The sequence below is a fragment of the Balaenoptera acutorostrata genome, chromosome 16 (assembly GCF_949987535.1).
Source record: "Balaenoptera acutorostrata chromosome 16, mBalAcu1.1, whole genome shotgun sequence".
NCBI classification, from domain to species: Eukaryota; Metazoa; Chordata; class Mammalia; order Artiodactyla; family Balaenopteridae; genus Balaenoptera; species Balaenoptera acutorostrata.
Genome location: NC_080079.1, coordinates 83793418 through 83937596, shown reverse-complemented (window position 1 = coordinate 83937596; position 144179 = coordinate 83793418). Strand labels below are relative to the sequence as shown.

At 41.7% G+C, this 144179-nt stretch overlaps 2 protein-coding genes across 8 annotated transcripts; both read left to right on the top strand.

Moving 5' to 3' along the window:
* Positions 1–5262: 5262 nt before the first annotated feature.
* Positions 5263–7444, top strand: LOC103014527 (oxysterol-binding protein-related protein 9-like). Its single transcript, XM_057530757.1, is given in 2 exon segments — positions 5263–5762; positions 5765–7444. Coding segments are annotated over 2 exon segments (1881 nt in total). The 5' UTR covers positions 5263–5390; the 3' UTR covers positions 7274–7444.
* Positions 7445–35689: 28245 nt separating this feature from the next.
* On the top strand, positions 35690–106956 carry RHOBTB1 (Rho related BTB domain containing 1). Of its 7 annotated transcripts, none has more exons than XM_057530751.1 (11): positions 35690–35818; positions 38628–38678; positions 67740–67941; positions 68450–68553; positions 85295–85480; positions 88053–89032; positions 90739–90857; positions 97724–97874; positions 101017–101105; positions 104123–104228; positions 104769–106956. In XM_057530751.1, exons 3-11 carry the CDS (start codon positions 67750–67752, stop codon positions 104936–104938), a joined length of 2097 nt encoding a protein of 698 aa, XP_057386734.1. In that variant the 5' UTR covers positions 35690–35818; positions 38628–38678; positions 67740–67749; the 3' UTR covers positions 104939–106956. The 7 variants fall into 7 exon arrangements, with proteins under 7 accessions (XP_057386734.1, XP_057386739.1, XP_057386736.1 ...); XM_057530750.1 differs by lacking the exon at positions 35690–35818 and adding an exon at positions 36182–36548; XM_057530752.1 differs by lacking the exon at positions 35690–35818 and adding an exon at positions 37603–37655.
* The last annotated feature ends 37223 nt before the right edge of the window (positions 106957–144179 follow it).

Genomic DNA, 144179 nt, shown 5'->3' with positions numbered 1-144179 from the left:
CTCATTTTCTCCAAACACTAAAATCTAATCTGCCCTAAGATATGAGAGTGTTTAACTGATGAAAACCTTTTAATGGAGGAAAGATTCTGCCTGTTTTCTTGGAAGTAATTTCCTTAACAATTGCTTACATTTACATTCAAGGCAGCCCACCTCTAATCATTAAATCCAAAGAAAGTCATAAAAGAGAAATTAGCAGACATACTATGTAACGATACGCAATTTATTTCTTGACTTTTCCCTTTGTTGCTCTTCATTAGAAACATTTACTCCTACAGGTGTGGTTAAAGGATTCATGAACTCTACTTTGTTAAACCTAAAAATCGTCCTTGCTTTCTACACCACGGTGATTGTTAAACAGGAGAGCTTTGTGAACACCAGTGGACATTTTACTTCCAAGGCTGCCTTCTGAGCAGGGGTTGCCATAGAGCAGATTACATCTGACAAGGCTGTTTGGGGAAGATGAGCAGCGGTTAGATTAAGCAATCCTTGAGGCTGCCGTTCAATCCACTGGTTTTACGCACTAAGCCGGTGATGCTACTTGGAAGCACAATTAGGTTACTAGTTCTCATTCCTTTGTAATCAGCTATTTGTGAACCAGCAGAAAACTTTAGAAATAATTCCTATAGGGGCTTCCCTGGTGGCGCAGTGGTTGAGAATCTGCCTGCCAATGCAGGGGACACAGGTTCGAGCCCTGGTCTGGGAGGATCCCACATGCCGCGGAGCAGCTGGGCCCGTGAGCCACAACTACAGAGCCTGCGCGTCTGGAGCCTGTGCTCCGCAACAAGAGAGGCCGCGATAGTGAGAGGCCCGCGCACCGCGATGAAGAGTGGCCCCCGCTTGCCGCAACTAGAGAAAGCCCTCGCACAGAAACAAAGACCCAACACAGCCAAAAATTAATTAATTAATCAATTTAAAAAATATAATAACTCCTACAAATGAAAAGTGAAAAACAGACCTCTTACATATCAGATGGATGACCTGCTTGACTCTAGATTCAGGTGCTATTGGTATTATTTATTACATTATTACTACTAATAATGAAGACGGTAGGACTGCTCCCTAAAAACTCTCTACGCTGAGCTCATCTCTGTCTGGGCTTTACATATTTTTATTGACTTGTGACAACAGTTCTTTGAAGTTTTGCCAAAATAAAAGTGGTGAGTTACTCATATGTTCTGGGATCTTTTTTCAGATATTGACTTTGTGTGTCCATGAGTATTTTTACAATGAGTTGTTCAGCATTCGGCTCATTATTTTTTGTTGTTGTTTGGTCCAACTGCAGTTTGGATGATATAGAATGAACAGAGAAAACCGTAGCATTAATCTTGAACTGTAAAAGCCCTATTGGTATTGTGACACAAATATAAATGTAAGGCAAGCAGAAAAAAACACTAAGTAAGCTCTTTTCTGAGCTTAGTATTGTTAGAAAATATTTAACTCTTATGTTGTTTGGCGTGTCCTGCCAGTGCAAAAAAGAATCATGCTAGGGTCAAAAATGATTATGAACTTTTACGGTAAACTATTTTTATGAAAATTTTACCAGTTTCTCAGGTAAATGTGCAGCACTGAATTTAATTACCAAGATCCATGAAATATAAAATTAATATTCAATACAGGTCTGAACTGTATTGATCAGCATATATTTTATATAAGGCAGTAAAAGAAAAAAACATATGTTATCATTAATATTCCTGTCCCTTGAATAAACACACGTCTTATGGATGGAATCGGGGGTTTATACACTTAAAGAAGGTAGCATTTAGTTGTGTCTACCACTCACATCACCTAAGCCCCACTGTATCTGAAACTGGGAAGCATTTTCTATGCAATGAGCCTGACTGAACCAACAAAACCTATTTTTTTTAATTACAGCACTGAGAGAAAGGTTGATATTAATTATAATAGGCAAAGGATCACTGATCACAATGACATTCTGCTAAATGACAGACCACCATCCATAGCCTTGAATGAGCCCTCTGCCAGATAACACCTGAGACCACACTGAAATGCAGTTTCCAGGTGATGGTTTCACCCAGTTGGCCTTATACGTATCAATCAAGCAGTTGCCTCAGTTTGCCAATTCTCTCCTTGCTGACATCAGAACTGAGATGGTTAAAAATGTTTGAAGGCCTGTAGCCTGCTCTCTAGGCTTTCACCTTGAGATGGCAGGAGGGATTATAAGGTCTCTATTATTCCATTTCCACAACTCCTAAGACTGCAGCTTAAAAGTGACCCAAAAAGCTACATCTGTGTCACTGTGTAATAAATGGTTAGTTGTTTACTAACTAAAGAACTAAAGACTCTCAAGGTTGAGGGGGGCCTTAAAGGTCACGAATGACTATCCTACACTCTTCTGATGACTGAAGTGACGTTCAAACGCCACCGACTATAGGAATCTCTTGGCCTCCCAACTTCAGACTGTTCTAGTTGACAGAAAGTCCTTAAATCAAACTATGATGTGTCTCTCTGTAAATTCCCCTTACTGGTCCTAGATGTAACCTTTAGCACTAATGAAATGTTTACTTCCCCTTTGATATCCTGACAAGCTCCTTTCCAATACTTCCTCATTCTCTTGGGTTTCCTTCCTTCAAAGTCCTCGTCACTTTCCTCTGCACGTGCTCCAATTTTTTGAAACATTTTGCAGAGGTGGAGTATAATCTGACCTGCACAGGATGAAACACACTTAGCAATAGCTTTATCCTAAGCACTGTCTTTCTGTAAACACAGAACTGCTTTTGTGGCAACTATATCCAAGTGACACTTTAAATTCCTAAGTGTTATTCAAATATCTAAGCTAAGTCACCCCATCCTGTATCTGCGTACTTGGCTTTTTGTCTTTCTGTTCTGGTCCCCTGTAACAGACTTCACATTTATTTCCATTAATGTCGCCTCATCAAATTTGTTCCATCCTACCAACTTCAATTTTTTTTTTTTCCGCTTGGAATGGGGAGTATATTCTAATTCTGTCATCTCACTAAGTGAAATCTTAACGTGTGTCATTGGCAAATCTGACTAGCATACTTTCTATTTACTATAATACCTGGTTTTTTAAAGTGTTGACAATACTGAGACCAGGGGCCTCACCATCTGACTGTCCTTCCAGACAGACACTGATCATTTCACTGTTATCCTCTGCGTGGGGCTATTCAACAGGTTGCCAACACCCTTGACTTCTCGCTCCTACCTCCTCCTCTTAGCCACAAGGATGCTGTGTGCCGCCTTGGCACACATCCTGTAGAAATCCAGGGGCACTGAATTACCCCCACTGGTTAGTCCAGTCACCCCTTCAGAGAAGGAAAGGCTGCTTATCTACATGATCTCTTCCTTGGTGAAGCTTTGGGAGCGCAGCTGGGGGCCTCACCACACTGATTGCAGGCTCAGTGATATGTAGGTTTTGAGAAACTGCCGCTCTCCCCCTTTCGAAAATCAGGTCCCCGTGTGCTGGTCCTTCACTGTGTCTACCTCTCCTGCTTCCCACAGTTCCTCAAGGATGGTCAGCAGTGGTTCAGCAGGTTTCATCTGCAGCAGAGACCTCAGCTCACACAAAGTCCCTAGAACCTACCACCGTGTCTAGAACTTCAGAGGCGTCCTGCTCTTTTTAAGAATCTAAGCGCTCAAAATTTGGTATTTTGACCTAAATGGGAAGGAAACCCAAAAAAAGAGGGGATATATGTATATGCAGAGCTGACTTATTTTGCTGTACAGCAGAAACTAACACAACATTGTAAAGCCAAAATTAATTTTAAAAAATCCTGGGATTTTGGTTGTTAGATTCATGCTTTAAAACTCTGCAATAGGGCTTCCCTGGTGGCGCAGTGGTTGAGAATCTGCCTGCTAATGCAGGAGACACGGGTTCGAGCCCTGGTCTGGGAAGATCCCACATGCCACGGAGCAGCTGGGCCCGTGAGCCACAGCTGCTGAGCCTGCGCGTCTGGAGCCTGTGCCCCGCAACGGGAGGGGCCGCGATAGTGAAAGGCCCGCGCACCGCGATGAAGAGTGGCCCCCACTTGCCGCAACTAGAGAAAGCCCTCGCACGAACCGAAGACCCAGCACAGCCATAAATAAATAAATAAATAAATAAATAAATAAATAAAATTAAAAAAAAAAAAAAACAAAACTCTGCAATAACCGTATATATAACTGCCTGAAGATAAAATTCATTTTACGCTACATTAGAATTTTGAATTGGACAAAGCAACACTCCCACACCTGACCACGTGGCACACCTACTGAATGCCCTTCTGAGTTCTCTTCTGGTGCTTGTAAAATGGCATTTCCCGGGTTTCCAGAAAGATGATTTCTGGAAATTCATCTGGAAACATTTGGGGCACTAGTTTTCCTGCTGGGGCTAAGATGGAGCCAAATTTGAATTGTTTGCTGGGAGGGAGAGCAAAGGGCGGGGGCATTAAAGGACACAAGAGGAAGGTGAAGTCGGGGTCTGGAGGAGAAGAAAGGGATGGAGGTTTCCAGTTCGGTCCCTTGAAGCCTCACCCTTCTGTGCCCCACACAGCTGGAGTCCCTCTGTTCTCTCTTTTTTTTCCTCTAGGGACAAATTCTCTTAGGACCTGGCCCCTCTTCTACTAGTACAATCTAACCTGCACCTCTCCCTTCATCAACCCCTTAAGGGAAATTTAAGCCAGAAGGAAGAGAGAATTTCAGGAGAAACTGCTTCTAAAAACAAGTAGATGATGATGACCAAACCTCAGATTTCAGTAAAGCCCTGGCCATTGAGATTATGCAAAAGAATTATAGGAATGCTAACATCATCTCTTTGCCCCAAGATTGCAATCATTTCTAAGGGATGGAAAAAAAAAAAAATGGGACAAAGTTCCCACCAATCAGAATCCTTGAAAGCATCTAGAACGTAGGCATCCTCTTACATTCTCTTTCTTCATCTTCTCTTCCCTCTTAGCAACAGTAGTCTATCATTTCCATTCCAAAGACACAAAGAAAAGAGAAATCTTACAAATCTGTTCTCTTTCTCATCTACCCATGTTACCATCCCCTCTAAGCTGCAGGTCCATCTTTTATGGGAACAATGTGTTCCTTGAACTTAATGAGCAGACAAAGAAAAACATGTGTATCCTGAGGGTTTTTTGTTTTTTTCTTTTTAACTGGTCTCAGATCATTTGGGGGTTTTCCTTTATATCTGCTATTCCCTTGTCTGCACAACTCTTCACGTGGCTTTTCCCAAGGCCGATTCATACCATTCAAGCCTCCCATCAAGAGTCGCTCCAGGGGGCGAGGGGCTGGCCCGGGGGACTGGCTGAAGCTGACCGGACCGACTGCGCATCAGCCCGGTGATCCGGCGGAGGGAGGAGAAGAGGGGGTGCCCGGAAGCAGCCCTCGGCTCCCTCCCCTGGAGGCACAGAGGGCGGGGGCCTTGGCGAATGGCTTTCTTGACGGCTGCTTGCGGAGGTTTGGATTCAGGATTTGTTCCTAGTGTCCAAGACTTTGATAAGAAACTTACAGAGGCTGATGCTTACCTACAAATCTTGATAGAACAGTTAAAGCATTTTGATGACAAACTTCAAAACTGCAAAGATGATGAACAGAGAAAGAAAACTGCAACTCTCAAAGAGACAACAAATAGCATGGTAGAATCAATTAAACACTGCATTGTGTTGCTGCAGATCGCTAAAAGTACTATTAATCCTGTAGATGCAATATATCAACCTAGTCCCTTGGAACCTGTGATCAACACAATGCCCTCCCAGACTGTCTTACCTCCAGAACCCACTCAGTTGTGTAAGTCAGAGCAGAGCGTCCATCATCTCTACCAGTTGGACCTGTATTAGCTACCTTGGGACATCATCAGACTCCAACACCAAATAGTACAGGCAGTGGGCACTCACCACCTAGAAGCAGTCTGACTTCTCCAAGCCATGTCAACTTGTCTCCAAACACAGTCCCAGAGTTCTCTTATTCTAGCAGTGAAGATGAATTCCATGATGCGGATGAATTCCATCAGAGTGGCTCATCCCCACAGCCCTTAATAGATTCCTCTGCATCTGCCTCAATCTTGACACACAGCAGCTCAGGAAATAGTCTAAAGCGCCCAGATAGCACGGAATCACTTAATTCTTCCATGTCCAATGGAACAAGTGACGCTGAACTTTTCGATTCACATGATGAGAGAGATGATGAAGGGGAGGCAGGGTCGGTGGAAGAGCACAAGAGTGTTATCATGCATCTGTTGTCACAGGTTAGGCTTGGAATGGATCTCACTAAGGTAGTTCTTCCAACATTTATTCTTGAAAGAAGATCTCTTTTAGAAATGTATGCAGACTTTTTTGCACATTCGGACCTGTTTGTGAGTATTAGTGACCAGAAGGATGCCAGGGACCAAATGGTTCAGGTTGTAAAATGGTACCTCTCAGCCTTTCACGCAGGAAGGAAAGGATCGGTTGCCAAAAAGCCATACAACCCCATTCTGGGCGAGATCTTTCAGTGTCACTGGACATTACCAAATGATACTGAAGAGAATGTGGAGCTAGTTTCAGAAGGACCAGTTCCCTGGGTTTCCAAGAATAGCGTAACATTCGTGGCTGAGCAGGTTTCCCATCATCCACCCGTTTCAGCCTTTTATGCTGAGTGTTTTAACAAGAAGATACAATTCAATGCTCATATCTGGACCAAATCACAATTCCTTGGGATGTCAATTGGGGTGCACAACATAGGACAGGGCTGTGTCTCGTGTCTAGACCATGATGAACATTACATTCTCACATTCCCCAATGGTTATGGAAGGTCTATCCTCACAGTGCCCTGGGTGGAACTAGGCAGAGAATGCAATATTAATTGTTCCAAGACTGGCTATACTGCCAATATCGTCTTCCACACTAAACCTTTCTATGGGGGCAAGAAGCGCAGAGTTACTGCTGAGATTTTTTCTCCAAATGACAAGAAGTCTTTCTGCTCAATTGAAGGGGAATGGAATGGTGTAATGTATGCAAAATACTCAACAGGGGAAAATGTAGTTTTTATAGATACCAAGAAGTTGCCTATAATCAAGAAGAAGGTGAGGAAGTTGGAAGATCAGAATGAGTACGAATCCCGCTGCCTTTGGAAGGATGTCACTTTCAACTTAAAAATCAGAGACATTGATGCAGCAACTGAAGCCAAGCATAGACTTGAAGAAAGACAAAGAGCAGAAGCCCGAGAAAGGAAGGAAAAGGAAATTCAGTGGGAGACAAGGTCATTTCATGAAGATGGAGAATGCTGGGTTTATGATGAACCATTACTGAAACGTCTCGGGGCTGCCAAGCATTAGGTTGGGAAATGCAAGGTTTGCTCCTGGTGACCCGGGCAGGAGGCACAATGAAGTAACAGTCTTCCTTTGGGAGAACCTATTCACTCCCTTCTTATTGCAGTGGTTCCTATCTCAGGGATACTGGACTTTCTGATGCAGATGAACAATTAAAGCGAGAAAAGCTTCCCTTTTTCCTGTTCTGTGGCAGTTACAGTGTTGACTTCGGTCTTGAGAAAAACTTCAGGTTTTGAAAACAAGATGTCTGCGCCTTTTCCAAATCCCACGTTATAAATCCCAGTCTCAAACTCTGCACTCTAGTATTGCTGTTGAGATATACAACATCTGTTTCCTAGTTCATATAATCTTGGGTTATATATATATATATATACACACACACACATATATACATATATATAATATAGGTGATGCCAGATTTTTCATAAATACGCCATCTACTGTAAATATTGGTTCCTCTTGAGTTGTTTTAGAAAATTTAGCACAACGTATTAAAATCACGTGTTAGGAAATTTCATGGTCTCACCTACAATAACTTTTATTTTGGAATTGAACTATTATTAAATTGTATCCAACTCTGGACTACAGTTTAATTATACTCAGTGCTTCTTAAGGCTTCATAAAGTAATTTTTCCAACAACAAAAAAAAAGAGTCGCTCCCTAAGGAGTTCCCTGGTGGTCTAGCGGCTAAGACTCCACGCTCCTACTGCAGGGGACCCGGGTTCGATCCTGGTCAGGGAACTAAATCCCGCATGCCGCAACTAAGATCCCACACGCCACCACTAAGACCCAGCGCGTTCAAATAAAAAAATAAATATTAAAAAAAAAAAGTCACTCCCTTCTCAGAGGACTGACTTCCTTAACCAGCACGTCTGAAACTACAACACCACGTTGCTCCCTCTCCTCTTACCTTGCTTCATTTTTCTTAAAAGCACGATTGCTGCCTAGAATTAAAGACATGCTCTATTTGTTTGCTGTCTTTCTCCCCTACTAGAATGTCAGCCCTCTAAGAACAAGGATGTGACCTTGTTCGTACCAGAGTCCCAGTGCCTGGAACACTGCTGCTACACGGAAGTTTCTCAGTAAACATGTGCTTAATAAATGAAGCAATAAATGGATTATTTAAAGCAGAGATGCAGAGACACTGGAAAGAAGGTCATATAAAAACCACCACAGCAGAATGATGTGCAGCTACATGGCAGAAATTGTTTGTTTTAAAGTAACTTTTGTTTTATTTGTTTAGATGATAATATAATCAGAATTGCTCTGACCATCTGAAAACCACTTCATAGACAAGTTAAAAATGTGAAGAGGTAAAATTTTAAAGAAATTACTCATAATCCTAATACCGAAAAAAATGACGTTAAGAGCTTTAGGGTATGTTTAGAGTTTTTGCAAGCTCCTCAATCTTTTCAAGGCATTTTTCCTTTTGAAATTTATACGCTATAGAATTCTTCTAATCTGTTCCCTGAACTTTTAAAAATCTGTTCTCATAAATTTACCATACTTCTCTGATATTTTTCAGAACTTCTATCCCCATCACAGTTTTTAAAACTCTATTTTTATCGTTCTTTAAGATTCCTGTTACTTCCACCTGCTCAACCAGCTCTCCCTTATGAGTCAGAATTTGATTTTTTTGAACTATCAGTTCCTCCATACATTTCCTCTAATTTTTGGACAATGAAATTGCCAAGAAGGTAGGTCAATGACCTATCTGATGTCCTGAGTTTAGCTGAAAATGAATTCCAGGATAGCTGGTTAGAGACCACCATCGATACCATATGTCATAAAATACTTGTCTCATTTAGTCTTCAGACTTTATTCTACCATTAAGGATATACCATAAGAATGAAGGCAATGGAAAAATGCTCAAAAGAGACTTCCTAAGAAATCTATATTCATTCATTCAACACTTAATTATTGGGGACCTGTTTGAAGCCCTTGAGATACCAAAATGAAAGCAAAGAATATACTACTTGGGAAAAGCACACCAATGATTCTTCTACAAATATTTATTGAACACCTACTATGTGCCAGGCACTATGCTAGGCATATAAGCAGGGAGGAATCATAATATCAATGATCAGACACACCTGGATTTAAATCTCAATTACATTCTAGCTTATAACTTGCTGAATAATTTATTTTATCTAGAAACTAAGAATAACAACACATACTTAAAGGACTACTGTTAGGCTTGAGAAGTTAAATCATCCAAGGTACTGGTGATATAAAGATGAGCAAAATAAATTCCCTTTTCTCAAGATGCTTGAAGTCTAGTAGATAATATACATAAAAACTAAGCATTTCGATAATACTTATTGAATAAAATCAAATCTAATACAGGACAAAAAGTGATACTATAATACTAATTATCTTTTCTACTGAATGGTAAGTTTCTTTGCACACCTAGAACCCCTAATATAGTATCTTTTGAGTAATGGAATACTCAACAAATGTTAAACGGATGAACAAGTAGATATTTTATAAGTGACTCTTCCACAATATCACCCTAAGGTCATGAAATTTTCTCTTAAGGCAGAATATTTACTTTCAGAAACCTCACTTTAGTATTAATTATTTAAATTCTCCTTTAAGATTTAGAAATGAAAGCAGATTAATTTCTGCCTCTACAGTAGGATTACAGTAGATACTGTCCCTTATTTTTCAAGTTTTATATAAAGAAGGGTGAAGGCCCCGAGGGTATTTTAAGTTGTATCTCCCATGTAAAAATCACAAGTTGATTTCTGCTCTTCACTTCAGATTCTTTTGTCTAGAAATAAGTAACAATTTGGCAACTGCGGAAATGTTTGCATATTTTCCTCGGTACAAAATGACTTTATAACGAAAGACTGAAGGAGCCGGGGTTTCTGGTTTTTGGAGCACTGAAAGCTAAAAGTATAAACAGTGACTAACACGTTAGTCATAACAAGCAGCTGTTCCTTAACAGGACAAGAAATAACATGTTTAAAATTCTGCAGGAAAGTCAGGATAGAATGAAGAACTTTTTATCAGCTGAGAGTGACTCTAAATTAGGTGACCCTAGAAAAGCATGTGATGTAAAGATTTCTTAGGATGATACAGCTATCCTTGAAGTAATTTTAATTCGCTTTTCATTACGCTTTCCTCAATAAAAGTTAGGGAGACAAGATGACTTCCCAAGGTCTTAAATTTCTAGCAGAAGCATGAGAGACTTTGCTTATTTTCCATGTGCCCCCTAGAGGGCAGCGGTGGCCCAAAACACAGGAAAGGATTTTCTGTCAGTCTCATCCTCTGGTGACAACCTCCACTCCAGTCCCTTTAGCATCTCTCACTGGTCTGCCTTCTGCAAGCAAGCTGGCAGTGCTATGTCTACTTCTGAGTGCCTAACTAGTAAAATCATTAAATACTAGAAAAGAACGTTGCATGGAGTATATTTTTACAGAGACTGGAAGGAAAGAACATTATATGAAGATCGTTATTTTACGTTTGTGTATATCACTTCACACACACACCTACCCTAGTTGGTCCTTTTTATGCATGTTCATGCATTCTGGAGTAGAGAATGGTGTTAAACATTTGGGGGCGGGGGGGGGGAGAAATAAGATGGGTCAAGACAAAGAAGTCAAAGTTTTTTTCCTTTAGTTGGCTTGAAACAATCCATAGTTATTACTGAATGCCTATTCATTCATTCATTCACTCAGGAGTTACCTACGTGTAAGAACCATCATATTAGATGCTACACTTGGTAACTGTGAAATAAAGCAACTACAGCAGAGAGCTTGTAGGTAAGAAAGCGATGCTACATCACATGATACAGAGAAAGATGACACAGGAGTGTACCCGACTAGCAGCAACATGCCATGAAAATCTTCCCTCCTCTAACACATGGTGCGCATTTCTTCTGGAGGCTCAGGGGTCTGAAATCCTTGCCCAGTCCAACAGAGCGCAAAACTTTCTATTTAAAAGGTGATGACGAAACACAGGAAGCTTCCTAAATGGGAAGGGAGAGCCTGAGTGTGCGCTTTTCTAATGCTGAGGTTTTCTTTTTTAGTTAATATTGCTTGTTTAAATATTTTATTCTGCTCATAGGTATTTTTATGCAAAGGGTGCAACTTTCAAAAGAGACTTTTTGCAAGGTTGCCCTAAAAGCCTCTTATCATGCTTGTGGAATTTATCTTCCGGGATCTTTTTTATTGTATTCGGATTACTTGCTGATTAAACTTCTTCATTCACTTTCATTTTATGAAATTGGGAGCAAGATGCAAACCTCAAGTCTGTGAAGAAAAAGATTAACGATGTCAGAATTATAATTCAGTCAATATTTGCTGAGCCATTTGGGTTTTCTGTATGAGCAGAGGGTAATGAAAACGGTCTACCTGTACGCCAACGAGTGGCTCTGAGGACATTCCTGCCATAACTTTGGGTCAAACCAAATGACATGGTTTGTGTGATTGCTTGTTTATGCAGACTGCTTTGGCTGGAAGTTACACATATTTGCAATACTTCCTGGGGGACTTCTGCCATCACATCTGAATCCATGGTGTGCACTACAATCGAAGACTTTGAGACATTAGAGAATGGACTTCCAGTCCTAACGATATGGCAGATGGTCTAACTAACCATTTATGATGGTCCAACTCTAGATTAGGAATGACGTATTTGTTTAAGTACACTGAAAACTGTGGATAGCTTAAGTGATATTGCTTTGAAGAGGGCAAGTAGCAGGATCATAGCGTTGTCAGTTATGTACAGGTTATGTTTAGGAATCCAGGACCAATCCAGCAAGGGGACAAAATTGTTACAACTGGACAAGAAACCATAGCATTTTTTAAATTATTTCTATTTGGCCAAAATTGACTAAGCCAAATTTTATTTCCAGGGCTGCAGTAAATATCCTTAAATCTTTATCAAAGGACGGGTGAGTGTCTAAGTACTTGTCAAGTGTAAAACTTCTTTAGAAGAAAACAGAAAATAAGGACTGTGTGAGAAAGACTTAAACATTTACTTTAGACATTTTATGAGGGGAAAAAAAAAACACTATATAATTTGCTTCTTCCTGAAGATGTGGAAATTTCCCCTAAAAGGTAAAAAAAAAAAATTGTTTGTAGGAAGAGTAGGTATAAGAGCTAACTTGCCCTCCTGACTTTATTTTGCATTTGTAGTTTGAGATGAGCCTATAAAACGGCTACTCTTAGACATTAATCATTTCTCTCTCCACTACCATCTCTGAGTGCTATATTTAAAAGGAAAATAGAACCATTGTGTGTATTTTGATGTATTATCTGTTGTAGAAAAGTGTCTCTTTTCCTGTTCAGAAGGGTTATATTGGAGGTCAGAGATAGCCAGATGATTTTAATGTCGCTTTCAACAAAAACTACAGATCACTAACTGCAAATAATTCATCGGCAGACATTTTCTACCATGTGGCTCGTTTTGAAAGTTTCTGCTCATGACAGTCCTACCACTGGCTCTCAGGTGCAGAAAAATGACCAGTTCCTTTAAAAAGATTATAAACAATCACTACATTTAATAGCACTGCAGTAACATATTAATAGAATAACCTATCTTACTTTTATAGCTTTTTTTTTTTAAAGCTTAAATTTATAGCTTTATTAAAAGCACTTCCACATATGGCAACTCATGTAAACTTCACGCTGATCCTAGGTGGGTGTAGTTAAATCCATTCCAGAAATTTCTAAGAAGTAGAGAACTTAGGGGACTTTCCCAAGGTCGCACAGCTAGGAAATGGCTGAGCTCATTCTCGGGCAAGGTCTCCCCACTTTTGAGTCTAGATCTAAGTGACGTTCTAGTGAGTCTGTATTTACAATCACTGCATTCATTTTATCATACAAGGCAGCCTACTTATAGCTGACGTAACGTAGTGCTATCATCACGTGGCGGGCAGCAGACTCAAAGCACAGGTCTCCTTTTTAGAGAGGAGGAAGCAGAGCCCCAGCAAGTCTAAACGCATCCAGAATCACACAGCTAGTGAGCCGTGGAGCCAGGGACATCCAGGTTAAGTCCAACTCCAAAGCCACACTGTCCGCCAGAAAAGCACTTTCTTTCCAGGGCGGCTATCATTCTAGACCGGGCTTTCACACTCCCCTAGTTGTTCTAGTCTAAAACCGTGGGCGGTTCTGTGCTGACTTCTGCCTCGATGTTGCACATTTTCATTGAATCCGCGGTTTTCAGCATGTTCCAAATGATGCTGGTGTGGGCCCGCTGTTTCAAGGGTAACTTGCAAGGCATGGTACCCCCCAAACGTCAACAGAGGACCAACTGAAGTAAGCCCGGAAGCCTAGCCCTCTAAAAGTGACAGCCACCCCCCCCCCCCCCGTTCCTGTGGTTAGCTGACGGGTTAAAAGAAAAGGAGGGTCTGAGTAAAGCACACTGGACTCTGTTCTGAGTACAGAACAGAGTCAGTGACTCTCCCCTACCCACAAACCCAACCCCAAGTCACGAAAGTTAAGGAAGAGCTGTAGAAGGAAGTCTGAAAAAGACTCCACAAGCCTGCTCTCACCACTGTGGCCGTGATGGGGACGGCATCTTCCTGAAGCAGTAATGACAAGTTCAAGGGTATTAGAGGTGGTAAGCAAGGCAGCAGGCCAGTGGGGGGACGGGGGGTAGCTAAGCTTCCAGCACTGCCCGGAAGGCCACAGAAAATGCAGTCCCACTGTAGTCATTACAAGTGCTTCATGACTTGGGCTGTGATTGCCCGTAAGTAAGAACGTGTCGGATGGATGGTGGGGACATGGTCCAAAAGGAATATCATTTAAAACTCTCTCATGAATATTTCCAGTTTAAATATTTGGTCCAACTGAATAGTTCAAACTCTCAGATACTATGAATATGACTTTCAGAAAAAGCAGTCATTTATTTGATACAACGTGCTATGTTGCAAACACAGATCATTAAATTTCCCATTCTCTAAGGGGATACTTTGTTCCTGTGGGCAGCTTATTTACAACTGGCAAAACCACATGCCTGACTGTGGACGTCAGACTCTTGTTGGATTACTTAGATAAACATACTATTTGATTAAATTCACCAGCGTAATCGATAGGGGTTCTGACTGTCTCATTAATTACATTCTATGGAAATTCTATGGATGCATCATTTAATTAGATTTTTCACTTAGTACTTATCAGAGTATAGGAAATGTCATCATAGTTTCTTTGCACATAGTAATGAAATCACTGGTACATTACCAAGATTAAATCATGAAAGAATATCTACCCTTCTGTTTTCCTTCCTGCTAAAATTATTCAAGCTTCTTACAGCAGCACCACCTGTGATAGGCGGGACATGCAGAATTTCAAAGCTTTCCACAACACTTACCAATCTCCATGTCAGAAAAAATTAGTATTTCCAGGCTACTATTTATCATTATGGCATTTTAGACCCTAATAGCTAATTCTTAAGAACATTAATAACATCTACCTTTATTTAGTGTCCAATGTGTGCAGTGAATGTGTTACATGCTCCACTTACATGATCTTACTTAATCTTCAGAGGAACACATTGAGGTTTCTGTCCATTATACAGATGTAGAAACTGAGGCACCAGTCACATAGATGGTAAAGGACAGAGCCAGGACTGAAATCCAGATGTGACTCATACCAAGGCCCATCTAATCCAACCCACTTATTTCACAGATCCAGCAACGAGCCCGGGGGGTAACCTGTCTTTCCAAAGGGCAGACAGCTGGAGAGTGGCATACAAAACTAGGATTCAGGCTTCCATCTGTTACCTTTATTGCCATGAGCCATCACTAAAGACCTGAGCTACTCAACTTTTAATTTTGTTTCATTTCTATTTCAGCATAGAGCAGCCAGGCTCAGAGACATGTAAGCAATATCCATTAGCACTGCTGCCTGTGATGTGTAGAGCAATCACATTTTTAATGGACTCTGTCGGAGTCCTTCCTTGCCTGCATAGCTCTTAAAGAGGTCTGGAGTTAATTTATTGCTCACTTGGAGTCAGCACTTGGCATAGTTCCTCCAATGGTAGAGTCGGATGTCTGTGGATTTTGCTTTCTCCCATACCCCTGGAAACTTTTCCCAGAGAACGTCACACTGTAGCTCCCTGTTCAAGGACCAAGAACTGTGACTGCTTCATAAAGAGCCTTCTACTCTGAACAGCACAGATGTGGCCATGGCTTTTCCTTGCATTAAATAACTCGGATGGAAATTTTTATCATGAATGAGTGTTGAATTTTATCAATTGTTTTATCTGCATCTATTGAGATCATGTGGTTTTCTATTCTACTAATGTGGTGATTTACATTATTGATTTCCTTAATAGTAAACCAACCTTGCATTCTTGATCACTTGGTCTTGATGTATCATCCTTTGTTCAGTTGCTGGATTTTCTAATATTTTGTTCGGGACATATGGCTCTATGCTCCTGACATCTTTGTCAGGGTTTCTCATATTACGCTGGCCTCACCTTGGTCCGAGTGGTGGTCACATAGGTATTTACATACATTAAAAGTCACTGAACTTACGATGTTAGACATTTTACTGTGTGTAAATTGCACTTCATTTAAGTACAATTAAAAAAAAATCGTTCACGTGGCTTTACCTTGTCCTCAAGCCAAACTGATGAGAATGGCCTTCAAGGCTTCTGTCTGCTTGGACAGCTGGGTAACCACTGTTCCTGTATCTTACACTGTGGCCGCAGAAGACTTTGCTTAGTTACTCTAACCATCACATTATTTCACGCTCTCAGAACTTTGTTACTGCTCTTCCTTTGGCACAGAATGACTCCCCCATACTACTCTTTCTCCACCTGGGAGAATTCCTTTCATCTTTCAAGGCTTAACACAAATGCCGTTCCTTCTAGGACATTTCCTGGAAGATGCTGACACCACCCCCCACCCCCCAGCCCAGCCGCTGGCAGATGAGTCGATCCCTTCTCCGTGCTGCCATTGCACTAGGCACACATTGTTCTAGCACACAAAACAGATGCTGTGTGTGAATGTTTCTGTCTCCTCTGTTAGGCTAAATGATTTTCTGAGTCTCCTTCTCCTCTTTGGGTATCTGGGGCCCAACAGCACGCAACAGGAGGACTTGGAAACACTGAAAGAATGAATGCTTCCTCCAATACAAAGCTGGGGGAAGGGAAAGAGTATCATATGGTAAAGTTGTTACGACTTTATAAAACCAATAAACAAACAGATGAATGTCTCCTCCAAAACAATTTTGGGAGGAGGGGAAAAGATCTGGTATAATTATGTCTATGTACTGTTGCATTAAAAATTAACTCAAGGGACTTCCCTGGCGGTCCAGTGGGTAAGACTCTGTGCTTCCGCTGCAGGGGGCCCGGGTTGAATCCCTGATCAGGGAGCTAAGGTCCCACATGCCGTGCAGCGCAGCCAAAAAAAAAAAAATTTAACTCAAAACTTGGAGGCTTAACACAACAACAATTTCATTTATTTGCTCCCCATTCTGCAGCTTAGGCGGGGCTCTGCAGGGGTACCTGCTGCACGTGGCATCGTTTTGGGGTGCCTCAGCTGGGGCTGGAGGAGTCACTTCCAACACAGCTTCATTCAGCTGGCTGGCAAGGTGGTGCTGGTTGTCAGCTGGGAGCTCAGCTGAGGTTGTCTTCTAGGGCCTGCCTATTCATGGATACATGGGGGCTCTCCACGTGGCTAGGCTAGGCTTTTTAAGAACGGCAGTCCCAGCGCAGTCCAACTTCTTACATTGTAAGTAGTTTCCTACGAAGTCTGCAAGCAGAAGCTGCCAGGCCTTCTTAAGGCTTAGGCCCAGAAGTTCAACCACACTCTACTGGCTAACGCAGATCCCAGGGCCAGCCTTCCACGAGGGACCTCCCCCAGGCAGAAATATTGAGAGGCGGGGTCCACTGGGGACCACCAAAGTAACATGCTACCACAATGAGGACATCACCATACAAACTGTAAAAATGAAGTCATTTTTACTTCAAACTCCTACTCTTTCCTCTCCGTTGATGGTTGATATTCTGTGAGATGTTTTTGAAAAAAAAAATTTAGAAGTTCGTATCTACACAATCGTTTAATTCCAAGTTTTGCCTTATAGATCCAGTTATGCTTACTCATCAGGTAAAAAGAAAAAATTTAGCTCCTCCGACCTGTGCAATATCAAGGTCCCAAACCCTTTAAACACTAAAACCTGTTGGGTTTCTTTTGCAAGAGAACAGCTCAGAAATGTTGATTTCTAAAGGAAATGAGAGCTTAGCAATTTTATACTGGACAAATCTTCAGAAAATTTACAATCACATTAGTGTTCTTTACAACACACTGTGCTCAAAATTCAGCGTTTTCAGGCTTCGACTGTATGCTTATAAAAATGGTATCAAGTTCCCTGTGATTTCCTCATTTAGAGGTGCTTGACTTTCCCACCTCCCTAAATTTGGCATTAGCCTTCTTGTGCCCTGTACTCAGTCTTTTAACCACATGTTCTGAGGACCCAATTACTGACTTTGTAATCCGATTAACGGTGGGGTCTGTGTCTGTCCTGGCAGAGAAAATACGCTCACAAGTGATGTCTGCTCCCAGTAAGTCCTTCCACTTTGCAGAGGTACTGTATAGTGGTTATGAATTTGGGTTTGATCTAGACTTAGAATTTTAATCCTTGAACTGCCCTTTCTAGGGATATGATCTTGCACAAATGACTTAGCTCTCTATACCTCAGCTTTCCCATCTGTACAGTGGAGAGACTAGGACCTCAGAGGGCTGCCATGAGGATTACATGATTTGATAAAGCTTGCCAAGCACTGAATAGAGTGTGTCAGGCACGGAGAAAACATTCAGTACGTGTTGTTGTTGTTATTATTATTACCAGTGGCCAAACTGTTGAGAATACTCTTTCAGTTTTTCAGAAATAGATTACTAAGTTTGTGGTTATCCTAAAACCTTGGGTTCCACCCCCTTACTTATTCTGTGGCCTTGCTCTTTAGCATTCTCATTATCAACTAGCATTTGATTCAGGTTGGTTTTGAGGATGGGAGAAGGAGGGAAGGTGAACTGACTTCTAAGGCTTAGTGGCAGTTACGCCACGGCACCAAATTGTTTGGGAACAGCTGTAGTCACTCCGAAGAGGATGACCAGCCTATTAACAGATGAGGTCCACATGACAGTATTTCAGTGTGTTCACTGATAAAAATTAATGGCTAAAAATGGTTATGAATTTAATAACATGTTTAAACAAAAAATACCTCATCTACCATGATAGTACATACTAATTTTCAAAGTAGTGACATTCTTTTTTAAAACAACAAACAGGCTTGGTGTACACATGGGTTTTTGTTTCCTTTGCAATCAAACGCTGGACCCTTTTGAGTATCTATCATTAACAGGTTATAGATGACAAATTTAGACTGAGAATGCTTTCCAGTACTGGGTCTGCTGCTACCATGCTACCTTAACTACTTACAGTATTTTATAATCAGCATTGCTGATTATATACTGAACTGGCATTTTAAATGAATGTATTTGTGCTGTGTAATGATGGCTGGCAGTTATCTGTGGTCTGGAGTAACCCAGGACAGTTACTCCTTGAATAACTGACCACAATGACCCACATGTCCGCCCAATCAGGGAGGACCCTCCGTGCTGTTTGGAACGACTGATCCGTGCGGTACCCTGCTGTCGTATTATTAACCTTGATGTTCACAAAGTGTGTTTGAGGAACACTGTGGATTGTTGATAGGTATTCTAAGACCACAAAGAAGGGATCCTGGTCAAATAAGCACGGGCAGCTCAACATAGACTATTTCCCACTGAGAAATGCACAATTAACTTTCACCTATAAATGCCCTGAGAAGTCTTGTAGTAAGAAAAATAACTTTGCTTAAGAAGAGGATAAAATGTAAAGTATTTCTCCAACTGACTTTACCGTTTATAAGGAAGGACTTTTCCCCTTCATTAACAGAGTTTCACCCAGCGCTGGTCCAACAGAATTAACTTTGGGAAATGCTACTTGACTATTTTATCTCCTTCTGTTGTTTATTAGTAAATTCACTACTAGATAATTCCAAAAATTCTTCGGTCTACTTTCCTTCAATTCAGTTTTGCTCCCCTCTCCTCACCCTTTCTGACCCACTAAATCGCCAGATTTAGCAAATGAAAATACAGGATCCCCAGTTAGATCTGAATTTCAGAAAAACAATGAATAACTTTTTAAATATATGTCCCAAACACTGCATGGGACAGCTGAATGTAATTGGGGGGTCCTGTATTTTATCTAGCAACCCTGACCCCAAGCCGAATAAGAGCCATCAGTAATTAATGAAACTGTCAGCTTAATTTAGTAACAAGTACATGGAAAGAATTCATTCAATGTTTGTTGAGTATGTTTTTTGAATCTTTCATAATAACAGAAGTGTGAAGCGCTTTTTGAGATCACTAAGTCTTTGGTCTCTTTATCATAATTTCAACATGAAAAGTGTGTTCACTCTGGACTGCCATGAACTCTGGTACTCCAGGCTGAACACTTTCATTTTAGAGATGAGGAAACTGGGCCCTGAGAGAAGTGACTTGACTTGCCCAAGGAAATTCTCCCACAAGGAGTTGATAACGGCCAGTCTTGAGTTCTTGTTACCTAACTCTCCAGCCAATGGTCTGAACCCCCAACCGGGCTGTCTTCATTGTTGTACACTGTATTTGGTAGAGCCAGAAAATACCAATTAAAAAAAAAAGGTGACGAACGGGTTAACAGATGTTCTGAATAATAGAGTTAGCTAAGTTTACCATTTTAATTGATAAAATCACAATAAAATTGAATACATTAAAATACATTTAAAGCTTAAATTATACAGAACATAACTTAAATTTTTATCATTCTTAAGGCACATGAGTATGTCCCAGTATCCCAGTCCCCCATTTTTGTATAGTATGCAAGAGTACAAATTTAAAGAGAATTCCAGGTATCTTTCGGGTGCCTAAGTGTTTCTATTCGTAAACTATTGTTCAGGATATGTACACTTTTTTCCCATCCATTCGCCACCTCAAACGTGTTACTGGGAAGAAACATCAAGCCCAGCAATAATCAAACAGTATGAAAGTCATGCTTATAAGAACAACAGTTGTGATGGGTTCCTTTCCATAGAAAGCGGAAGAACTATTTACACGCACAGATGGTATATCATCTTTACTATTAAAAAGAGATATTATTTGGACTGAGGTATCAAAAACATGCTGCACCATGCCCAACACATAGTGGATGCTACCTAAATATTAACTAGTATAATTACAGATTAAAAAGTCAGGTGGGGGCTTCCCTGGGGTCGCAGTGGTTAAGAATCCTCCTGCCAATGCAGGGGACACGAGTTCGAGCCCTGATCCAGGAAGATCCCACATGCCGCAGAGCAGCTAAGCCCATGCACCACGACTACTGAGCCTGTGCTCTAGAGCCCATGCTCTGCAACAAGAGAAGCTACTGCAATGAGAAGCCTGTGCACCGCAACAAAGAGTAGCTCCTGCCCGCTGCAGCTAGAGAAAGCCCGCGTGCAGCAACAAAGATCCAACACAGCCATAAATAAATTAATTAATTAAATTTTTTAAAAAAGTCAGGTGGTCATGGATTCAACTAGAGTTTATCATACTAAGTGAAGTAAGTCAGAAAGAGAAAGACAAATACCATATGATATCACTCATATGTGAAATCTAAAATATGACACAAATGAACCTATCTATGAAACAGAAATAGAATCAGGGACATAGAGAATAGACATAGACTGGGGGTTGCCAAGGGGGAGAGGGGTGGGGGAGGGATGGATTGGGAGTTTGAGATTAGCAGATGCTAACTATTATATATAGGATGGATAAACAACAAGGTCCAACTGTATAGCACAGGGAACTATATTCATTATCCTGTGATAAACCATAACGGAAAAGAATATGAAAAAGAATATACATATATGTATAACTGATTTACTTTGCTGTACAGCAATAATTAATACAACACTGTAATTTAACTGTACTTCAATAAAAATAAATTAAAATAATTATCAGTATCTCAAAAAGAAAGTCAGGTAGTGATCATGGTATTTATTACTATTATTCATGCACACTAGTACCTTACCTGTTTATTATACTTTACTCTTTGCAGAATATTTTCATGATCTCAAAGTGCCCTTTCATGGATGATCAATGTAATGTTGGCAGTGGTTACAGTGGAACAAATAAAGCCATAAAGGATAATCTTCCATTAAAACTGCAGCTCTGTCTTAAGTCACATAGGTGGCCTTGTATATATGAGTAACTAGAAGAAATTATAACTAAGGAAACTTGTGAAGGTCTTATCATTCACCTTTATTATAAACCATTTACTTTGGGCTTTCTCGCCCACAGAGACACGACACTTTCACCAAAACTCCAGGCTCCTCTAAAGTTGATCTGTGATGGGAAGTGAGATTTTGTCCCTGGCCCCAGGTGTTATCGGCTTATGTTTACAAGCTAAAGGACTAGACTCCTGCAATGTTGATCACGACGTGTTTAACTGCTTATATCACTCACATGTGATTCAGTTAACTACTTGTTCATAAAGCGGGAAGTTTACCAAGTAGTAAATCAGAGGTCCTGTGAAATATTAAGATAAATATAATATTTACAGAGCTAAGGAGCGATTGCAGTTGTGTGCACGAGACATGGTCTTGACTCCAGAGCAAGGAGTCAGGTCCTCAGCGCTTTTACACAAGGAACCATGATGAAAGCAGAAGTGATGACAATTTAGAAAAAGCCTCACAACTCAGCTTTTTTCTGGGGACTGACTGGTAGGTCTCCTTCCAGGTCATTGGTGTTTCTAAAAAAATCTGTATTCCTTTTAAGGTGGTATCTATACATAAATTAGTGTACTATGCACTCAATTACTTCAGAATACTTTCATGTGGCCAGAAGATCAGGGTTAGAATTCTGGGTTAGACAGAATTCAGGTTCCTCGTCTGCTAACACACAGCAAGTCACTTACCCTCTAGTAAACTTCATTTCCCCATCTCTCGAATTTTGAGATAATAATGCTCAAGGTTGTCATGAAGATTAAGTGACATGTATATTAGAGATGCTTGGTAAGCAGAAAAATGTGATATGAATATAGGTGGAATTAGTTTTCTGAAATAAGCTGTGTGTGTGTGTGTGTGTGTAGTCCATTTATTTTTCTAGTTTCTGCATGTAGTTTAGCTCACTTCTAGGGAAATGCAGCAATTACAAGTCACTGGCAGAGAAAAACCTCAAATCTCAAAAACTAAACCTTCTACCTTATGGATAGAATTTGGCGTAGGCTATTCTGTATAACACTTACAGTCAGCATTTGGGGCTGAGTTGTGGGAATGATATAGTTCCTATAAGACTGATCTTTGCTACTCCCAAATCCAAGGATACCCTGTGCTGTACAAGAGTTTTAAATGGCTTCAGGATGAGTCATTTTACACTTACCAGTGTGTATAAAGCTTCACATTTTACAAGACATTTTCCACAAACATTATTTCATTTAGTCTTAACAACTTTTTAGAAAGTTATTATTCTCATCTTCATCTTACATATGGAAATTTGAAATGCAATGGATGAAGGAACCAGCACAGAATTACATGACTAGTTAGTGGGATGGCCAAAACACAATTCCATTTTCCTACTCTTTCCACTACTCTTTGCTCCCTTTAATGTGTTTCCGTTTGGGGTTTTTCATTTGTTTTGTTGTTTTTTGTTTTTTAACTTATGTCATGAAGAGAAATACAGTTTTGTATTTTTTGTATGAAACAGCTGGTCGGGCAAGATAGCCTTAAACATGCTATGACACATAAATCTTGTCATTTATTTGTTAATTAGGTAAAGTTGAAGCCTAATATAACACCTTTTGTAATATTAGGAACATAGCTTATTTTGAACAAATGTCCCTTTCAAATGCAGATTTTTTTCCCAGTACAGAACCCCATTTTTACTTTTTATTAAAAAGCAAAGATAATGTGCATTAGACTACTGTGTTTTTCTTCTTTCTAGAGGTGTGACACACCGGGGTTACGATTAGCAACGCCATACTAAACAAAGCCAGATAGAGGCCCATAAAAGCTGTTTGCTACCTCCTCTTACACATGCTGAGCTAGACCAGTGGAACACCACCTTGGTAAGAGAGATTCTGACAGGGAGATGAATGTAGTTAGAATTGCCCAGCCCGCAAAACCACATTTTTACCAAACTTGCCCCACCGTAACAGAACACCTAATGAAGGGATCCATACAGAAAGGATTTTAGGCAAACCTGCACGAAGACATTTAACATGCTATAATCAAAGGATACCTTTTTGTCTATTTCCAACACATGGCCTATATCCACTGGTACCCAGTAATACAGGAACTCGAATGTAAAAAGCATTTTCACCTTCATAGAACTGACAACTAAAAAGCACATATATATATATATATATATATATATATATATATATATATATATATATTTAACGCTTCTATCTTTAAATGGGTAACCAAGGAAATGCCAAGACTGGATCCACCAGATTACCCTGAGTGTTCTCCTATAAAAATACATATATTTTTTCAATCATACTTTCAAAAAAAAAATAGCTTCTCCTAGAAGCCGCATCAAGGACTAGTTAATTTACACTTGTAGCTTTTAGGTAAAGGATAATCTCCTTCAGTTGATTCCCACAGCCAAGACTAGCTCGGATTTCCCCAGAAAATAGGAACTTCAGAGACCACAAGGGCTGGTTTGAGTAACACCTGAAATAAATTTCTCAAGTAGTCAAAACCCCACACAGCTGGGCTCCTGGGGCTAAAGGGTCTTCACTCTACCCAAGTGAAAGCGATTTGGGCAAAGCCTGCCTGTGGTATTTGGGACAGAAAGGGTTCGTGATGGTACGTAATTCCATGTGGCTATAATGACACGAGAGCTGGCGAGGGGGCCCCACAGCAGGCCGACATCTGGGCGAATCACCTACTCCGGCAGAAGTACTAAAGGTCCTGAATACAAGAAAGAGTTTCAGGAGACACAGAGGGCCCCGGCGGATCAGGTCATTTTCTTTTAGATCCCGCAATACTCTGCATTAATCTAGAGCCCCGAACAGGGGCTGTCTTACCTTCCTGCCACCGTTCGCTGGAGCCGCAGACAGCCCCTCCTGCCAGCTAGGTCCAGACAGACGCCACTGCCTGCAGGTGGGAGCCAGAGCCCCGGTCCTCCCGGGCAGCCAGCGTGCAAGACGATTTGCACGGGACGAGGAGGTCGCCCCTCAGGCAATGCTTAAGTCCGGTGCCCACGGGCCTCACTCAGTTCTCTGGTCCAGAAGCATTTCTTCAAAAGCCAGAAAACCCGAAAACATGAGACAGCACGCCACTCACTAGGTCTCCAGCCACCATCTCTTTAGAGTACCGCAAAGTTGTTGGCTGTTCCACATTAACACCAGGAATCTGCTCCAATAGCTGTTTTTCAACATCGTTCTACCAAACACGTCCCTCCTTAAAACAGGGGCATGTTTTCAAACGCCGGTACTGCTTGTCCGTGCAATTTCTCCATAACACCTGGAACTCGCCACCCAGGATAACGTCCTCTCAACAGCCAAGTACAGCATCCTACCGGGCATGCAAGGAGAAGGAGACAGACGAAGCAAAGCCGGCCGCACTCAGGCTTCTGCTGCAGGCGTAGCTGCGTCGAGCACGCCCACACGTCGCCGGAAGAGGCGTCTGCGGCTGCGCAGAGACCAGACTTCCGCTACTTGCGCTGCGGCCACGTGTGGGCCGGGCTCTGCGTGTTGGTTACCGACAGCTGAAAACCAAGCTCATTAAATAATCCTGAAAGACCCTCTCTATAGGAGTTTTATGTAAATACTTGAGAATACTTAATGTAAATACCTGAGAATATTCTCTATAAAACGGATGGCAATAGAAGTGTTGAATGATAGTGACTGAACTGAAAACGGAATTATCTTAAGGTAGCATTTAATTTGCAATTTGCAAATTCTGTGATCCCAGAATATTTTTTATGCTTATTTTTTATTTTTTTTCTTATTAGTCATCCATTTTATACACATCAGTGTATACATGTCAATCCCAATCTTCCAATTCATCACACCATCACCGCCACCCCCTGCCGCTTTCCCCCATATGTTTTTTCTCTACTTCTGTGTCTCAATTTCTTCTAGGCAAACTGATTCATCTGTACCGTTTTCTAGGTTCCACATATATGTGTTAATCTACAATATTTGTTTTTCTCTTTCTGACTTACTTCACTCTGTATGACAGTCTCTAGATCCAACCACGTCTCTACAAATGACCTAATTTCTTTCCTTCTTATGGCTGAGTAATATTCCATGTATACATAAACCACCTCTTCTTTATCCATTCATCTGTCGATGAGCATTTAGGCTGTTTCCATGACCTCGCTATTGTAAATAGTGCTGCAGTGAACATTGGGGTACATGTGTCTTTTTGAATTGCGGTTTTCTCTGGGTATATGCCCAGTAGTGGGATTGCTGGGTCATATGGTAATTCTATTTTTAGTTCTTTAAGGAGCCTCCATACTGTTCTCCATAGTGGCTGTATCAATTTACATCACCACCAACAGTGCAACAGGGTTCCCTTTTCTCCACACCCTCTCCAGCATTTGTTGTTTGTAGATTTTCTCATGATGCCCATTCTAACTGGTGTGAGGTGATACCTCATTGTAGTTTTGACTTGCATTTCTCTAATAATTAGTGATGTTGAGCAGCTTTTCATGTGCTTCCTGGCCATCTGTATGTCTCCTTTGGAGGAATGTCGATTTCGGTCTTCTGCCCATTTTTGGATTGGGTTGTTTGTTTTTTTTTTTTTTTTTTTATAGAACAGGTGATGGAAAGATTTTTTCTTTTTTATAAGTTTATTTATTTATTTTTAGCTGTGTTGGGTCTTCGTTTCTGTGCGAGGGCTTTCTCCAGTTGCGGCGAGCGGGGGCCACTCTTCATTGCCGTGTGCGGGCCTCTCACTATCGCGGCCTCTCCTGTTGCGGAGCACAGGCTCCAGACGCGCAGGCTCAGTAGTTGTGGCTCACGGGCCCAGTTGCTCCGCGGCATGTGGGATCTTCCCAGACCAGGGCTCGAACCCGTGTCCCCTGCATTGGCAGGCAGATTCTCAACCACTGCGCCACCAGGGAAGCCCTGTTTTTTTGATATTGAGCTGCATGAGCTGTTTGTATATTTTGGAGATTAATCCTTTGATGATTCATTTGCAAATATTTTCTCCCATTCTGAGGGTTGTCTTTGCATCTTCTTTATGGTTTCCTTTGCTGTGCAAAAGCTTTTAAGTTTCATTAGGTCCCATTTGTTTATTTTTGGTTTTATTTCCATTACTCTAGAAGGTGGATCAAAAAATATCTTGCCGTGGTTTATGTCAAAGAGAGTTCTTCCTATGTTTTCCTCTAAGAGTTTTATAGTGCCAGGTCTTACATTTAGGTCCCTAATCCATTTTGAGTTTATTTTTGTGTATGGTGTTAGGGAGTGTTCTAATTTCATTCTTTTACATGTAGCTGTCCAGTTTTCCCAGCACCACTTATTGAAGAGACTGTCTTTTCTCCATTGTATATCCTTGCATCCTTTGTCATGGATTAGTTGACCATAGGGGCGTGGGTTTATCTCTGGGCTTTCTATCCTGTTCCATTGATCTATATTTCTGTTTTGCTGCCAGTACCATATTGTCTTGATTACTGTAGTTTTGTAGTATATTCTGAAGTCAGGGAGTCTGATTCCTCCAGCTCCGTTTTTTTCCCTCAAGACTGCTTTGGCTATTCTGGGTCTTCTGTGTCTCCATACAAATTTTAAGACTTTTTGTTCTAGTTCTGTAAAAAATGCCATTGGTAATTGGATAGGGATTGCATTGAATCTGTAGATTGCTTTGGGTAGTATCATTTTCACAATATTGATTCTTCCAATCCAAGAACATGGTATATCTCTCCATCTGTTGGTATCATCTTTAACTTCTTTCATCAGTGTCTTATAGTTTTCTGCATACAGGTCTTCTGTCTCCCTAGGTAGGTTTATTCCTAGGTATTTTATTCTTTTTGTTGCAATGGTAAATGGGAGTGTTTCCATAATTTCTCTTTCAGATTTTTCATCACTAGTGTAGAGGAATGCAAGGGATTTCAGTACATTAATTTTGTATCCTGCAACATTACCAAATTCATTGATTAGCTCTAGTAGTTTTCTGGTGGCATCTTTAGGATTCTCTATGTATAGTATCATGTCATCTGCAAACAGTGACAGTTTTACTTCTTCTTTTCCAATTTGTATTCCTTTTATTTCTTTTTCTTCTCTGATTGCCCTGGCTAGGACTTCCAAAACTATGTTGAATAATAGTGGTGAGAGTGGACATCCTTGTCTTGTTCCTGATCTTAGAGGAAATGCTTTCAGTGTTTCACCATTGAGAGTGATGTTTGCTGTGGGTTTGTTGTATATGGCCTTTATTATGTTGAAGTACGTTCCCTCTATTCCCACTTTCTGGAGAGGTTTTATCATAAATGGGTGTTGAATTTTGTCAAAAGCTTTCTCTGTATCTATTGAGATGATCATATGGTTTTTCTCCTTCAATTTGTTAATATGGTGTATCACATTGATTGATTTGTGTATATTGAAGAATCCTGCATCTCTGGGATAAATCCCATCTGATCATGGTGTATGATCCTTTTAATGTGTTGTTGGATTCTGTTTGCTAGTATTTTGTTGAGGATTTTTGCATCTATATTCATCAGTGATATTGGTCTGTAATTTTCTTTTTTTGGAGTGTCTTTGTCTGGTTTTGGTGTCAGGGTGATGGTGGCCTCATAGAATGAGTTTGGGAGTGTTCCTTCCTGTGCAATTTTTTGGAAGAGTTTGAGAAGGATGGGTGTTAGCTCTTCTCTAAATGTTTGATAGAATTCACCTGTGAAGCCGTCTGGTCCTGGACTTTTGTTTGTTGGAAGATTTTTAATCACAGTTTCAATTTCATTCCTTGTGATTGGTCTGTTCATATTTTCTATTTCTTCCTGGTTCAGTCTTGGAAGGTTATACCTTTCTAAGAATTTGTCCATTTCTTCCAGGTTGTCCATTTTATTGGCATAGAGTTGCTTGTAGTAGCCTCTTAGGATGCTTTGTATTTCTGTGGTGTCTGTTGTAACTTCTCCTTTTTCATTTCTAATTTTATTGATTTGAGTCCTCTCCCTCTTTTTCTTGATGAGTCTGGCTAATGGTTTATCAATTTTCTTTATCTTCTCAAAGAACCAGCTTTTAGTTTTATTGATCTTTGCTGTTGTTTTCTTTGTTTCTATTTCATTTAGTTCTGCTCTGATCTTTATGATTTCTTTCCTTCTGCTAACTTTGGGTTTTGTTTGTTCTTCTTTCTCTAGTTGTTTTAGGTGTAACGTTAGATTGTTTACTTGAGATTTTTCTTGTTTATTGAGGTAGGCTCGTATAGCTATAAACTTCTCTCTTAGAACTGCTTTTGCTGCATCCCATAGGTTTTGGATCATCGTGTTTTCATTGTCATTTGTCTCTAGGTGTTTTTTTATTTCCTCTTTGATTTCTTTAGTGATCTCTTAGTTATTTAGTAACATATTGTTTAGCCTCCATGTGTTTGTGTATTTTACATTTTGTTCCCTGTAATTGATTTCTAATCTCATAGCGTTGTGGTCAGAAGAGATGCTTGATATGATTTCAATTTTCTTAAATTTACTGAAGCTAGATTTGTGACCCAAGATGTGATCTATCCTGGAGAATGTTCCGTGCGCACTTGAGAAGAAAGTGTAATCTGCTGTTTTTGGATGGAATGTCCTATAAATATCAATTAAATCTATCTGGTCTATTGTGTCATTTAAAGCTTGTATTTCCTTATTAATTTTCTATTTGGATGATCTGTCCATTGGTGTAAGTGAGGTGTTCAAGTCCCCACTATTATTGTGTTACTGTCGATTTCCTCTTTTAGAGCTGTTAGCTGTTGCCTTATGTATTGAGGTGCTCCTATGTTGGGTGCATATATATTTATAATTGTTAGATTTTCCTCTTGGATTGATCCCTTGATCATTATGTGGTGTCCTTCCTTGTCTCTTGTAACATTCTTTATTTTAAAGTCTATTTTTTCTGATATGAGTATTGCTACTCCAGCTTTCTTTTGATTTTCATTTGCATGGAATATCTTTTTCCATCCCCTCACTTTCAGTCTGTATGTGTCCCTAGGTCTGAAGTGGGTCTCTTGTAGACGGCATATATATGGGTCTTGTTTTTGTATCCATTCAGCAAGCCTGTGTCTTTTGGTTGGAGCATTTAATCCATTCACGTTTAAGGTAATTATCGATATGTATGTTCCTATGACCATTTTCTAAATTGTTTTGGGTTTGTTTTTGTAGACCCTTTTCTTTTGTGTTTCCCACTTAGAGAAGTTCCTTTAGCATTTGTTGTAGAGCTGGTTTGGTGGTGCTGAATTCTCTTAGCTTTTGCTTGTCTGTAAAGGTTTTGATTTCTGCATCGAATCTGAATGAGATCCTTGCCGGGTGGAGTAATCTTGGTTGTAGGTTCTTTCCTTTCATCACTTTAAGTATATCATGCCACTCCCTTCTGGTTTGTAGAGTTTCTGCTGAGAAATCAGCTGTTAACCTTATGGGAGTTCCCTTGTATGTTATTTGTCATTTTTCCCTTGCTGCTTTCCATAATTTTTCTTTGTCTTTAATTTTTGCCAGTTTGATTACTGTGTGTCTCGGCGTGTTTCTCCTTGGGTTTATCCTGTATGGGACTCTCTGCACTTCCTGGACTTGGGTGGCTATTTCCTTTCACATGTTAGGGAATTTCTCGACTATAATCTCTTCAGATATTTTCTTGGGTCCTTTCTCTCTCTCTTCTCCTTCTAGGATGCCTATAATGCAAATGTTGTTGCGTTTAATGTTGTCCCAGAGGTCTCTTAAGCTGTCTTCATTTCTTTTCATTCTTTTTTCTTTATTCTGTTCCGCAGCAGTGAATTCCACCATTCTGTCTTCCAGGTCACTTATCCGTTCTTCTGCCTCAGTTATTCTGCTATTGATTCCTTCTAGTGTAGTTTTCATTTCAGTTATTGTATTGTTCATCTCTGTTTGTTTGTTCTTTAATTCTTCTAGATCTTTGTTAAACGTTTCTTGCATCCTCTCAATCTTTGCCTCCATTCTTTTTCCGAGGTCCTGGATCATCTTCACTGTCATTATTCTGAATTCTTTTTCTGGAAGATTGCCTATCTCCATTTCATTTAGATGTTTTTCTGGGGTTTTATCTTGTTCCTTCATCAGGTACATAGCCCTCTGCCTTTTCATCTTGTCTATCTTTCTGTAAATGTGTTTTTTGTTCCACAGGCTGCAGGATTGTAGTTCTTCTTGCTGCTGTCCAGGATATATTTTTGAAGGAAAAAAAAAAAATCTCAAAACTCAGTAGTTAAAAAATAGGCCAAAGAGATGAACAGATATTTCAGCAAAAAGAGACATGGGACATGAGATGTTCAACATCATTAGTCATTAAGGAAATCCAGATTAAAACCACAATGACTTGTCCCTACAAAGCTACTGAACAATTGAAAACAAATTTTTTTTAATACTGATAATACCAAATGCTGGTGAGAACTTGGAGAAACTAGATTTCTCATACATTACTGGTGGGAATGTGAAATGGTACAGCCACTCTGGAACACAGTTTGACAGTTTCTTAGCATATGACCCAGCAATGGCATTCTTGGGCATTCATCCCAAAGAAATAAAAAACGTAAGTTCACACAAATACCTACAATACAATGTTTACAGAAGTATTATTCTTTTTTTTTCATTTTATTACTGCAATAAATTTATTTAAATATGAAACGTGACATCTCTACTCAGAATAGAAAACCAGCATCACTATAACACATACAGTAACTCTTATATTTTATATGTATGTACTTACATGTACATTTATTTTCACACACACACACTGTATTTTATTTTTACAAGAGATAAATAGACTGACATCAAGCATTGTAAATGGATGACCACAACAAAAGCAACAATGATTGCATTTACCAAACACGAAACACACTCATACTATGTCATAATATTGACATTCAGTCCAGTAATCCTCCACTGTAACAGCTCCTTTACTTTGCAATGAAAATTGATTTGTATATTCTTTGCCTCTGAGTCCTTGTGGGATTTTTTTTTTAATTCAAACAGAAAGTCACAAAAATTATAATCAACCTCATCAGTTCACTCAGTCCCATGTAATTAATTTTTTTTTCATCTTGATCTTTTGTTAGCACTTTTATGAGTTCATCAGTTTTTCATTAGAGTTCTGAAAATGCTTATTCATTCAGTTCAGCAGTACAGTTACCAGAAACCTGTACTTGTCAGTCTTTTCCATGAATTCCTTGAAGATGAAACCCTTTTATAGGAACATATTTGCAAAAGCATCAGAGTACACCCAGAACTGACTGTAAATGACAAAAGACTTAAAAATGACCACGGTTAAAGATTTGATGAAAGTTCATAATAATGCAATTGACAAGGAAATTTAGTTATTTCTGAGATATACATTTTAAAGTAATAACTAGAATTATGACTTATAACATTATACCAGAACGTATAAGATTTTTAGAAATTTCATGTAATGTCTGAAACATTTATATTAACATATTTCCATACAAATAACCCAATGAAAGTTTAGTATTAGCTGTTTTGTTTGTTTTTTTATACTGCAGGTTCTTATTAGTCATCAATTTTATACGCATCAGTGTATACATGTCAATCCCAATCGCCCAATTCAGCACACCACCATCCCCACCCCACCGCAGTTTTCCCCCCTTGGTGTCCATACGTCTGTTCTCTACATCTGTGTCTCAACTTCTCCCCTGCAAACCGGCTCATCTGTACCGTTTTTCCACATACATGCGTTAATATACGATATTTGTTTTTCTCTTTCTGACTTACTTCACTCTGTATGACAGTCTCTAGGTCCGTCCACGTCTCAACAAATGACTCAATTTCGTTCCTTTTTATGGCTGAGTAATATTCCATTGTATATATGTACCACGAAGAAGTATTATTCTTAATGGCAAAATACTGGAAGCCACTCAAAAGTCCCTCAATGGGAAAATGGATGAACAAATTCTGGTATATCCATCCAATAGAAATTTACTTATCAATAAAAAGAAATGAACTACTAATATATGCAACACCCTGGATAAACCTCAAGAGCATTCTGACTAGTAAAAAAAAATTTTCATTCAATCTCAAAACGTTACATACTATATGCTCTTATTAACATAAGCCTCAAAATGTCAAAATTCTAGAGATGGAGAAAAGATTAATGGTTGGTGGGAGGATGCAAATACCAAGATTTAGCATGAAGGAGTTCTTTTATGATGATGAAACTGTTCTGTATCTTGATTGTGAGAATTTTTTTTTAATCCTGTGACTTCGGTAAATAATTACCATAAAAGGTAGTCAAAAGTTTTTACCCCACTTTTGTGCAGTACAATCCTGAGTGTTTAAATACACAGTGTTGGTTTAATTAAGCTTAAGTACCAAATTTTTCTTTTATTTTTGGCTGCGTTGGGTCTTTGTTGCTGCGCTTGGGCTTTCTCTAGTTGCGGTGAGCGGGGCTACTCTTCACTGCAGTGCGCAGGCTTCTCATTGCGGTGGCTTCTCTTATTGTGGAGCACAGGCTCTAGATGCATGGCTTCAGTAGTTGCAGCACACGGGCTCAGTAGTTGTGGTGCACGGGCTTCAGTAGTTGCAGCACGTAGGCTCAGTAGTTGTGGCTCTTGGGCTCTAGAGCGCAGGCTCTGTAGTTGTGGCGCACGGGCTTAGTTGCTCCGTGGCGTGGGGGATCTTCCCGGACCAGGGATCAAACCCGTGTCCCCTGCAGTGGCAGGCAGATTCTTAACAGCTGCACCACCAGGGAAGTCCTACCAGTTTTTATATTTATTAAAAGTGAATGGTATTGATTTTATTAGCAAGCCACAATTTTAGTATACACATGTGGATTATTTTGTGGTAATAACAAGAACAGGCCAATAACAAGATTCATGACAGTGCTTCAGAGGATTATTTGCTATTGTTCTTTTCCTTTCCTGTTTGCAAAGTATAGTCTGTACTCATTTTGTCCAACTTTTCTAGAATCCTGAGTTTCATGTGTAAAATTTGGGGGCTACATAGCACCATTGTGGCAACCTCTTTCTCAGATCACTGCCCTGGTTGGGAAGGACTTCCTAAAACCATGACCTTTCCTCTGCCACACCTGAATTATTGTTTACACCAATTTATTTTCCTGGACATTCTTCCGGTCATTTTCCCTCAGATGTAGGCCATCCAACTGGATAATTCCATAATGATTGTTAATTCTTTGCCCCCTGGAGAAGAAGCATCCTTTGGAAGGCCTATCTGAGCCTTGGTGCCCCCTAGGAGTGGAGGGCAACGTCTGAACAGTTGCCTACCAACTGGGGTCTTTGTATAGGTGTCCTTGTGGCCCTACGACCTACCTGCTGCTTAAACAAGGCATTTAATTCTTTTTAATTTATAACTGAGGAAATGAAAGAAATTGAGAAGAGGCAGGATGTCAAAAAGCCAATTAGCGGTAAAATAAGGCCTTAGCACAGGCTGACCCAGGTGCAAATGCAACTGTCAAACTCTCAGGAAACTGCCTCTGTGTGCCTCAGTTTTCTCATCTATAAAATGGTTATGTTAACAATGGCATCTACCTCATCCGCTGTTGTGAGGCTTAATTGAGACAATGTGTTTGAAATCTCCTAGCCTAACCCATTGCCTGCCACATGTGAAGGCCATAATACATGTTGATTCCTATTTCTTTTGAAGTTTTACACTATTTCTTAGCCCCTCAGGGCAGTTTGAAGAGAAATGGCTTGCAATAAAGAGAACTGATTGCTAGGAGTGAACAGGGTTAATTAACTTTTCCCAAGAAATAAATGTGTTCCTGAAAAAAATGTATAATATATTGATTAAACCTTTCAAAATGGAGTCACTTTTAAATAGACTAAGCAAAGTCTGTTTTGTGCCAAGTAAATGATCACCCCCTCATGTATCTGTGTTGAAGTTCTCAGAGTAGACGCCTGTACTTGACTTTTCATTATCCTCTCCTCTGGGTATCAAAGATTAGGGACTAATAATTCCATTCCCAACAGACAGTTCAGTGAGGATGGCTTAAACAAAGCAGATTGCCCTTAATAACTTTCCTTGTAAAAACATTGAATTTCACTATATTCTTGGGTCTCTGGGAAATTCAGAGAGCACCAGGCAAGACTTGGTCTCCAAAGGGAATATAAACTAGTGAGGAGGAGTAGGAATATCCAATGTAGTAAAACTCATCTGGGGAGCCTAGGAAGGGAGAGCATCTGGGAAACTGAAGATGGTTTCTTGGAAGAAACTGAGGGACAGAAGGGTATGTTTCCATGTATAATTTTTTCTAATGTTCTGTTTCTGGAGGGGTAACACAAAGAGACAGCCTTTGCAATAGAATGTGGGTCCCTCTTTCCCAGCCCTGCAAACCTTCGGGAACCCATGAGCTGAGAACTCCTTGAGGACTAAGGACACATTGTTGCCATCTTTGTATCCCCAGCCCTTAGTACACAGCCTCCTCGGTGAAGGTGTATTAAATGAACAAGCCCCTTAAGGTAGCTGAACACATCAATACCTTTATCTCCTAATTGCCTCTTTATAATAAGCTGGGAATAAGCAGGTTTAAAACAGTAATTTTAATAGGCTGACTGAAAGCACGTCGAGGGCCGGCACTAGGTTGGTTGTGTTCGCTGTCACCTCCTTAGAGCTTGACAGGGTACCTGACACACTGTATGTAGACACTAAATAAGTACCTTTTACGTGCGTGCATGAAAACTGCCCCTGGTCCTGTCCTCAAAGCTCAAAGTCGGGGCTTCGCTGGTGGCCCAGTGGTTGAGAATCTGCCTGCCAATGCAGGGGACACGGGTTCGAGCCCTGGTCTGGGAAGATCCCACATGCCGCGGAGCAACTAGGCCCGTGAGCCACAACTGCTGAGCCTGCGTGTCTGGAGCCTGTGCTCCGCAACAAGAGAGGCCACGACAGTGAGAGGCCCGCGCACCGCGATGAAGAGTGGCCCCCCGCTTGCCGCAACTGGAGAAAGCCCTCGCACAGAAACGAAGACCCAACACAGCCAAAAATAGATAAATAAATAAATAATAATTAAAAAAAAAAAAAAAAAAGCTCAAAGTCGGCCTGGAAGAGTAAGAAAGAGTTCACGAGGAAGGATGGACTGTCGTGGGCATCCAAGAATTCTGACAACCCACGAGCGGCCAGAAGTCAATTTCACTTCCTCACTCAGCCATTTGTAGGCGGTTGTAAATCGCCTACTTACTCGGGTCGGGGGGATGCGGGGGCAGCCCGTGTGACCTTACTGCCCCCTGCGGGGACCCCCACGAGCCAAGTCACAGAGGAAGGTAACCCAGAGCGGGGAGCCGGCCAACACGTGCAGCGCCCAGGGGAGGAGGAGACTGGGCTAACGCAGCCCTTAGTCAGCAGCTGGGCTCGGTTTTGAAACAAAAGCCCATGTCCTCCCTCGGAGTCCGCGGCCGGTCAGCTCCTGGGGGGAAGAAAACCATGCTGCCCAGCCGGTTAGTGGCCCAACTTACTTTTCCGGAGCCTGGGACAAAGGGCCAGCAGTTGTAAGGGAATGGGTGGAGTGTTGGGGACAGAGGACGGGGTGGGGTGGAGTGGGGGGGGGGGCCCTGGTCGTCCTGCCCCTCCCCGCCTGGCCGCTAGCGAGCGGGGCTGGGGTCTGCCAGGCACTGCGCACGCCAGCCCCCGGGCAGTCTGCCTCCGAGCCCGGGCCCCCCGGGTCCGCGTCAAGCGGAGGCACCTTTGCAACCCGCGCCCCAGCGCACAGACACACCAGGCCCAGGTTTCATGAATGAAATCCAACCGTGTGGCTATAAATAGCCGCGAAGGCTGCTAACGTCACGGAGCGAGCGGCGGCCGCCAAGGCGGCGGAGCTGGGTGCCGAGCGCTGTATTCCGCCCGGCCGGCCAGCCAGCCTGAGAGCCGGGTGGGGGCGGGAGGAAAAGGGGAGGGCTGGGGGGCGGCGGCGGAAAGGGGCGAGCCCCTCCGGCCCGGCACCGGGAAGAGCGGCCGCGGCGCCGGGCGAGCCCGGGAGGCGAGGCAGTGCCATGCTGCCTTTGTGCAAAGTTGGGCGGCGGGCGGCGCGCCGCGCGCAGGGGCCCCGCACACCCGCGACCGCGCGCAGTCGTGGCTGCTGCTGAGTGGCGGGGGCCAGCGCCCCCCTCGCCCCCCCCGCTCCCCCAGCCCTTGAAGGCGGAGAGAGCTGGCGTCTCGCTCGGCTTCAGGGTAGGTTCTGTGTCGTGAGTGCGCTATGCTGTGAAACTTCTTCTCCGAGCGGCCGCCGCGGAGCCCCGCTCCACCCGCCCCGGCCCCGGCGGGTGGCCTGTGGGAGCCCCGGGCCGCGCGCCACGCGGCGGGCAGCGTCCCGAGCGAGAGTCGTGGCACCGAGCTGCTCTGGGAGCCGCCCTCGCCTCTCTCGCGAGGCCGGGAGCCCCGCCATCAGAGGCAAGCAGAGGAGATTCCTAGGAGCGCCCGTCCAGCCGCACCCCTAACTTGCGGCTGAGAAAATGCACAACAGGCACCCTTAGCAGGCGGGCTGCGCCGGGACGGCGCGGGGGGTGGGGGACCGCGCAGACCAGAGGGCTTTTTTCCTTGGAAGGACGGTGGTGGGGAGGGGGATACCCGAACCCCTTGGGCGCTTGCACCCCCCCTGACCGGTCAGCCCAGAGTTCGGCGCTTCCCACCACCAGCCGGTGTCCACGGAGTCTGTTGTGAGTTGCTGTGACAACAGTAGGAGCTGCCATGAGGGGCTGGCAGAACACCTTACCTTGTCCCTGCGCGCTCAGCTTTCGGGGAGAAAAACGGGGGGTGGGGATGTGCAGACAGGGAATCCAACCCCTACGACAGAAGACGAAGTGGAAGGAAGGCCCAACTGTGTAAAAATGGACCACCCGATCCTACTGTTCGCTCTGCCGTTTCTACCCTCAGCAATATCAAACATCTCAACTGAGGTGCACTGTCAATATTTAGACTTGGACAAGCCAGAAAGTTAGAGGGGAGCGCCAGGCGCAGGGTTCTGACTTGGTTTTGCACGTCAGCACCCGAGCTGTGCCTTTCGAGCTGGCTGCACACGTTTGCTGGGGTTGGGGGCGGGGAAAGGCACGAAGATCGGTATATACACAAAGGCACCCAGACCTAGGAAGACCTAGGAAGTTAAGACCAGAGGAGGCGCCTTGACTTTGAACTTGCCCCAACCCGTGCTGTTCACGCAGCTCTGTTGAACCCCAGCCAGACGCTCAGCTTGAGGTTTCACTAGTTTGGGTCTCCCCACCACCAACCGGGGCAGTGCTGCATGTTCTACACGGTACTGTGGATCCTTTCTAAGCGGCAGAAGTATGTTATCAGTAGTTTTCATCTCTGTCTAACTGTGCTCTCACTATCAGCAGATATAAATAGCCAATAGGCTGTGTGTGTTTGATTTCAGCAAACGCTAGGCTTTTCTAAACATACAGATAAGTTTGTTTAAAAACACTCTTCAGAAATTTGGAATTATATTTCATTTCCGGTAACTTTGTAGATGCCCAAGAGGGTCACTGATTGCTAGAAAAGAAACACAAGCTCTTTTCAATGTAAATAATGTCTACACACTGCTCCGCAGGTGAAGTGGGCAGCAAATTATTATTCAACTGAGTTTCCTCTGAGATGCCTGGATTGTATTTGGACGTATTCGTGGGAAGGGGATTTAACTTGTTCATCCCAGCGTGGAAGGCTTGGAAAACTCAGTCGGAAGCAATGAAATCATAGTACTCTTAGCTTGCCCCATTGATTGTTGTTTTGAGAGGAGCGTAAATTTAAGTACATAGGGGCTATGTGTGATCAAAGAGGTGGAAATAGAAACATAGGTAGCTCGAGGTCACTGGCACAACAGCGTAACTTATTAACTATACAAATGTAATCAAATAGTAAAAACCAGAACCATGTGGACTTTCACTTATGATAATATGGTCCAAAAAATGCTATTTTGGAGGAATAGCATGTCCACTTCGTTGACTTCCGTATTGTTAAATGCCTGCAAGGTTTTCCTTGTTCCTATTCCTGAGTTTGTGGTTAAGTGCTTTTCTCTGTATCATCCCCAAAGGCTCAGAAACAGACTTTCAGAAATGCTGCAGAAAGTTAACCTAGCTATTTCAGGATGTATATGACCGCAAGAAATGCCATTTTAACACTGACACTTGGCAAAAGTAAAGCAGAGTCTGCCCTTTGGGGGGGAAAAAAGGAAAACAATGTATGTTAAAAATGTCAGTGGCTCCCCATGTGCTCCTAGCAAGCAGCAGGATTTATAAAGTATTTCTCTCTTTTGTGTAGGTAAGTCCAGCTGTGAGCGGGGTGTTCTGTTCTTCACTTCCAGCAAGCCAGGTCAGTGTTCTTTGAGCAAACCCATGACCATAAATTGCTGACATCCTGTGTCTAATTCTGAGCATGCATTTCAGAACAACTTTCTTAGTCATTTGGCTTAAAACGGTTTGTCTTTGTCATGTTTTTATTGACTCAATTATGAATATCACAATTTCAGTGATTATTAAAATTGTTCTAGTTACCCTGTGAGCAAAATGGTACTAAAATGGGCCTTGAATCAGTTTGTTCTCTGTAAGACTTTTCATTTTCACTTTGGGGGGATCCAAGTGGTGCCAAAATAGCTGAAGATACTGGGGATTTGGGTGCTTGATAACTAAGATTTGACATCTATGCTAATCTTAGCGCTCTAAAGCTGAAAGAAAATTGATACAATAATACCTGACATTTTTGAGCATGAACCAAAGTTCAGGTAACGTGCCGCATTCTTTATACTATGTTCTCAATCTGCATCAAAAAAATCCCTGTTAGGTGTAACTACTCCCTTGGTCACCAAAGGACAGGTGAGGAATTGAAAGTTCAGAGAGGTTAGGTAATAGGTTCAATTCCTGTTTCTCTAGTAAATGGAAGAAATAATATTTTTTTTTCAAGTGCTGTCTTACTCCAAAACCTAAATTCTCTAATTGGAAAAATCTTATCTCCAGTAGAGAAACTGGGACCACGAAAGGGTAAGCGACTTGCCTAAGATAACTTGGTAATTACAGCTTATGTAGTAACATTCAGTGGCACAGCTGTTACAAAAGAATAAATTCCATTCTCTTAAGTATTGTAAAACAGCAAAATATTAAGTATTCATATGTACTTTCTGGCATGGCCCTGTCAAAAATTTAAGAAAGTTTTTTACCATGGGGTCTCTGGTTCTAAGGATCTCACAAACAGATTTAAAAGACAAGATATTAAACATTCATGTAGTAAAAGTGAGAAAATAAATCAAGATCATACATGCCAGAAGTTTGAACTGAGGGTCAATGGTACATTTACGAGAAGTTCAGCATTTTCCACCCCGTGGGACTACTTTGCAATTCCATGTATGCATGGAAAAAAATTTCCAAGCACATTTTTGTCAGGATAGATAATAAAAGGGTGAGAGATTGAAGAAAGACAGAATGTAGAATTTCAAACCAAGAGGGAGACATGCATTCATTTAGAACTGCTAAATTACAGTATCTCAAACTCAAGGTGTTATCGCTTCAAAAGCATTGAAACAAAATTGTGAGCTGTCTGAATCTTCACAGCATCAACGAGAAAGCATTACAATTTGGCATACTGGATTCCTTCTGAAACCTCAGTTTGTCTGATATGTGCCACGTAGATAGATTTGGATACCTAATAGTTAAATACCAACTAAAGTCCTGAAAATGGCCAGTATTTAAAGATTAAGCAGGACATTTTCAGTTTTTGCCGGGGTTGACAACCGTCTCCTTCCCCCGTTTCATACTCCCCTCCTACTTTCTGTAGAATAATTTGTAACAGTTGTTAATCCTTCTCAGAGAGTATTATATAAAGGGATAATAAAAAATAAAATGGGGAATAAATTACTAGAGAAAGCTTTACTATATCATCTTTTTTAATGTACTGAAAAACCCCAACTCAAGCTAATAACCCTAAAAGCTTAATTAGTTAAGGGATACTTTTAAGCATGTAAGGGGTTGTTATAAGCTGTCCTATTACACCTTTGTCCTGTAAAAGTTGTTATATAGTGTATCATTACAAAATAGATCCTAAGAGCACTGTTAGACTGGGAAGATCCCATTACAGGTTAAGGCCTCATTATCAACTGATACTTGCTTAGCTATGACAATGGTATGTCGTAAATTATCCATATAACAACTATAAACCTATAATTACTTAGAGTAAAATTATACTCTGAATCATATAATGTTAGCACCAAAAGAAGCTTCAGAATGAGCATGGTATCTCTAGTAGTAAGTTAATTAGCAATCATTTGTTTGCTTTTTTGAACTTCAGAGGCTTTGGTTAATACGCTTGACTTATCTTAAAACATGCCTGGAAATATTTGACACTTTACTATGTTTTTTTGCTCAGGAAATTTACCTGTAGAAAACAGGAATTTTTTCTTTAACCTTTCTATTGGTCTTCCTTTTAGAAAACAGGCAGTTCAACCTCATTATGTGAAGGCTAGGGTTCAAAGAGTACAGGCGATTTGAATCCGGTTCTTGTGTTCATCTTCTTTTGTTCACCCAGTCTTCCCACCAACCTGGCAACACCAAAACAAAAGTTGGACAGGGAAGGAAAAATAAGTCACAAAAATTGTGGTGCATGTAGAAAGGGGGAGGGGGTGGGAGAGTGTTTGAGTGCTGGGGGAGGGGATGGGGAAAGGGAGAGCTTTGGCAGGAAGGGCAAGAAGCAGTCACTCAAACGGATGGGATGTGTATGGATTGATTATTGATATGTCAGCATCAAAATTGTTTGTTTTTTTTGGTGGGGCTTATAAACAAAGTAAGGTCACCTTCTCCTAGAATCTTTTGTTCTTTGTGCGCATTGGGCAGAAACTGGGAAATAGGCAAAAAAAAAAAAAAGCCACTAAAATGAAACGTGGGTCTGACAGGCACTCTTTCCAGATGTCCCAGGACACTCCTGTCTTCAGACACTCCCTCCAGCTGTCCTGTCAAATACATCAACATTTCTCTTATAAGGTTTTATCCACTAAGGGTGAATTAGAAGGTTTTACAAAGAAAGAAAGAGATAGATGCCAGTAGGTCCAGAAGAAGCATGATTACATTTCTCCGCTCTGCACCTGAGTTTGTTATTGCATAGACACAGATTAATGGCAAGTTCCCAGTGCTAATGAGGTACAGTCTAAGGCTCCATCCCTCCGTGGAGAAATTTCCTTTGAATTGTTACCCAGTGGTAGTCCAGACCCCTAATGACCACTGGAATAACAATAACCAGTACTTAGTATGCTCCTACTAGATGCCAGACACTTGACTGCATTACAGCTAATATTCATTATTAATTCCAATTTTACAGAAGCCTAAGGGAAACTCAGATATGTTAAGTCAGAGAACTAATTGGAGGTAGAGCTTGGATTTGTACCCAGATCTGTCTAAGAACTTGAATATATATTTGTTTTAAATATATCCTGGGGGGAAAAAACACTTTAAAAACATTAAATTCCAGGTTATTCTTGCAGATGGTAGAGTACAGGAGTTAAGTAATTATTCTTGTAGGGTTTTTTGAATTTTGGTTTTTTTGTTGTTTTTTTTTTTGTTTGTTTTATATTTGGTAACTTGAACCACACAGCAGTCTTGTCTGGACAGACTTGTTAACTCTTCAGGTCATTTCTAATATATTTTGATGGAAGTCACAGTTGTTAAGCAGTTGAGTCATGGAGGGTTGAATCATGGACCCGGAAAGGTTCTTAAGGATACTTAATCCAACCTCATGTAGGTGAAAGAAATCTGCCACCCAGAGAAGCAATGTAACTCACCACTCTTACAGTTTATAAGTGGCACAGCTGGAACTGAACCCAGGTTTCCAAGGCCCAGCCCAGGGCTCAATACTATTACATAACACTGCCTGAAACGTGCCAAGTCTTCTGAAGCCTCCAACTTAGCCCAAATTACAGCTATCAAGTTTGAAACACATCTGAAACCTAATATACATCCAGAAATGGGTGATAAGAGGATTCCAGCAATGTAAAGATAAGGTGGGTACTAGGAGAAGCCTCACTTATCTTCACTGACACCAATATAGACCAGTCTTGCCTCGTATTCAAAACATAACAGCTCCATACTCTTGATCCCTTCCAAGCTGTCTTTGTTGAGATACCTGTTTTCATCAAGTATGGAGCTTTTTAATTTTGTCTGTGGAGTTCTGGCTTTTTATTAACTATGTGATGTGGGTGACATACTTCTTTGAACCTTATTTTGCTCGTCTGTAAAATGCTAACAGTATCACCTCTGTCAGAGGATTATGCGGATGCTATGAAATCACACATGTAAAACAGATAGTAGGTGCTCATTAAGGGTGAGTTCTCTTCCTAGCCTTGCTAAAGTATCTTAAGGGAAGATGTTATAACACATAAGGGCATTCATGTCATTTTGCTGCTAAATGTTCTTCAGTCATTTGAAGTCTGATATTGCAAGGAATGATTATAGTGACCTTTTTTCTTGGGTGAAAATGGGCCCAGTTGTGTCTCAGTACCAGTGGCGTGGGCACACCTGGGTACAATTACATTTGTCTTCTTCATGCTCTAGGGTTACCAGGGTTTACTTGAATTATTTTATTGCTTCGGTTTCTGCCTCAGACTAATACCAAGCTCCTCTTGAAGATTTGTGGCTCTCATTTCCTTCCAGACACTGTTTAAGTATCTAACGTGTTTTCCACATAGACCTTTGCATCTCAAAGCATCCGCTATGTTTTCAGCCAAATAACTAAGAAATATTTCCAGAGAATAGTGTTGCCAGTAAAATATTTTTGCTTTCAATTTCAAAACATGTGAGAGTTTCCTCCCATCATTTCAATTAACTCTAGTATTGAATCTTTCCTGTGCATTGGCCCTGTCTTTTCTCTTTGCCCTGGGTTGCTGACTGCTTTATTGATTGGGAAAAACATAAGCACTACAATTTCCCCCTTTCACCCGCAGCACTTGATAGCTACCCTGGCCTAAATTACATCTCTGGGAAGTGTTTCATCACACTCCTCTCTCCAGCTGCCACGCTTTGTCATGTGGCACTTGCTGCCCTGCTTTGGGTTTTAGGAACCAAGCCTTTGGCAATGTGTCTTATTCATCCTATACATGCAGGAAAGCTACTGATACGATTATTTTCTTACTTGTACTTTTCCCCCCTTTTTGACATTAATAATCCAAGTGGCCTAGAATAGCCTTTATTTTCCTAGTGGCTTAGTTTTCCGTTTCAGTATTTGACAAATGTGACAAATGGCAAGATGTATGTCCTTTTCTTCAGGCTTAGGTGTAGCAATTAGTTGTTTTCCCCAGTGCTATGGCTCAGCTGGGGCGAGATGCTTACAGATCACCACCTGCTAGACTGTTACTAGTCTCAAATCGGTTATATAAGTTTCAGTTCATACTAAGAAGTTTATTTTTAAAGCAGTGCTTCTCAAACTTTAATGTACATACACATCACTTGGGCATCTCGATAAAAAGCAGATTCTGATTCAGAAGTTCTAGGATGAGACCTGAGATGATGTGTTTCCCAGGGGCTCCTCACTGATGCCGGTGCCACTGGTCTGAGGACCACATTTTGAGTAGTGAAATATACTATACTCTCTAAAGTATAGTCATTACTCTATCTTATGCTGAAACTCATGCCTTGGAGGCTGTAAGGCTCCCATCTTATTTTGTTTGCTTCTTTCTTAAATTATAATAGAGAGTCATGGAATCTTATGAAAGTCATGAAAGGGATATGCTGGTAAATCAACCAGCACTCTGGGGAAAAAAGGAATGCATTTATGTGCATACATAAGTTGATTATAAATTTTACTGACAGAGGATGTGTGTAGCATACAATTTATAAATAAAAATATAATAAATAATAAATAAAGCATACAATTTATAAATAAAAAAATAAAATAAAGAATACTCTTTGTTGTGAATTCCATCTAGCTAGCTAATTGGGTCTCACAAAACACTTGTTGGTTTTTGAGAACTGACCTGTGGTACAACTGATGAGTGTAATTCCCATATAAACGTTGGCTGATATTTTCCCTTATGTTAATGAGTAAGATAAAAGTGAAATAAAGACATATGTCAGAACTGTACTCATTCATCAAAGATATGAATGACTTCTTTGCTGAACCAGATAATAGCTTTTAAATACTATAAAGATATTTCCTTAAATGTACTATTCATAATGTAACAGCTAAACATATTACACACTTTTAAGCTTAATCTGCATTATTAACATTTTAAAATCATTTTCTTAAGTCAAGACAATCAACAGAACAATAAAGCAAGCCCTGATGTGAAGCGGTTGCCAATTTCACTGGTATAAATACTCCCATCATGGCCAATTTGAAGCCACCATTGTGACTGAGCTGGAGTTGGAAAGAGAGGGTACAGTAGCACACCATTATCTAGCATTTCCACCATACCGATAAAATTTGCATAAATAACCTCAAAATATAGATAACAATAAAATAAATACAAAGGGTGAGTTCTGAGTATTTAGTACCTTTGTTTTTAGTATACTTTATTTAATTGAAACTTTATCTACTTTAATTTTCAATACTGACCCTATTTTAACAGGCTTGCAAAAGTCCTGAAAACTTAACAGTTGGTTCGTGGGCTAGTAGAGGCTGGCTCTAGCACACCACTGGGTATGGACCATCTGGTCCCAGTGATTCTCAACCTTTGCTATACACTGGAATACCCCCAGGAATTTATAACCTACGGTTTTAGTAAATTCATGTTAGGGCCCAGGAATCTGAATTTTTAAAACATTTTTATTGAACTGTATCTTATTTAAAGAAAAATACACAAGTCATAAATATATAACTTAAAGAATTATCACAAACTGACCACACACCTTCACCTAATCTAACCAACACCTAAATATAGAAACAGAACATCACCAGCACCCAGAATCCCTTCTTAAGCCCCTATTCAATCACTACCCAATCGAGGCAACCACTGCCTTGACTTCTAATACCAGGAATTAGTTTTGCCTGGTTGTGAACTTTTATATAAATGCAATCTCTTTTGTGTCTGGCCTCTTCCCCTCAATATTATGTTTGGAAGATTCATTATAATGTATGCAGCAGTAGTTCATCCATTGTTTTTTAAAGAAACTCTTCAATTTTATCTTTTAAAAATTTTTTGTTTTATTTATTTATTTGGCTGCACCAGGTCTTAGTTGCAGCACGTGGGATCTTTGTTGCGGCATGTGGGCTCTTAGTTGCAGCATGCATGTGGGATCTAGTTCCCCGTCCAGGGATCGAGCCCGGGCCCCTGCATTGGGAACGTGGAGTCTTACCCACTGGACCGGCAGGGAAGTCCCAGTTCATCCATTTTTAGTGCTGTATAATATTCCATTGTGTGAACAGGCCTCAATTTATTATTTCTATATCCATCATACTGTCGATGGTTTGTTTCCAGTTGTTGGCTATTACGAATAGTGCTACCAAGGACATTCTTGTGCAGGCAGCAGTATTTGAAACAAAACAAATTCCCCCAGTGATTCGAATGAGCAGCTGATTTCTTGACTGCCTTCTCTATAATTTCCCCTCCTGTCTTTTATTTCTTATGTGATGTGACCAAAGCTATTGCTTCTTTCGTGTGAATGTACTTTTAACACCTTAAGCCATGAAGCTGTGTGCTTCCATTCATTACAGCATGTTCTCCTGGCTCTTTTCAATTTAGGTTCACCAACACCCCCTTTCGTCAAGACATCTGCTCTTGTGCACTCTAAATAGGGATGAGATTTGGCCTCACACCAATAGCATGGAGGAATATTAGACATGGTGGAGATGGAGCCAAAGCTAAATTTGGCAGCCGATCGTTAAGGCTCCTGGAAAGAGGCTTCAAGGAAGGGAAATTGTTTCCCTTTGTGTGTATCAAACAAAAATCAACAGCAAACCTTTGGAATATTTCCGATTCTAAATTTTTAAAAAATTGATTTGTTTGAAGTGGACCAGGGACTCTCTTCTGACACGAGAACTGACATCTCTCAAAGTCTCATGACTTGATCTGGAAAGAGTACAGAAGGAGGTGTTCCCGTGGGCTTGTTCTACACCTAGTGTGCAGCCAATGTAGCCTTGCTGCATTGTTCTAGGCTGAGTGGCTGTGTAATTTGTGTCTTGGGGCCTATTGAGATATTAGTTCCTTTGATAGAAGTCAAGGGAGCTGAATGACCAGGAGCTCCAAGATGATGCTGTTGATGGAGTAGGATGGGTGCTCAGAATGGAAAGAAAGGCGCCAACAGCAGCAAGGCTGTTTCCTGCCATATGAAAGGCACGCCACTTACAGCTTTCATGATATGCAGAGAAAAAGTGAAGAATAGACACTAATTCCACATAATGAAAGAAGAATGTATTCCCACACACATAAATATCAGAGTCCCTGGTTTTCCTACCTCCCCACCCTCACTTTTTTGTAAAATGTCTTTGTTATAAAATAACACATGTTCATTATAGAAAAGATGGAACATGTATGTAGATAAGAAAAAAAGAAAAATTAAATCAGTTATCCCAGTTGGTATTAATATTTTAATGTATCTCTATCCCAAATATTTTTGTGTATATTTAGGAACATAATTTTTTTTAGGTACATGATTTTTAAGGAATGGTGTTACTCATGAACCTCTAACGAAAACAATAAATGTACTCCTATAACATATTTTTAACTGCTGTATACTCTCCCATTATATGGACACTTTTTAAAAATCCCTCCCCTGTGGTTGGATTTCTAAAATTGTTTCCAATATTTTGTTTCCACAGTAATATGATGAACACTCCTTTAATGGAATCTTTTTGTAATCCTCAATATTTTTTTAGGAGTAAAGTCTTATAACTGGATGAAAGTTATGGACATTTTAAAGTCTTTTGAGTGCCAGTGGCACTCCAAAATAATGATACCATCTTCCACTCCCACAAACAGTGCCTCATCCTGCTTTTAAATAATGTACAATCTTTCATGTAATAATTCCTACCTAGAGTTGGAGGGTATAAGAACATGGCCTGAAAATACTAGCTAGAATCCACACATTGCTGGCAGCCAATAACCTCGAATAAAATAAGAGATTTTTAAGGTGTTTGTCCACCAGCATTTTGGGTTTATGGTCTAACGTTGCTAAGAAATCCTGGGGGGCAGGTGGTGGTGGGGGAAAAGTTTTCTTCATTTGCCTGAATGACAGCATAAGCTAATCCTAACCGACATGTTATAGTCTCATAAATGATTAAATGCAATTGTTTGATTGTCATCATATCTGAAGGTTTCGCAGCAGGGGGTCTTTCTGGTGCTACAGACGCTAACCCAAGTGACATCTTTAGAGAATACTTGGAATGAACAATTTATGACAGAGGACTATAGAGACTTCTCTATACAAGGACGGATTTTTAAGGGCATCTAGTCTGCAGACTTGATATGAGCTTTCTCAAACGAGTGCTTTGACGTCTCTTTAAAGACTTGGCCAATATTTTAATTATCAATTCTTGACAAAGCTTCCTGATCCAGCCCTTAGCTAAGGCTCACCCACATGAGGACTACAGGCTCTCCGAAAACAATGTATAGTGTCCTTTGTTGCTTTATATATATTTTTGACTTTAAAAAAGGATATTGAAGTATAACATGCATAGAGAAATTTGTCTAGATCACAAGTGTACAGTTTGATGAATTTTTGCAAACGGAACATACGTCTGTAACCAACACCTAGATCAAGAACCCCACTTCTGGTCACCACTCCACTGCACCCTCAGTATGTCTGAACCGCTTCAAATTTTATGTCCTGGGTAAGTCACTCATTTACAGAATTTGATTTTTGACTGAACCCTTCCTTAATATGAGCTAGCTGCAGTCAGCTTTGATCGAACTATCTCCCTTATAACTGAGAATATGTAGAATCTGCCTTTCCAAGTAAAGATTATAACATTAAATTCATGCACTGAGTGTGCAACAATATTTATGTGTTTGTGATTTGCAGGTATACAAATACACAACAGGCATACAAACAAATTTGGAACTTTTTTTCTTAATGAATATAAAGCTGATTGTACTACACTTATCCAACTTAAAAAAATCTTAACTACAATTGATTGCCACAGAATAGTTCATGGGCTAAGTTCCCAACAATTCCTTAAATTGCTCATTTTCGTTACCATAAGTATTCCCTTTAAACACTCAAAATTTAAAAGCCAAGAATTTTTCATCTCTTTGAGATAGAATCATATATTAAGTATCCTGGTTGTCCACAGCTGTCTCTTTTGGCTCAATTGCTATGTCTGATATTCAGCAAGATATCATTTAGGTTCCTATGTTCTTTTTAGTTGAGAGGTTGAGTCAGAAAAAAACAGGTGTAATAGGCTCACTATGCTTTTTAAATACATGGTTTTGAAAAACAATTTATGTATCATCAAAAATCATTTTTTATTATTACTGGAGTGTACCAGTGTACTCTTAGTAGAATTAACAATCAAGGGTTATGCTTATGTACTCATTACTTTTTTAAAAATAGTTTTCCCATTATAGAAGTAATACATCTAAGAATATTATTCAGCCAATAAAAAGGAATGAAGTACTAATACATGCTACAACATGGATGAACTTGAAAACATGCTAAGTAGTAGAAGACAGACACAAAAGGCCATCTCTTGTATGGTTCCATTTGTAAGAAATGTCCAGAGTAGGAAAATCCATAGCAACAGAAAGTAAAGTAATGGTTTCCAGAGCTGGAGGGAGGAGGGAATGAGAATGTCTGCTAATGGGCATAAAGTTTCTTTTAGGGATGATGAAAATGTTCTAGAATTAGATAGTGGGAATAGGTGTACAACTTTGTGAATATAATAAAAAAAAAAAACCCTGAATTGCACACTTTAAAAGGGTGAGTTTTATGGCATGTGAATTTTATCTCAGTTTACCAAAAAGAGGTAATATATTTTCACTGTAGAAAATTTGGAAACTACAGGAAAGTAGAAAACTGGCAACAAGTTACAGCCCCATGATCCAGCCACAATCACTGGCATCTGTTTAGTGTACTTCCTTCCAATTTATCTTCCATGTATTGTTGCAGGAGGGGGAGACTGGTATCGTTGCCCTTTAGATGGCAAGGGCACAATTTATTAAATTTTAAGTATTCACTTATCAAAACCCACCCATCTCTTCCGCTCCAAACAAAGGGCAGGTCCCCAAGGAAGATCCATTCGTTGGATGAGGGGAATGCACGTGAGAGAGGCAGAGAGCAATGGCCAGCCCTGTGAGAGGGGATGAAGCAACACCTGAAGGGAAAAGCTCTAAGGTCCTGAGAGGCAAAAAGACAGGTTTGAGCAGTTGCCATGGAGGCAGAACTCTTCAGGGAAACATCCCAAAGAGACTTTTTAGAAGTTTCGCTGCAAGATGCCTGATACATTATGTGAACCACATCTCTCTATTCTTCAATACCTGTATTGTTTTCAAGGCTTTCTAAAAGTCACATTTTTGTCCCTCTTAGATGTGTCACAGTGGTAAGGTGGTACTTAGAGGGAGAGAACAAGGAGGCTTGATTTTATTCGAGTTACACGTATTCATTTTATGTAGTTTTCGTCAACTATATTTCAGATGACTCTCCTGCACTTTCCCCTCTGTAGTGATACATTAGCACTTCTCTCAGTTACTGCAAACTCAATGTAAACATAATTTTAAATAATGATAATCTTAACAGATCAGAGTTACTGAATGTTCTCTTGATGGCTGGCATAGTGATTAAAATATTTTACAAGCATTATCTAATTTCATCTTCACAACAACCATTGAGGGAAATCATTATCCCCAGTTTACAGATAAGGAAATAGAGGCTTAGAAAGATTAAGTAATTTGCCCAAGATCACATACCAAGTACCTTAAATAATTATCCCCTGACTTATCATAGACAGGTGGTTTGCAATTTTTCCTTACTCTTAATAAAGATGTGATAAATATATTTGCTTTTAAAACATTTTCCATTTATAAAGTTATTTCCTTAGATGGGTATTTTTCAAATTTCCAAGTGGTTGAGTTTCTTGGTTGCTGTCATAAAACCTTTCCTCTTAACTTTTTCATTTATTTCTTTGTGGCTAGAGAATTTGGTTGCTATAACTTATGTTTTGAAGGATATTTGTCTTTATGATCAGTCCATATATAGTCAACTTTTATAAATGTGCCAAGAACACTTGAAAAGAAAGCACTCTCTTATAGATTTTTTTAAAATGTGGGTTATCTATTAACTTAATCCCACTTTTTATGCTATTCAAGCCATCCGTGTGTTGTATTTCATTTTTGCTTTCTTCATCTGATGGCGATTCTGATTATTCATCTCGTGTCAGTTATTTGCATTAACTTCTCTTTTTACTTATAAAATTTGTCTTCCTTTTTATTACATGCCTTTTAATCTATGAAGGGTCATTATTACTGCTATGCTTCTACTGTGAATTGCCCTTTTTTTACCTTCTAATTATCTTTTACAGATAATTTTTCTATATAAATTTGAAACCAAAGGCTAAGTAACTGTAGGCTGGTCTTATATTCTCGACTGGTTTTGGTTTCCACAGTTCTTTGAAACTGAAATGCCCATTTTTTTCATTTTTAATTATCTCTGGGTGTTTTGGCAAGTACCTTTGAGCAGTTTAATTCCTTAAAGACATTTGAGTTTTTGCCCCCTGAGTCTTTTTTTTTTTTTTTTTTTTTTTTGAGTAATGCAGATGACTTTTTTTTTTTTGGTCTGCGTCGGGTCTTAGTTGCGGTACACGGGATCTTTCGTTGCAGTGTGCGGTCTTCTCTCTAGTTGTGGCGTGTGGGTTTTCTCTCTCTAGTTGAGGCACGTGGGCTCAGTAGTTGTGGCGCGTGGGCTTAGTTGTCCCGCGGCATGTGGCATGTGGGATCTTAGTTCCCCAACCAGGGATCAAACCCACGTCCCCTGAATTGGAAGGCGGATTCTTTACCACTAGACCACCAGGGAAGTCCCGCTCCCTGAGTCTTTAATGTCCAAAAATAACTTTATGTTGCCTGACAATATTGGTTGTCGCACCAATATTAATTTGACCTGATTCACAAATTTGTTATTATATCCTTTTTCTTTGAAAGCTCTGTGGTTTCTATTGCATTAAAATAATGTATTGGTGAAGTATATGGTCATCTGTATTATCATTTCTTGATAGAAATGTTTTCGCCATTAGTTTTAGAAGATGTTTTGCTAAGATACTTACAGGATTATTATACAATTATTTTTTGCTGAAAAATGTATAGCTTTGGAGTCTTCTTATCTTCTTCTCCTTCTTTTTCTCCCCACAACATCCTCCTATTAGTACTGGGAAAAATTTGTTCTATTAAATCACATTTTGCAACCTTATTTCTTCAAGAGCCCTACTATCTATGGGATTGCTTTTCAACAGTTAGCCTCTTACCTGATATCTTCCGTTACATCATTTTCAGATGGCCTGCCTTCTATATTTAGAGTTCCTCATGTTTGGCCTCTACCTCACGAATTCATTTTGCTAAATTTTCAAGGCTGCTATTGACTGTTGCCAGTATGGTTTTGAATTTGGCTGACTCATATTCCATTTATACATGGCCTTTACTTACCATGTTCTGTTGCCTACTTACAGCCTCATCTGCTGTTAGTATACCTGCATTATCTTCTTTTGCGTGATCAAGTACATGGATAGGATTTTTTTTCTTATGTTTCTTAGAGCATATCTACTTCAGTAGAAGAATTTTCTCTATGTCTTTAGCTAATTGCTTGTACTTTTCTTTTTTTAATTAATTTTAATTGGAGTATAGTTGATTTACAATGTTGTATTAGTTTCTGCTGTATAGAAAAGTGAATCAGTTATCCACATACATATATCCACTCTTTTTTTTTTTTTTTTTTTTTTGGCTGCATTGGGTCTTCTTTGCTGTGTGCAGGCTTTCTCTATTTGCAGTGCCCGGGCTTCTCATTGCAGTGACTTCTCTTGTTGCGGAGCACAGGCTCTAGGCGCACGGGCTTCAGTAGTTGCAGCATGTGGGCTCAGTAGCTGTGGCTCGCGGGCTCTAGAGCGCAGGCTCAGAAGTTGTGGCACACGGGCTTAGCTGCTCCGTGGCATGTGGGATCTTCCCGGACCAGGGATCGAACCCGTGTCCCCTGCATTGGCAGGCAGATTCTTAACCACTGCGCCACCAGGGAAGTCCCTCCACTCTTTTTTAGATTCTTTTCCCATATAGGTCCTTACAGAGTACTGAGTAGAGTTCCCTGTGCTATACAGTAGGTTCTCATTAGTTATCTATTTTGTATATAGTAGTGTGTATATGTCAATCCCAATCCCCCAATTTATCCTTCCCCCCACTTTCCCCTTTGGTAACCATAAGTTTATTTTCTACATCTGTGACTCTATTTCTGTTTTGTAAATAGGTTCATTTGTACCATTTTTTTAGATTCCACATATAAGCAATATCATATGATATTTGTCTTTCTCTGTTTGACTTACTTCATTCAGTATGAGAATCTCTAGGTCCATCCGTGTTGCTAGAAATGTCATTATTTCATTCTTTTCTATGGCTGAGTAGTATTCTGTTGTGTATATGTACCACATCTTCTTTATCCATTCCTCCACTGATGGACATTTAGGTTGCTTCCATGTCCTGGCTATTGTAAATAGTGCTGCAGTGAACATTGGGGTGCATGTATTTTTTTGTGTCCGGGCTTTTAATAGACCATATGTTGAATGGTCACTGTTTAGTCCATCCATATAAAAAAGGATTTATGCTGGCCAAGGATTGAAGTATATTTACATTCCAAATGCTTGGAATCACCTTAGGCTTTCAGGGACCAAGCCAGGGCTCTGTAGAGATCCAGGAACCCACCCGGTCCCCAGCAGACAAGCAAAGCTACTCAGTCTGGTTTGGGTTGAGAGAACTTAGGAGGGTGAGGTAAGGACTAACGTGAGGAGTGTCACCACGGAGGATATACCGACGTCCAGCCTTGTACCCCCTCAGCCCACTCCCTCTGGCGTCAACATCACAAGCTCAGTCACTTCTGTTTGCAGTGTCAAAGCTGAAACAGCCTGGTGGAGCCGGCCGAAGGAAGCAAAAACCAGTCTCCCCCACGCGCGGTGCTGTCTGCCCGGCCCAGCCTCAGGAAGGGGCAATGACGGCAGCCTGCCGGTTTCACAATGGCTTTCCAGAGGCTCCACAATCTCCTCTTTCCACCCTGTCCCAGTGGGTCCAGCTCGCATCACTCCAGATCACAGGCATCTATGGCAAAGAGCCTCCTGCTTCCCTCCAGGCCAACTCTTTTCCCCGTGGAAAAGAGTGACCTTCTCATTTGGCTCCACGGAAGTGAGTCGGGCGGAGATCTTTTCAGTTTCTGGTGAATGGATACTTCTTATTCTTAGTTTCTGGTACTGTTTTGGAGTCTGCTATCTGTACAGAATAAGGTTAATTTTAGTGAGACATGGGTAGAGGGGGATCCAAGGCATCTGTGCTTTCATGGCTAACTTGCCTTAAGTCCAGCTAATTGCCTTTTGTGATGTGGTTCTTTTAGGCATAGACTGAACTCTGTCTTCCAGACTCATGTTCATATCAGTTATGAATCTTTCTCCCTATGTAGTGGATACACATGCCTCCCTTTTCCTCTTCTTTTTCAGCCAAGCAGTGAATAGAGTTGGGAATCCCTTGCATTAGGATTGTCAAAGTCTAAAAGTGGATGAGAACTTTATACGTCCCTTATACATAAATATTACCAACATTCATAAATTGGCTATAGGCACTAGAGCACAGTGAAAGACCACAATCCTTTATTTTTCTAAATCAGATCCAGCCCGAAGCCACTCTTATCTGCCTATATCGGGGCTCCTCCCTGCCCCCTGCCTTCCCGTTTGGTGGAGGGGCCTGGACCTTGGTCCGTGGTGGTTCCCATGGTTACTGATGCTCTTCCTGCTGGGGGAGCCATGGCTGGTGCACTGCCATCTGTCAGAGACAGCTCTCACGATGGGCCACACAGATGTCCCCCAACGTGTTCCTCTGCAGGCTTGGCAACATGCCGCAGCTTTCGAGGCCATGGGCTTAATGATCAGTCACCAGAGACAGCCAAGTGCCAGGTCTCTGCCAGCCCCAGGTGGAAGGTTTCCTAAGGAAGGTGGAGTGACTGTGCTTGTGTATGCAACTGAACAGATATTTACGGCAAGCCACATACGGCCAAGGCACCATGAAAAGATCTGAGGATTTAAAGGTGAATAACAGTCTCTGTTGTCAAAAGTGCATAATCTTGATGAGGTGGAAATGAGATACATATAAGCCTAACTGTGAATATTACAAAACAAGAATTTGATAAATACCCTAGGAGACAGGATAAAGGGAGAATGTGCTAAGTGCATCTCGTTCCAAAATGAACTTGAATCTGTCTGCTTTGCTCCATCTCTGCTGATTCCACCCTGGTCCCAGCCGCCACCCTTTCCCTCCCGGAGAACTTAGGAGCTTCCCAGCTGGGCCTGGGCCAGCGCTCAGAATCCCCCCCCACATGCTCTCCACACGGCAGTCTCGGTGAAACCAATGATCCTTTAAAAAAAGCAAATCAGAACCTGTTACTTCTCTGCTGAAAATGCCTCAGTGCCTTCTCACTTCATTGAGAATAACATCCAAGCTCCTGACCGTGGCCTAAAAGGCCGTGTATGAGCCGGCCCCTGCCTGCCTTGCAGCCCTCTCTTGCCCCAGCTCCCTACACTTGAGCTTTTCCCCACCTGCTTCGTTCGCATCTCGTGACGGGGCCCTTCTCATTCTTCAGAGAGCAGGGAAATGCAGCCTCCTCGTGGAGACCTCCCACCCATCATGTCCTCTCATAACCCCTTTCGTTCTTCCTCAGGGAGCTTATCAAATGTACAGTTATGTCCCCGGGTTTAGTGGTGTCTCCGCACCTGACTGTGAGGGTCCCTGAGGGCCAGCACCACCCCTGGCCTGTCTGCTGCTGTCTACCCGTAGGCCTGGCACTCACTAAGTGCAGCCTCTATTTCTGTTAACTATGACAGCCCGAGAGTCCTAAGAACTATTTCAGCGGATGGACCAGGGGCACGAGAAAGGGCATTTGAGTAGAAATAATGGCATAATCAACATCAAAGGTGAGGTTACACGGCATGTTTGTAGGCATGTAGCACACACTTTACTTATGGTGGTTTTGAAACCTACCCTAGAATTTGTATGCACCTTTTAAGCTGTTTGCGATTTGTTGTTTATTTTTTCACTGAGACAGCATTTATTAAGGGCAGTGGATAGATAGAAGAAGAAGTCTATTTCTAATCCTGGCCCACCTTCCCCACTGACACTGTTTTAAAAAATGAAGGAACGTGATCTGGTGTAGGTCTTTACAGGGCTCTGCTGAGAATGAGTGAATGTTTCTAAATGTGTCTCTGTATTATCTGTATTCCTGGACTTCTCTGCAGTGCTCTTTCTGTTACTTAATCTCTTTTTTGTTTTGATCACAACTTTCAATTGAAAAAATATTGTTGCTTTGAATGATGAAAGGCAGTTTTATCCTGAAGATATATTTTGGTGAAGTTTTGATTTAGGAAAGCCCAGCCCAGCCCAGCCCTGACTGTCTCTTTTCCCAGGTCTGGACCCATTCTCCATTCCAGCTGAGATGTTTATATAATGCATAAGGCAGCTCCTGCCTGACTAGGACTGGTGATTAAGAGCTCAGGATAATGAAATCTGCACAGTTGAAACTTGGCTGTTGGCTATAGTTATTATGCAACTCTTAACATTTCCCTTTTGTTCCTGCCAATAATATAAAATTCTCAGTTTTTCTTTCAAAGTTAACTCTTCAGAGACGCTGAAATTTGTTCCACTAGTATCTTTAATGACCAAGTTAAATTATTTCTTAAAGTTCAGAGTATATGCTTTTCTAAAGGACAAGAAAGTTTAGTGGCTGTGCAATAGCCCTGTTCAAACTGTTAATAACAGCTGAATGGAGCTTAAAGTACAAAGGCCCCTCTATGGACCTTAGATTTCTGTCTTTAAGCAGACTGCTCACCCGGTCTTGACTGCAGTAGCAAATATAACAAAAGATACAGAAAAAGTGACAGTAAGAGGCGGCATATTCCGAGAGTGGGGTGATGCGGAGGAACTAGGAGATGCTTAGTGAGGCATCTTAGACAAGTGATAAATCTTCCCTTGCTCACCCTCTCTAATATCGGAATTTCTAGTGTTAGAAGAGATTTGCACCCTTACCTGAATTCAAATAGTGGCCCTATCCTAATGTGCACCTGCCTGGAACAAGCAGGAACATCTAGAGTTTTATAAACCACGGTGCCTCTGAATTATTCAGTTATGGAGACAAGACTCTGATGGTCACCTAGCTGTCGTGTGATTGAGGAAGCGAACGTGCCTGAGACGTCCTGAGAACCTGTTTCTTAAGAGAAGAACAGGGCAGCACAAAGGCCATCATCTCAAGGATGGAAGGTGGGTGTGGGGAATCACCACAGGAAGGAAAATGCTTTGAAAAGGAGCCTAGGGCAGCTAGGGTCATGTTAGACTCCATCACTGTTTTGCCCACGGTTTGCCCACGAGTATATTAGGGACCCATGACAGAGCTTTATAGAAGAGGGGCATTGTATGCTCATATATTCCAAGCACTTCCGTATATAGTAGTACCCCAGAAACAGCTAATGATTCATTCAGTGCACAAGACGGGCACTTTGAAGTTACAGCCACAGGGAAAAAAATTAAAAGGTCACAGACCACCATTCAGTGATTTGCTAATATAAGAAAAAATGAGTGTGAGAGAGAGGAAGAGAAAGAGTATTTATGTTTTCGATTGCTTCTCCTAAAACCGTTTATTGGTACAGAGGAGCAAGTAATTTAGTCTGTGGGGAGGTGGGGCAATTAGGAAAGCTTTTTAGGCGAGGTATTATCTGAATAACATTTTAGGGAATGAATAGAATTCACCAGGCGGATGAAGAATTGTGGAGGTACACACAGCGTTTAGAATTTTTTTTTTTTTTGGCCATGCCGTGCAGCACGTGGGATCTTAGCTCCCCGACCAGGGATGGAACGCACGCCCCCTGCATGGGGACTGCGGAGTCTTAATCCCTGGACCGCCAGGGAAGTCCCCAATGTTTAGAATTTTGAAAGCCATTTTGTGTGGCTAAAGCAAGCTGTGTTAGTTTCCTGCTGCTGCTGTAACAAGTTACCCAAAGTTAAATGTCTTAAACCAACAGATTTATTATCTTATAGTTCTGGAGGTCAGAAGTCTGAAACGGGTCTCACCGGGGTAAAAATCAAGGTGTTGGCAGGCTGTGTTCCTGCTGGAGGCCCCAGGGGAGAATCTGCTTTCCTACCTGTCCCAGCTCCCAGAGGTTACCTGCATTTCTTGGTTTAGGGCCCTTCCCTCTATCTTCAAAGTCTTCCTTTATTTCTCTCCGACTCTGACCTTCTGCCTCCTTCTTCCACATGTAAAGGACTCTTGTGATTACACTGGGCCTACTCAGATAATCTGGGATAATCTCTTTTTTTTTTTTTTTTTTTTTTTTTATTTATTTATTTATTTATTTATTTATTTATGACTGTGTTCTTCGTTTCTGTGCGAGGGCTTTCTCTAGTTGCGGCAAGTGGGGACCACTCTTCATCGCTGTGCGCGGGCCTCTCACTATCGCGGCCTCTCTTGCTGCGGAGCACAGGCTCCAGACGCGCAGGCTCAGTAATTGTGGCTCATGGGCCCAGTCGCTCCGCGGCATGTGGGATCCTCCCAGACCAGGGCTCGAACCCGTGTCCCCTGCATTGGCAGGCAGACTCTCAACCACTGCGCCACCAGGGAAGCCCTGGGATAATCTCTTTATAGTAAAGTCAGCTGGCTAGCAACCTCAATCCCATTTGCTACCTAATTCCCGCATGCCATGTAACAGAACATATGCACAGGTCCCAGAGATTAGAACATGGACATCTTTGAGGGACCATTATTTTGCCTACTGCACGATGCAGTACAAGAAGTTGAGGGTGACAGTGTAGATAAGAGTTGTCATGATTCATCAACCCTAGGTAGAAAAGATCATCCAAGAGGGGCCTATAATCTGATATGGAAATGTATATATTTTTTAATGGAGGAGTCGAGGTTCTGGAGATTTTCCTAAAGAATAATGTGTATGTTTCAGTTAGCTATCGCTGTGTAACAAACCACCCCGAAACTTGGTGGCTTAAAGCAACAGTTTATTATTTCTTATGATTCTGTAGGTTGGCTAGGTGATTCCTCAGCTGGTTTCAGCCGGTTCACTCATAAAACAACTTTCAGCTGGAGGGTTGACCGGCCTAGAAGATTCAAGATGGCCTCACATTATGTGGCATTTGGTGATGGCCATTGGCCGGACTGCCTCGGTTTTCCTCACTGAATCCTCATCTTCTGCTGGGTGGGCCTCAGATGACGGCCTTGACATTGCTCCAGTAGCATGAAGGTGGAGCTGCAGGGCCTGTGGAGGCCTTCATTCCGGAACTCACATAGCGTCACATTCACCACATTCTTTTGGGTTGGGCCAGGAAGTCACTCACATTCAAGAGGAAGGGAAATAGATTCCATCTCCTGATGGGAGTTGCTGCCGTGGCCATATTTCACCCAGCACAGGCTGTAAAGATAGGATTTTTTGCTCTTAGAGTAGGATTTTGAAATTGGAGATTTCAGAGGTAAAATGTTTCTGAAGGACAGCAATATCCAGCACACGGCCAAAAGGTACGAATGGCTCCAGGACAGTGTGGTGAATGTCACTGGCACTGAAGAGGCGAAAAAGCTCTGAGGCTTGGGTGTGGGGTGCATCATCCTGTGGACGCAGCAAGAAGACTGAGTTGGTGGTGGATGTGGAGGAGTGACGTGAAGTCCAGTAGATGGCAGTAATAATGGCGGGGGCAGATATGGGATAACCAAGCCGATGGGGTAACCTGAGAGCTAGAAGATCAGGACCACGCTGTTCTAAGCCAGCCTTGTGGAGGGCACTGGTGTCCAGAGTGGTGGCCTCCCTGCACCACCTCACCAAGTCCTTCACTTCCCAACCTCCCCAATATCTTGTTCACTTACCAGTTTTTTTTTTCTTTAATTGAAGTATAGCTGATTTACACTGCTGTGTTAGTTTCAAGTATACAGCACAGTGATTCAGTTATGCATACATATATGTTCTTTTTCAGATTCTCTTCCATTATAGGTTATTACAAGATACTGAATATAGTTCCCTGTGCTATACACTAGGACCTTGTTGTTTCTTTTATATACAGTAGTGTGTATCTGTTAATCCCAAACTCCTAATTTATCCCTCCCCCTCCCTTTCTCCTTTGGTAACCATAAGTTTGTTTTCTATGTCTGTGAGTCTGTTTCTGTTTCGTAAATAAGTTCATTTGTAACATTTTTTTAGATTCTGCATATAAATGATATCATATGAAATTTGTCTTTCTCTGACTTCACTTAGTAAGATAATCTCTAGGTCCATCCATGTTGCTGCAAATGGCATTATTTCATTCATTTTTTATGGCTTAGTAATATTCCATTGTGTATATATATACCACATCTTCTTTATCCATTCCTCTGTTAGTAGACACTTAGGTTGCTCCCATGTCTTGGCTATTGTAAATAGTGCTGCTATGAACACTGGGATGCATGTATCTTTTCAAATTACAGTTTTCATCTTTTCGAGATATATGCCCAGAATAGGGATTGCTGGATCATACGGTAACTCTCTTTTCAGTTTTTTAAGGAACCTCCATACTGCTCTCCCTAGTGGCTGCACCAATTTACATTCCCACCAACAGTGTAGGAGGGTTCCCTTTTCTTCACACCTTCTCCAGCATTTATTGTTTGTAGACTTTTTGATGATGGCCACTCTGACCAGTGTGAGGTGATACCTCATTATAGTTTTGATTTGCATTTTTCTAATAATTAGTGATGTTGAGCATCTTTTCATGTGCCTGTTGGCCATCTGTATGTCTTCTTTAGAGAAATGTCTGTTTAGGTCTTCTGCCCATTTTTTGATTGGGTTGTTTGTTTTTTTTGATATTGAGTTGTATGAGCTGTTTGTATATTTTGGAAATTAGTCCCTTGTCAGTTGCATCGTTTGCAAATATTTTCTCCCATTCTGTAGGTTGTCTTTCTGTTTTGTTTATGGTTTCCATTGCTGTGCAAAAGCTTTTAAGTTAGTTTAGGTCCCTTTTGTTTATTTTTGCTTTTATTTCTTTTGCCTTGGGAAACTGACCTAAGAAAACATTGCTACAATTTATGTCAGAGAATGTTTTGCCTATGTTCTCTTCTAGGAGTTTTATGGTGTCATGTCTTATATTTAAGTCTTTAAGCCGTTTTGAGTTTATTTTTGTGTACCATGTGAGGGAGTGTTCTAACTTCATTGATTTACATGCGGCTCTCCAGCTTTCCCAACACCACTTGCCAAAGAGACTGTCTTTTCTCCATTGTATATTCTTGCCTGCATTGTCATAGATTAACTGAGCATAAGTGTGTGGGTTTATTTTTGGGCTCTCTATTCTGTTCAATTGATCCATATGTCTGGTTTTGTGCCAATACCATGCTGCTTTGATTCTGAACTCTGAGAAGGTTATGCCTCCAGCTTCGTTCTTTTTCCTCAGGATTGTTTTGGCAATTCTGGGTCTTTTGTGACTCCATATAAACTTTAGGGTTATTTGTTCTATTTCTGTGAAAAATTTGATATGGATTGCATTAAATTTGTAGACTGCTTTGGGTAGTATGGCCATTTTAACAATATTAATTCTGCCAACTACCATATGACCCAGCAATCCCACTACTGGGCATATACTCTGAGAAAACCATAATTCAAAAGGACACATGTACCCCAGTGTTCACTGCAGCACTATTTACAAGAGCCAGGACATGGAAACTACCTAAATGTCCAACAACAGGTGAATGGCTAAAGAAGATGTGATACATATACACAATGAAATATTACTCATCTGTAAAAGGGAACAAAATTGGGTCATTTGTAGAGATGTGGATGGACCCAGAGTCTGTCATACAGAATGAAGTAAGCCAGAAAGAGAAAAACAAATATCGTATATTAACACATACATGTGAAATCTAGAAAAATGGTACAGGTGAACCTATTTGCAGGGTAGGAATAGAGACGTAGATGTACAGAACGGACATGTGGACACAAGGAGGGAAGGCGAGGGTGGGATGAATTGGGAGATTAGGATTGACATATATACACTACCATGCGTAAAATAGCTAGCGGGAACATGCTATAAAGCGCAGGAAGCTCAGCTTGGTGCTCCGTGATGAACTAGATGGGTGGGATGGGAGGTGGGGAAGGAGGTGCAAGAGGGAGGGGATATAGCTATGTATATAGCTGATTCATTTCATTGTACAGAAGAAACTAACATCACATTGTAAAGCAATTATACTCCAATAAAAAAATGAAGCTAAAAAAAAAATATATATATATATTAATTCTTCCAATCCAAGAGCATGGAATATCTTTCCATTTCTTTCGGTCATCTTCAATTTCTTTTATCAATGTTTTATAGTTCTCAGTATATAAGTCTTTCACCTCCTTGGTCAGGTTTATTCCTAGGTATCTTTTTTTTGGACATGATTTTAAAAGGGATTTTTTTTTTTTTTTTTTACTTTCTCTTTCTGATATTTCATTGTTAGTGTAAAGAAATGCAACAGATTTCTGTATGTTAATCTTGTATCCTGCTGCCTTGCTGAATTCGTTTAGCAGTTCTAATAGTTTTTGTGTGGAGTCTTTAGGGTTTTCATATAGAATACCATGTTATCTGCATGTAAAGACAATTTTACATCTTCCCTTCCAATTTGGACACATTTCGTTTTTTTTTTTTCTCTGATTGCTGTAGCTTGGACTTCCAATACTATGTTAAATAGAAGTGGTGAGACTGGGCATCCTTGTCTTGTTGCAGATTTTAGTGGGAAGGCTTTCAGCTTTTCACTGTTGAGTATTATGTTGACTGTGGGTTTGTCATAAATAGCTTTTATTATGTTGAGATATGTTCCCTCTATACACACTTTGCTGAGAGTTTTTATCATGAATGGATGTAGAATTTTATCAGATGCTTTTTCTGCATCTGTTGAGATGGTCATGTGGTTTTTGTCTTTTCTGTTGTTGATATGCCGTATCACATGGATTTTACGTATGTTGAACCAGCCTTGTGACCCTAGGATGAATCCAACTTGATCATGGTGTATGATCCTTTTTATGTGTGGTTGGGTTCAATTTGCTAATATTTTGTTGAAGATTTTTGCATCTATATTCATCAAGGATATTGGCCTATAATTTTTTTGGTAGTGTCTTTGGTTTTGGTATCAGGGCGATGGTGGCTTCATAGAATGACTTTGGGAGTGTTCCCTCCTCTTCAGTTTTTTGGAAGAGTTTGAGAAGGATTGGTATAAGTTCTCCTTTATATGTTTGGTAGAATTCTTCAGTGAAGCCATCCCATCCTGGACTTTTGTTTGCAAGGAATTTTTTCTTTTATTACAGACTCTATTTCATTTTTAGTGGTTGGTCTGTTCAGATTATTTATATCTTCTTGATTCAGTTTTGGTGAGCTGTATGTTTCTATAAACTTGTCAGTTTCTTCTAGGTTCTCCAATTTGTTGGCATAGTATTCTCTTATGGTTTTTTTTTTTATTTCTGCAGTATCAGATATTATTTCCCTTCTTTCATTTCTTATTTTTATCACTTACTTGTTTTTAAATAAACTTCTGACTTCCAGAGAGTGTACAAGTAGATTTTTCAGGTAGCATTTTAACTATCAGCATCCATGTCCTGAAGATTCAGTGAAAGTATGAAATAAAGTTCAAGTCGGTTTTGAGTGAGACGATTACAGAGCTGCCACAGTATCAGGTTACCAGTATCAGTTCTGCCTAGCTATTCTTTCCCTTTTATACCTTCCTTGTCTCCTCAGATATGGATCTAAAGGCAAAAGGGTATCTTCATAAATCAGCAGGATTTATGGTGGTGAAATTTATTAACAGTGTTAAAGGAATATTTATTACTCTCTTTCCGGGTAACTAAAAATCAGAAACCAGAGTCATTATCCAGATGGTCGTAAGCGCTTATTCAACCATAAGAGTGCTAGATATGGATAAATTTGAGCCCATAACAAGCAAAGGAGGATACAATTGCATATCTTTATAATTAGACTATAATATAATGTTTATTTGTTTATGTGTAACAGATGAATAATTGGTTTACAGTACAAGAATAGCATGAGTTCACATCCTTGGCTGTGACTTCATACTCTTAAAGTACTTTTTAGACTACCACTAAGTAAATTTCTACCCAAAAGGAAAGATTTGGAGCCTCTCATTTTGGTAACCCAGCAAACTCTTCCTGGAAGTGCCCCATGAAGAATGCATGATCCGGGCTATGAGAATTTAATTCTGCCTGCCTTTCACTTCCCTTATATGCTGTCCCCTTTGCACAAAGTTCAGCACCTTTGGCAGTCACTTCCGTTTCGCGCAGATTGCTAGAGATTAGAGGACCAACGGATGTTATTCTCACCTTTGATACAGAAATTCTTTTCAAGACTGTGCATGAGATGTGTCTATAAATAAGTAAAGTGATGATATTTTTGTAATCATGGCCTTAATATAAAACCAGAAGGGCTTTTATCCCCCTCAAAGTCATCTTCTGTAAAAGCTACACAGCTATTCCACCTGAGCTGCCACTATTCAAATTATTTGGGGGACTCCTCTTTGGGGGGATGCTATCAGAGTAAGTTTGCAAGCCAACGAGAAAACCAATGTTACGGTTTTTGTGTCATGTCTGAATTTTACTAAATCCAAACATTCTCCCAAATTTTATGGATTGGTTCTCTTTGACTTTTATCTATCTAAAAAATAAAATAAAATTCACTCAAAAGTATAAAGTTTGAATGTCACTTAGGACATTCAAAATAATAGACCTCAGGTTCCAGAGTTGTGAGACTCCAAATGGAACCTGTTTTTTCCTGACATAGGCTACCCCGTGGTAATATCACCAGAATCTTGTCAAAGACTGACACCTTTGTTGTGCCACCACTTTTGTTCTAGAATCTAGAAGTGCCCCATAAAAATATTTTTAACCTACCTTTCCAACTCTATTATCCTTCAGTTAACTGTGAGCTCCTCTCTCCCCCTCCCCACCCAGAACTTTCTCTGCCTTCTTTGCATCAGGTCAGCTGTGCCCCATCTTGTATTTATGTGCTTCAATTTTCAATGAATTACCCTTTAATTGCTCTACTAAAATGTATCCTTTTTATAGATCTTTATGATTATTAAGTTTATGATTTTTGCATCTAATCCTGGTCTTCCACCTGACTCAATTTTTTGTTGCCATCTAAAAGTATTCATTTCAGCATGATGATTATAATTTTGAAGCCATCGGTGTGTCAGGTACGGTACTGGGGACTGAAAACATCAGTTCACCTAATCCTGACCACATTAGGAGATGGGTACGAATATTCCCACTTAACAGATGAGGAAGCTAGGGCTCAGACAGTGCAGCTGGCTTGCCTAAAGCCAAATAAATGACTAGAAAGCAGGGAGACCAGGATTCAAACTCTCGTCCATCCAAGGCAGGGTTTCCCAACTTCGCTCTATGGTATTTGGGGCCAGATAATTCTTTGTTGTGGGAGCTGCCCTGTACATTGTAGTATGTTTAGCAGCATGTCTGGACTCTGCCTACCTGAAGCCAGTAGCCCTTCCCCACACCCCACTGTGACAACCAAAAATGCCTCCAGACGTTGCCAAATGCCTCCAGACATTGCCAAATGTTCTAGAATTTAAGAACCACCGATCTAATGCCAAAGTAATGCTTTTGCCACATTATACTATTAAATCGAGAACTAATACAATCATAGAATTTTAAGGCTCGATTTTAAAGAGGTCGATTTTTGGAATCACCACACCTGGCTAATCACCAGAATTGGAGATATTTAAAGACTCTTTTCCCACCCAAGACCTTCAGAATCAGCATTTACCAGGTGGGGGACAGGTATCTATTTTAAGCCTCGTCACGGGTGTAGGATCAGATCTTAACCTCACCACACATCTGTTCCTTGAATCACTCCACTCCATTCCTGCCAGATAGTTCTCCAGCCTCGGGTTTAACACCTCCTGTGATGGTGTTATCCATGTTCAGATGGTCCTAACTGTGCAAAAGCATTCATCTATAACATTCTTCTTCTGTCTCTCCCTCTATACCCTTAATCTCATATTATCTAAATTATCATTTTTCTTAAGTCAATTGAATTAAACATGTATTGAGGGACTTCCCTGGTGGCACAGTGGTTAACAATCCGCCTGCCAATGCAGGGGACACGGGTTCGAGCCCTGGTCTGGGAAGATCCCACATGCCGCGGAGCAACTAAGCCCATGCGCCACAACTACTGAGCCTGCGCTCTAGAACCCGCGAGCCACAACTACTGAGCCCCCATGTGCCACAGCTACTGAAGCCCGTGTGCCTAGAGCCTGTGCTCCGCAACAAGAGAAGCCACCGCAATGAGAAGCCTGCGCACCGCAAGGAAGAGTAGCCCCCATTCGCTGCAACTAGAGAAAGCCTGCGTGCAGCAACAAAGACCCAACGCAGCCAAAAATAAATAAATAAATTTATTTAAAAAAAATTTTTGTTAAACATGTTTTGATTCCCAATTATGTATTAGGCCCTACTCTGAGCTTTTTTTTTTACCATGTCTGTTAAGACCATTATGGACTCTTTTTAAGAAAATGACCATCCAACAGTTTTCTCAGTATAACAATAGACTTCCTCAGAAGAGCAATCATAATACATTAAAATCTTAGAATCTTGCATGGTTGGCCACCCATCCAGCTGCTACCGCCCATCCAGCTGCTACCAGGAAGCAGTCCGCTCTGCAACTTGTGGGGTTCCTGTTTTGGGGAAGCAGAGCTGCCAGCAGCTTTCCTCTGCCTCTTCACCCCTCACCCAGTGACGCTCTTTTAACCTTTTTTGATGGTTTCAGGAAGATTCCAAAGTAGCTCCTCATTCTGGTAAAATCATTCTCTACCACATGCTGCAGATTTCTTCTCTGCAAACACAGAGAGGAAGGGAATTTTTTTCAAAATCTTTCTTTATAGTGCTCCTCTTAAGAATATCTTTTAATGAATTTGATTAATAAAAATTAATGAATGAATATAAGTATAAATTAATTTTAATAACGTATCAAGGGACTTCCCTGGTGGCGCAGTGGTTAAGAATCCGCCTGCCGGGCCTCCCTGGTGGCGCAGTGGTTGAGAATCTGCCTGCCAATGCAGAGAACGCGGGTTCGAGCCCTGGTCTGGGAAGATCCCACATGCCGCGGAGCAACTCGGCCCGTGAGCCACAATTACTGAGCCTGCGCGTCTGGAGCCTGTGCGCGGCAACGAGAGGCCGCGATAGTGAGAGGCCCACGCACCGCGATGAAGAGTGGCCCCCGCTTGCCACAACTAGAGAAAGCCCTCGCACAGAAACGAAGACCCAACACAGCCATACATACATACATACATACATACATACATACATACATACATAAAAAGAATGTAAGCAGACAAGAATATCATTAAAAAAAAAAAAAAAAAAGAATCCGCCTGCCAATGCAGGGGACACAGGTTCAATCCCTGGTCCGGGAAGATCCCATGTGCCATGGAGCAGCTAAGCCTGTGCGCCACAACTACTGAGCCTGTCCTCTAGAGCCCGTGCGCCACAACTACTGAGCCCGCACGCCTAGAGCCTGTGCTCCGCAACAAGAGAAGCCACTGCAATGAAAAGCAACCCCACTCGCCACAACTAGAGAAAGCCAGCGCACACCAATGAAGACCCAACTCAGCCAAAATAAATAATTAAAATAATAATAATAATAATAATAATGTATCCAATTTCACACTTACAGTTCACTCTTCTTTAAAGTCAACTAGTCCCTTTCTGCTCACACTTTGGATTTTCCCCTAAGTCACCAGGATAGTTTAGAACCTATAGGAAATTGCTTTTTAGTGAGATCTTGGATCACTGGAAGATTGTAACGGACACTCATATTGCAAAGGCTGCTTATGCCCGAATGTGTAAGGTTAAACCTGCAGGTGCCCCGTCTCTTTAGCGGGTCAACATGAGTAGCTAGTGAGCTAGAAGTGTGTGTCAGCAGCCCCGACTTGCCTGGACGGAGCTCCAGTAGGCAGGTTGTGTTTAGAGAAAACCAAGGAGAAAATAACATGTTAACCAGAATCAACCGTTTGGGGTCAAAATAACAATCCGGTGTTTTTGTACTTGTGTGAGATATAAAAAGAAAAGTTGAGTTTCAGTTTGGCTTAGTAGGAACTTCCACACTTCTGGCTTCTGCCTGGGTACCTCCAAAGAAGTGCCTGGACCAAGGGAAAACCGCCTGGCCCCCTCCCATCTGTGACTGCTCTGGAAAGCACCAGTGTCTTGAATGCGGTGTCCGCTCTCTTCTTCTAGAGTGTTATAAATGGACACTGACATGGACTACGAAAGACCCAACGTGGAAACCATCAAGTGCGTGGTCGTGGGAGACAACGCCGTGGGGAAGACGCGCTTGATCTGCGCCAGGGCGTGTAATACGACGCTGACGCAGTACCAGCTGCTGGCCACTCACGTACCCACAGTGTGGGCCATTGACCAGTACCGGGTCTGCCAGGAGGTAAGACAGATGGCGTTTCTTTAGAATCCTAAGGGTACGTCATTGCTGTTGCCAGTCTGATTTTTATTTGTTTATTTTTTTGGATTTCTATTTACTTGATTTTTTTTTTTTTGAAGTCTAGTTGCTTTACAAGGTTGTGTTAGTTTCTGCTGTACAGCAGAGTGATTCAGGTATACCTATGTATACATTCTTTTGTATTCTTTTCCATTACGGTTTACCCCAGGCTATTGAATACAGCCAGTCTGATTTTTAAAAAGCGGGGGAAGGGGTTAACTTGGATGTTCGAGACAAAACTCACCTGTCTAGTGTCACAAGAGAAAACAAAAGCAGAAGGCCGACTTGGAGTATGGCTATGGTATCCTGAGGGAGGGCTTTTGAGGCACGTGGTTCCAGGAACAGAATTAGGACTTAGCTAAGTCCTGTTAGATAGAAGGAGAAGACTCAATGCGTCTCGGGGGCTCTGAGGGGGAGCCTCTGACTGACGGCCTGGGTTCTCTCTCTCCTGCAGGTCTTGGAGCGTTCCCGGGATGTCGTTGATGAAGTGAGCGTTTCTCTCAGGCTTTGGGATACTTTTGGCGATCATCACAAAGACAGGCGTTTTGCCTATGGCAGGTAAACCAAGACTAGTGCAGTTCAGTTCAACTTCAGTACAATTTCCTTTCCTAAACCCATCTCTGCTTCGTAAATCAACAAAAACCACATAATATGGCCTTGAGATGCGTTGGGTTCTGCGCTGTGTCTAAGAAAAGACAAGACAAAAAAAACCCAAAAAGAACAACCCAAAACAGCACTGTTTCCTGATGTCAAGAAAAGCGCTCTGCGTGGCCACTTGGTTCCTCCCAGGAAGTACTTTATTTAAAACAACCAGTGCTAGTTAAACTGGACGTTTGCTGGACGCGGATTCTGTTGTGCTCTCCAACCTTGGGCTGCTTTCATTGTTGTCTTCCTGAATGATATTTAATTTACCTTCTCTTAGAATGTTTTAAGTTTTTTTAGCACTTGGCCACCCCACTTCTGAAGGTCTCTTTGATCTTTTTGTGACCATACTGCAGTCTGAAGTTACTTGCTTTGGGCTTTGTTGTCTGAAAGGTCTATTATTTTTATTTGAAGGTCATTTTTAAAAAAGAAAGAAAAATATCTCTGAAGTCCTTCACAAAGGCACATTTCCAAAATGAACTGAAGCATTAATGTCTGCTTTTCATTTAAAAAAAAAAAGGAGGAGGAGGAAAAATCCAGTAAAGGGAAGATAAATCTGGGACATTAATATGAGTGGGAACAAGGTCAAAGTATCGTAAAATATTTAGCAACTTCTCTTTGTCACCATAACTCCAAAGGAGTCTCTGGGACTCCAGCTGTCTTAAAGTCCCTCTCAGTGAATCTGTTATAACTATCAAAATCCAGATAAGGAGGAGATTTCCTTACTCCTTAATAGTAAATGAAGACATTTCCTTTTAAGTTTAGAATTTAGGTCTCTGTTAACATCAAACATCATGCTACCTCACAGGATTGGATTAGATACTCCAAACGAGTTACTCCTTTGTATTGAGATAAGCTTTTCTGAAAGGACCTCTCTTTTCTTCAAGCCAGTAGCCCTCTTAAGCCTCTGAACCTCTATTGGCATTTATCCAAGTGGTCTAAAATACTGAATAAACTGCTGAAAGGGTTTGCCCTAGTCCTGAGAAGTCGTTCACACACTGAAAGAATCTGCAATTTAGGCCAGTTTGTTCAAGGGGGTCTCAGAAAGAGGCATGTAGAAGTAAAACTGTGATTTTAATGTCCCCTTGAACAACGAGAACTGTTGAACTTAATATCCAGCATTACAGATATGTTTCTTCTTGAGTTTCCTGGTTTTTTGTTTTTTGTTTTTCCCTTTCCATGATGTTCTTGATTCTTATCTTAGTTGCCATTTGGGTTTTTTTCTGTTGTCTCATTATTACACACGCACAAAAATAACAATCAGTGAACCTGCTTGAAAGTACCATGCAGTCAGATTTTGTCATACCTGTGGTTTTAAGGAAGCATAATAAAATGATGACTGAAAGCAAAGTAAGCACAACACAATAGATTTCAAAGGACTGTTTGTACCCCAACTTCTAAAAAGGTGTGGTGAATAAAGATGAGCTTACTGAGATATTGGGTTTAGCTTCTACATGCTGTCTCAACAGCTCAGTGGTTTATTGCCACTTGAAATTTATGTATTTGGGATGATGAATTTTAACTTGGCTCCACCACGCAAATCTTGTTTTGTGGTAACAGAAAGGCTGCTTCATTGTCATGTGAGGTTCCTGCTTAGGGTTGATTTCATGGCACAATGACCTTCATAGATCTGATACTGACAGGCATCTACACTGGGCCTCATCCAGCTTCTTGATGTATGTCATGCCTGTGCTTGGTCCCTCCCAACAGAAATAAGCTGGTCTCTCATGTGACTCTATCAGTTCAAAGTGCAGTGTTCTGTTCCCTTGTCTGTAGTGTTTGGCTCTGTCAACTGTAGCCATCCCCCACCCCTTTGGTGGAAACAGGACGCGCTTTCCAAGCCAAGTCTGACTCCCTGAGCAACAAAGAGGGGCTCAGGAAGCCCTCCTGTGTTTCTGACCGAGCTCTCTGTGGGCCTCACTTTATGTGCATGTCTGGCCTTCCATTTCCTCTGTCTTTTCTGATTCTCCGCAGCCTCCAGGCTTCCTGCCACAGACCCCACCACTGGTAAAGAACAAAAACCAGGGCTGTTGTCTCGGATTCCAGCCTCTGTCTATAAACGCTAAATATGTCAGACCGCATTGCTATAGCACCAAAAAGTTACATTGTATGGAAAAGTCTGGTAGTAGTAGAAGTTTCTTTTACTCAGTATAGGGCTCCAACCACTGGATCTCATTGCTATGCGAGAGCTGTTTAATTTCTGTGTAACTTCCATTTTTAGCTCCCTATCATTCGTTACGGAGAAAAATCATAATTGCAGTTTCTGACATTCAGTTTGGTTTGCAAACCTGTTTTTTCACTGATGTTTTTACTATACTTGGTATGAATTACAAGTCAGCGACATGTGATATATTCCTGAGACTTGGAAATGTATTTGGAACCTTTTTAAAATAATTCATTTGATTCTTATGGTGACAGTGAGAGAAACCAGATTCATACCAAGATGCCTTAGACCTCACCTTCAGTTTCCTCGGCTTCTTAGCACCAAGCTAGTTAACAAGTTACCCCCTCAAACCTTCTTTGGCATAGGCACGTTCTAGTTTGCAGAGTGGGCCAGGGTGGTGTCAGTCTGCTGACTTGAATTTGCAATTTTCCTCATGTGGTATAACTACAACCAGAATGTCAAAGCTCTTGTTATAATTTAAAGGTAATTTATTCAACCCATTTTTTTAGCCAACTAGATGAATAGCTCCAATTCATCAAAGCCCTACAGTGTGTCAATCAAAAATATTAGGTGCTTTGCCAACACTAGTTTAGTTAATCCTTCCAGGAACCCTAGGAGGCAGAGATTATCTCCATGCCGCAGTTGAGTAGAGAGTTGAGTTCTTTTACTACCATAACCTGCCCAATAGTGAGTTTCAAAAAATAGATTCAAACCCAGCTCTGCCTGACTCCTGGCTCCCACTCTTTCCATTGTGACAAGCTACCTTGACCTCATATTAAACAGAGTGCAACTGAAACTACCACCCCACGTTGATGAGCTGGGTATCCATTTGCTCTTCCATATTTGTGTGGTGGCTTAGAATGAGACGAGATCTCAAAGAGTCATCTGGTCAACCCCTTTTCTCCAGGAAGGGAGATCATCCATCCGAGAAAAAGTAGTGATAGGAGTCCTTCTGTTCGATGGACATGAAAGGTAGCAGAGTAGCATTAGCATCCTAACACTTACCTAACACATTTGAAATACTTCAAACCCTCTTTTGTCTGGAGCGAATGACTCCAACTTTTAGTAGCCTTTCTTCTTCCTACCACCTACTTTCTATCCATTTTCGCATGAACTTTTGAAGCTCTTTCCTGGATCTTTTAAAATGTCAAGAACAAAACTGTACATAGTAGCCGTGACTGAGATCAGCTGCTCTTTTCTGGCAAGAAAAACAAAATAGCTTCTTTTTAAAGGGATATCACTCAAGAGTTTTCCCCTAGAACTATTAAAAGAAGGAAGTGTATACACTTAGGTACCTGGCTCTGAACATGTAGGCAAGTAGGATGGGCTCTGCCTTCAACAGAATACCTGGGCCCCTCTGCTGCCATCCTACAGTCACACCACACATAAATAATTACCCATTTTATTGTTCACTTTCCTTGAAAAGCTTCACCATTGCTGTGTCTCGGGGTCACATAACCTTCAAACACATAAAGCCTATGGGGCTGGAGGTGGTGATAACAGCAGCTACAATTTAATCAGGGCTCCGCATGAGCCAGGCCTGTGCTCACGGCTCTACGTATCTTGTCGCCACGTCATTCTTGTGGTGACCCTGTAAACTAGGCTCATTTCACAGTTGAGCAAGCATGCACGGAAAGGGGCCAAGGTCAGATGGCTAGGAGAGAGTGGTACTGAACTTTTCCTGGTAGTTATTTCTGGCTCCAAAGCCTGCTTCTTCCCTTCCCCCCAGGCTTTTGTGGCTGATGATGATGATTGATGGCCAACTTACTTTACATTTATTCTCAGTCCAGTCTAACTCTTACACTATTCTGTGTGGACATGGAAGACCAGCGTTCACCATCTATCACCAGCTCTAACTAATATTCCATTGTTCCTCTTAAGTTCTTTAATACGTAGCAAATGACTTAATTCTCTATATGCATCCATGAGTGAGTAAACATGAGTCCTTTCATTTCCAGTAAAAATGTTACAACCAAGCGAACATCCATGAGTGAGTAAACATGAGTCCTTTCATTTCCAGTAAAAATGTTACAACCAAGCGAACTTTCTGAGAGTGAGTGGGATGCTTGGGTACTCTGTATGGCATGTTTTCTCCCCCCAGTTTTACATAAGCATGCAGAATCACTGTATTTACCCTTACACCAAAGAGTTTCTAGGCATATTTTCAGTACAGTTGGAACTCTTATTATATAGATTACTCTTACACACTGATTTTTCTCAAGTGTTTTTACGTCCAATGAGAAGTACACTACATGTTTTAAATGATAACATCAATCAGAGCCATGGTTTCTGTGTATCCGTTTAGATAAGACAGCTCTAGTTTCACGTTGAAGGCACATGTAATCAGATACAGCATGAATACATCTCATCTTGAATGCTTGGTTGAGGCCCTTTAAAAAATTCAGGACTGTGGGTGACCAGTGTTTATGTCTTTGTCTGGGATTGGCTGAACTTGTGGTTAATAGCATGGGAAAAAAGCAAGAAACAACTAATGTGCCTCGATAAAGTATTTTGAAGTAGTTCTCGTCCGTGGCACTTTCTTTAACATTTTTTTTTAATTAATTTATTTATTTTTATTTATTTATTTATTTATTTTTGGCTGTGCTGGGTCTTCGGTTCGTGCGAGGGCTTTCCCTAGCTGCGGCAAGTGGGGGCCACTCTTCATCGCGGTGCGGGGACCGCTCTTCATCGCGGTGCGCGGGCCTTTCACTATCGCGGCCCCTCCCGCTGCGGGGCACAGGCTCCAGACGCGCAGGCTCAGCAGCTGTGGCTCACGGGCCCAGCCGCTCCGCGGCATGTGGGATCTTCCCAGACCAGGGCTTGAACCCGTGTCCCCTGCATTAGCAGGCAGATTCTCAACCACTGCGCCACCAGGGAAGCCCCCGTGGCACTTTCTAAACGCTTGGCCAGAACTAACATTCTGATGATGATTTCGGGATGGCAAACAGCCTGTCAGACAGAGAAACATATCAGGTGGAAGTGGACCAGGGCCAGGATGAGGGTGAGGCAAGTAAGGCAATCACCTTGGGTGTAAAATGTAAATAATAATAATTTTTAAAAGATAGGATCACTGTTAACTGATCTTTTCTTTCTGTCTCAGGCTCAGCATGGCAAATGTTACTGGCCCTGACCTTATTTAAAATTTTGGTATTTTGCTCATCATGGATTTTTTTTTTTTTTTACCTTAATTTTGATTTTTGAAAAACTAGTGTTCATCTGGATTACTGAGGTTTTGGGCACCTCTTTAAATTTTGCACCTGAGGCCAGTGCTTCACTCTTCACCCAAGTCCTGGCCCGGAAGGTGGACTTTATCAATGGATAACAACGCAGCAAAGGGAGGAAAGTTCCCAATGTGGGTACTTTATGGAAAAGTCATCCAAACCACACTTCTAAATGTGTGGTCCAGAGGGATCTAGGAAAATTACTGCAGCTTGTTTCCTAAAGATATTTAGTCCTGCTGTGGCATAAAGGACTAAGACTTGCCCAAGTTATAGAAAACAGTAGAAAGACATTAGAAGAGCAGCTGGTTGGACCAAGGGGCAGGAATAGTTGTTCCCTAAGAGGTTCGACTAAAACTGCTAGTTCTCATACTTGATTATACCGAAGCTGCTGGTTATCTGATGTCAGAGATCTGGGGAGAGGTGAATCAGCATGTTTTAGCCAGTACATAGATGATCAGAAAGCAGCTAGTCCTCAGGCCACGCTTTGGTGAACACTGTCACGGAAACATCACAATACTCTTTACTGAACCTCAGCCAAACGGGAAGAATCTCATGAAGACTGGAGAGAGCTTTTGAGTAAGGGAAACCAGGGAACAAAGAGCACATATTGTGTGTGAATCCCTTGCTGTAAAATTCTAGAAAATGCAGTGTAATCTATACTGACAGAAAGGAGAACACTCGCTGCCTGGGAAAGAGGATGGAGGGAAGGAGGAATTACCAAGGGACACAAGGACAGTTTCAGGGTGATGGAAATATTTGTTTTATTGATTGGGATGACAGTATGGAGAGTGTATACCTATGTCAAAGCTAATCACATTGAGCACTTTAAGTATACAAAGTTTAGTGTATTTCGATTGTAGCTCAATAATTTTTTAAATAAAATATTTTTATGGGCAGTCTAAGTAGTCTATGATATGTGAGGAAATTTTCATGGCTGACAATATATGTTTTGATTATTTATAGAACTTAAACTTAGTTCTCATTGAAAATATCAATAGAAATCATTTGTATGAACTTAGGGGCGAAAAAAATAAGACGAGATCCTTAATAGCTGAACATGGGAAATGAAATGGTTCTGGCATCTCAAAGCTAATGATGGGACACTATCAAATTGTCCCCAGATCATGCTGGATCCCTTTTCCCAGAGACAGAGCCCTCAGCTGTGTGGATCATAATTCACCCAAGTGGCCTGTGTCTTTGGCTGTGGTTCTGTTTGTATCTTTTTCTGAGAAGATACATCTGAGCAGGTACTTTGGCTGTGGTTCTGTATGTATCTTTTTCTGAGAAGATACATCTGAGCAGGTACCCGGTGATAACTGAATAAAGGACACCACATTCCTGAAAGTTTTCCATTTCTCCATCAAATAGTAACAATTTTGTCTTTCGTAGTCGGTTCTTTCTGGAACTAGAGAATGGTGTGAGGCCAAGAGAAAAAGGAGGGAGGCATAGTAAGCCACACCACCCCAAACCTCCCCCTTTTTTGCCAAATTTTTGAATTTATAAATTGGGGCGGGGTTGGGGGGGAAATGCCTTGTTTGAATGAGTATTCTTAAACAGAATTACATGTATTAACACTGATGTTTTTCCAACTATAGTTTGTTTCTCCTCTGGGTATCATTTCCAAGATCTTTACAAGAATCATTTAAAAAAATAATTATATACTTATGGTAATCCATTTACCCATAGATGAGGGCATTAAGTAAAACAGTTGAAAGTGGATTATTACTGCTTTGTGCTCATCCAAAACAAAAATATGTTAGACTAAATGCATACAAGTAATTAAAAATTTTTAATGTACTGGAAATTCATGGATTCTGTACTAAAGTACTCAAGCATAGGATTGCAGCGATGCCAGATCATCTGGCACAGAGGAAATATGTCTGTGCCGTGCTCTGTGTCACCCTCAGACTACTGTCCTCCACTGTCCTTCCTGCTCTGAACTGGTACATCTTGTATTGTAACCAGAAGACACAATATCAGGAGAGCTGGGATTCCTGTGCCCAACCCAGCCCTGTTCCCGGGATGAAATTGTCCTTGGGAAGCAGCAGTGCCCAATGAGACGGGAACAGGGCTTGGTTGATGACTGGGGTCAGTCATGTGCCGGGACCCGGAAGGATGCTGGCTGCTGCCCAAACACTGGTCACATGACTGGGAAAGACGGTCCGTTATGGTTGAGCCCAGAAAAGCATTTGTGGACCCAAAAGATGCCGCAGACATATGAATAATGAGGCCACTGAGATGGGTAAGGAGAATAAGGAACATATATACTGTTCAATACATTAACATCGTGTGTTCTGCCTTCTTTTTACCTTTTTGCTGTTCCTACTTAATAACTGCAAGCTTGACAAGTTGGGTCAAATACAGCTAAGTTTGTTGACTTTTCATCCTTGGACAAAGAGAAAACATCAGTTTGTGATGTTTCTATACTGGAATCATCTGATGAAGAAATATATATTTCAGCCCGTACAGTTTTCCCTTATAAATTAGGTGGTAAGAAGAAAGAGACGGCTGGGTAATTCTGCAGTGTCCTCAGAGGATAATTCTATTACCATCTTTCAGCAATTGCATATCAATGAGCTAGTCAGCCAAAAGGGAAAGATCTCTTGATGAGAATGTCCTGCCATTCTTATTAGCTGCAATATACAAGATATGTCTTTGGTGACTTTTGAACCCATAATCGTATTTGTCTGACAATAATTGGTACCATATGGTTTACAGACCACTTTCACAGATATTTTTCTTAGTGAATCTTAACAATAATCATATCAATAACTTTTAATTTTGACCATTTATTAGATTTCCAAAATTATTCCACTACTTTGTTCTCTCCCCAGAACTCCTCTGCCTCCCAGCCTAGAAAATATAGTTAGAAGGACAAAGTACTGAATTACCAAAAGATAAAACAAATAAGCAAAAATCTCTTTTAAACTTATCACCTTGGTTATCTTTCTATTTTAGCATTTTTTGGGTGGGGCGGGAGAGTTGGCATGTTTTTTTAAAAAACAAGATGGTCTGTGAAATAGAGGGTGTTATCTTAAGCCTTAATTCTGTGAAACTAACCCAGAATTAATCCTGAAAGTAACCTGCCCATTTCTTTATATTTCCTTTGCTTCTGGATACAATCTAATTCCTAGAAGAGATCATTAATCCATTTTTATTCTGGCATTATGAAAGTATCCAATTAGATGGATAAATAGATTTTTAAGATAAATTCAAATAATTTAAAGATATATATTTAGTGGATAATCTCTGCTATATACCAGAGATACTATATAGCTATCTTTCAGCCATAATTGTCTGAAGAAATGTAATAGCTCACATATCATTTTTTCATTAAAACTTTAAGCATATCCCCTAACTGACTTATTTTAGGCCTAAATTTATTTCTTTTAGATTTTGAGTCTGCAGACATATTTGCTTCTACATCCTGCAATATCTATAAGGCCATTTTATTTGATAAACAGTCATTGAGGGCCTCTTTTGTTACAAACACTGTGTTGTGCACAATGGGAGAGAAACTAGTAGGAACAGAACAAAATCCCTAAAAATGAAACTCAAGAGTAGTGGGGAAAGACAGCAACATAAAGAGTTACAATTCAGGGGCTTCCCTGGTGGCGCAGTGGTTGAGAATCTGCCTGCCAATGCAGGGGACACGGGTTCGAGCCCTGGTCTGGGAAGATCCCACATGCCGCGGAGCAACTAAGCCCGTGCGCCACAACTACTGAGCCTGTGCGTCTGGAGCCTGTGCTCCGCAACAAGAGAGGCCGCGATAGTGAGAGGCCCGCACACCGCAATGAAGAGTGGCCCCCGCTTGCCACAACTAGAGAAAGCCCTCGCACAGAAACGAAGACCCAACACAGCCATAAATAAATTAAAAAAAATAAAAATAAAAATAAAGAGTTACAATTCAGTGTTAAAATGCTGAGCTAAAGATGTCAGTGCCAGGAACAGGGAAGAAAGAATTGCTCTGAGCAAAAATTCCAGCATCATTCTTGACTCCTTTTGGTCATATCTGACACCTGCTCCATCAGCAAACCCCGGTGGCTCTAGCTTTCACGTGTATAAAGAATGCAGCCACTTCTCACCACCTGCACCACTCCCAGGCCGAAGTCACCACCATCTCCCTCTGTATTATTATTTTTTAACTGGCCTCTCTTTCTGTCTTATCCCTCCTGACAACCCACGCCCCACCACCATTTAGTCAGTTCTCATGATGGCAGTGGGGTGATCCTGTAACATATAAATTAAATCATTCTGCTCAAAAACCCCTAATCGTCTACCAGTTGACTCCGAGTAAGAGCCAGACACCCATTAGGCCCTCCGTACCTCAGCCCAGCATTGCCTCTCCAAGCTCAGCTCCTGCTGTTTTCCCCCTCGCCCTCAGGAAAACACCCCAGGAATGCTCCTGCCTCAGGACCTTTGCACTAGCCGTTCCCTCTTCCACAGTGTTCTCCCTGTCGATATCAACATGTCAGCTCCTTCACTTCCTTCGGGTCTCTCCTGAAATGTCACCTTCTCAGTACGGCCCTCCACGGCCACCTCATTTCAACAGCAGCTTCTGCTCCCCAACATTTCTGTCCCCCTTCCCCACTATATTTCCTCCTTAGCGCTTGTCACCGCCTAGCATACTAAATAGTTTACCTATTTTTCTTGCTTATTGTCTGTTCTCCAGTTGAATATAAGCATGACAAGGGTAAGCACAATGAGGAGGGTGATTTGTGTCTTTAACTTGTTAAAGACACAAATGTCTGGAAGAGCGCCTGGCACATAGTAGGTTATCAGTTAATATTTCTGGGAGAAATGATTGAATGATTGCTTATTGATACCGGATAAGTGACTTGGCAAGTCCTTGGACCTTTATCGATTCACAGAGGATTGGGGAGAGGCCTGGGTAAAAGTGGTGGGATGATCTTGCTGGTTCACACCGTTTCGTTTCAGAAGAGTCAGGGAGGTTAATCCCAGAGCCCTCCCAGCTGGCCGTCTAGCTGACACGTAGGCATTGTTACACGTGCAGCTAGTCTTGCTCTTAGGAGAAAACAGTGCAGGAAGGCAGTTCCTCCGTCATGTAGCTTCAGGGCAAGCCGAAGAGAAGTAAGGATGAGGTGGAGTTTAGGCAGAGAATTTATTACCACAATTTCACTTTCTCCTGTTAAGGAAGTCTTCTCTGTATCAGTGTTTCCTGCTTTCATTGATCAGGAGTTAAATGAGATTGCTTAAGCTATTTCTTTTAATTAATTACTTGTGCTTCACCCAATTTCACATGCACTCAGTTTTTTTCTGATGATCATGTGAGGTGTAAGAATACAGACAGTCTCTGACTTATAATAGTCCTATTTACAATTTTTCTACTTTACCATGGTGCAAAAGTGATACACATTCGGTAGCAAACATACTTTGAATTTTGATCTTTTCCCGGGCTAGCGATATGTGGTCCTATACGCTCTCATGCTGCTGCGCGTTGGCAGGGAGCCATGCTCCCAGTAAGCCACGCAGTCACCAGGGTAAACAACTGATACGTTCACAACCACTCTGTACCCAGACAGCCATTCTGCACATTCAGTACAGTATTCAATACGTTACATGAGATATGTAATACTTTATTACAAAATAGGCTTGTTGTTAGATGTTGCCCAGCTGTATGCTAATGTAAGTGTGCTGAGCACATTTAGGGTAGGCGAGACTAAGCTATGATGTTTGGCAAGTTAAGTATATTAAATGCATTTTTGATTTATGATATTTTCAATTTAGATGGGTTTATCGGGACATAACCCCATTATAAGTCAGAGAAGATTTGTACACTGAAGGGAGCATAGATAGAAAAATGGGATATCAAGTTAAAAAAATAGCTGGTTTCCATGACATGGTAACCCACAGCCTTCTATATGGTCAGGCCATCGCCTTCTGTGATATTTGCACTATGATGGCAGAACCAACCGTTTTTAAGACTTGAGTATTATCTATTTTAGGATTTGGTGGCATTGGTGGGATGTTGAGATGGCTTCCCTGTACTTGAGAGTGTGCATCGCTTGGTCCCATTTTTGGAGGGTGGGGGAAGACTGGTTTAAAATGTTGCTTCCTACTAAACATGCAGTTATGGGCTTGGAAGAAATAGTTACGCATGCTAATCACTCCCAAATCTGGATATATTTCAGGGTGTTTTCACAGTTTTCCCCACATAACATCTGTACTTAAGAAGCCTCACTGCTATTGGTAAAGTATTGACTTGATTTCTCTGCTCACATCCAGGGCACTGCATGGTACTGCCCTGCTCTCCCTAGACCCCCTGCCAGGCACTCCCCTACAGGCGTCTCCATCTTCCATGAGTATGAGCTTACACAGCCATTCATCTCGAGGTGGTTATGTTCACCATCACTGACAACTCCCTCCACATCTCATACACACCGGGCTGCTCCCCTACTAAAATTTTCCAAAGCCACGTGTTACACATTCCTTTTCTCCGCCATGCTCCCAGCTGTTTTGTGCTGTTTTGATCTGTCTGTTTGCACAGCGCTGTCAGATTATATGCATGAAAGGTGTATTGCTGACATGAATGGTTTTGAAAACGTTTCTGTAGAGGCTACCTCGGTTATCAGTGGGAAGAAGGAGGTCAGGGACTCCTATTTGAATCTTTGCCAGAAGAGGACTTGTGTACATTGACAAAGAAACCCATTGAAATGTGATCATGATCTCTACCAATATATAAAGGATATGGTAGTCTCTACTAAAGAAATAATAATAGGCAGTAGTGACATAGAAAGGCTTAAAAGTATATGTTAAAAAGGAGATACTTCCAAGCAAGACTCAGGTAAATAGAATTGGTAGCTTACTCTTGGTTACCAAGTATTCATCAGCAAGAGACCCAACCAAAGTTGGCACACTGGAGAAGGGCCCTTGGATGTCCTGGTCACAGCTATCTGGAGGACTGGATGGGATCCACTATCCTTCATATTGCCCACGTTGGCCTGGTCTTACTTAGATAAAGGATAACTTAGCAATTATTTTTTTCACCTAAGCAAATAAGACAACCCAAGGCCCATGGCTCCTTAGCTGGACAATGATGGCAAAGTAGAAAAGGGAAGACAAACTAAAAAAGATGGAAAGCATTTTTGTGATAGGAAAGAACATAGGAAATTTATTGCTAACAGCAAATTTTTGATATTGATTATCTACCCTTTTCAATCACTTCTTCAAAGGATAAACTTAGCTTCTGTTTGCTTCCCTGATCTTTTCCCACCAAGTTTGCTAATTTGACTGTAGATATTATTAAGACAGGCCATGAAAACATGTGGCATTTAATGTTTAAAGTCTAGCTTGAAAAAGAAAAAAAAATGTATATATACACATATTATTACCTTAAAAGGAAAATCCGCCATGTATTTAATTTCAATCTATTTTTTAAAGACTTCACATAAAAAAATTTCACTCTCCCATAGCCGTATATAATAAAGAGTGTAATGAATAAAGTACACTTTTTAAAAAGTCTATCCCGGGCCAAGATATGTGGGTATGATGCACTATTTTCAGATTTTGTTTTCTTTAATCCTCCAACAAAGATTGGTCCCAACTTTGCATGCACGCCTTATGTTATCCAAATATCTCTGCCAATCTTTCACATGCTATCTTTGGCCAGTGTTCTCCTTGAAAGATAGCTGAAAAAAATATGCTTTTCTGTTTGTTTAATATCTGAAGAAGAACTGCTACAACTGAGGTTGGCTTTATCAGCTCAAGCATTTTGGGGATGACCAGGTCTCTCTCTGGTCCCACCCTCCTCCATGAAACTAGAGATCCGCAATTGTTTCAACACATAGATTTACTTTGGATTGTTTTTCACTTGTCTAATCAAAACATTATTTCATGGGCATTATTTGATGTGTCAGTACCCTAGTGAAACTTTTATATTGATATTTTCCCCTTAGAAACAATAAATCACATTTTTCTCCAAAAAATAAACATTCATAGGCAGCAACATTCTAAAATCCTGTGTAATCCTGGCTTTCTTTAATAATGCCACTTAGCCCAGTCCAAAAAAAAAAAAAATCCAAACCTTTCCTACCCTTCTCAATATTCATGTTCTGGAGTTTAGAGTTTTGTCTCCTATGTGCTTTGCCTCTGCATTCTCGAATTCTCCTGCTTTCTACTCCAAATAGCTGTAGGATTCCATTTAAATCCCATCAGATTCTTTTTACAGCTGAAATAGGAGCCCTGAGGTCATTTCTAGGCCAACCCCGCTGCCTAATCTGTGAGAATGTCCTCATCACACCTCCCCCTCCCAATTATTTTTAAACTCAGCTCTTCAAAGTAAAAAAGTGTAACAGAGCCCATAGAAGCAGAAATGCTAGAACTTGCCTTTTTCTTTTTATCTTTCACAGGAATGGCATTTTTAAACACCAGCTTGTGTCAGACATTGAGCAGTCTCTCCCCAGGAATGAATGTTTTGATGAAAAGTTATTTAGTATCTCTAGCTCCTTGGAATTCTGCCTAAAGCTGGAGATATTCTTAGCTGCAGGTCTTGTGCCTTCTTTGACCAGATAGAAAAATGGCTCAAAATCTGGAGGGAATAAATAGCATTCTCAAAATAGCTACTTGCTTATATAGGTGTTTATATCGTAGAGGATCCTGAGGTGTTGAGAATTAGGAATTAGAAAAGAACGCTGGGATGAGAAGGAATATGTCAAAGCAGCGTCTTTCTATAGCTCTATCCCTACAGCCATTGATTCTCAGGCTTTTGCTTAAAACCAGGTTTAGAACACTACACTCGTATGGCAGGCCTCTGTACATAATGTTTCTTAACTTGAATTTGTATTTAAATCAACAAGGGTTAAAGACATTTAAGCAGATTGGTAGATAAAATATGGTCTAATTTTTAAACTACTTTTAATGTAAAATCATGGGGACAGATTCTCATGGCATCTAAACGTGAATTTCAAAAAAGGAAAAAGAATCACTTTATTCCAAGGATGCAAATAGAATTTTGACTCAAGTTATTTTCACTTCAGAGGTAGCGTTGCTCTCAGTACAGCCTCTTCTCTTTTTAACTATCATCCTTTTGAGGCAAAATATTTACAGAGCATTGAATTATTTTTCTAGCTTTCCAACAGCATTTCATGCACTGAGATATTGGTGTGACATAGTTAGAAGTTGGGCCCTCGGGACCTGTATTGTGCAATGGCATTGTGCTGCTATCATCAGGAGATGCCATTTTTTCCAGCCCCCAAGGTCCTGTCTGTTCTTGTTTACAGGTCATCTGGATAGAAACTAGTATAGGTTCAGTGGCATGAGTGTTATCACGGTAACCTTGGCAACAGAGCCAGCTCTGATTTCAAAACCTCACACGCTGTATCATAAAATTAGATAACAGAATTGACATTTTGCTACATGTCTGTCATAGAAATTAAACTCTGAGAATGATTTTCTTTATAGCCATGTGCCTTAATCTGGAAATAGAAGGCACCAATTAGAAAAAATTTTATACATGTATCAATATGTACTGTTCCACATTTAGGTGGTGGATACATTTTCTCAATTCTTTCCCTATGATTTTGAACCTGAGATACTGCCATATTATTCTCACTGTGCAGAATTCTTGGCAGCTTTATTTTATGATCAGGCTGAAGCTTACAGCAGAGCTGCATCAGACATCCTATATAAATAGGATTATGAATAATAGAAAACTCAGCTCCTAAAAAATGTAAAATTCAAAGCGTTCTTGACTTTACTGGATACCATTATTTATGCTGATTAGAAGTAAGACCGTGCACAGAATATTCTGCTAACTAAATCAGAATCCCAAAGACAAGACATGCTTCCCTTTCATTTATACAGTTATGCATATTTTTACACACATTATATTTTCCAGTATCCAAGAATCTTTTATAAGATCTTTATTTCAAGGGCATTTTAAACATGCAGATTAATACACTCATCTGCTTTGAGTCCTAGGGTCCTCTTTTATAATTTGTAAATATTTTAATGTCAGGATTTTCCCCTCTATTTGTTGTGGTCTGGTGCAGTTTTTCTTGGATATAAATTTAAAGACTCAACTTGTGAATTACATTTAATGTAAGCACCCTGCAGTTTGCTGCATTGCAAATGATTATTTTTAGAAATTTTATGGTTGCCTGGATATATTTGTTTGTCTTCATTGATATGTAGGGAGAGAAGCTCATTAATGATTTAAAAAGATGGTGTTTTGATTCATCGATTTGATTCTTCTCATTATATAAACAATAAAGGCAATAAATTAACATCTAATAAAATTGTAAGTTTATTTCTGAATGTAGCTGCAAAACAGTCTTGAATCCTTGGTTATAACTTTTTCTCTTCTTTATATTCTTCTGCCTCCATGTTTTCACAGTCATCATTCTGCATATTTGAACCTAGAAAGATGGTTTATAATTCTTATTAAAGATACCTTTTAGCAGTTATCTGTCAAACACCATAATTGACAACTGTTTTGTAAAACAGTTCTTTGGCTCCTAGAATGATAAGTTATTATATAAAACATGGAAGATCCTTTTGTCACAATTGACTATAAAACAATTTTCCTTTTTTCCACATACCTGCTCTGTGTCATATATCACATTTGAGAAATCTGCTTCCAACATGTTCTCATCCATCTTGTTGGCCGTCTGACTAACTCTGGCTCGTTTTATATTAAATACTACCTTCTTGCCTTATACCTAGCAAAAAGTCGAAATTCCTGCAAATTCAGGACTTTTTCTTTTCAGAAAAAGATAAGTGGTTGTGCTCTCTCCATGTGTGCTTAAGGGAGAAGAAGGGCAGAAATCCTTCTGTGTATTTGCCGACCCTGTACAGCAAATACCTGTTACGTTTTTTTGTAATGTTTAAACTGTTTGCTTTATCTCATTGAGTCATCATCACCTTTCTGTTTACAGTGGTAAATGGTATTATTTCCTTTTATCTTGAAACTATTTCTTGTGATGAACGGAAATAGTTCAGCATGTGGTGGGTCCAGACCTGAGTCTAGTTTGGGTAACCATCTGCACTGTAAAATAACATCATTGGAAACCTTTCAATGCATAGGCCTGCAGTGCAACATGGAAATGCACTCAGGCTGTGTGGGTGCTGGAATGTGGAGGCTTACGGGGCTGTTTGCATGACACCAAGATGTATTTTAATATCTGGTTTTTTTTTTTTTTTTAACTGTGACATGATATGGCATTAGATGGATGGGGGAGGGGAGGAACCATAATGATAGAAGAGAAAATGAAAGTTAAAAGGCAATACAGCTTCTTTTGTGATTTCCTTTTAGGTCCGATGTTGTGGTCCTCTGTTTTTCGATCGCTAATCCCAATTCCCTAAATCATGTGAAAACCATGTGGTATCAAGAAATCAAGCACTTTTGCCCTCGCACACCTGTTGTTCTAGTTGGCTGCCAGCTAGATCTCCGCTATGCTGATCTTGAGGCTGTTAATAGAGCCAGACGCCCTTTAGCAAGGTAAGCCGAGGGACTCAAGTGTTTCACTGTGCCGGCCAAATTAAAATTTAGAGGTAGCAGGTGTCTCTGTAGCCTTGGGTTCTGTTCTTCAGTGGCTCTGGGGCCCCATCAATCAGCCATAGGCTTTAGGTTTGCTTGTTAATCATGAGGAGGGGGTGTGTGCCCGACCCCTCTCGTGCTCACCATCACCTCTTAGGCAGGAACCCGTTTTTGTAAAATGGTCGACCAGCAATTGAAGTGAATTCTCTAATTATTGCTATGGAGTGTATAAAAGTGCTTTGAACTTTGTAAAGTATTAAACAAAATGTTAGCTATTCATAATAATGTCTTTCTGGAAATTATATTATAGTAAAGTTAACTGACATTCAGAGCCATCAGCCATAATTCTTGCCCCCAGGAACATCAGGTTCATGCACACACATATATCCAGGTGTTTTTAATCTTCTCATTTTCCTCCATCCAACCTCTGAGAGTATTTCATTCCCAAGTTGGCAGTGTCCAGTTTTTAAAAATGATATAGACCTATGGTTGCAAAACTGCAACACTGCTTTTTAAATGGCTCTAGTGGTGATATGTTTAGAGCGTCACACGTTTAAAATACAACTTGAAGGAGAATTTGTTTCAGTCTGTATAAAATGTGGATACCAATCTTGGCGGGGACGTGGAATAAGAGTTTTTCAAAAAGCTGTGCTCCTTCAACATTCTCTTTTAAAAAATAATTTTATATGTTTTAGGCTTAACTCCATTTTTTGCTGGTGAGCATAGCTTTTCCCAAAATGTTGATATTAATACCTTCCTTCCAGGTAGGTACTTGCCTTAATAGGGTTGTTAGAAAATTTTATACAGATACAAGTTTTTATGCTCTCACAGCAAAAGCAAATGGTACTTTGTTGAGATAATTTCTGATGTTCTAGGTATGTCTTGGATGAATGTTCTGAAAACAATTCATGTTCCTTCTATTCTTAAATGCATGGACTTGGAATTGAATATCATAAGCCACGTAGAGGGAAAGAGGACTCCTGGCAAATGAGAGATTAGCCCCTGGCCTCGGAACTTTCTGTTTCAAAGGTTAGGATATTCGGGCCTCACACCGTGGATGTGCGGAGGCCTAGAGGAGAGTTACAGAGCTCCAGGGGACCGTCCTTTCCATAGATAGTTCTGAGATCTCATGAAGGAGGTGGTATCTGAGCTAAGCCTTAAAGAGATTCATCAGTTAGTGATGAAGTTAACCCTTCTTCCTTTCTGCACTTCCCTTCCGCCTTTACAACAAGCTGCAGTTTTCCCTCTTTTCCATCTAGGTCCTCAAATCCAAATTCTACCCAGTATTCTTATTGCTCCTAAGGCCGGTGCCTGTCACACACATCACCCTTGGTCTTGTAAAGCCAAATATTTATTTAGGAAGATCCTCTCCTAAGAGTGTGTCTCAGAATCAAGGATGTGTGTGTGAAGAGTATAACGACAGATCCCATCTTGCCTACATCCTGGAATCCATCTGTGTCTTGACCACGGTTATGCCGTAATTACAGCACTATTCTGCCAGGACTGCTTCGAAACATTTGGCTTCCTGGGGTTTGATTAGATTGTAAACGGGCCTTGTGTGCCAGTCTAAAGGGTGTAGACTTTATTCCATGGGCTCTGTGGAACCAGAGGAAATTTTTTTAAAAGAACTGCGCCTAAGTCGTACTTGTATTGTGTGAGGAATTTTCGTGCAGCAGTGAGGACCGAGAGCAAAAATGTGGAGAAGCTGAAGATGGATGAGTTAAGAGGCTTATGTACTAGTCCAGGCAAAAGATGATGAGGGCCTGACTGAAGAGTGTGGAAGGAAAGGAAGCGATGAGATGTGAAAGAAGGCTCACAAACCTAATAGAGGAGACTTAATGAGCTGTTGGACATGGACCATTTAGGCTAGAACCAGGGAGTTCTAGACTCTCATTGCTTAGGAAAGGTCTCTCAGCAACTTGCAAATGTGACCTTAGGCAAACCCTTTAAACTCTCTGCCTCAGTTTCTAGAAAATGTAGAACAAACATAACACCCATAGAGTTACTGCGAGGCTCAAGTGAGAAAATGAATATGGATTGATTTTTAAGGTATAAAGCAAAACGTAAGCATAAGGGGATAATGATGAAAATGATGCTGATGATGGTGGCAATGATGATAATAGCTAACATTTATCAGGCACTTACTGTGGAACAGGTACTATGCTGGGCAAATATCTCATTTAAACCTTCCAATCGTCCTTTAAGATGCAAGTACTCACTATTATTCTTCCTATTTTACAGATGGGAAAACCAAGGCTTAAAGAGGTTAAGTAACTTGCCCAGGATCACATAGCTAGCAAATGGCTGATACTTGAGTTATTGTTGTTACTACCAGAAGCATTTTTTTTTTCCTACCGTCATGAGTCCTTTATATTTGCAAGTCTTAAGGTTGGTAGATTTTTTTCAAGAGTCTGGTTAAAAGCCTGAATAGGATTTTAAATGTATAATCCATTTAGGTGCTTAGACTGGCCCTGGTTACTATTTTCTTTCCTGAAATAAGACTGATTCTAATTTTTAAAATATTCTACTTCAGGCCCATAAAGAGAGGGGATATTTTGCCCCCAGAAAAAGGCCGAGAGGTTGCAAAGGAACTGGGCATACCCTACTACGAAACAAGCGTATTTGACCAGTTTGGAATCAAGGATGTGTTTGACAATGCAATCCGAGCCGCCCTCATTTCCCGCCGGCACCTGCAGTTCTGGAAATCCCACCTAAAGAAAGTCCAGAAACCTTTACTTCAGGCACCATTCCTACCTCCAAAAGCCCCTCCACCGGTCATCAAAGTTCCAGAATGTCCCTCCACAGGGACGAACGAAGCTGCCTGTTTACTGGACAGTCCTCTGTGTGCCGACGTCCTGTTCATCCTCCAGGACCAGGAGCGGATCTTTGCACACCGAATTTACCTCGCTACCTCCTCTTCCAAATTTTATGATCTCTTTTTAATGGAATGTGAAGAAACCCCCCACTGGAGCGAAGGAGCTTGTGAGCAAGAGAAGCAGAGCAGGGATTTCCAGGGGCGGCCCCTGAGTCTTGACCCGGACGAGGAAAGGGAGGAGGGCACCCCAAGGACATCTCAGGCCGATCAGTGGGCGTCCTCAAGCCAGAACCTGTCCCAACAGGAGACCCCGGGGCTGGAAGCCGAGGGCTCAGCGGCGGAGACACAGACCCTGTCGGGCTGGAGTAAGGGCTTCGTTGGCATGCACAAGGAAATGCAGGTCAACCCCGTTTCAAAGCGGGTGGGCCCCATGACTGTGGTCAGGATGGACCCCTCTGTCCAGCCAGGCCCTTTCCGGACCCTGCTCCAGTTTCTCTATACAGGGCAACTGGATGAAAAGGAAAAGGATCTGGTGGGCCTGGCTCAGATTGCGGAGGTCCTAGAGATGTTTGATTTGCGGATGATGGTGGAAAACATCATGAACAAGGAAGCCTTCATGAACCAGGAGATTACGAAAGCGTTTCACGTCCGGAAAGCCAATCGCATAAAAGAGTGTCTCAGCAAGGGGACCTTCTCAGGTGAGTGGGTCCAATGGCAAAGTCATCGATACCTCTGGTTGCCTTTTATCAAACGATAGCCAAACACGAGGAGGGGAAGGGTAACCGTCACTAGCATACATGAGTACTCTTCCCCTACGTACCTGAGTTACATGTATTTTACTTATTTCATTCTCACAGACTTGAGGGTTAAATGTGATGAGCTCCGTTTTGCAGATGGGGAAACTGAGGGACAGAGAGGTGAGGTAACTGGCCCATGGTTATACAGGTAGTAAATGATTGAGCCAGGATTTGAATGCAAGCTGCCCCCTAAAGCCCCATGCTGTCACAGTGCTTCTCAAGGGTAGGTCGAGCTACCCCTGAGCCTCAGCCAGTCATTTTGATGCTCACAATTGCCCTTCAGGATTCCTTCCCTGATCAAGTCTGTTTTGACCGTTCAGCACATACCCATGACAAAAATCAGTGACCTTTGTTCCCGAGGCCACTGAAATCCTTGAGGCCATTTCGGTGACCCTCTGCATTCCCATCTGGAAAGCCTCATCTGTCTCTAATCCCTCTCCTTTCACTTCTTACCCTCCTTTACCCTGCTAATCTGTATCCTTGTTGCCCCTTCGTTGTCTTTGATAACTGTGCTGAGGGCTGCCCACAGCGCCCTTATGTAATTGCTTAAGCACCCTGGTGGCCTGTATCCAAGATGGATGACTGGCCCATGCTTGTCCTACCTTACAGGCTTGTGCTATTTTTGTTCTGTAATTGTCCTTTCTGTGTATGTTTCATTGTAAAAATTTGACTTCCTGACTTCTATTTATAGGGATACGTCTATTTTTCTCTTTATCTTTCATAATGCCTGTCATAGTAATACACATGTAATAGGTGGTAGCTGAATCTGTTCATTAATTTTGAAGCTTTGAGTAATATTTACTCCAAACATTGACCATCATGGTACAGAAGCAGTCTTGAAAGTTAATGAAATGTTACAAACCCACAGTAAAGTAAACAATAGACCTTAAGTGAAAGTGATGAAATCTCCCTTTCCTTACTACAGAGGTATATTAACCAAATACAGTGTGGGAGCTTCAATTGGATTCTGTTTAAAAAAAAAAAAAAAAACTATAAAATACAATTGGGGGTAATTAGAAAAATTTGAATATGAACTAGATAATGGATGATATTAGGGAATTATTCCTAATTTTCTTAAGAATAATAATGGTATGGTTATCTAGGAGAATGTTCTTATTTTTAGAAAATTCTTTATTAATAAAGTAGTTAGGAGTGAAGTATCATGCTGTTAAAAAAATGTCTACATAAATATAAAATATATATATAAATATATGTAGAGCTAAGGCAAACATGACAAAATATTAAGCATGTGAAAAGCAAGTTGTCGTTGTACTATTCTTTCCACTGTTCTCTATGTTTGAAATTTTTCATAATAAGGATGAAAAAATATTCCTCTCCTTTACGTTACTTTATGGTTCAGAGAATTTGTGTTGTGACCCTGTGTGTAATTTTAACTGCTTACCCCTTAATCCTCGGAGGACGTGGTGAGAACTGGGTGTGCCCAAGGCGGGGGGGCGGGGGGTGCCGGGGAGGATGGGGAGGGGTGGACACAACAGCAGTGACTGAAGGTATGGAGGAGAGAAGATGAGAGGTGTAGGCTGAGGCGTGTGGGCGGAAGTCTCTCGGGGAGGTTGGCTCATGCTTGTGCTTCCTCCGTCCTTGGGCAGATGTGACATTTAAGTTGGACGATGGAGCCATCAGTGCCCACAAACCGCTGCTGATCTGCAGCTGCAAGTGGATGGCTGCCATGTTCGGGGGGTCGTTCGTCGAAAGCGCCAACAGTGAGGTAGGTGCCTTCCGAAAAGCCCAAGCGGCATCTTCATGAATGTGCGTGTGTATTTATATTAGAAAGTGTTTAACTGGCCAGAGGACTTCGATTCTTTAACTGCTAACTTGGAATAGGTTTGTTTGTTTGTTTTGTAATTTTTCTTTTTTTTTTTTTGGCCACACTGCCGGGCACGCAGAACTTCCCCGACCAGAGATCAAAACGTGGTCCCCTGCGGTGGAAGAGTGGAGTCCTAACCACTGGACCACCAGGGAAATCCGGAATAGTTTTTTAGGCAGTGCTTCAGTGTCAGGTCCCCGTCTTCTTAATTCTGCAGTTATGAGGAGCTATCGTCCGTCGTTCACTTGCTCTGTGTGAGCCCCTATGTGCTCCTGTATCCTTCCATCCTCACGGCTCTCCTTGTTCCTGAAAACATGCTCAGCTATATTTTTTAACAAACGTCACCATGCAAGGTACTCTCAAAATCACATCCAAGCGGGGCAGACGGTCTTCCAGAAGGTGGAGACTGAAAAGTGTCTTTAGTCACTTAGGTCCTGGGCTCAGCTCCGCTAGTAACAGACAGGGGAATCTTAAAAAGCCACCTCCTTGTGCCTCGGTCTCCTTATCCGCAAGACGGGGGATGCACTAGGTCACGCTCGAGGTGCCTAGAGCTGCAACTCTCCCTGAGGCTCTGCCCTGATCTGTCTCAACTCTAGGGTTTGTCAACTCTAGGGGAACAGTAATGGAGCAAAGGGTGACTCCTCTGAAAGGCCTCTTGGAGTGCTTGTTACATCTAGTAGAAGCCACTGGGTAACCTGTCAAACGCTGGCCCTATCTCCAAAAGAGGGATATGCTTACAGCAGAGCACACAGTATCTTGGAGACCCTGTATCTCCACCTTTTTACAAAGTGTTGGAAAAGACAGAAAAATTCCCTTCAGGCGTTTCTAACTTTAGTCTAGAGGTAGGCATTTTTTTTTGTCGAGTTTTACAGGTATTTCTTAACCATCATTTTTAAGAAAAAAAAAACATGGGGACACAAGCTTATTGTCCTAAGAGGCTTGTTATGCTTATCTCAGCATCTCTCCAAACTTTTAACAGAAATACAGAAAACAATAGCTAACTTTTCCAAGGGGGGGGGCCCTCACACCAGAAATCCGAGCACTCCCTTTGTGACCCAGATGCCTGCATTTGCATCCCCAAGTAGGGAAACAGAATCCTAGAATCACAAGCCAGGATAGCCAGCTGTCACTAGGCCACCCTCCTGCTTCCAGAAAAAACTACAGCTGCTCCTAAACCGACCCCCAGCCAAAGACTGTCTGCTGTTGGGGGAAAAGATGTTAGAATTATCCTGATGACCTCTTCTGGTGTCTGCCAGCCTTTGTAAACCCGGAGGTCCTTACCTGTAGCTAAAAGAAGTCTTTCCTGGGCCATCAAAGGTGTTTGGGAGCATCGTTACTGAGACGACAACAGCTGGTAGAGGCCGCCCAGCGAAGAAAGGGCTGTGAGGCTCAGATCCCCAACTCCCCTACGTAAAAAGCTGAGTGGCCTCGGGCAAGTGACCACCTTGCTGAGCTCCAGCCTCCCCATCTGGAAAACGCGATCGTAACCCGTAACATGGTTGTGAGGTGTGGGAGTTGGTACTTGCAAAGTACCTCGTAAGCGGTAAATGCAAAATGACCTCAGTCCTATTTGGATGCCGGTAGCACTGATGATATTCCTTCCCTCTCACTTCCAAGAAAATTGGGGGAAGCCACCAATTCATAAAACCTCATCCAGGGGCTTCCCTGGTGGCGCAGTGGTTGAGAATCTGCCTGCCAATGCAGGGGACACGGGTTCGAGCCCTGGTCTGGGAGGATCCCACATGCCGCGGAGCAACTAGGACCGTGAGCCACGATTACTGCGCCTGCGCGTCTGGAGCCTGTGCTCCGCAACGGGAGGGGCCGCGACAGTGAGAGGCCCGCGCACCGCGATGAAGAGTGGCCCCCGCTTGCCACAACTAGAGAAAGCCCTTGCACAGAAACGAAGACCCAACACAGCCATAAATAAATAAATAAGGAAATAAATAAAAACCACCTCATCCAACTGGCACGTCGCCGACTTAGTAATCCCCTGAGATGAAGCGTCCAGAGGCTCGCTTCCCTTCTCTCTCCAGCTCGCTGAAGTGTGTGCCGAGGGTGCCGCAGACAGCCTGCTTTCACCCAGCGGACAGAAGCTGATCGAGGTCAGGAGCCCACTGTCCCACAAAGGGACACTGTCGGAGCTGACCTCACAAATGCTAATCCCCTTTATCCCTTCCCAGAATGGACTGTAATTGTCTCCAGATTAAGATGTGCGGGAGAGGTGACCAAAACAAAAACTTGGCAGCCGACGTGAACCGCACGTGTATGCGGCGTCACAGCCTCTCGCAGGGACCGCACCTGTTTAGCTTCACCCTGCCCCCCACCCCCTAAGCACTAGGTCACTCACCATTGAGAACTGCAGCTGAGCCTGATAGGGATGTAGAGATTCAACCCAGCTCAAGAGACAAAGGCCATGGAACCAAGCAACCGAAGGTCTGTGCCGGGGCACCTCGTATACGAAGAATGGCACGAGCTGTGGATATGTCCAGCCTTTCCTGCCCTTTCTCGTGGTTTCCAGGGTAGACTGTAATTTACATAGTTATGAACTCTAGTCTCAGCTTGACCTTGGACAAGAGGCTGACCCTCTCTAGACCTGTGTCCTCATCTCTAAAATGGGGACCACAAGAGAACCTTTTTCAAAGGGCAGGTAAGGCATGAGGATACGCGTGTAAAGCATCAGATTTGGTGCCTAGAACATGCAAAGGCTCAAGGAGTGTCAGTGACTGTTATCCTGGAGGATTCTTGTTAAATTGTTTCCATGAGGAGCTCAAGATCTTTGCCCCCCAAAAGCCTTCAGGTAACGAGCCCCCAGTTCCCTTCCTAAACTAGCAAAGTGTAGTAGAGATGGTTATGGGGGTAAGAAGAGGCATTTGGTTAAAGGCTCAATAAATGCTTAATGGTTAATGTAGGCGCGTATTCACATGGGCCTTTTATTTCTAGGCCACCTTTTAACTCTTTGTCTTCTGAAAATCTGACATCCTCCACAAAATCCAGCCTCTTTTTTTTTTTTTTTTGCATTAATAGAATTCACATGCATATCCAGAAAGGAATAAAATATGCCCACTGATGTTCCTTTAACTTTTTTTGTCATTTAATATTTAAGAAGACACTGTATTTTACTTCTGTTTTCCTCATTACTTTTAATGTAGCAGTAAGCATAATTTTCTCCCCAGAGGTACTCAGCAAGTGGTTCATTAAAAATGCATGCCCGGCTTGTAGGAAGCAATGCTCTGGATCTAGAATACTTTCTCATTCTCTATGAGACCATCTCTAATTATAAGCCTGATAGTCTGAGCTGATCTTCGCAATTAAAATTTTAAACCAACTAAACTGGAATATGGGTCGTTGTTTAGGGTAGCATTATATTCTTATATTTTTTAAAGCTACATTCAGCAGGTAGGGCACAACATTTTTAATTCCATTTCTTTTATTTGTATTATTTTTTAAAGTTCTATAAAAATGGTCGCTCTGTTGCTATTCAGTTCATTATAAATGTTGAAATCACAGAAACAGCCTTTTAAAGAGAATCAGCAGTGAGGGGAAAAAAATGCGTGTTCTGAAAGTGTTTTAGTTTTTTCTCATTTGCTGGTTACTTATGAGGGTCCCTAACATTATTTGCCAAAAAGAGCCATTGCTTTAAATAAAAAATGTTAGTGTTATATTAAGCAAGAAGGAAACAGTAGGTCATGGCTGATTACAAATGTCAGAATGCTCCGAAGACAGTGGAAGCGTTGGGCCAGGGCTGCTTGCTGGAATCCACTGTCATCTCCGGCTGCCAGAAACAATTTCTTTTCATTTAGGATGTCCATTTTGCCATTACTTAGAACACACTCTTAGCAAAAATTGCTAAAGTCATCTGGGTATCTTCAAAATCCATAATCTCAGTGAAGAAAAGCTTTAGATGTCATCTATTCCAAACCTCTCCCATGTCACGGATGAGGAGACTGAGGCTTAGAGAGGGTGAATGATTTGTCAAAGGTCACACAGCATTTTAGCAACACATCTCTGGGCCTGCCCCAGCCTCTTGCCCTGTCCTCCAAGCCATTATTTTCAGAAACAGCAGACATCCCCATCCCTGAGAGAACAGGTGCTCGTAGGAAGCTCTGGGACTTTTTTATATTTATAATCACTAACACTTTAGAGCACTTAGCACTTTGTAAAATGTATATAGTTTTACTATCACAGTGGCCCAAATTTTAAAGTTTCACAAGTTAATTAACCTTCAGTTATCTAAAAAGTGTACTAATCCAAGCACCATTCTAGAGAAGTGAAATTTTGCCCTATGTCATTTGCCATATTTGCCATAAATTCATGTCTGTATAAGATAAACGCATGTGTACATAAACATATATACACACAAATATAACCAGTGTTAGATTCACTGGAATAGCAATTACAATACAACAGCTTCTTTATTTTAAAATGATATCAGTAATGGTTTCTACTTGCCAGGTTTTATTTATTGTAGAGGTTGTGCTAGAAACTTGAAATGATCACACTTGTCAAGTCATTGACGGTAGTAACCCATGCAGCTTATGAACAGAATCATAATTGTTTTCGCTCTGTCTCAGAGGGGAGGGGGTAATTTCCTTAATATTTCTAGGAATTTTTCTGGGCCCTCCCTTTGATACACTTAGGGAAACTCTAACTGTCTGAAAGGATATTCCCTCTCTGAAGTGGCTGGTGTCTATGCAGGAAAATTATATAGATGGTTGCTATAACTTAAACAGTTCTGCAGCCACACCAATAGAAGACTGCAATGGCCCCGAGGCCCTTGTAGATTGTGGAGGCATTTTATGTGTGTGTGTGTGTGTGTGTGTGTGTGTGTGTATATATATATATGTGTGTGTATATATATATATATATATATATACACACACACACACACACACACACATACAAATATATGGAGAGAGATTAGATATATAGTATAGATGTAATCATATATAATATACAGATATAATCATGTAATTCATAAATATAATCATATATAGATATATATTTTTCTATGCTGTATAGAGAGGTTTATTAAGTACCAGAATTAAGAAGTCTATGACTCGGGGCTTCCCTGGTGGCGCAGTGGTTGAGAATCCGCCTGCCAATGCAGGGGACACGGGTTCGAGCCCTGGTCTGGGAAGATCCCACATGCTGTGGAGCGACTAGGCCCGTGAGCCACAACTACTGAGCCTGCGGGTCTGGAGCCTGTGCTCCGCAACACGAGAGGCCACGATAGTGAGAGGCCTGCGCACCGCGATGGAGAGTGGCCCCCGCTTGCCGCAACTAGAGAAAGCCCTCGCACAGAAACGAAGACCCAACACAGCCAAAAATAAATATAAAAAAATAAATAAATAAAAAAATAGCACAATACAACGGATACAGTCAGCCCTTTGTATCCACGTGTTTCATATCCATCGATTTAACCAACTGCAGATGGCTGACTGTGTAAGGTAGAAAAAGAAAAAAAAAAAGTCTATGACTGTTCATCCTTTTGAACTTAGAAATCTAATTCTAAAAAACTGTTAGTGAAATAAGGTGCTGTCATGTAGCTTTCTTCCTTACCATGAAGGGTTTCCAGTCCTGCCCAGCAGTTCTGAACATAGACTTTAGAATCATATTTCCTGGGCTCAAATATCAGCCCCAACCTCCTAGCTCTGTGACCCTGGACACTGGACTTAACCTCCCTGAACCTCCATTCCTTTATCTATAAGATGGCAAAAATAATAGTCTCTTCCTCCTAGGGAGGATATAAGGATCAAAATAGATAGTGCATGTGGGAAGCTTATTAGCACAGTACTTTGTGCATAGGAGGCCTTCTCTTAGGTTAATTCTTATCATCATTCCAAACAGCAAGCCCTAGCGGCACCATTCCGTGTTATGCCAGGGTACATCTCATGGAGTTCGAAACCTAAAGTGAAGAATACCTGCTATAACGTGTATATCCCTGTTGATCCAGGTCCAGCCATTCAGAACTCTACTTCCCAGGCAGTCCCTGGCTCCCCAGCAAACCCTAGCATGTAGGAATATGGGCAACAACTACGGGTACTCGGGAGGGAGATTCGGGGGATCCTCCAGGGAACAATTCCCCACACCCAGCCATTCCCCTAGATGTCCCAAGCACAGGTTCCTCTGGATTCTCTGCATCTGCTGATACCCGATACTGTTCCAGTAGTTCTGTATCTATGCCATAGGAAAAATAAAGTGTGTGTGTCATGCTAACATATACTTTTTACTTATTTTTTTATTGACGTATAGTTGATTCCATGCTAGCATTTAATGAAAGAAGGCTGGAATCAAGCCAGTCACCATGGCAACTAGGGTGGCTGGTCGTCCTCCGTTTTGACATCGTAGAGGGCTGGGCTCTGTCATGTGTCAGCAACAGTGCAGTCTGCAGCTCCCCACCCCCCACACCTGTCATGTTGCTAGGAGATCTCTTTCCCCACAACAGAGTATTATAAGGTACTTGCCAAGGAGGGCCTATAATGTCATCATACATTTACAGCCCATTTGTCTGATTTATAAGCCCAAACAGCCATTTAAAACTTCCAAATCAGGCTTTGTCAGGCAGCCCCACTCTTTTGTCATCTACAAATCAAACGGTTATGTTTAAAGCCATAAATAGTAAATGACTTCTCTGCACAGCCTCAAAGCAAGGTGTCCCAGACTCACTAACAGTGAATCACACAGTGGGGATATTTACAAGCAGTAGAGCCTGAAAATGTGCCCACTGCTTTCTTCAGCAGAACTTACCTTTTCAAATAACATTTCAGGTATATCTCCCGAACATAAACAAGATGTCAATGCAGGCGGTACTGGATTATCTTTATACCAAGCAGTTGTCACCTAACTTGGACCTGGACCCACTGGAACTAATTGCCTTGGCAAACAGATTTTGCCTGCCACACTTGGTTGCACTTGCAGGTAAGGCTGATGACTCAGGGCCATGTGGTGTCTGACTGTCATATTTATCAAAATCGCATTTAAGCAAAAATAAGATTTCCAGGGAATAAAAATTAATTTTTTATCACCCAATATAGGACTGTCTGGTACAGGGTGATATGAACTGATCAAATGTATCAGACAGCCCAATTCAATTCAGCAACTATTTTTTAAGCACCTACTTTGTAGTAGGTCCTGCTGATGCACATTTAAAGCTGAGTAATGCATGGCCCCTGCCCCCAAGGCCCATGCTCTATGCCCTCTGCCTCATTTGTGGGTGGACCACAGAATTGGAAATGAAGCTGTTGTGTCCATTTATCCCCATAATGTGTGTTCAGACACAGTGTTTAAGAAAGAGGCAGGGGACTTTCCCGGTGGCACAGTGGTTAAGAATCCGCCTGCCAATGCAGGGGACACGGGTTCGATCCCTGGTCCGGGAAGATCCCACATGCCGCGGAGCAACTAAGCCTGAGTGCCGCAACTACTGAGCCTGCGTGCTGCAACTACTGAAGCCCACACGCCTAGAGCCCGTGCTCCACAACAAGAGAAGCCACCAGTGAGAAACCCACGCACTGCAACGAAGAGTAGCCCCTGCTCGCCGCAACTAGAGAAAGCCCGCACGCAGCAACGAAGACCCAACGCAGCCACGAAAAAAAAGAAAAGAAAGAAAGAGGCAGTAGGAGGCAGTGGTTAAGAACATAGGCTACAGATCCAGATTGCCTGGGTTCAAATCCTGGCTCCACTATTTACTGGCTGATTTCCTACTTGATTTAACTGCTCTGTGTCTCAGCTTTCTCTCTCTTTAAAATGGGGATCATAATATTCTACTACAGAATTATGAAGATTAAATGAGTTAAGAGATTATATATATATAAAGAGAGAGGGAGTCCTTAGGAACAGTGTCTGGCACCTAGTAAGCGTTATGTAAGTGGTTTTCTTAAAGCTATTTTAGAAAATGTTCTGACATTGTCAAGATCATTTTGGGAAAAAGAGAAAAAGGGAGACTTGGTTTAACTTCACAGAATCTTATGTATCATTTCTAGATTTGCTCAGTTGGTAAGCCAAAGCAGGTCAAAATAAGATATACGCTTTCGAATAATTTTTTTCTTGAATTTAAACCTTGTGCTTCATTCACCAAAGGTGTCAATTAGCAATAAGGGTGTTTATGGCTACATTTAGTTGACTCCTATTAACCATGAAAGCAGAATAGTGCCTGCTTTGCTCACTGGCTTATCCACTGCACGCAGAAAAGTGCCTGAGCATATGTGGTTCTCAGTAAAGATCTGTTGCATCATTAAATGAAAATGAATGTATGAACAAACCAACCAGTCATATCTGCCATTGACTTTCTGCCAGTGTCTTTAGAGAAAAGATTTATTTCTCTGTATTCCAGGTTTCTACTACACTCAACCAACTGGAGATCAAAGTTTTCTCCTTACCTCCCTTCTTCACCAGTTGGATAACAAGAGATGGTTGAAGTATTGCTATTCATTTTTTTAAACGGTTTTTAACCAATATACCTGAAGTCATAGATTCAAATGAGTATTGCTGCTTTTTAAATACTAACTCTAGGAGGCTGCAATGGGCAATTCTTTTTTTCAGAAGTAAGAGTCCCAAGCCATTTGACTCTCCAGTTTTTATAAGTATTTGTCCTTTGAAAATAAATTGAATTTTTTTAAATAGTCAAAAGTAATTCGGAGGCAAATCTGTTGAACAAGGTTTGCGATCAATTTTGAAGTAGTGCCATTTTTGCTTAAATATTAAGTGTAGTGATGCAAACATGGGACTGATTTCTCCATGAAAGAAACTGACCCAAAGAAACCTTCTTGTGTGAACTATAGACTTCTATGTATGTTTACTTTTCTTATTAAATGCTGTTATTAACCGTTATGATTATTTAGTAAATAGCTTCCTAAGGTGATTCCTTTAATCCTTTATATAGTGTTTGGTGTGTAGTATAGAGCGTTTAGACCAGAGTGTTTAAAAATCAGTTTCTGGGGTGAAAATGCCTTGCAAGGCAAAGTGTTAAACGAATATCAAGAAATATTGCAGTTCCCTAAAATTTATAACCCAGTGACTCCTCTGCGAGATTTAGTTCCAAATAGTTCTTTGTTTGTCAATCGAGCTGAGGAAGCTTGTGTCAAGAAACCATCCCAATCTTGATACCCTGTGGACCAGATGGGGGCATATTGACTAACAAGTAAGTATGTATGGATAGAACCAGAGCAGAAAGTAAGCATGATTTGGACCACATACTAGAAGAACAGATGCAGTGCTAGAGATGAAAAAAGAATACATCAGCATCAAGGAGCCAGAAATGCCGGGCCAAGACTGTACCCACACGTCAGTGCCAGAGGCGTGCAACAGCCTAGCAGAGGCAAGAGACAGCTCAGTCTCAGAACCACAGTTTGAATTCATCTTAGAAGCCTGGAACACAGCTTCGAAGCAGAAACGGCTCTCCCATCTAGACTTGTCTGACTTCTGGCTGAAGTCCACCCCCCCCAGCCTTTGGAATCTGAGAGGCTGAACATGTCCCTTGTCTGCTGCTGATGAGACACACGTACACATTCACAATTTTAATTCCCCATTTGGACTCATTCCGGTTACTCAGTCTCTCCGCGGTCAGAGAGTACTGAGAATTGGAGGGATGTGAATGGGGAAACTGTCAAGCAGGAAGATATGACGGAGTCTAGAGGATTCTAGGCAGGTACTGGCCTGTCCAGAGCAGCACGCTCCAATAGAACTGTCTGCAGTGATGGAAACTTTCTGTGTCCTCATTGGCCGATACACATGAAATGCGGCTTGCGTGGCTGAGGACCTGAGTTTTTTACTTTGTTTACTTTTAATTATTAATTGAAGTTTAATAGTCTCAGGTGGCCAGTAGTTACCATATTGGACAGAGAAGGTCTGGAGGACTCTGGCTATTTCAGAAGGCTAACAAGTATCCCCGGAGCCGCTGGTGCCCTGGCTGGAGACCAGAGCTCCCCGTACCGAAAGGCCACTCATCAGAGCGGGCTCTAGATTCAGTTCACGTGGAGCTGTGAGCCAGACTTCCTCCCCTCTTGGCTGGTCCCGGAGCACAGCTTCCAGGCACTAACTTTCTCCTGCCCCCTCTCCTCCCCAGAGCAGCATGCTGTTCAGGAGCTGACCAAGGCCGCCACGAGTGGCGTGGGCATTGATGCGGAAGTGCTCTCTTATTTGGAACTGGCCCAGGTTTGTAGCAATTTGCCTTTCACCTTTTCAGTGTGTTCAACCAGTCATGTAACGCTGATGAAACATTCCACTGTTGCATCTGTCTAAATAAAGATGTCACCACCGAGTCACAGAGGCCCCCCACTGTGTGCAACGAGAAGATCTGAGAGTTTTACGTTTCATGCACCGTTCACCCTGCTGGGCTTTGTTTGAAAAAAAACAAGGACCCCACCCACACGCCAGCCCCCTTGTGCCCCCCCACTCCCCCTGCCCCGAGGCACCAGCTTCACATGTGGGAGAACAACTCGGGGCAAGGGAGGAGAAGGCATTATCTCTCCTTTTTTGAATTCTCAAACACAGATTGGCCGAGATCAGACAGTTTCTAGAATTTCGTGAAGTCCAGTGATGGATGCCTCACGTCTCACTGCAGCTCTCCTGGGTTTTTTTTTACATCAATACTTGTTACTATCGACGCTGTGATTCCATAATCCCCATACACACTTGTCCTCTTCCTCTACAGAGGGTCTGAGATCCAGCCTCGGCTTTGTCACTACATAATTTACTTAAGGCACAAAGCTAAGCTCTGCCTCAGTTTCCTCATCTGTAGGAAATAAGGATGGTAGTTCACACCCTGTCAACCTTACAGATTATTTTGAGAATCAGGTGGGAGAGAATGTTCCAGAAAGAGCACCGAAGAGAGGAAGCCCTCTCATAATACAAGGCACGTATGCAGAGTTATCTAGTCCCTGGCCTAGACTTACGGGCAATGAGTTTACACTCTGAAGGAACTAAGAATAAACTCTTTCGTTTTTTTCTGTGGCCTATTGGGTTTGGCTTTCTCCATTCCCTTTCTCAGGGCAGTGGTTTACTAAGTCTTAGGTCAGGCAGCTTCAATCGAGATTTCTCAAAAGGGAAAACGGTGGATCAGGACTTCACAGCAATCTGGTCATTCTGACTTAACATTCAGCAAGGATTTGTTATTTTCTCCCCCTGCACCAGGCACCACCCTAGACAAGAGGGCATGGAGATACAAACTCGGTAGATTCTCTCTGCCCTTGGGGCCATCCTAGGCCACTGAGGGAAACAGACACAAGCACAAATTATTAGAATCCAATGTGAAAAACAACCTCATAGAGGTTACAGTTAAAACTGAGAACAGACATCAATCACAAGTAAAATCAGCAAGCCCCCATCAACACTGACTGTCCAAATTTGGAATTTGGGGGTGTTTTGAAACAGGCCTGGAGGACAGCTTATGACTTGTGCCCTCTCCAGTAAGTATTCCTCCTCGAGAACAATCAAATGACCCAGAACTTCATATAGGGCCAGCCCACTTGAGGTAATGATTTACAGTTGTGTCTGTTTGCTTTGTGTTCCCACCCCGTGCCCTCCCCCGACCCCGCCCACACATACACCCTGCAAAGAAATAATATGATTCCTGCTAAGCTCTGACAAGCCTTGGCAGGAAGAGTTTGGGACAGAGTCTCTCACATCTTAGCTCATTTGTTAGACCCTAACCTAAGGGGTAAGTACTTAACAGTCAGCCTGGGGACAGGAGGGACCCTGATCGGTTGCACTTTCCAGTTTCCGGGGTGTCAATACCCCTACCTGGCCAACGTTAACGACTTGAAGTCACCGAGCTCAGAGTACAGAAGGGGCGCCCCCAGGGACGCTCCTGAGCAGGTACAAGCCAAGCCCAGTACAGCACTGCTCTGCTCTGACTTTCAGAAGGAAATCCATTATCAAGAGACGTTGGAAGCACCTGCTAAAATTGTCTGTCATGTTGGGCTTGTGATCTGCAGAGAGTTTCTTGAGTTAGTTTCCGAGGACGTTGGCTTTTCTCTTGGCCTCTGTTCAGGGCATTGATGGGGGCCCTGGAGGAAGTGCACTGTAGGTTTCAGGGGTTCACCTGCTCAGAGAAACTTCAAGAGCAACAGACAACAGAATGGATGTCTGAAAGGGGCCGGGACAGAAAGAGTGAGGGATGGGGGCACCTGCCAAACTTGGGGAGGGAATGGGGAGTGGACTGTGGATTTTTGAGCATCGGGTGTTTTGCAGTCACAGCTTCCTCAGCTGCCACTGTCCTGAGCATCTGCTCAGAAAGGAGAGGGTGGATCGAGTGTCTGCATCCCTCCCTCCCCGCCCGCACTGCCTGCTCTTCTTATGTAACCAAAGGACAGGTACAGGACAGTCACCCACGCTGCAGTGCTCCTGCACTGGTCTTTCATGCTCCTCTTTCAGATCTCTGGCCGCAGCCAGCTGAGCTTTGACATGCAACACGGAGGATTCTGTTGCCGAGGCTTCCTTAAACAGAGACGACATCGCTGCTTTCTGCTGTGGGCTGGTGCCTTCCATAGGCCACGGCCACTTATCATTAGAGGGCAGGTGGAAGGGGAGAGGAGGAGGGCAAGGCGTACTTTAGACTCCTGACCTGATACAGTGATCATTTTGTTTTTGTTTTTTTTAAAGGATTTTCTTATTTATTTATTTATTTATTTATTTATTTTTGGCTGTGTTGGGTCTTCGGTTCGTGCGAGGGCTTTCTCCAGTTGCGGCAAGCGGGGGCCACTCTTCATCGCGGTGCGGGGACCGCTCTTCATCGCGGTGCGCGGGCCTTTCTCTATCGCGGCCCCTCCCGTCGCGGGGCACAGGCTCCAGACGCGCAGGCTCAGCAATTGTGGCTCACGGGCCCAGCTGGTCCGTGGCATGTGGGATCTTCCCAGACCAGGGCTCGAACCCGCGTCCCCTGCATTAGCAGGCAGATTCTCAACCACTGCGCCACCAGGGAAGCCCCACAGTGATCATTTTTAGCGCACATATCCCAGTGGGGAGTGGGGGAGGGTAGGAGTGTGCCAAACGCTTACACGTGGCTGGCGTCGGAACCATGGCCAAAGTCAAAACCCTGTAGTCAGAACAAGAGGTTTCCGAATTAGTCCTCTGGACCCTTTATTTCTTTGACCCGTACCGTGGCTTTTTATTTCTTTGTAGCCCCACTTTAGAAAACAGAGTCTGACCCCCTTTTGGTCACTTCCCTGCAGTTTCACAACGCCCACCAGCTGGCCGCCTGGTGTTTGCACCACATCTGCACCAACTACAACAGCGTTTGTTCCAAGTTCCGCAAGGAAATCAAATCGAAATCTGCAGGTGAGGCCGTGCGGTCCCTATCTGTCCAGTTGTCATCACCTGTGACTGAAGGGTTCACCTTCACTGCCCTCGAGAAGGAACACGGGCAGCCCCCAGCTCACGGAGAATTCCTTGTACGGTGGTCACAGATTCATGTGACGTGACCCAAGGAATTGGAGGTTGGAAATTGTCTCTGGAGAACTTCCCAGCCGGGGGGGATCTGGGCGGAGGGGGGCATCAGGATGCCCTGCTGTGGAGCGGGCAGAGATTGTTGGCTCGCCCTTGTCTGGGGAGGCAGGCTTGGGAGCGAGCTTACGCTCTGCAATGAAGGGATCCTGGGTTCAGGCTCTCTGTGTCCAGCTGTGTGATTTTAGGCAAGTGATTCTACCTCTCAAAACTCTGGTGTCACAGCCTGCCACTGGCCCTACTCATAGTCTCTGCCCATTGGGTTGTTAAGATGAGCACACGATAGTCCTATATGAGAAGCCTAAGCACAGAACCTAGCACACAGAAGCCATGAATGAAGAGCAGGTATCATCATGTGCATCTTTCCTTCCCCAGACAACCAGGAATACTTTGAGCGGCACCGCTGGCCCCCTGTGTGGTACCTGAAGGAAGAAGACCACTACCAGCGAGTGAAAAGGGAAAGAGAGAAGGAAGATATTGCACTAAATAAACATCACTCGAGACGAAAGTGGTGCTTCTGGAATTCATCTCCAGCGGTCGCCTGAGGCAGAAGAGAAAAAAAAAAAATCAGAAATCTGACACACCACTTTTAAAAGCACTACTGTAAAATTGGTCTTACTATTAGAGATAAGGTGTAGTTCAGGTGTCAGGCACTCATCCTCCTCCACTTTCATGCATTTATCTTTGTTGGGATCAAAGCACAAGCTCACCATCCATGAGCCTGGACAAAAAGGGAAGTTGACGCTCACTGCATTCCTTAAACTTGTATATTTTTTGTTAGAAGGCTTAATAAACTTTAGTCCGTTATCTCATTTCTTTTTATACAAAGGAAAACAAATCCAGCTTTCAGGTTTCGAATTCCAGATTGGAAAATATTTTTATATGGTCTCTTGTAAATGAAAATACTGTGTATTACTTTATTTTACAGGCCACACATTAACCATGAAGTCGCCCTGTGATTCTCTTTGCCCATGTGACCACCAAGCATTATTACTTAGAGGGTTATCCTTTTGTCGTGAAGTAAAGGGTTGGAATGAAATTCCCCAAAGTGCAAGTTAGGGAGTGTCTCATCTTTGTTCTGCCGAATCGTATCGGTATAATTACAAAGTCAACTCCAAGAACGTGTAATATTTACAATATTTGCCATGTAAGTGCTAGTAATTATATGGTTATATGTGCCATGTAAAATATAGTGATATCACATCTTCTGTTGTGTAAAACATCTAGATTTAAGAGGATAATCTTTATAATCATTAGAAGGGCTTAATAAATCCCAGCATTATCCAGGGCAAACTCTCTGGTGGACCTGAATACAGAAGATACCGTAAGAGCATTGGTGTTCGGATTGCTGTATTAGGATGTACATCTCTCAGTGTTCCTTGATCTTGCCATGTTTCTGCATGCAGATTCTCCGCTGACTTGAATCGAGATGGGTAAGGGAAAGGGTCCCCGGACTCTGTCCCAACGTCTGCAGGCTTGTCACACCTCCCCACCGGAAACAGGCTTCCTCAGGTCTCTCACCTGTGGCCAACTTCACTTTGTAAGACCCATATTTTTAACTCTTCCCAGGGAAAATTCACGTTGCTGCAGAAGTAGACCAAGGCAGACCACCCACCCCTGCTGAAATTCAGTGGGGCCTGTGAAGGCACGAAGCTGGAGGCTGGGTCGTCTAGGGTCACTGCATTCTCCAACGAAGACGGGAATTCTACTCCAAGAGTCTAGGAAATGGTGCTATTGTGAGTTAGTGCTGACCCTTTGTCATTCTGAGTTTTCAGTGTTAAAATAGAAAGTATTGAGCAGGGGAGTTTTGAGAGGCCGTCAATCACTGCTTCTCTGTAAATTAAAATGTTACAGCACTCACGCAGAGCATTTTAAGGCCACACTTCCATACCTGTCATGGATGTTGTATGGTGGAGGCTGGGACTTTTTCTATCAGGAAGTCAATTTACTGATGCTAAAAGCTGTTGATTTTTTTTCTAGCTTTCTGAAGTTGGAAAAGAGACAGTTGAATCCAAACTCCAATGTTGACAGCCAAATATATTTGAAAATCTATCCAGATTACAGATGGACATTTATTACTGGCAGTGGATACACACCACATTTGAAAGCTGGGAGAGGCCCAGCAATAAAGAGGCTCCTTTACCACCCTCTCATGACAAAGGAGGGGGCAGTAGAGTAGGGAAGGATGGGATGATTGTAAATGCATCTACTTTAGTTTTGGGTCAATAGGTTGTAAGTCATTAATGGAAGGAGAAAGGAGACAGAATGAGAGGAAGAATCGGCATATATCCCATCATAAAATGGTAGAAGTTGAGTTTTCGATGAGTAGTCAGAATTGAATTTATACAACCAAAGCTCCCATGTGATTGTAATCTTGCCAAAATGTAATGGACATATAAATGAACCTGGGTATAAGCAATAATATCCACTAGTGTTTGTTATCAGCTGCTGTAACCAAGTGGCTGGTTCATTTGGTTGACGCTGATTATGGCCTTTTAACCATGGTGGTTTGTTTTGTGTTTTTTATTTCACGAAAAGCCAGTAAAATCGTTTAGCTATAAAATGCTTCCAGTTTTTCTTTAAGGACTACCGTCATTATCATGTGTGTAATTTTCATTGCTTTTTAAAAAAACTATCAAAACATTAAAGGTGCTGGGTCATGGGGGCTGTGTGTCCTCTAGGAACCAGGCAGCTTGAATGACCGTCATCTTTGTCTTCAGTATTGCCAGCAGAGTGCAATGCCATGATGTAAGTGAGGGGTCTGGATCTTTGCTCTTGGCTAATATGGTTATGTCATTAGACGTGGTACAGTTCTGGAAAAAACAAAAATGATGTCTTCACCCTAGTGGATTTCTTATAATCGGATTTTGGGGGATTCTACCAGCAATTAAGTCAAAGTTTGCATTGGTGGACTCATGAAGATCAGTTTTTTCTTCAGAAGCAGATCTGAGAAAAGCCTTTGGAAAAATCTGTAAAAAATTTCTGGACTTCTAGGTAGTGTAATATTTGCCCAAGCTCAGAAGGAAGAAGGGTCTCCAATGAGGTCACAAAGGGGGATTTTCTGAGTGGCAAATTCCCTATGACTCCACGGAAAGGAGTTGACAACTGTAAAAAATAACCGCAGGAAAAAGACAGTGAGTTTCCAATACATTTACACACCTTTTGAAGGTGGGTGGTCCAGATCAGACACCTTTTACATAACGCATACCAGTGGGGTCTTACATATAGAAAGTCTTGGTCTAAATCTCTCCTATGGCAATGCCTGGCAAACCATCAAGGATTTCAACAACCCTATATCAGCATTATAGGAACCACAAATTCTACTGGTTTAGAGGTAACTCAAGTATTTTCATTATAGACATTCAAAAGCAGGAATTCTATGCTTCTAAGATTTTTTTTCACACTTGCTTCCATTGTATGGTATATCAGTTGTCAAAATTCAGTTTTTCATCACTGTGACATTGGCTAAGTAGAATAAATTCTACTAGTGAGAGGAAAAAACAAAGTGAATTCTGAATTTGGAAACTTAACGAGTGCAGCATTTCTGAAATGAATGCTTTTCTGCAAGCTAAAGATTTACCAGACTTTTTCTTATGGAAATATATGTGGTATTTCTTTAATTGAATGCCCTAATTGAATGCCAGTGGGCAAATAGCAATAATTCCTCTTTTCTAGAAGAATGTGACTATTGCATAAAAGATGTAGTGTTCAAAGTTAGCCAGGGAGAATGTGTTTGTGTTCTGTGTGTGTGTGTATGTGTGTAAGTAATCAAGAAACAACACAAGGAAGAAAAAAAAAAGGCTAAACACAATTTTAAAAAATAAAGAGGGAGAAGGGGCACTGACCAGAGCCACCGAAGTTGAATTAAGCACTGTGAGCCTTGGATGCACCTGTTTCTTCCAAAGTGCTAATTTATGAGATTATTCCATATCTCATGACTTAATTTTCAGATGAAGACTCTGCTCTCTTAAATTTCCAATCAGGAGGCAGGTGATGTATGCACCATTGAAAGGCACTGGCGTGGCAACACTGCTGACCTCCTGTCAAAGGAGAAGCCATGCTCTTCCCTTTGGCTGCATTTGAAAATCTCACCCTGTGCTGCTAGTGCCTTTAAGTTGGGTATTTTTACTTAAGCCATTTAGATGCGGGATTTTTCACTGGTTCATGTGCAGGTGCCTCATCAGTTAGACATTTACAGACTATAGTCTACAAAATATGGAAATAATTTGGGAGCAGATAACTCTTGGGTGGAAACAAGTCAATCACACAGTTGTACATCCACAGACATGAAAGTGTTAGAAACAACAGTAGGAGACATGAAGTGACTTGCCAGCAACTCCCTCCTGTTGCTCACCAGTTCTCCAGGAACAGAACATGTTAGTGACATGCATTTCCAGAATGTAGATGAAATGGGTGATTCCCAAATGTGGCCCCATGGAAGGAATATTTAAATTCTTTGAGTCTGAATATATTCTCAATCCCAAAGACAAGAATGGTTAGATGTAGCAGGCAATCAATAAGAAAAGAACTTGATTCATATCTCTCTGCTTGGATGCCAACCAAAGTTTGGGCATTTTTTTTTTTTGTTTCCTCCCAATCTGATAAAAAATAAACATCCTTTTGATTTGATGATTCATGGTAGTCCCAACTGGAGGGATAATACCCATGGAATGTTAAATTTAACTGGTGTGGGAAAAGATACACAACCTCTCCAAGCTTTAGTCGTCTAAAAAAAAATGGAAACAACTTTCACTGAGTTTTTAGTGCAGATTAAGTGAGATGATTTACATAAAGCACTTGGAACAGTGCCTGACACATAGTTATCACTCAGTAAATAAACCTGTGCACTCAGCATGTGAAATACCCAGGCAAGAAATCCAGGAGAGAGGACAACTCTGAACATTACAAAATGGAACAGTATTGTCTTTTCCTGCATTTCTCTGAAGCCGTGTGCCAGCCTTGCTGCTTAGTGCTTCATGACAGTGATTAAAGAGTTAGAAAATAAGAGCTATGGAAAGAGAAAAGGCAAGTGGTAGGAGGATGGAGGAGAGTACGGCTCTTTCCAAGAAGACACTGCCCCTCACTGTTCCTCCCTTCTCTCCATGGAATAAGGGCTGGACCACCCTAAAGTGAAACTTGGCTGAGCCAAGTTTGAGATGACATCTCAAAAGCCCCTTGAATACTAAGATTACTGATTTTCTGCCTTTAAAACACCCCCTAGAGATAAAAAACCTTTCCCCCCAAAACCATCAAACAGCTCGGGGTTTTTAAGCACAAACCACCTGTTCTCCTTGCTTGCCCCTGCAATAAACCTTTCCAAAATAATAAATAAATCCCTAGAGAGCTTGTGCATATGCATTGAAGGTTGCCTTCTAATTTTATTTCACACATGAAGTCTAAAGAAAAAGTAACCTACCAGTACAAATTCTACAGATTTTTCAAAGAGTCTCTTGAATTCTGTGAATCATATCAACATGAATATAAAACTTAGTTTTCCATTCTGGGTGGTGAACCACAGAGCAACACTACCTAATGCATGAGATGGAGGGTGTTCAGACCACTGTGATTTCTCCCCCAGCCTCACGCCCATTGAGATGCTGGGACCTCATGACCACCACCAATATATCTTTCAATTTATGTATTGGAGAGAATTCTTTAAAAGTAAGTAGTCATAGTAAATGGCCAAACATTTGAAATTTCCAACTCTTAGAGAAATGGGCTTACCAATCTTTTAAAAAGTAATAATAATAAGGTGGACTCTCTCCCCAGCAAATTCTGTACTGCTGGTACCCTTGCACCCATTCTGCTGACATTTGCATAGGTAGCCAGGGTGGTGAGGCCTTGGGAGGCTAAGATGCACTTTCACATGCTCTTCCAGTCTTATTCCAGTATTTCCTCACAGTGCCCAACCCGATGGATTGATGTTCCAAGTTTGGCACCAATCTATCAGAGTCCAGGACACAGATATGAGAACCATGATAATAATATTTAACAGTTTTTAGTACATATTGTGGCCAAACAATAAGTGCTTTACATGCACTTACCTCATTTAATTCTTACAACACTGTCTTATGGGGAAGGTAATGGGTTCCCCAGAAGCCAACCCTGAGACAGAGAGTCACAGGCGAGTGATTTATTTAGGAAGTGCCCTTAGGTGAGACCAACATGGGAGGGGGAAGGAAGCAGGAAGGTAAGAAGCCAAGCAGGGGCACAGTTTCAGACAGTCCCACTCTCAGCCTGGTCTTCAGGTGTGCCCTGCAGTATAAACTACACCTCGGAGTTGGCTTTCCTATTCCTGCACAGATAGTCAAAGGCTAAGTGCTCTGGGCAGGGGAGTGGGTTAGTGCAAACTTCTGAGCATTTTAGGCCTGTGTTGGCGAGTTGAAAAAAGTGGCTCCAACCATACAGAAGAATAAATTCAAAAGGGCTTAAAGACTTAAACATAAGATATGACATCACGGGCTTCCCTGGTGGCGCAGTGGTTGAGAATCTGCCTGCTAATGCAGGGAACACGGGTTCGAGCCCTGGTCTGGGAAGATCCCACATTCCGCGGAGCAACTAGGCCCGTGAGCCACAACTACTGAGCCTGCGCGTCTGGAGCCTGTGCTCCGCAACAAGAGGCCACGATAGTGAGAGGCCCGTGCACCGCGATGAAGAGTGGCCCCCGCTCGCCGCAACTAGAGAAAGCCCTCGCACAGAAAGACCCAACACAGCCAAAAATAAATAAATAAATAAAAATAAACAAACGTGGGGTTAAAAAAACATAAATAAATAAAATACAACTTCTAAAAAAAAAAAAAAGATATGACATCATAAAACTCCTAGAAGAGAACATAGGCAAAACATTCTCTGACATAAATCGTACCAAGGTTTTCTTAGATCAGTCTCCCAAGGCAATAGAAATAAAAACAAAAATAAACAAATGGGACCTAATCAAACTTACAAGCTTTTGCACAGCAAAGGAAACCATAAACAAAACGAAAAGACAACCCACAGAATGGGAGAAAATATTTGCAAATGATGCAAACAACAAGGGCTTAATTTCCAAATTTACAAACAGCTCATACAACTGAGCAACAAAAAACAAACAACCCTATCCAAAAATGGGCAGAAGACCTAAATAGACATTACGCCAAAGAAGACATACAGATGGCCAACAGGCACGTGAAAAGATGCTCAACATCACTAATTATTAGAGAAATGCAAATCAAAACTAAAATGAGGTATCACCTCTCGCACCAGCCAGAATGGCCATCATTTAAAAGTCTACAAAAAACAAATGCTGGGGAGAGTGTGGAGAAAAGGGAACCCTCCTACACTGTTGGTGGGAATGTAAGTTGGTGCAGCCACTGTGGAAAACAGTATGGAGGTTCCTCAGAAAACAAAAAGTAGAATTACATATGATCCAGCAATCCCACTCCTGAGCATATATCCGGACAAAACTATAATTCAAAAAGATACATGCACCCCAAAGACGCAGACCTACTACACATTGGACTTGAGGACACGGGGAGAGGGAAGGATAAGCTGGGACGAAGTGAGAGAGTAGCATGGACATATATACACTACCAAACGTAAAATAGATAACTAGTGGGAAGCAGCCGCACAGCACAGGGAGATCAGCTCGGTGCTTTGTGACCACCTAGAGGGTGGGATAGGGAAGGTGGGAGGGAGGGAGACGCAAGAGGGAGGAGATATGGGGATATATGTATATGTATAGCTGATTCACTTTGTTATACAGCAGAAACTAACACACCATTGTAAAGCAAATATACTCCAATAAAAATGTTAAAAAAAAATAACTACGTAAAAAAAAAATTAGTGGGAAAGTAGCATGCTTGCACCACATAGAGTGAGACTGGTATTCAGTTACCTCTGTTGCGCCAGTTTGTGTTGCAGTTTACCAACTCAGTATAGCCGTGCATTTAAAATTCCTTTTTAGGATTTGTGGATTTTATTTTTATTAAGAATATAGATATAAAGTACTGTAGCTTACAGCTAGGCCCTGAAATATCTCTTTAGGATCTGTTAGGCATAAGATTGATATTGTATTGTGTGTAACCTGCACAATGTGGAAAGCTGATATACCTGTGCAAAATCTTTGCCTCTGTGCTGTCAGTGTGATGTGCTTTCTGCATGGTTATATACTACTAGTGATTTTATCAAAACTTCTAAAACTTAAATTACAGGGTAAAGGATCTGTAAGAGGCTGCATAAATGTTAGTTGGCACGTAAAGACAATTGTAGAAGTTGAAGACATGATTGCTATATTTCAATGTTTATTCCCACTCAACATATTGCCTTCTAAGCTTTCTTTTTTGTTCAAAGCATGATCTTAAAGATATGTTTAAGTTCATGGATGTAATGCAGGGTTCCTACACTGTACTGGCGCATGTTGGTGGCCCTCTGTGCCCTAGATGTATGCACACAGGGTGCAGGTAAAAAGCTACAGAGTGAAAAAAAAAAAAAAAGATACATGCATCCCAATGTTCCTAGCAGCACTATTCACAATAAGCAAGGTATGGAAGCAACCTAAAGTGTCCATCAGCAGAGGAATGGATAAAGATGTGGTACATATATACAATGGGATATTCCTCAGCCAACAGAAAGAATGAAATAATGCCATTTGCAGCAACATGGACGCAACTAGAGATTATCGTTAAGTGAAGTAAGTCAGAAAGAGAAAGACAAATATCATATGATATCACTTATATGTGGAATCTAAACTATGACACAAATGAACTTATCTATGAAACAGAAACAGAATCACGGACATAGAGAACAGACTGGTGGTTGCCAAGGGGGAGGGGGTTGGGGGAGGGATGGAGTGGGAGGTTGGGGTGAGCGGATGCAAGCTATTATGTATATATAAACAACAAGGTCCTATTGTCTAGCCGATGGAACTATATTCAACATATGTAACTGAATCACTTTGCTGTACAGCAGAAATTAACACAACATTGGAAATCAACTATAATTCAATTTTTTAAAATGAGTTATAAAACAGAAAAAGAAAAAGAAAATGGCTCCAGTAGCATGTAGGAAATCCTCTGAGGTGAGTCATGGGTGTAGGCTGTTAAAGGTAAGCAGAAGAACACAAAACCCGGGGAGGGACACCCAGAAATGTGAAAAGGACCTAACGGCGTCAGGTTACTCTGGCCACTAACCTCTATCTTGAAATTCTGAAAAACAACCTGGACTATTTGATGGGGCACACTGATGGAAGTCTTGTGTGCTGACAAAACATTGCATCCTCTTTTGCTTCCTGTCAAAAAGCTTCAGAAATCAACTTGAAGAACATCAGAAGAGAAATTCATCTTGGATTAACTTTTCAAAATTACCGAATCTCAAACATAATCACCCTTCCCCAAAATGTACCCAAGACCTTATTGGAAACGGCATCATTGAATTTCCCCTAGATTGTGCAAAACAAATTTAATAACGATTTAGTTGAACCTCAACAAATTTCTGCCACACAGCATTTTCTAGATTTACAGCAATTTCGGAAAAAAGCCCAGGATGGCAATTCTGATTCTCCCTCAACACACCCACCATCTTCCTACACACACCAGAATCAGTCCAGAGGAAATGATCAAAGTCTAAAGATTTTAAGTCTTTTAATATTTTTATTTCAATACCAACTGCTTGATTTCCACGGCATTCACTGCCTGATTTTTACTGAGCTAACCATAGGACCTAAAGTCAAGTCACTGCTCAGAGCCTACACAGTGGATTCTAGACCTAACTCCTCATTTTAGGAAGTTAACAGAGTATTCCTCCAACTGCCCAAACGCTAAGCAATGCTGCCAGCTGCGGCCATAGGGCAATGCCTCCCCTTGGATCATTTTTCTGTTTATTCAGACAATTCTGTGGGAAGAGAACAGTTTTATTGGTCCATATATCTTCTTGCAACTTGTTGAGGGAGGCTGGGAGGAGTAAATATCCGTGCTCTTCCCAATGGGGTATCTTTTTGTTTTCAGAGTTGGGGTTGTTTCTGATTGATGGATATATTGGTAATAAGGGTGAATGATGTCTCTGTGTGTGATGATCATCTTTGTTGAAACAAACTCTTTCCAAAAATGGTGTTCACAAACGTATGTATAGATACAAGGGGGAAAGACGTTCGTGGGATGAATTGGGAGATTGGGATTGACACATATACACTATTGATAGTATGTATAAAATAGATAACTATTGAGAACCTACTGTATAGCACAGGGAACTCTACTCAGTGCTCTGTGGTGACCTAAATGTTTAAGGAAATCCAAAAAAGAGGGGATATATGTATATGAGGATGTATCCCAAAAAGAGGGCATATATGTATAAGAGGGGATATATTCCTGATTCACTTTGCTGTACAGTAGAAACTAACACAACATTGTAAAGAAACTATACTCCCATAAAAACTATAAAAAACAAGAAAACAAAAAACAAAAAATAAACAAAACGAAAATGGCATTCATCTCTTATTTTCAACAGGGACGTTCTTCTCGACTTATGTATGCCCTAAAACAGAAATGATTGCCTTCATAACCAGTTAGGATATATCTCCCTTATCTTAAAAACACTTGGTATGAGTGAGGCCCTCAGATGACAGCCATGAAAACATGCTTCTGTTGAGAGCATATTGGACCCAAAATCCACCCAGCAAGTTAGGGCCTTCCAGGTTCAAGATCATTCCATATCTCATTTCTCCTAAAACAGACCCCACCCATTCCCAGCAAAATCTGTTAACAGGGACCCTTGGATCCTCAAGTCTGAAGCCATGCATTATAGCTGTCACGTTCCCATCCCACCCTCTCCCTCGCCCCAAGCCTGACCCTGCTTTTAGGCCTGACCCTGTAGAAATCCCATTTGACCAACATCATACCATATCCAAATAGATGACGCAAATAAAGGTCTGGATGCCTTGTGGCAGGATAGGTGAAAAAGGTCCACTTTCCAAATCCTACAGAGGTTCATACGGAACACCTTTATAACCCAAAATCTCTGACATCAGAACTGACTTTCTCATCTACCATATTTTGCCAGGAGGTAGCTTCATTTCATTCAGTCTTAGAAATGTCTTCTACTGGTGTGGTGCAAATCATCCACGCCTTATCTTGGGAAGCCTCAGGATTATATGTTGATTTAGTCCTCCTTCTACTTTGCCAAAGGGTTGATCTGAAACTTATCACAAATCAATTCAATTCACCTAGGACTTTCTGAACTTCTACTATGTACCAAAAATAGTATGAGACTCAGTCTATGACCTGGGTGAGCACATAAAATCTGGTTGGACACACCCAAATAATAACAACAATAAGAATAAACATGCCAAAATTATACTCAGTAATGCATGATTATGTTGTGAGTTCCTCTGAAGCATGATCTAGGCTCCAGGGCAAAGAGTGCTGGGATAGCTTAACATTATCATGTGTCTGACATGACTGGGAGAATGAGCTGGTAGTATAATTGTCAAGTTTTATTCATTCCACAAATATTTATTGCACAGATACCTGCCTAATACGTGCAGCCACTTTTCTAAGTACCAATGTCCCTATCATTATGGAGTTTACATTCCATTGTGGGAGGCATGCAATGAAAGCAAACCAATATGTATTTTTATCAGATAATTGCTATGCAGGAAAAAGGAAGAGGATAGAAAATAATCAAGAAGACCATTTCAGACAAAGGTGGTGAGGGAAGTCCTCTCCAAGGAGGTATTACTGGAGAAGAGACCCAAATTAAATGAGTCAGAAATTCAGAGATGCCATAGCAGGGCCAGCTTGTCTCTAATTCCCAATGTTTGGGCCTTAGCCAAGAATTGGAGCTCAAGGGTTACTAAATGGCTAGTGGTTGGAATCATCTAGAAGTGTCTATACTCACATATATGGTGGTTAATGCTGGTTCTTGGAGGAGACCTTAGTGGGGCTGTTGACTACAACACCTCTATAGGGTCTCTCCATCTGATCTCTCTGGCACGGGCTTGTTTGGACTTTCTTATAGAATGGCAGCTGGGTTCTAAGAATGAGTGTACCCAGAGAAAGAAGTAGAAGTACATGGTATATTTTTGATCCAGTGTCAGGACTCACATGGTGTCACTTCTATGATACTCTATTGTTTGAGGCAGTCAAAAAGTTCAAGGGGAAAGGACACAGACTTTACCACTCAATGGGAGGAGTGGTAACTTGTAAGAAGAACAGGTGGAATGGGAGATATTGTTGCTGTCTTCTGCCCCGATAACTTAGAGTTCACTGGTTTTCCAGAGCTGGCTTTTTATTGGAAGAGAGAGAAAAAGGAGATGGAGAGACATGAAGAATACTCTATGCCCAAAGGGAGAAAAGGAGAGCCCGAGGTGGAGTCAGGGCTCAGAGCAAGGAAGAAAAGCTCTGCCACTGCTTGCTTTATTATCTGACATCTTCTTTTGCTTGAAAAGCTACTGCCTGGACCATTCTCTGTACTTCCTTGCCCGATTCCTGCATTAACCCACGTTCACTTAACTGACAGGAACTCCACCCACTTCACCCAAGCTTCTGGTCATTAAGATGGTTACCTCCCCCAAAACAGAGTTGCCATATGATCCAGCAATCCCACTCCTGGGCATATACCCAGAGAAAACTAGAAAAGATACATGCACCCCTGTGTTCACAGCAACACTATTTACAATAGCCAAGACATGGAAACAACCAAAATATCCATCAACAGAGGAGTGGATAAAGAAGATGTGGTAAATATATATATATATATAATGGAATATTACTCAGCCATCAAAAAGAATGAAATAATGCCATGTGCAGCAACATGGATGGACCTAGAGATTATCATACTAAGTGAAGTAAGTCAGAAAGAGAAAGACAAATACCATATGATATCACTTATATGTGGAATCTAAAATACGATACAAATCAATGTATCTATGAAACAAAAACAGACTCAGACATAGAGAACAGACTTGTGGTTGCCAAGGGGGAGGAGAGGTGGGGGAGGGAAGGATTGGGAGTTTGGGATTAGCAGAGGCAAACTATTATATACAGGATGGATAAACAACAAGGTCACACTGTATAGCACATGGAATTATATTCAATACTCTGTGGCAAACCATAATGGAAAAGAATATAAAAAAGAATATATATATATACATCTGTGTATAACTAAGTCACTTTGCTGTGCAGAAGAAATGAACACAACATTGTAAATCAACTATACTTCAATAAAATTAAAAAAAAAAAAAAAAGATGGTTACCTCCCCAAGAGGGGCAGCTACTGTATTTCAGCAGCTTCAACTGTCTGAAAATTATTCACCTGGAGGCACAGCTATTTTCCTATTGGACCTCCCACAAAAGACACAACTTCTTTAAAGGCTATGTCCTCTCATTATCCTCACACAAACTCTTCAGAGAGTTTGACCTTCTTGAGCTAACGGCCTTTTGTTCAGTAAAAGTTCAAAGAACAAATATTTCTTCACAAACAACAATAGCAGCAACAATATTCTTTTCAGTGGAGGAACCAGACAGCCCAAAAGTCAATTCAGACTACTGAGGGGATGATGCCAGGATATCTGTGTTTTGAAAGCATTCCGGGGATTCTAACGTGCATGGAGGTTGAGTAGCTCTGTCCATCTGATGTGTCCTGACTCCCTTCCTGACCCTGCTTCCCCTGCCTACCGTGCTTCAGCCAAACAGGGCTGCTTCTTCTTTTTTTTTAAATTAAATTTTATTGGAGTGTAGTTGATTTACAATGTTGGGCTAGTTATACATGTATATATATCCACTCTTTTTAAAATTCTTTTCCCATGTAGGTCATTACAGAATATTGAGTAGAGTTCCCTGTGCTATACAGCAGGTTCTTATTAGTTGCCTATTTTATCTATAGTCAAACACATCTTTTTTTCTTTTTTTTGGGGGGTGGGGGGAGCGGGCCATCCTGATCTTACCCTGACCAGGGATCGAACCCGGGTCCCCTGCAGTTGAAGCGTGGAGTCTTAACCACTGGACCACCAGGGAAGTCCCACACAGGTCTTCTTGACGAGCTTTTACTAGGCTGTGTCCTTGTCCTGTGATTTTTTTTTTTTAATTTTATTTATTTATTTATTTATTTTTATTTTTGGCTGTGTTGGGTCTTCGTTTCTGTGCGAGGGCTTTCTCTAGTTGTGGCAAGCGGGGGCCACTCTTCATCGCGGTGCGCGGGCCTCTCACTGTCGCGGCCTCTCTTGTTGCGGAGCACAGGCTCCAGACGCGCAGGCGCAGTAGTTGCGGCTCACGAGCCTAGTTGCTCCGCGGCATGTGGGATCTTCCCAGATCAGGGCTCGAACCCGTGTCCCCTGCATTGGCAGGCAGATTCTCAACCACTGCGCCACCAGGGAAGCCCCTGTCCTGTGATCTTTGTACATGTTGTTCCCTCAGCCATCAGATGCTCTTTCCCCGGTTATCTGCTCGACTCACTCCTCAATTCAAGGACCTGCGCCAGAACCATAAAGCTTCAAGAAGCACCCCCTCTTGCTCCTTGGATGTCCCACCATATAAACCTCACTGAGTTTCCATCCATTTGTATAACCATCTTCAAGGAGGCCCAAGAGGCTCATGTGATAACTAGAAGAAACCATCTCAGCTTAGGGTTGAACAGAATTCAGCCTGGAAGTTCTGTAATTACACACATCACGGCTCGCTTGTCGATTTTACCGTCAGTGCAACGAAGCAGCAACCCCGTCTCCCACACGCCTGAGAAGAGTGCTGATGATTTCTAGGTAAACTCATGGTTCTACCTTCAAACCAGCCCTCCGGCCTGGCTGCAACCCCAGCTGCTCTCCGGCTTCCCCCTCCCCCTGGGTCTAAGGAGGCTGAACGCAGGTGCAGAAGGAGTGGAGGGTGAAGAAATGACCAGCAGGGAGACCAGCTAGGAAGCCCTGGTATAGCAATGAGGGCCAGAGGACGGGCATGTTGGGGAGGAAAAAGTCCCCCTTCCCCCAGGGTACCCTTTCCAACAACAGACATCCTGTTTCTTTCTATCAAAATCACCAACTCATTATGTATTCTTGGGCATCTGGCACTCTAAAGCTCCAGCTGTTCTGCCCTTGGCTTTCACAAAGTTCAACAGGAACTGATATTCAGACCATGCAAGGTGGATGGACACATGGCAGATTATGTCTAAGACAGGTGTCGGAAAGGGTATTCATCCAATAGGTTTCCTGGTGCCACCCAACTGCCAGACTTGCAAATACCTCGAGCCCAAGCTCTTCGTAAGAGTCTAATTGTTATTTTCATCACCACAGGCACAACCATCTTAGGCGGGAACCCTCAGCCTCCTGTCCGTGGTTCGGCAGAGTTTTCACAGCCCTCTCCACAGTGGAGGATTCCTGGAGCAAAAGTCCCGGAGCATCTCTGTACCCCCGTGGCTCCTCCCCACAGAGCAGCAGAGGATGGGATGTCTCAGTCTGTCTCCCTTGCCTCCAGGAAGTGCAGAAAGGGAAAGGACCCTTTCTATTCCCTGTCCCAACGGAGAGAACACCTGGGTCCTCAGGACTTCAAGAGGCTGCCTGGGGACCGCCATTCTCTCAAGGACCTTCCTTTCTCTGCCAGCAACGGATGCTGTGAGCAAGCTCTCACCCTGCTGAAGCCCACTGGGTAAGAGTGCCCAGAGCCCCCTGTGCCACCCAGCGCTCCCCACAGACAGGGACGAAGGCTTGGGCTTGAGAAGCAGCAGGAAGCCCTCGCTTGGTCTCCAGTCCAACTTCACCAGGAAACCCTGAAATTCAGGATTATTGCATACTTGACACCATGTAGCTAACAATGATCGCCTTCCGGGTGCTTACATCTTTCCTCTAGTGGTTAGAACCTGCAGACAGGAAGAGATGACTAAATGGCCCCCCAGTCACACAACTACCTTTTCTTCTTTCCACTCACTAAGAGCCTGCACTGTCCTCACAACAATTTATAGTGCTCTGCAATACGTCTTCCTATTTGTCTTACAGATGGGAAACCAGACCCAGAGAGGCGGGATAATTCACCAAGTTTCCACACTTAGTACCAGAGCAGGGATTTTAACTCGCTTCAGTACCTCATTTGCACCCTTCGTTTGTTTGTTTACTTATTTACTTTTTTTATCAGAGTTAGACAAATTTATTCTAAAGTTCTTAGAGACAGATAACAATAGCCACGTGCTATAGGCTGAATATTTGTGTCCCACCCCCCAAATTCATATGTTGAAACCTGCCCTCCAGTGTGATGGTACTAGGAAGTAGGGCATTTGGGAGGCGATTAGGTCATGAGGGTAGAGCACTCGTGAGTGAGATTAGTGCCCTTGTAAAAGGGACCTCAGAGAGTTCCCTCCCTCCTTCTGCCATGCGAGGACACAGAGAAAAGACAGCCACCTATGAACCAGGTAGTGGGCTCTCCCCAGACACAGAATCTGCTGGTGCCTTATTCTTGGACTTCCCAGCCTGCAGAACTGTGAGAAATAAATTTCTGTTCTTTATAAGTCACCCAGTCTATGATTTTTGTTCTAGCAGCCCAAACGACTAAAACACCATGAAAGCTCTAAAAACAAGGAGAAAAAAATAGGAGACGGACAGCCCTATTTGATATGAAAATGTCTAAGGAGGCTTTACAATGAACACAGTTAATGCCAGCACAAGAACAGACATAAAAATAGAATACAATAGAAAGTCTAGAAATAAACACCTGCAGAGTATATTTAGCCTATGATTAAAGTTGTACTTCACAGGACTGGGGAAGATATGGAATTTTTAATACATGGTGTTGGGACACCTGGATAGCCATTTCCAAAGAAAAAATGAAACACATCCATACTTCCACATCATTTTTAACTTTAGAGATCTCAATGTAAAAATAAAACAAATGTAACTAGAGCGAACTAATACAAAACCGTGGGTGAATTTCCTGAGAGTGGGATGACATTTATGAGTCTGATTCAAATCTTTAGGAAATAAAAGAAACAACTGATAGTGTCAACTATATAAAATCAAAATTCTATCCTGAGAGCCAGAGAATGTAAGTGACGTCGCCCAGGCCACAGGGCTGAGGGTAAGGCCAGGTTCTCTGACCTCACTCTTGGGTACTTCCATATGCTGTCCCCCATGACTTTCTCCCACTGCCCATAACCCTCCTGTTCTCTTCTTGAGGCCACGTCTGCAAACTGTCTCTCACACCTACAAAGCCCTCTTATCACCATGTGCACAGAACCCAGTGTTAGGTTCCAGGATCCTTTGAATGAAATGTGCATCTCCTTTCCACCTCACTAGTTGGCTAAAGTTTTAACCTCTGATGCGATTCTGAAGTCATCCAAAGTTCACCAGAGCTGTAATCTGCAGCTATAGGTAACAGATGAGCCCTGAGTCTGACAGATGTGGGCTCTGCAGTTGCATCTTTGTTCTCTGGAGAGGTAGAAGGCCAGCTGGACACAGTATTTCTCCGGTAACCCCTGTTTAGGAGACACTTCATTGGGAGAGGTAACAGTGACACAGAAAACCTATTCCCTTCCCTCAAGTGTCTTGGCAGCAAATTTGGAAATTAGGAGGATGGAAGGGACCTGTGAGGTCATGTAAACCAAACGCTAGCTAGTCTTTAAGGAGGCCATCAGTGTGAACCCAGTAGGCAATCCTAGTAATCAACGCTGGTGTGTTAGCACAGAATGTGCTAGAGTTCAGAGAAGGACTAGATCAGAGGCCGAGGGAATGAGGTTCCACATGCAGAGACAGATGGCTAGTGAGAGTCTTAACCCAGGTTTCATTCATGATTTATCCCCAGCCCTAGCCATAAGCCCTCAGCCTTCTTCCTGTAAACAGCCTTGCTGTTCTAACGCATCTTGCTCATAGCAGGCTCTGTAGCCTGGGTTGTCACTTTGGGTGAGGACTCTGAAACGTTTCAGACCTCCCCTCACACCGGTCTCTTCCCACTACAGCCCCCTTAGTTCTTTTGCCCTTTCTATCTTCTTTGCCTGTGTCTGATATCATTCTCTCTTAGGCCAGGCTGAGAAGAAAGTTCCTCTGCCCTCTGGAGAAACGCAGTATCCAGGCTTCGCAGCAGGCATGCAAGGTGCCGAGGAAGACTTAGGGGGAAAGGATGAGGGAGGAGGGCAGGGTTAGCAGAGGCCGAGGGAAAGTCCAGCCACAGCCCAGTGGCACTGGGTGATGGTCACTGGGAACACATGGTTCATACAGATGACCAAGAAGCACATGAAAAGATGCTCAACATCTCTAATTATTCGAGAAATGCAAATCAAAACTACAATGAGGTATCACCTTACACTGGTCAGAATGGCCATCATCAAAAAATCTACAAATAAGAAATGCTGGAGAGGGCGTGGAGAAAAGGGAACCCTCCCGCACTGTTGGTAGGAATGTAAATTGGTGCAGTCACTATGGAAAACAGCATGGAGGTTCCTTTAAAAAACTAAAAATAGAGTTGCCATATGATCCTGCAATCCCACTCCTGGGCATATATCCAGAGAAAACTATAATTTGAAAAGATACATGTACCCCTATGTTCATAGCAGCAGTATTTACAATAGCCAAGACATGGAAGCAACCTAAAGTGTCCTCAACAGAGGAACGGATAATGAAGATGTGGCACGTATACACAATGGAATATTACTCAGCCATCAAAAAGAAGGAAATAATGCCATTTGTGGCAACATGGATGGACCTAGAGATTATCATACTAAGTGAAGTAAGTCAGACAGAGAAAGACAAATACCATATGATATCGCTTATATGTGAAATCTAGAAAAATAATACAAATGAACAGACTTAACAAAACAGAAACAGACTCACAGATATAGAAGATAAACATGATTACTAAAGGGGAAAGGGTCAGGTAGGGATAAACTAGGAGTTTGGGATTAGCAGATACAAACTACTATATATAAAACAGATGAACAACAAAGTCCTACTGTATAGAACAGGGAACTACTATATTCAATACCTGTAATAAACCATAACAGAAAAGAATATGAAAAACTCTCTCTCTCTCTCTCTCTCTATATATATATATAATATATATGCATATATAATATATATAATATATATATAACACTGAATCACTTTGCTGTACAGTAGAAACTAACACAACATTGTAAAGCAACTATACTCCAATTAAACAAATATAACACATGGTTCAGAGCTACTTAGGCACCTCACTCTGCTACTTAGTTGCTGTCTTGGATTGTGGTGTGGCTTTCTGAACCTGCTCTGCTACAGGCAGAAGGAAGATACAGTCTTATCCCTTGGATTCACTGCTTCACTTCTTAGGACATCATTCCCGTTGAGAAGCAGATTTGATGGCTCTGACTCTTCTGGAAGGGCTATTAAAGGCTATGCTCCCTAACTAAACTCCTTCCCAAAGCAAAGATGCATGGTGACTTCCAAACCTGTCTCATCAAGAGAATCACCCAGGGAACTTTAGATAATTGCATTTTTCCAAGCTCCATACCTTATCTACCAAATCAGAATCTCTGGAGAAAGGAGCAGCACAGGAGTCTACTTTTTTTAAGGCCTGCCATTAAATTCTGATGATCGGCCATTTTGCAGAAGCAGCTAAATTTAAACTGAGATTGAAGGGTGATGATCTAGAGACCCCATGAGGGAACTATTAGCACACGTAGGAAGGTCTCTCCTGAAATGGTGAGTGTGTGTTCCGATTGTGCCCAGAGCCAGGAAAACACTGTGCCGTGCGGATGAGAAAGAAGTAAAGAGGGCATGCCACCCCCCCCCCACCTGCCCCAGAACTTCAGACTGGTCCCCTGTGGAAAAGGGTGACACTTGCAGAAACCCAGTGGCTGCTCTCACAATGCATTCTGTTCACCAGAAGCAGGGGCTCTGAATGACAAAGAGAAACAATGAAAACTTCCTTCCAGGGGTGTGCTGGGGCTGACCTGCACCTGTTAATGTCTCAGGAATTCCGCAAGCCAGCTGACAACAAGTTGGTAGCTTGCAATCAGCCATGGTGGAAGTAGTTATACCACAGAAAGTGAAAAATACTATAAATCAGAAACTTTCTTCTTTTTTTCTGGAGAACCCCTGACTAAACATTTACTAGCACCCTCCTGCCTTCTTCCCGTTCTTTGGGACTACAGTGCATTTGGTACATAAAGCATTTGGCAATCAGCTGCATAGACGGAGTCGTGATGGGCATGAGAGGTCCTCCTCTAGCAACTCACAGGCAGATGACATCAACAAGCAGGATGATTCAAAAGAGCACAGGAAAGGCATATACCCAGAGAAAGCCATAATTCGAAAGGATGCATGCACCCCAGTGTTCACTGCAGCACTATATACAACAGCCAGGACATGGAAGCAACCTAAATGTTCACTGACACAGGAATGGATAAAGAAGATGTGGTACATCAGAAAGAGAAAAACAAATACCGTATGCTAACATGTATATATGGAATCTAAAAAAAAAAAAAAGGTTCTGAAGAACCTAGGAATAAAGATGCAGATGTAGAGAATGGACTTGAGAACACGGGGAGGGGGAAGGGTAAGCTGGGACAAAGTGAGACAGTGGCATGGACATATATATACTACCAAATGTAAAGTAGGTAGCTAGTGGGAAGCAGCTGCATCGCACAGGGAGATCAGCTCGGTGCTTTGTGACCACCTAGATGGGTGGGGTAGGGAGGGTGGGAGGGAGATGCAAGAGGGAGGGGATATGGGGATATATGTATACGTATAGCTGACTCACTTTGTTATACAGCAGCTACTAACACGACAATGTAAAGCAATTATACACCAATAAAGATGTTAAAAAAAAAAAGATGTGTTACATATACACAATGGAATATTACTCAGCCATCAAAAGGAACAAAATAGCGCCATTTGCAGAGATGTGGATGGACCTAGAGACTGTCATACAGAGTGAAGTCAGAAAGAGAAAAACAAATATCACTTATACTATACAGTATAGTATCACTTATATGCGGAATCTAGAAAAATGGTACAGATGAACTTATTGGCAAAGCAGAAACAGAGTCACAGATGCAGAGAACAACCTTATGGTTACCAAGGGGGGAAGGGGGGCGTGGGACAAATTGGGAGATTGGGATTGACATATATACAATAGTATGTATAAAATAGATAACTAATGAGAACCTATTGTTTAGCACAGGGAACTCTACTCAATGCTCTGTGGTGACCTAAATGGAAAGGAAATCTAAAAAAAGAGGGGATATATATATATATACATATAGCTGATTCACTTTTTTGTACAGCAGAAACTAACACAACATAGGAAAGCAACTATACTCCAATAAAAATTTTAAAAAATTTTTAAAAATAAAAAGGAAAAAATAAATTAAAATAAATAAAAATTGTCTTGGAAAGTTAAAAAAAAAAAAAATAGGAGAACTGATTTGAGCATATACAAAACACCTGGGGACTCCAGCAATTACCCGGAAGGCTTCTGCAGGTGGAACACACTTTTCAAATGTGGACTTAGAGGCTATTGTCGCCTTCTTTAAACCCACAGTGAGGGACTTGGAGGTTACAGTAGAAACTCCTTCTCCAGACTTCCTAACAGATCTGTGTGTGGCCTCTCCTTAAACAATCCTGAACACAGACCCCACTGCTCTCTGTATTGGCCCATTCCATCTATGGGCAGCTCTAGTTGCTAGAAAGCTCTTTCCCACATGAAGCCGAAGTTTGCTCCTCTGTCATTTCCCCCATGAACCCATTTGGTCACTGGCATCCCCCAGAGCTGCTTCCAGGAGAAGCCATACAGAGAGGCTCCCCAGTTTCTACGGAGGGAGCAGGCCCCCTGCCCGTACAAGAGTGCCTTCGTCACACTCACTCCTGGGTCTCTTCCCCTTGCCCGTCATCCCATCGGGGAGGGGCTTTGCCCAAGTTTGTTTGCACTCTTGAATGTTCTGTCTCCAGCAAAACAGCACTCTCGCCAAACCATGTTTCTCTCTCCTGCCGTTTAGTGTGATTTCCATTATTCATGAACTCTTCCAGTAGTCTTAATGCCAAGAGCTTTGCTGCCAGAGGGGCCGAATTGCTTTTGTGGAGTGGTTTGCACACGATATATAAGATCTTCTCATTTATTTATGTGCAAGGAGCCTACCCTGGGCTGAGCATCAAGCTGGGTCAGGCAGTGCAGGGCACTGGGTTTCTGGGCCACATTGCCTTGGAAACCACGGGGCTTTGAGATGAAGCCCAAGGCGGGGGGCGGCACCCATAGCAAATGGAGACCTCTTCCCTAAGGGGCTCCCCCAGCCCTCCCCCGCACTGGGTAATGAGACTCCAAAGGCTACTGCCAAATTCCACTCTGGCCAGCTCCCAGCTGCAGAAATAATCAAGCAGTATTAGTAAACATGGATTCCAGGGAGGGCGTTTAGCCTTCTGAATGAGCGTGCCTCGCTGGGCTCTATTTACTCTGAAAGAAATCATGGCGCGATGGGAAGAGGATGGGCTTTGCAATCAGACACACCGGAGTTCAAACACCAGCCCTGCCGCCAGAGAACGGATCCATCTCTCCCGGCCTCTGTTTCCTCATTTGTAAACCGGGTTAGTATGCAAATTAAATGCTAAAAACCACAGGAGCACCTATAGCAGGGCTTGGCCTATAGAAATGCCCAACAATGGTAGTGCCCTCTGATTACCAAGAGCTTCTTACCAACCTCATCTGAGCATTGACATGGGTTTTCTTCATTTACTTAGCAAAGTAAACTGCTGTTGAATCTTTTTAGCCCTTGTGGTAGGTAAAATAATGTTTCTCTCCCCAAAATATCCATGTTCCAGTCCCTGGAACCTATGAATGCTACCTAACACGGCAAAGGAGATTTTACAGACGTGATTAAGTTAAGGATTGTGAGATGAAGAGGACGTTATCCTGGATGATCCAGGTGAGCCCAGTGTAATCACCAGGGTCCTTATAGGGGAAAGTCGAAGGTAGGGAAGTGAGAGAGAAGGACAGGTTAAAACCGAAGCAAAGGGAGAGATGCAAGGGAGGTTTGCAGATGCTAGGCTGCTGGCTTTGAGGCTTGAAGAAGGGGGTCATGAACCAAGGAAGCCTCTAGAAAATGGAAAAGGCAAAGAAATGAATTCTCTCCTAGAGCCTGCTGAAGGCACTTTGCTGTGCGGATACCTTGATTTGGGCCTGGTGAAACTCATTTCTGACTTCTGACCTCCAGAATTGTAACATAGTAAATTCGTGTTGTCTTAAACCACTAAATCGTGGTAATCCGTTAGTTACAGCAGCAATGGGAAAGGAATACAGCCCCTAATCCCTCTCCACCCTGGAAGACCTGCCAATCCCCTCCGCACATCGTGGAGCACCCCTGGAATCCTACAGCTTGGCTCTGGCCCTACCCCAGCCGTGCCTGGATGAAGGAGAGAAGAAGTCAAGTCTGACTTGGGACAGAACGACCCCAACGATAGGTAACATTAATTGGTTGCTTCTAAGTACGTGACAAGTATTAATTCATTTAATCCTCACCACACATCTATAAGGCAGGTACTTTATATCCCCCTCTTACAGACGGGAAGCTGAGGCACAGAGATGTTAAGTGATATATCCAACGCCCAGACCACTGGTAAGGGACAGGATGCAGATTTGAACTCAAGAAGTCTTTCTTCAGAGTCCAAGCTCTAAACCACTTCTCTGCGCAGACAAAGTCCCCACCCTCGAGAGGGACGAGCTGGAAGGACCATCTCAGGTTCTCCCCTTCCAGAGCTTCACCCCATCCGCATGACCTGAGATTGAAAACAGCATTTTTTCCCCTCCCTCTAGAGGTTGAAGAGTGGTTGGAGAGAGGATGGAAGCCAGTCTACCAACCCCATTTCTGAAATGCAATCACAGGCAGAATCCAGAAAGCTTTCCACGGTGCTTAGAAAAGACTGGTCCAGATAGAGTGCCCCCTCTCACACAAATCTCCCCCCTCCCACACCAGGCTCTGCCTTATGCTGAGCCCCAGAAAAAGGCTCCAGCCACTCCCCAGCTGGCCCGGCCAGTATGGGGGCTCCATGGGACAGCGCACCCGTTGCCCTCCGGGTGGCCCTGACATGGGCATCAGGTGAGAGAAGAGTGCAACGGCGTGACTGATGGGTTCTTAGAGAGTTAATATCTGAAGTGTGTTCAGAACGCTGCCTAGCCCACAGTACGGCTATGCGAGCATTTGTTTACTGTACTGAGTTTCTTTTCCTGGACAGAAGGGTGCCAAGGGGCATGTCATGTAAGGCAGTGCTTCTCAAGCTTTCATGTGCACCCACATCACCTGGGGAGCTTCTTAACAATGCAGACTCTGATTTAGAAGGTCTGAGATGGAGTCAAAGATTCTGTGTTTCTAACAAGGTAATGCAGATCCAGCTGGGCCGTGGATCGGACTTTGAGTATGGACGGTGGAAAGCACAGATAACATTAACAAGAAGCCAACCTCATTATGAGAAAAGGCCCTGAGGGTCCAGTGTGTACCCTGACCACAGCTCTAAGTCTGGCCTTTCAAACCTTTCTCCCTGTCTGGGCAAGTGGCTCTGGGAGGGAGGCGTCCCTCAGTCTGGCCAGGATGGTGGCAGCGGGCCATTTCCATTGAAGACCTGGCCATGTCTCAAGCACAAAGGAGGCACTTAGCCAGGAGGTCAAGGAAGGAATTGACCAGTAAAAGCTTAAACCCTCAAAGCTTCCCCATCCCCTACAAGGCAAACACTAAGCTCCCTAAGATTCACACCCGTGTCAACAAGACTCAAAACCCTGACCTCCTTTTCACCACATAGCTTCCCAAATATGACTGGCTGTGACCAGATGGCCTCCCACTTGATGAAACAATGTCTCCTGTCATCCGGAAGTCCCAACAGCTTGCAAGCTCAGACAGTGAGGTGAACTGCACCCCTCTGGGCCGCTCAGAGCTCGTGGTTTGCCCCCTCTGCCTTCCAAGCCCTCGCTTCTCAAAGTGTGGTCCGTGGACCGACAGCATAGGTACCACCTGGGAGCCTGTTAGATATGCAGACCCTCAGACCCCACCCAGAGTGACTGGATCAGAAGTCATGTTTTAACCAGAGCCCTGGGGGGGTGGGGGGGGGGGGATTTGTGTGCCTGTGAAAGTCAGAGCAGCACTGGCCTAAGCCACTTCCATTTCTGCGTCTGCCTCATGGTTCACGCTCAGCCCCAATCTCAACTTCCCTCTCCCGAGCAGGTCAGCCTGACCCGCGAGCCGCGTATAAATTTAGCCTCATCTCCCGCTCTCCTCGGTTACCTCTCCTTTCAGAAGCTCCCAGTCCCCTCCTCATCTTCCTCTATCAGGGCCAATTCTGAAACCCTGCCGTCTTCTTTAGTCCCAGAATGTGTCAATAGCCCTCATTTGAGAACCCTTGCAATGATTTTTCTTCTTTCTAAATAAGAAATTCTTTGCCTGCAGGTTTTAAGCTGTGGCCAGTCAAGCCGCTCTGCACAGGCACATGGCTGTGCTCTGTTTGCCACTCTGGCCTCTGAGGCCGTCTGTGCGCCTGCAGAAGGAGTCAGCCCCGGCGGGACAGAGGGAACGCCACCACTTGGGGCCAGTTCTGTGTAGACTTCTCGTCCTAATGGCACCTTGGACTGCAACAGGGAAAACGGCAGAACTGCAAGCAGCTGCCATGCCTCACGTGGTACCAGCCAGGCTGACCCCGGTCGTCCCGGGGCGGGTGGGGTTATTCCAGGGAGTCGCTTTTAGAAATGCAACAGCAGAGGGTTCTTTGAAGGCGCTCAAGGCCTGAGGATAAATTTCGAATTTACCCTTGGAGTAATGAATGATCCTGTTCCCCTTTTTATTCGCCGTGAAAACAGCCTTCACAACTCTTCATGAAGGCTTCTTAGATTGTGTTTTATTTTTTTAACCCAGGCCATCAATTTTTCGCAGAACACAAAAATACATGTAGAAAATTGGTAATACAAATGCAGACACTTTTATCAAAGAAAATAAAAACTAGTTCACCAAGCAGAGATGATCACAGATCATATGCGGGTCTGTTTCCTTCCTACCTCAGTCCTGTATGTCTAATATATACACACAATTATGTTTTATGCCCTTACATACATATGCACCAAGATATAGAACATCCTTTATAAAATGGGAATGATGCCATAGAGTTTTATACACTGCTCTTTAACTGAACATAAGTATGTACTATCTCATGTCATTAAACTTTCTTTGAAAACATAATTGTTCACGTCGTGAAGTTCTGTCGTGTGGTTCTGGTCATAATGTATCTATCCACGCCTCTAATGTTGACTATTTCTTTTGTTTTGATTTTTTGGCTATTTTTAATACCTTTACCACATGGTTTAATAAAAAGTGACTTAAATCTTTCATTTATTTACCAAACGTTTATTGAGCACCTACTCAATGCCAGGTGCCCTGCCAAATGGTAAGGATGTAAAAATGAAGTACTGAGGGACTCACAGTCTTGCAAAGAGACAGGCAGATAAGCAAATGCACAGACTGTAGTAATACCTGTAATAAAGGGAAGTACAGGGTAGGAAATGAAACTCCTAGTCACAGACAGCAGGATTCCCCAGAGACTCCTTAGTGTGGAGGATAATTTCAGAGTACTGAGTAATGCATCCCCTCCAAGATAAAAATCACTGTCACTTACGTATATGTCCTGTCTTCTGCCACCTGTGTTTATGGTGGCAATATATTTTCATGACCTTTTCCATTTCTCTCTCATTTTCAACATCAGCACAAAGCTTCTCAAATCTCTAGAGGCACCAAGAGTCCTCTGCAGTTCCCCGTCCCACGTAACCACATTTTTTCCAATAGAAACCAGTGCCAGGATGACAAGGATAGGACCCATCACCCTGGAGAGCAAGATCCACAAAGGGTAGGTGGGTGGCCCGAGTTCCCGCCACAAGGGCAGGTTCAGAGTAGGACTCCAGATCCAGCTGCCAGCACATTCTAACCATCCGTTATGGGTTGAATTGCGTCCCTCCCAAAAGATATTGAGGTCCTAACCCCAGTACCAGTGAATGTGATCTGATTTGGCAATGGGGTGTTTGCAGATGATCAAGTTAAGATGAGGTCATTAGAGTGAGACAATCCAATATAACTGGTGTCCTTCTAGAAGGAGGAAATTTGGACACAGAGACAGACACATACAGAAAGAATGCCATGTGAAGATGAAAACAGAGATGGGGAGCATGCATCTACAAGTCAAGGAACACCAAAGATTGCCAGCAAACCACCAGAAGCTAGGAGAGAGGGATGGTACGTATTCTCTCTCAGAGCCTTCAGAACAAACCAAACCTGCCAACACCCCGATTTCAGACTTCTAGCCTCCAGAAAATAAATTTTTTTAAGCCACTCCATTTGTAGCGCTTTGTTACATACAGCAGCCTTAGCAAACTGATGTCATCACATGACCCCAAGTTGATATCAATCAACTGGACAATTCATATAATGCTGAACCTCTTAGCTAGACTACTTCTAAAGTGCACTCAGTTTTGCGAATCACGGATTTTAGAATCAAGCATACTGTACATCATATCTTTAATAAGGAAACACATAGCAAGAAAGAAGGCCAGGTAATAGCAGTCCCAAATTCTTAATGAGAATCACAGTTTGCCATCACAGTTTGAAGATGGACATGTGCAGAAAGGAAACTCTAGGTAAAACTTTGCTCCAAATCCCAAAGTTCTTGTCTAATGAGCCACATTCATTACATGTGAGGTACTAGAACTTCTGTCCCTCCAGCCTGAGTCCTAAAAGCTCTGTGAAGGTAGGGACCCTTGTTTCTTATAATATCCTCAGTGCCTAGTAGGTTTGACCCTCAATATTTGCTCAAGAAGTATAATTTTGAATAAATGAATGAACAGCCTCTTTATTTCTTTTTAAACTCACAAGCTATTCTTAGCCATTTTAGATCACTAGTATCCAGATTTGGTTGTGTACCCCTAATACATGTGTATTTATTATAAACATATGCAACACTACATGATCAAATACACAGAAACATCCAAAGGATAAAATGAAAAAAATAAACATAATTAGAGGTTCTATTAAACTCTCCTAAAGCTCTAGTGGACGTTCTTATGCACCCCAAAGCATACTCAACCACCACCAGCGCTGCAGATTTTACCACTTAATGACAAGAAGAGCAAGAAAACGGAGATCCAAGGCAACTGAAGGCTTCTCCCTCAGACCCAGATAAGCAACCCCTGCTCCTACACCCCCTTCCTACTCATTTGGCTTTGGTAGGAAGGGGCAGAGTCAAAGGAGGGAAATGCCTCTGGTTGAAGAGTAGAAGGTCATAGGTACCTCTCCAGATCACACCCACGAAAAACGTAAATAGTATAATCAAGTGATTTGTTAAAAAGATTTAGCATAGGACCTCCCAGAGCTGTTAATATGCTAACACGCTTCGGAAAGCCCCAGGAGACTGGAGCCTGGTTCCCCTGGAAGAGATTGAGAACCCCACAAACTGGGAATATGGGATTATAGGATTCAATTTGTCTAAACTATTCAGAAAAAGCGTTTTTCTTTTTGCCTACCATCCCTCTGAGTGCTTTCTCCCAACATTTTTGATCACGGAACTCTTTTCTTCAGTGAATCCTTATTAACATTTTGAGAGAAATTAGTTTGAGACTGAGGTAACCAGAGAAATCAGTTATCTAAAAGTATTAAACCTCATTAGAAACATTCAATTTTTAATTCAAATATAACTAAGCTTTTTTTCACTTAAGGTGGGAGTAAATTACTGTCTTCTAACAAATTCTCAGAAACTTAATAAATTTGTCATCAATTGAATTTAGGTTCACATCTTTAAGCCCTAAATACATAATGGACATAAAAAAATCAATAAATGCAAGCAAAAACATTTAGCTCTGCTCACAATGAAAGAAACACACATTAAAAGATGGCTATTATTAAATTAGAAAGAAGAAAGAGAAAGACAAAATGCTAGTGAGTATAATGAATGTGCTGGTTTGATACACTGTAGCGTTTTATTTCAGTGGAACAGCCCTTTTGAAAAGTAATTTAGCAATAAATATTCAGAGCCAGGAAAATGTCCTATACCATTTTACCCATTAATCCCTTTTCTTAGAGATAATTGAAAGTCTGGAACCAGGACAAGAGATGAAGGAGGGGCACTTTATACATTCACTGCATTTTTTTAATGGAAAAAAAATCTAAATGTTTCATCCTACAGAAAACAGTGAATTTTGGCATATCTCCTAGAAGGAATATCATGTAACCACTGAAATTTTAAATTAAAATGTGGAATATGTAGCAACATAAGAAAAAACTTATTTTATAATAAGGAAAAAACGAACAGGATACAAAATTGCATAACAATACGAAAACCATATGTCCACAAAAGATTATAAAAAGATGAGTTCTTGTAGCAGGCTGGTAAGATCACAAGCGAATTTTTTTTTTTTTTTCTAAAACTTTGTAATGTTATTGTATTACTTTTATCTTTTAAAAATATTTTTAAGAACATAAAAGCAATTTGCTGCTATATACATTTTTAAACCCAAATGAATTTCTCATACAGTACAAAGCACATTTTTCAAACATTCTCCCACTCATCTGTAGACGCATTAAAATTCTACTAAATTTTCAATGATACAAATTATCTTTCAACTTGAAAGGTGTGTGAAGGCCCTTAGATAAATAGAACCATTTCTGGTGCCCAACATGATTATTTTAAGTAATTTTACAAAATCTATTCCGTTCTTGCTGCACCTGGTAATTAAGTTCAAACACCCTGAAGAAGGCAGCCTCATCTCCCCGAGGCCCAGAAAGAATTTCAATTGCCATTTAAAGCTTCCAATTAGTTCACAACATAAAATTACAATTCACTTTTTGATATTCTCCCCCCCTGGGTTTTTTTCTTTTACCGTTTTTGTAACCCATATTGTAATTATGCCTGCTCAATCTGACGCAAAACAGCCTCTCTTTTCATGCTAGGCTTATAAAAGACAACCTGGCTAGTTCGTCACTGTCCTGGTTAAACATACCTGTTCCTGGGAATTCCCTGGCGGTCCAGTGGTTAGGACTCCGAGCTTTCACTGCCGAAGGCGCGGCTTCGATCCCTGGTCCGGGAACTAAGATCCCGCAAGCCACCGCCAAAAAAACAAAAACAAAAACACCCGTTCCTGTAGACAAAGGTTCACTCCAAGCTTCTGGGGAAAGACTCTCCCAGAGACTGAAGACCTCCAGACTGAGGCCTCACCCACGCCCCTTGTCAGCTGACCTTTGAAACGCCATCACTCTCAGGTGGTGGGATTTGCAGGTGTTATCTCTAATACCCTGTTCCATTTCTCTAACCTGGTTTCCAGAATGGCCCCGATTGTAATTCAGGGGCTGAAGATAACAATTGAATGTTACCTTCCCACCAATCAACTGGGAAGTAAGTAGCCATGCCAGTTACTGGCAGGGTAATTTACTGAGATACTTGTTTCTGTTTGGTTTTCCTGTGACCTTCCCTCTTCCTATTTTAAGCAGACATCCTGACCCTTCACAACTCCTTGCCTCAGGATTGTCCCCTCTCCTCCCCACCCCCACCCTCACCCCCACCCCCACCCCCACCACCGCTCCAGCTCCACTAATCTGAGGTTAGCTGAAGTCAGTTTTTTTGTTTGTTTTATTTATTTATTTATTTATTTACTTACTTACTTACTTATGGCTGTGTTGGGTCTTCGTTTCTGCGCGAGCGCTTTCTCTAGTTGCGGCAAGTGGGGGCCACTCTTCATCGCGGTGCGCGGGCCTCTCACTATCGCGGCCTCTCTTGTTGCGGAGCACAGGCTCCAGACGCGCAGGCTCAGTAGTTGTGGCTCACGGGCCTAGTTGCTCCGTGGCATGTGGGATCTTCCCAGACCAGGGCTCGAACCCGTGTGCCCTGCATTGGCAGGCAGATTCTCAACCTCTGCGCCACCAGGGAAGCCCTGAAGTCAGTTTTTTTGAAATACTTAACTCATTAGAGAGATTATACAAAGAGTCCTTGAGAGAGACAGGAGAAAATAGATTTTGAGAGCAGTGAGAGTGAGGGGAAAGATGGCCTGCTGTCACTCATAGCTCTCCTCACCTCCATCTCCCACCCACCCCTCTCAACCCTGGAGAGGAGAAGTGTATCTGGGAGACTAAGCCCAGGGAATAGTGCGAAGCAATAGAATGGTGGGCAGTTCTTCCCAGAGGCAAGAGGCGCCCCTGTCCTGGGCCCCATGGTTTAGAGGATTCCATTTAATCACAAACACACACACACATAACTATGTTTATATTCATGAAAGAACGTGCTAAAAATCCGCTCTTGTGCATAACAACTTTTAGGTCCCAGGGAAATACTTCTCCCCATCTCTTGTTCTATTTCCTCAAACTAACTGCATTTGAATGCCATGAAATTCTGTACGTTGTCCCACTGACAATGTCAGAGATGGGGACTGCTTGGAAATGTAGGGGGGATTTGAAAGAAGGAAGACTTTAGGTAAGAGAAAAGACAAATGAATTCATTTGTCAAATCCTTTCAATTGGCATGAATGCAGTAAGTCTAGCAAATGAAATATTAATTCCCAGGAGTGCCAAGGATTCTTTTTTCTTCCGCTTCTTCATGTCCCAATTTATCGTTACAGAGCAAGTCAACAATTAGAGTGGTGTTTGCAATATCTGCACATGGTAGCTGAGAAACATTTCACAATATTAAAGAAATCATATTAAAGTATTTTACACATGGGTCTAGATTATTACACACACAAATGGATCCTGATTTAATTCAGTGGCAACTAGAAGAACAATGAACACTAGAATCGTGAGTGGTGTTTTTTAAATTTAATAAGATTAAACTAAAATTTCAAAATTAATTTAAAACTTAAGCTATATTATATATCTTTGATTTATCATTTTTAATATTAATTAACTATAATATGTATTTTTATTTTATTTTAATAGATAATGTTAAAATATTAAAAGCTAAATAACTTTGAAAACATGCAAATATTGTTATTTTTTAAAATTTACATTTACCTTAATTCTATATTTTTTGATGAAAATATGTTCAAATTTCATTTTTTAATTTATTCAGTCATTACTGTCAGCAGAATATGTTATGTGAAAACCTTGATAATAAAATAGTGATTTTTGCTGATATAAATAAAAGGAAAATAATGCTATGGAATAAGTACATAATTTGTGGTGTATGTGTGTGTGTGTGTGTATGTTTATTTTATTGCTTATCTAATCATCACCAGCCCACTAACAGAATGCCCCATTATGCTCAGTAAAAATTTAATTCCTTTGTCATTGGGTATTTGACAGTGTTCAAGCATATAAAACCCACTGTTTTACGCATTTTGATTCTGTCATAATGAAAGTGTATTTGTCATGGTAGAAGGACAGAATATCTCATTAACCACCTTGGTACCTTGATTTATAACGTCATCATTTTTAGATGTATGGCATGACCTTGATCTGTGCCCTTGCCACAGCCGCTCTGCTGTCAGCGGAGGCTCTGCTTCCCAACCCACTGGCTTCCAACACAAGCCAGAGCTGAGTCTCTTTAGTTCTGACTGGGTCATGTGACCCTGAACCCCTGAACCATTCTCTCCAACCAATTAAATGCACTGTAGCATAGGCCAGCCTTGAAAGACCTGCCCTTGTAGAGTCTGGAATGGACCCAGCTCCACTTGAATGTCATAAAGTGAGTGTGATAAAGAAGGGTGGTTCCCAGAGGCAGATCAAGTTTTGTGAGTTATAACATTTTTTTCAACTGGGGGGCAGGGGGAGCTTTCTAAGAAAAAGATAGAAATTACAAACTCAAAACTTCAAAATTAGATAGTGAAAGAAAATATTTCAAAGAAGAAAAAACAAACCCCAAATCCCCCAAAACAAAAGAATGTCACCATTATCACAAAATCCTCCCTAGAATATCTCTATTACTGTTGGTTTTTTTCCTACAGTTTTTGGCTGAATACTCTTCAGTCACTTCTTCATACAACAATCACTTCAAAATATCATTTTTTAAAGGAGAATAGAAAGATAATTCAGTCCTTCTTCTGCTATGGTTGAATAACATTTTTTTAAATCACCGATAACTTTAAAATGTACTTTCAACTTCGTATTGTATTGGTAATTTTCTGTGTATTTTATGCCAAATTATTATTACATTATTATCATTGCCAAATTTGGGACTTTTTTCACATTTCTCCTATGAAGGAGCTGGATGATTTCAAGATATTTCAATTTTTCTTCACAAAATTTGACTCATCTTAAATACTCTTCAAATTGACGACACTCATTAACCAGTTTGCTGACCCCTTGTCATATCAGATCAGTCACCGCAGTGGGCAGTAGTGAGTATTCCTGGAAGTCAGGAGTCACATTAGGATGCCAGCAAACACTGAACTATAATCGAGTGACTATGAACCACATAAATTTATCCATTGAAACACAAACTCAACTTCCCCTTAACTGGATGCCAGCAAACACTGAACTATAATTGAGTGACTATGAACCACATAAATTTATCCATTGAGACACAAACTCAACTTCCCCTTAACTGGACTCAAAAATATGCCTTCAGCCCTTCTAATACTTTAAGCACAAGGGGAAGGGTGAATGAGGAAGGTCAGGATGGAAAGATATAGTCGTGCCAATGAGAAGCTTGGAGGCTTAGGCTTCGGTAGCTTCACTGTATACCCACCTCTGGTGGTTCCCCAAGGAAAATTCTGAAGCTATTTCCTGAAGAAGGGGGAATGGATTCTGGCAGGCCAAAATAGTAGCTGTTCATTACAATCACGTTGGCTTTTATTCCTTCCACCACTAAGTCCATTTTTTCCCCCATGAATAAATACACCTTCTACAAAAGATTTTTGCTGCCCTCAATTAAAATGACACTTTGTTTTTTGCTTTTGCTTTTCTCTCCCTAGAATATCCTGTACCCCATCTTTATTTGACCTAGTCATTCCCATCTTACAAGGCCCAGCCCAAGGGCTGTCTTTTTTTACCTCTGATCTCCCTATCCCAGAAGTGTTCTATGGTCAAACAGATTTGGGAGAAGTTGCATGACTTCTCTCTTTCTCTCTCTCTCTTTTTTTTTTTATTTCTCACAATTGAATTTTATTATTTTCTTTTTCTAAAAATTTGAAGTATAGTTGATTTACAATGTTGTGTTAGTTTCAGGTGTACAGCAAAGTGATTCAGATATGTATATATATATATTCTTTTTCAGATTCTTTTCCCTTATAGCTTATTACAAAGTATTGAGTATAGTTCCCTGTGCTGTATAGTAGGTCCTTGTTGGTTATCTATTTTATATATAGTAGTATGTATATGTTAATCCCAAAATCCTAATTTATCTCTCCTCCCTCCCATCCCCTTTGGTAACCAAGGGGGGATTGGTTACCAAGGGGACATTGTTTTCTATGTCCCTGAGTCTATTTCTGTTTTGTAAATAAGTTCATTTGTATCATTTTTTTCAGATTCCACATATAAGTGATATCATATGGCATTTGCCTTTCTCTGACTTACTTCACTTAGTATGATAATCTCCAGGTCCATCCATGTTGCTGCAAATGGCATTATTTTCTTCTTTTTTGTGGCTGAGTAATATTCCATTGTATGTATGTACCACATCTTCTTTATTCCTCTTTCAATATGCCTGTGAGCACTTTGGGGCTTGAGAAGTTCTGCTCTACAAGAATAATCATTACTGAGAGCTTACTCTATACCAGGCTGTTCTAATTGCTGTACATGTCTTATCTTATTTAACCCTCACTACTTACTCTACAGAATACATTGATTTTACTGATGAGGAAACTCTAGGGTTAAATAATTTGACCAAAATTGCACTATAGATAAGAGAAAGATCCTGGTTTTCAGTTCAGACACTCTTAGCCATTTTACTATACTGCTCATTTACTTTTGTTTAAGCCAGGGCTTCCTAACAAATTTAATCAACAGGCCCCCTTTCTGCACAACCCTTATTAATTCACCCATAAAAATAGGCTACACCCCATGCACTTCAGTTGCACCACTCCTGGGCCCTATCCCCTCTGCCTCCTAGCAGAGGCATTTGTGTATCTTTATCTCCTCCAGTAGGTCGTGAACACCTCTAAAGGGACCTTCATTTTAGTTATTTTATCCCCCAAGTCTCTCACAGTATCTGACACACAGTAGGTATTCAATAAATATTTGTGGACTTAATACATATTGATAGCATTTAAAATTTTCCCAACCTGTATTTAATTTCAAAAAGAAGAAAGTAAATCCAATAAATTAAATGCTAGAAAACGGAAACTGAAGATTTTATACAACTTTTCCAAATCCTTTCATATTGCTCCACTTCTGCTGTTTACCAAGTGAATAAGGAAATTAAAAAGCAGCGGCAGGCTGTTTAAATAGTCAGACAAATTCAATTTGGAATCAACACAAAGATATATTATTTTTGAAGGCCCTTAACTGAAAAGGAATGGAAAATATATTAAATAAAACTCAGAATCAATCGTAGCCTGATATCTGCAGCTTTGAAAGAGGAAATGCACAACAGCATTCTTAATAATGTCTAATAATTCTCATAGCATAGGGACACAAAAACTATTCATTCTGAATGACAACATCTCAATTCAGGTTCTTGTCCTTCAACCTGGAATAAACAAGGAGTACCCTCTGAATGTCCGATTTTAATTTCAGAAGATTCAAGTTCCATTCATGAGTCATCTTCTCCATTTCAATCACAATTCTGGTATACTTTTTATTGGCTAAAATGAATATTTCTTACTGCAGGGGAAAAAGAATAGAATCTAAGCAAATTGGCACACTCACTGTCGAAAACTTAATCAAAACATGTTTTGCTACCAACATAAATAAGCCTCACCCAATTTTGCAGTGTCTTTCAAGACAACAAAATGGCTTATCTTAAAACTCCCTTAACCATATTATGAATATATCGCATATCACAAACCCATATTACATTATTCTGATTCCAATAAGCCAGTCCAAATATTTAATGTGGACAGTTCTGAAGAGCGAAATTCTCTGCAGGTAGCAACATGTTGACCAGAGCTGCCTGCCAGGTACGATCCCAGCTGTGAAACCAAATCCGAACCTCCACGTGACCTCCAGAATGTTCTTGCCCCTGCCTTGCTTTTAGCCATTCAGTGGCTCTCCAGTACCTTCAGAAGAAAGGGTAGACCAGCAAGGCCCTCCAAGACCTGAATTCTTCTTTGCTCTTTAGCCTTATTTATCACCACTGTCCCCATACAGAACCACTTCAAGTTTCCTGCACATGCCTTTTTATTCCATACCTCCATGGTTTTGCTCAAAATGCAAAATACCTCCCAATTCTCACCCTCCTTTTTCCTCCCTCCTCTGACCCGTCCTGCCTCTTCAACCTAAAACCCTAACCTTTCAAAATAATACGTAGCCATGCAATTCCACTCCCAGGTATGCACACATGAATGTTCATAGCAGCTTTATTCATAATGGCCCAAAAGTGAAAACAACCCAATTGTCCATCAGCTGATAAATAGATAAATGAAATGGGGTATATCCATACAATGGAATATTATTTGGTACTAAAAAGGAATGAAGTAGTAACACATGCTGTGACATGGATGAATCTTGAAAACATTATGCTAAGTGAAAGAAGCCAGATACAAAGGACCACATATTGTATGATTCCATTTACGCTAAACGTTCAGAATAGGCAAATCTATAGAGACAGAAAGTATATTAGTGGCTGCCTAGGGATGGAGGGGTTGGGGGAAATGGGAAGTGATTGCTAATGCACACAGAGTTACTTTGGTGGGGGGGTAACGAAAATGTTCTAAAATTGATTGTGGTGATGGTTGCACAACTCTATGAACATACTAAAAGCCACTGAATTGTGTACTTCAAATGAGTGAATTATATGGCATATGAATTATCTATCAATAGCTGTTATTAAAACAATGCTCAGGGGCTTCCCTGCTGGTGCAGTGGTTGGGAATCCACCCGCCAATGCAGGGGACACGGGTTCGATCCCTGGTCCGGGAAGATCCCACATGTCGTGGAGCAACTAAGCCCGTGCGCCACAATTACTGAGCCTGTGCTCTAGAGCCCGCGAGCCACAACTACTGAGCCCGCGTGCTGCAGCTACTGAAGCCCACGTGCCTAGAACCCGTGCTCCACAACAAGAGAAGCCACCACAATGAGAAACCTGTGCACCGCAATGAAGAGTAACCCCTGCTCGTCGCAACTAGAGAAAGCCCGTGCACAGCAATGAAGACCCAGTGCAGCCAAAAGAAAAAAAAGAGGTACATACATATGAACACTAAGACCTTACTAATCTTGATTATCCAATGAAGACTGGAATGGTCCAGTCTGAAACTGACCTATGAATTTTCTCTGAGGGTATATCTTGCCAAGCAAAATAACAGCATAAACAAAACTTGTAGGAGTTTGTTTAACCTACTTAGCAGGAAAGAAAAAAAAATAAGGGCTTTATTTCTTATAGGCAAAGTATACTGATTAAAATGAATCTCCAGTTATTTAAAATACTTCCAATAAGACCCCCTGAAGCATTTTATTGGTACCTGGTGCTGACTTCAAGTGACAATGTACTGAACTCTGAGTCAACCTTTCACTAGTTCACTGGTGGTGCAGAAAATTAACCCACTTTTATATACAGAGTTATATTAATCACACACATATACTGAAGTACAATTAATCATGTACATACTGTACATACATATAAGCTAAATCTTTAATCTGCTAATAATGTAATAATGCTTTTGATAAGTATATCTAATTTTAAAATATTCATACTCAGAAAATTAGAAAAAAGAAAAAATATTAAATTTTTCATAATCCCAACCACCCAAAGGCTAACATTTAACATTTTAGTATTTTTCCTTATCGTCTTCTTTCTATGCATATTTTTGCATAATTTTAATCATAAAGTAAATCACGTTTGCACATTGCTTCCCACTTAAAATTATAACTTAAATTTTTTAATGGCTGCTTAATACTGCATTTTGCATATGCACCCTAATTTATATAACTTGTTCCCTATTATTGGACATTTAAGTTATATCCTATTTTTCAGATTTATGAATAATACTGCAATTATCTTTCAGTTAACAACATTTTTCATATTTCAACTTATGTCCTCAGAATAAATTCCCCAAAATAGAATTACACTGTTAGCATCTTCATCTGTATTTACCAAAGTTCCACGAAGGTTGGATTGATTTCTCTTCCTACCAGCTGTGGAGGTTCACCAATCCATCCTCAGTCAAGATTTTTTTCTTCTGGATTCTTCGCATTTGTGATGTGTAGGGCTGGCTGCAGACAATCTGTAGGAGTCAGAGAAGTGTAAAATAGATAGCTAGTGGGAACCTGGGGTATAGCACGGGGAGCTCAGCTCGGTGCTCTGTGATGACCTAGATAGGTGGGATTGGTGGGGGGGTGGGAAGGAGGTCCAAGAGGGAGGGGATATATGTATACGTATAGCTGATTCACTTCGTTGTACAGCAGAAACTAACACAACATTGTAAAGCAGTTATACTCCAATAAAGAAAAAAAGAATATCCTTGGTGCCACACCATTTGCTTTTCACTCCTGTTCACGCAGCCACCTCCATCCACCTCTGTCTTGCCTTCCCGTGTCCCTTTCCCCTTCAGCGCTATAGTCCCTCTGCCTCACCACATGAATCCCTGCTGGGCCTGTGTGCTCTAGTGAGGAGTTCATTGTTGGAGACACATTTTGGAAGAAATAGATGAAAGGGAAGGTATGCTCATCTTAGAGAGGACTTGCATCTGCAGTATTCCTGGGAGCTACAAGGCTGATGGAAGGCCTTAGGGGTAGCCGGGAACTTCCGGGGGCCCTTGAATCTCACCATGTATTGATAGAAGCCTGCTGATCTGTTTTGAAAGAATTGTTTTGGAGGAAAAAAAAAAAGAACTGCTTTCATTTCAATGACCTTTATTTATTTGTCCTGGTTGTAAAAGTAAAATATGCTCCCTATTAAAAATCTGGAAAATACTATCTCCAAAAGAATTAAGAAAGAAACCAAATCACCGGGATAGCATCACCAGCTCAGGGCGTTTACTTGGAAGCCTCTGTACCCTCAGCTGGAGCTCCCGTGGCATCTGTAGCCCACGGGAGAAGCTGGGTCCTGCCTGGTCCTTTATGATCAGCTCCCAGAAATTTGTACGCAACCAGGTTACCAGAGTTGGCACTAGAAAAGGCAGTTTTATCTCATGTAAGCTCAGAGGGCTTTTGGAAGCCCAGACTTGTAGTTCCACCCCCTCATCACTTAGAGGGTACCACGCTTCCTGTCTGTGTTTCGAATCCAGTGGCATTTCCTGGAATTCAACTGGCTTCCTCTCTCTCTTCGTCTCTCTCTAAAAATATCTTGACTGAGGATGGATTGGTGAACCTCCACAGCTGGTAGGAAGAGAAATCAATCCAACCTTCATGGAAGTGAACAGTTTAGAAACCTAGGCTCTCCAGAATGGGAACTCAGTTATTGGCATAAATGTCTTTATACTGCTTCCCACGAGTGTAATTATCAGGTACCTTCTGTTTTGCTTCCGGTTTGTAGTACTTCGTGTCAGACATTTGACTCAGGTCAAGTTTCTGACCTTTTCCTTTTTTCTGTTTTTTTAAAATTTTTATTGGAATATAGTTGATTTACAATGTTGTGTTAGTTTCTGCTGTACAGCAAAGTGAATCAGTTATACATATACATATATCCACTCTTTTTTAAATTCTTTTCCCCTATAGGTCATTACAGAGTATTGAGAAGAGTTCCCTGTGCTATACAGTAGGTCCTTTTAGTTATCTATTCTATATATAATAGTGTGTATATGTCAGTCCTAATCTCTCTGACTTTTTCTTATATAA

Excerpts from the sequence above, each read along its gene's own strand:
- RHOBTB1 (XM_057530751.1), top strand. The coding sequence starts at position 67,750 with ATGGACACTGACATGGACTACGAAAGACCCAACGTGGAAACCATCAAG. Across the intron at positions 67,942-68,449 it reads AGTACCGGGTCTGCCAGGAG|GTCTTGGAGCGTTCCCGGGA; the intron begins GTAAGACAGATG and ends TCTCTCCTGCAG. Across the intron at positions 68,554-85,294 it reads AGGCGTTTTGCCTATGGCAG|GTCCGATGTTGTGGTCCTCT; the intron begins GTAAACCAAGAC and ends ATTTCCTTTTAG.